At 37.8% G+C, this 112,031-nt stretch overlaps 12 protein-coding genes across 21 annotated transcripts; 7 read left to right on the top strand and 5 right to left on the bottom strand.

Moving 5' to 3' along the window:
* Nucleotides 1-14,583: 14,583 nt before the first annotated feature.
* Nucleotides 14,584-22,371, top strand: LOC126803094 (histone-lysine N-methyltransferase ATX3). Its single transcript, XM_050530847.1, has 23 exons — nucleotides 14,584-15,817; nucleotides 15,905-15,960; nucleotides 16,059-16,248; nucleotides 16,769-16,891; nucleotides 16,991-17,059; nucleotides 17,186-17,254; nucleotides 17,365-17,456; nucleotides 17,555-17,656; nucleotides 17,851-17,989; nucleotides 18,173-18,245; nucleotides 18,409-18,508; nucleotides 18,606-18,730; nucleotides 19,079-19,224; nucleotides 19,391-19,495; nucleotides 19,716-19,780; nucleotides 19,897-20,110; nucleotides 20,231-20,317; nucleotides 20,446-20,502; nucleotides 20,602-20,691; nucleotides 20,959-21,045; nucleotides 21,589-21,663; nucleotides 21,819-21,916; nucleotides 22,016-22,371. Exons 1-23 carry the CDS (start codon nucleotides 14,984-14,986, stop codon nucleotides 22,107-22,109), a joined length of 3,090 nt encoding a protein of 1,029 aa, XP_050386804.1. The 5' UTR covers nucleotides 14,584-14,983; the 3' UTR covers nucleotides 22,110-22,371.
* Nucleotides 22,372-23,079: 708 nt separating this feature from the next.
* LOC126803098 (probable F-box protein At3g61730) lies at nucleotides 23,080-25,344 on the top strand. Its single transcript, XM_050530850.1, is given in 8 exon segments — nucleotides 23,080-23,216; nucleotides 23,765-23,967; nucleotides 24,045-24,089; nucleotides 24,249-24,293; nucleotides 24,296-24,400; nucleotides 24,496-24,753; nucleotides 24,981-25,073; nucleotides 25,205-25,344. Coding segments are annotated over 8 exon segments (969 nt in total). The 3' UTR covers nucleotides 25,288-25,344.
* A 718-nt stretch (nucleotides 25,345-26,062) lies between these two features.
* LOC126803102 (putative RING-H2 finger protein ATL21A) lies at nucleotides 26,063-28,156 on the top strand. The gene is made up of 2 exons (XM_050530855.1): nucleotides 26,063-26,753; nucleotides 27,608-28,156. Exons 1-2 carry the CDS (start codon nucleotides 26,075-26,077, stop codon nucleotides 28,087-28,089), a joined length of 1,161 nt encoding a protein of 386 aa, XP_050386812.1. The 5' UTR covers nucleotides 26,063-26,074; the 3' UTR covers nucleotides 28,090-28,156.
* A 171-nt stretch (nucleotides 28,157-28,327) lies between these two features.
* LOC126803096 (uncharacterized) lies at nucleotides 28,328-30,550 on the bottom strand. Its single transcript, XM_050530849.1, is given in 7 exon segments — nucleotides 28,328-28,697; nucleotides 28,987-29,322; nucleotides 29,324-29,528; nucleotides 30,014-30,095; nucleotides 30,098-30,154; nucleotides 30,157-30,335; nucleotides 30,337-30,550. Coding segments are annotated over 7 exon segments (1,185 nt in total). The 5' UTR covers nucleotides 30,516-30,550; the 3' UTR covers nucleotides 28,328-28,550.
* Nucleotides 30,551-36,492: 5,942 nt separating this feature from the next.
* Nucleotides 36,493-40,417, top strand: LOC126802140 (beclin-1-like protein). 2 transcript variants are annotated; one of them, XM_050529700.1, is made up of 11 exons: nucleotides 36,493-36,753; nucleotides 36,831-36,989; nucleotides 37,380-37,711; nucleotides 37,839-38,009; nucleotides 38,270-38,394; nucleotides 38,549-38,597; nucleotides 39,058-39,216; nucleotides 39,334-39,419; nucleotides 39,520-39,591; nucleotides 39,821-39,970; nucleotides 40,051-40,417. In XM_050529700.1, exons 2-11 carry the CDS (start codon nucleotides 36,854-36,856, stop codon nucleotides 40,277-40,279), a joined length of 1,509 nt encoding a protein of 502 aa, XP_050385657.1. In that variant the 5' UTR covers nucleotides 36,493-36,753; nucleotides 36,831-36,853; the 3' UTR covers nucleotides 40,280-40,417. The 2 variants fall into 2 exon arrangements, with proteins under 2 accessions (XP_050385657.1, XP_050385656.1); XM_050529699.1 differs by having other exon boundaries at nucleotides 36,493-36,989.
* A 10,374-nt stretch (nucleotides 40,418-50,791) lies between these two features.
* Nucleotides 50,792-55,610, top strand: LOC126802389 (mitochondrial inner membrane protein OXA1-like). Of its 2 annotated transcripts, none has more exons than XM_050530009.1 (10): nucleotides 50,792-50,878; nucleotides 51,396-51,944; nucleotides 52,649-52,739; nucleotides 53,650-53,697; nucleotides 53,913-53,971; nucleotides 54,193-54,268; nucleotides 54,380-54,511; nucleotides 54,702-54,809; nucleotides 54,907-54,961; nucleotides 55,070-55,610. In XM_050530009.1, the coding sequence occupies exons 2-10, from the start codon at nucleotides 51,412-51,414 to the stop codon at nucleotides 55,318-55,320; spliced, it is 1,353 nt and encodes a 450-aa protein (XP_050385966.1). In that variant the 5' UTR covers nucleotides 50,792-50,878; nucleotides 51,396-51,411; the 3' UTR covers nucleotides 55,321-55,610. The 2 variants fall into 2 exon arrangements, with proteins under 2 accessions (XP_050385966.1, XP_050385965.1); XM_050530008.1 differs by having other exon boundaries at nucleotides 50,806-50,878; nucleotides 51,393-51,944.
* Nucleotides 55,611-55,788: 178 nt separating this feature from the next.
* On the bottom strand, nucleotides 55,789-62,162 carry LOC126801527 (cyclic nucleotide-gated ion channel 1). 5 transcript variants are annotated; one of them, XR_007672858.1, is made up of 11 exons: nucleotides 61,951-62,162; nucleotides 61,389-61,601; nucleotides 60,609-61,170; nucleotides 60,308-60,520; nucleotides 59,922-60,223; nucleotides 59,697-59,808; nucleotides 59,153-59,389; nucleotides 58,677-59,071; nucleotides 58,068-58,389; nucleotides 57,548-57,770; nucleotides 55,789-57,022 (listed from the first exon to the last, which is right to left on the bottom strand). XR_007672858.1 is itself a non-coding variant. In XM_050528904.1 (9 exons), the coding sequence occupies exons 2-9, from the start codon at nucleotides 61,415-61,417 to the stop codon at nucleotides 58,083-58,085; spliced, it is 2,157 nt and encodes a 718-aa protein (XP_050384861.1). In that variant the 5' UTR covers nucleotides 61,418-61,601; nucleotides 61,951-62,162; the 3' UTR covers nucleotides 57,949-58,082. The 5 variants fall into 5 exon arrangements, 4 of the variants coding, with proteins under 4 accessions (XP_050384861.1, XP_050384865.1, XP_050384862.1 ...); XM_050528904.1 differs by lacking the exons at nucleotides 55,789-57,022; nucleotides 57,548-57,770 and having other exon boundaries at nucleotides 57,949-58,389; XM_050528908.1 differs by lacking the exons at nucleotides 55,789-57,022; nucleotides 57,548-57,770 and having other exon boundaries at nucleotides 57,949-58,389; nucleotides 60,609-61,150.
* A 1,761-nt stretch (nucleotides 62,163-63,923) lies between these two features.
* On the bottom strand, nucleotides 63,924-68,608 carry LOC126802262 (uncharacterized). 4 transcript variants are annotated; one of them, XM_050529868.1, is made up of 9 exons: nucleotides 68,255-68,608; nucleotides 67,047-67,199; nucleotides 66,790-66,954; nucleotides 66,552-66,657; nucleotides 66,040-66,225; nucleotides 65,548-65,707; nucleotides 65,059-65,360; nucleotides 64,483-64,572; nucleotides 63,924-64,341 (listed from the first exon to the last, which is right to left on the bottom strand). In XM_050529868.1, exons 2-9 carry the CDS (start codon nucleotides 67,059-67,061, stop codon nucleotides 64,280-64,282), a joined length of 1,086 nt encoding a protein of 361 aa, XP_050385825.1. In that variant the 5' UTR covers nucleotides 67,062-67,199; nucleotides 68,255-68,608; the 3' UTR covers nucleotides 63,924-64,279. The 4 variants fall into 4 exon arrangements, with proteins under 4 accessions (XP_050385825.1, XP_050385824.1, XP_050385827.1 ...); XM_050529867.1 differs by having other exon boundaries at nucleotides 67,047-67,182; XM_050529870.1 differs by having other exon boundaries at nucleotides 66,790-66,945; nucleotides 67,047-67,182.
* Nucleotides 68,609-74,796: 6,188 nt separating this feature from the next.
* On the top strand, nucleotides 74,797-79,104 carry LOC126802261 (DEAD-box ATP-dependent RNA helicase 31-like). The gene is made up of 10 exons (XM_050529866.1): nucleotides 74,797-75,930; nucleotides 76,018-76,124; nucleotides 76,302-76,357; nucleotides 76,503-76,727; nucleotides 77,080-77,286; nucleotides 77,371-77,457; nucleotides 77,576-77,671; nucleotides 77,875-78,090; nucleotides 78,396-78,578; nucleotides 78,683-79,104. The coding sequence occupies exons 1-10, from the start codon at nucleotides 74,858-74,860 to the stop codon at nucleotides 78,908-78,910; spliced, it is 2,478 nt and encodes an 825-aa protein (XP_050385823.1). The 5' UTR covers nucleotides 74,797-74,857; the 3' UTR covers nucleotides 78,911-79,104.
* A 3,343-nt stretch (nucleotides 79,105-82,447) lies between these two features.
* LOC126802267 (eukaryotic translation initiation factor 1A-like) lies at nucleotides 82,448-83,097 on the top strand. Its single transcript, XM_050529874.1, has one exon. The coding sequence runs from the start codon at nucleotides 82,499-82,501 to the stop codon at nucleotides 82,925-82,927; it is 429 nt and encodes a 142-aa protein (XP_050385831.1). The 5' UTR covers nucleotides 82,448-82,498; the 3' UTR covers nucleotides 82,928-83,097.
* A 1,455-nt stretch (nucleotides 83,098-84,552) lies between these two features.
* On the bottom strand, nucleotides 84,553-91,601 carry LOC126802259 (uncharacterized). The gene is made up of 9 exons (XM_050529864.1): nucleotides 90,860-91,601; nucleotides 90,221-90,409; nucleotides 89,926-90,018; nucleotides 89,665-89,847; nucleotides 89,438-89,540; nucleotides 89,148-89,333; nucleotides 86,217-88,660; nucleotides 85,330-85,928; nucleotides 84,553-85,146 (listed from the first exon to the last, which is right to left on the bottom strand). Exons 1-9 carry the CDS (start codon nucleotides 91,091-91,093, stop codon nucleotides 85,137-85,139), a joined length of 4,041 nt encoding a protein of 1,346 aa, XP_050385821.1. The 5' UTR covers nucleotides 91,094-91,601; the 3' UTR covers nucleotides 84,553-85,136.
* A 14,330-nt stretch (nucleotides 91,602-105,931) lies between these two features.
* Nucleotides 105,932-108,587, bottom strand: LOC126802269 (phospholipase A1 PLIP1, chloroplastic). The gene is made up of 5 exons (XM_050529876.1): nucleotides 107,910-108,587; nucleotides 107,309-107,800; nucleotides 107,156-107,215; nucleotides 106,654-107,070; nucleotides 105,932-106,528 (listed from the first exon to the last, which is right to left on the bottom strand). The coding sequence occupies exons 1-5, from the start codon at nucleotides 108,585-108,587 to the stop codon at nucleotides 106,109-106,111; spliced, it is 2,067 nt and encodes a 688-aa protein (XP_050385833.1). The 3' UTR covers nucleotides 105,932-106,108.
* Nucleotides 108,588-112,031: the final 3,444 nt, after the last annotated feature.

Genomic DNA, 112,031 nt, shown 5'->3' with positions numbered 1-112,031 from the left:
CCTACCCCCTGCATGACTACTCAAGCGCCGCCTAAAGAGGCGGTTTCCCCCTATTCCTCCTCCTCCCCGATCTCCACCAAATCAAATCAAAACAATCAAAAATCCACAACCAATCCATCAATTACATCGATTCATACCTTAATCGAAGCCAAGAACTCCGATTTGGTTCCGGAAGAGCTTGGATCGCCGGTGGTATTTCAACTCTTCGGAGAGCACTCGGATCGACGGGGTTCGGCCTCCAAGTTGAAGGCAGAGGGCACCAAGGCGAGGGTCGACGTCGAGAAACCCTCTTCCGTGCTCGTGCTTCGTCGGAGATGCGCCTAGGATGGAGACGTTTTTCTGCCGAATCCAGGGGTAGCTGGTGGAGCTTCGGTGCTGCGTGGGACGGCGTGTCGAGCTCGGGGTCGGTAGTGGAGGGTCGCGCGAAGCTGCCCAAGCCGACGGTGGGCGACGCGGACGAGCGGTGAGGGAGATCGCCGGTGATGGATTTTCTGAGGGAGGGAGGGTGCGAATCGGGGAGAGAGAATGGGGAGGGAGGCGGATGGGAGAGAGAGAGAAGGGTTTCCTGAAATGGAAACCCTAATCACAAAAATACCCTTTTATACTCGTTTTCAAAATCGGAAACTAACTTCCGACGTTAATAACTCTTACGTACGATGTCCGATTTGAACGCGTCACATACTCACGAACTCGTATCGACGAGCTCTACAACTTTCGTGAAGGAAGTTTTCGCAACCGAGCGACGGAATAAAAGTCGATCTATACGTTGCGGTAACGTTACGTTTTCTAATTAAATGATCCGAGAACGTTTCCGTTTTCGTCTCGAAATGTCGCAAACCTCCAATTGTCGTCTTGAATTACTTTCACAAGTTTAACACTTTAAAAATACTCGACATTTAGTTTCTAAAAATTTGGGTTATTACAGTATTGAAGGAAGCACATGCACCTTTAGAAAAAACAATTCACTAATTAACTCTCAATTTGGACTTTATCCAAAGTTGATAAACCTTGACGATTTGCTACACCAAATTAGTATATAACTTTCAACAATATCAGTTTTGCTCATTTTGCTTTCATAATGTTCAATGAAAAGTTTAATGTGAAATGCTTATAAGCTTTATATTTATATATTGCTTATATGCTTATAAAGTTTTTGATGATCAACAAAGTATTTCCAACATGTAATAAAATATTGTGCTTGGTTTTGAGTTGTTCGTTATGTGATTAATTTAGTTTATTTAGTTGTTTGCAGTTTTGAAATCTTCCATATGACTTTCGAGAAAATAGATGTTGTATACCAACTGTTGATGACAATTAAAGTCGTTAAAAAGAATCTCATACTCTACATAAAAATAAAAGAGAAAATTAGTGATCGACCCAATATTTGAGCCCCATTTGAAGTTAAACCCATACTCAATTTTTTTTTTCAATTTACACCTAAATTCTTTTTCAACAAGCCTATTTTCCCTTTTCGTTATTTTTGTTTCCTTAATATTAGTTTTCATTTTAAATCAAGTCTAATTTAATCATTCATTTGATTTTTCATTATTTTAAATTGCTGAAATATTTGATTTCAAATTTTCGTTGAGAAAAACTTCTATTATATATAAAGCTACTATCAAAGTTTAATAATACAAAAATTATTCCGACTTTTGAAGTTCATACGAGAGAATTTCAAAGTTGCTGTGTTTACCTGTATCATTATTTTGATTACATTTTTTGAATCTACCAATAAGATATGTTACTCATATCAGTCATATGATATATACAGGGTCAGCCTAGATCAAGACAAAGCAGACCCATGCCTAGGGCCCGAAAAAATAGAGGTTTTTTTTAATGTAAGTATAACAATTAACAAAAAATTAATATGTAATTAATTATTAGGTTCAAAATTAACTATTTCTTCATATATTACAATTATTTATGTAAAGAATTTAATAGAGACTCCATCATCAAATTTTATGGGCTTAAATCATGATCAAATGTATTTTTTATCATTTTTGTAAATGTAATTTGATATTTGTCTCTTGAAATCATACATGTGGTATATAAATGCATTCCATTATGAATGAGAGTCTTAAATTTGATTTTATTAGTAATAACTATTTTTTAACTAATAATTTTTTATTTTCATCTAGGGCCTTGGATATATATTTTCAATTCTGTACTTTTCTTATAATTGTACCATGATTTTTCGATCGTAAATCTTTTGTTCTATTTTTCTTCTTTTCATACTTTACTGTTACCTAATAGATAGAAAAACGTGTATTTGTATAAATTTCAAATATAACCTATGAAAGAGATATTTGGAATGATAGAATACATAATAAACAAGTTGATGTAAAAAATCTTACCTAAACTATATAGATACGTGCTTAATCTTTAGCTTGTAATTATAACTAAAAACCCTACTAAATAGGGGAAAAACTTATATTACTACCTCAAACTCGGGTTGCAAAAAAATTGCTGAAAATGAACCAACCTTTGAAACCAAAAGTTTAAATTACCATAAAGTAATTTTGATATTGAATTGATTTTAAATTTAAATTATAGATAGGTAAGGAAATGCTCTATAAATTTAGAAATAATAATGTGTAAAAGAAAAACTACTACTGTTAAGGGACCATGAAATCTATAATTAAGTAGTTAATAAGAGAACATAATTTGTTAATTGACTTATCACTAATATAAATAAGCTTTTAATAGTGTCATCTTATGATTTATAAATAAATAAAAAAGTGGGCCGAATGTAAATTTAATAGGTGGGTTGTAAGTAAAATATGACTACCTTTTTTGGTGTATATCTAAGGCCCAGTTTGAGATTGATTCCTGACCTGTTTCTGGGATTGCTTATGCTTTCAGACTTAAAATATGGTGTTTGGTAAAATCTCTTAAAGCAGCTTTTGGTCAGAATTGCTTCTCCTAACAACTGGTTTTAAGAAGCTGCCATTTGGTTGCTTTTGGAAGTGCTTTTGGAAAACAAGGAGCAACAGTAACTCATTTAAATGAATTTGAACCCAACTACCAACTATGTCTTCACTCTCTCTAATTCAAGTTTTTCTCTTCGTTGCACTATTGCTCTAATTCTAGATATGCTATGAGTTTTTGTTATTTTCATTGCAATCCCAAAATTTCCATCTTTGGGTTTGATTCTCATTCGTGTGAATTTTTGTTTATTCAATTTATTGGTATTTGAATTTGAATCTGTATTTTTTTTATTTAGCCTATTTCTTACCTTTAAAAGAGGTCGTAGAGTTGACTAAATCTTAATTATGCGGATATTTGTTGAATTGAGGTTTGATTACTTGCTAGCAATTCAGATACTTCTCATTCTTTAATACAACCAATGTCCGCTGGTTCCAGAATTATGATTTGAATATCAATGAAATTAGAATGGAAAAAGAAGTAATGCAAGGGTGGAGAGAGGACAATTGTATTTATTTACAAATAAAAATAAATTTTAACTTAATTATAGTAAATCTTAATATTAATGAAAAATTACGATATATATATATTTCATTAATATCAAATAGTTCTTGGAAATTTATGACATCGACATAATTTCTTATAAAATTTTAGTTAAAGAACATTTTGTTGGTGCATAAAAGGTTGGATATTGTTTATTCAAAGAAAAAAAAGGTTGGATAGTGTGTAAAGTTGGAATTGAGTTGGAATTATCCAAACTATAATTTGATTCATGTCCAATATGGTAATCATACACAACCACAATACTATTTTTAGCAAATCCCTTCAAAATAATTCAATCTCAATTCTCAAAACACTTTTCAAAAACAGTTTACCAAACACCTCAGCTGATTCCTCTCGCAGCAGCTTTAAAAAGCAATTCTGCGCACAGCAACTTCAAAAGCAATTTTGCCCACAGCACATCAATCTCAAACTGGGCCTAAATGCCCCAAAATAAAATGGTAGAAAGTTTCTCTATTGTTTCTTATTTGGGAAATCAATTCATTAAATCACCTCTAGTTGCAATTTCAATAGATTAGAGAATCAAATCGTATTTATTGGAAAGTGTAACCAAGTTCATAATGTTTTGCATTTTAAGAATGATTATGCACATGCATAAAAGAGATAGATACACAGAAAAGTTTTTTTTTAATAGAGGTCTTGCGGGGCCTCAGATGGTCTTGAAATCTTGATACGCATCATTCTTCATATATTCATCTTGAAATTGTGGGGGCACTTCTAGAATTCTTTTTTCATTGAAACTTTAAAAGAACTTTAAAAGATTGCTCAAGAGTGTGGTTGGACTTGTGGAACCGCAAAATTATTGTTTAAGCATCCAACATCTTATAGTGTGGCTCAACAAGAGCTTGTGTTGGATTGTGATTGCAAAACTAAATCCCTAGAAATGAAAAATCAAATCAGGAGTTTTCAAATTTTAGAACTAAAATCAAAGAGGAAGGAAGAGGGAAAGTCACCTTGAATACCTTAATAGGTAAATTCTTTATGCCGAAGGTTTCATAAAACTCCACGAGGCTTTTAAGTTTTTAAGATGGTCCTTTAAGTTGATTTGCGTGGGCACATCAAGATCCATAGGACCAGGGCGTATTTCATCGATGACAGTGGAGTAATCGTTAGGAATGTTCACTCGAAGATTAGTAGCATTTGCTAATAGGTTTTTTTAATAGGTAGGAGGGATTGTGGACCTAGAACCTGAACCCAAACCCTTCCACGTAGAGGTTTTAAACGGGACGGGCCGGTCCATTTTATGTAGGCTAAAACCGTGCATGTGTCATACTGGGGCCGACCCGTTTATCTATTGTGCTAGGCTTGGGCTGACCCATTTGCTTAAATATTAAGCCTGGTCTGGACCCGTGTCGGGCCAAGAAGCGGGCCGACACGACCCATTAGCATTATATGACATAATTAAAATAAAAAATATTATGTACTTAGAATATTTATTATATATAACTATTTAGAATAGTAAAATACATAAAATACTACAACATATTTCATAATTTTATTTCTAAAACGTTACATATGTCAAAACAATGACGTTTTATTCACTAATTTGATAATATTGTGAAATATTGTAGTTAAAATAATGAAATAATCAAGAGATTTTAATTTAAAAAGTCTAATAATGATAATTATTTAAATATTTATATAAATAATATAACATTATGTGTTTAACGGGCCGGCCCATGAATTTATCGTGTCCAGACCATGCTGGGCTAAAAAGAGGCTCGGGCCGGGCCGGACATGTGGGCTAAAGTATCTCGGTCCGGCCTGGTCCGTTACAATAACGGGGTCGGACTTTTGGGCCCATTTACCACCTCTACTTCTACGATTGGGACCTTGAACCCGAACCCCTTCACGACCGAGGCTCAAAACCTGAATCCAAATATGAACCCCCAAACATAATGTAGAAGTTATATGCTAATCAAGATGCAAACGCAATTGAGGAATAAGATTGAAGACTAAATTAAGGTGAGGGGAGAATTTAATACTGAAAACTCTGACGGTGTTGAGCTCCGGCGATATCTTAGGATTCCAAGAGGCTGTTGTTTGCTTAAATTAGGGTAAAGCTTGAAGAAACAGAGGAGCAGAAGAGTGGAGAGTGGAGCTGTGAATGTGATAATAGTACATTTGTGGGATTTGGGTCAAGTGGGTACGTGAAACTGTGAGAATATCTGACTAAAATTAGCTCATCCCACTTATGTTAACGTGTATGTGCTTCAAAATTGATCAATGACTCAATGTGATATTTGTTATTCACAATTTGGATATGCATCATAAGCTATGCTAATTAAATTTAGAACAAAAAAATTGCGGTTGAAAGTTTTATCTAAAAACAATTAAAAAAATGCATGACATGTACTTTTAATTAGATTAATGCAACAATCTTGTTTTTTAACTTATGAGGTCTTAGACTTCATTAATAATACCATCGATCACCGTCTCTTAAGAAGTATCAAGAGAAGGCAGTCTCGCAAGTCAAAAACTCCATCATGAATTTATTTAGATTAAAAAAAAATAGTATATGAACTTTCGACCATGAGAATCAATGTTACTTAACTTTTGAAACTATCATGTACATACATGAACTAATGAAACCTACCCAACTTAGATACACGTCGTTAATTACTCTGTTACGGAGTATGCCATTATTAGAAAAACAAAAGCGACTAAATGCATATCTATCTCATCTCATTCTTTCTTCTCCGACACTCTCTCCATATTTACCATAGTTGGGTCACTTGAGTGGAAATAGTGTTGTACCAATTGGTGATATATTGCATATATAATTTAATAAGCTGAATTATAAATAATTATAAATCAGAAATGAAGAACACGAAAAGAAATTCAACAAAAATACCGAACGATTTGTGATGGAAGAACTAGTCGAGACGTGTGTGATACCACATTGTCCTTAAGACGTTTACGCCTCCTCTACCGGTGCAAGGATGTTTGACGCTTGTCTCCCAGGATATAACGACTAAACAATTCTAGAAAGTTGCACTACTAACTAGAACCCTCAACGAACTCGAAAGGTACCTCTATCTATCACCAGAGAAGAACTAAGAACTTTGAGAGTGGGAGAGAAATGTGTTTCGAATGGGATTATCTTACAATGAAAGGATGGTGGCTATTTATACTGTGAGGATTTGCAATCAGCAATTAATAAGATGGCTGTTATAGAAATCAAAAAATCATTACATATATGAGTTACATATGTTACAAACATTGATTTCAATTCTTTTATAATTCTCCATAACACACAATAACTCAGTTGTTACAAAAGAAGAATTTGTAAGAGAATTTGAAAAGTCAAAACCGAATTTTCGGAAATGCAAAAAGAATCTGCGTTCCGACCCTCAATTCGGTGTTGCATTCGTGTACGCAGGTCGCACGGGCATACACGAGTTTCCCTTACGACCTAGGATTTACACCCCCCCTGCGCGTGCGCGAGAGGGTATAAGGGGGCTTACACACTTTACAATCCATACACAATGGATTCTATATAAAGTCTTTTCAACACTTTTCTTTTCCAATGTGGGACAAATACCATTCACTCATTCTAAGTAGCTATCTTTGAGTGACAATTTCTTATTCACCCACAAACCAAATTACACAACCAAACATATGATCTTGTAGCCCTCATTATGGAGAACTCAAATCTATGTTCATCTTTGATTAATTATAAGTTTAACTTAATTTAATTAATCAATTAAAATTTGGTTTTAAATGGTTTTTCCAACCATTTTTCAACAATTCCCCACATGAATGAAATTGGCCACCAAAGACTCGATAGAAATTGGTGATAGATTTCTACGGTTGAAACCTGCATAGGATAGGTAGGTTTGACCCTTTGAACCTTCTCTTATAAAAGTATGCTTACTTTACTAACTAAATAGTAGACGCGATGTCTTTGAACTATTCGTCATTTGTGTAAATGATAACATACTTTACACAGGAGTCTCCCTGGTACACTTCGGTTCTCATTTTTGTGCCCATTTTGGCCATGGAACACACGCCTGGTTCTGCAAGTAGTTTGATAAGAGTTATGCCCTCATTAACTCCCCTAGAAGCGGCCCCCACTTCTCTCTTGCATAGGTGATCTCTTAATTAAGAGTAACCCGCATTACTCTGCTCGATTTCTCGACGCATAAGAATCATTAAAAGTTTTAACTTAACCTCATCTTTTACGGGTATCACTGGTTTTTATCATAGGAATGGACTTGGAGAACTCCCCACAGTGATCCGAACTAATCACTTACAGTTTGGTTTTCCCTTTTGAACCTAGATCTTGGGATCTCCAGTCAGCTAGGTTGGGTATCAACTGTAGTGATTTTTAATTTCCAATGGGCTTTAGTTCCATTCCCTGCGATGATTTTTCAACTAACTCTCTGTTTAACCCTTTAGTTAAAGGATCAATAATATTATCCTTAGACTTTACATAGTCTATAGAGATAACTCCAGTTGAGAGTAGTTGTCTAATGGTATTATGTCTTCGACGAATGTGTCTAGACTTACCATTATACATCTTACTATGTGCCCTGCTAATTGCAGATTGACTATCACAATGTATACCAATCGCAGGCACATGTTTTGTCCATCTAGGAATGTCCTCTATGAACTGGCGTAGCCATTCTGCTTCCTCCCCACATTTGTCTAGTGCTACAAACTCAGACTGTTTGTTTTGAGGACTTCCAGGACACGGCTGCACCCCTAGCGTAAATACATATTCGCTAGTAGACTTTGAGTCTTTCATGTCAGATATCCAGTTCGCATCAGTGAACCCTTCTATAACAGCTGGGTATGATGTGTAGTGCAACCCGTAGGTACGAGTATACCTTAGGTATTTGAGTACTCTTCCAATCGCTTGCCAATGCATAGCTCCAGGATTACTCGTGTACCTACTTAGCTTATGAACCGCATAAGCTAGATCTTGTACAACTTTTTAAGTACATTAGACTCCCAATTATTCTGGAATACTCTAATTGAGAAACACTTTCACCTTTATTCTTGGACAAATGTAGATTCAAATCTACAGGAGTTCTGACAATTCCAGAACCTTCCTTGTCAAAATTCCCAAGAATATTGTCCACATAGTGTGTTTGACTCAACACTAGCCCTTCTGATGTTCTCGTAATTTTAATTCCTAAAATGACATCAGCAAGTCCCAAGTCTTTCATGTCAAACTTAGAATTCAACATGTCTTTAGTAGACTTGATCATCTTATCGTTGCTCCCACCGATAAGTATATCATCCACATACAAACATAAAATGATGTATCCATTTTCAGTGTCTTTGATATATACACACTTATCACCTTCATTTATTCTAAATCCACTGGTGATCATGACATTATCAAATTTCTCATGCCATTGTTTTGGTGCTTGTTTTAAGCCATATAATGACTTAACCAATCTGCACACCTTCTTACTCTGAGAAGGAGCAGAAAAACCTTTTGGATGTTCCATGTAGATTTCTTCTTCTACATCTCCATTTAGGAAAGCCGTCTTTACATCCATTTGGTGTACTTCAAGTTTGTGCAACGCTGCACTTGCAAATACCATCCGTATGGATGTTATTCTCGTCACAGGAGAATAAGTGTTAAAATAAACCAAACCCTCATTTTGCCTATAGCCTTTAATAACAAGTCTAGCCTTGTACTTGTCTATTGACCCATCAACTTTTACTTTCGTTTTGAAAATCCACTTGGAAGTCAAAGGCTTACATCCAGGTGGCAAATCCACTAATTCCCAAGTGTGATTTTGCATGATGGAGTCAACCTCACTTTTGATTGCTTCTTTCCATAGAGGACCATCAATAGAGCTAACTGTCTCTTTGAAGGTACGAGGATCACCTTCAACCATATATGACAAGAAGTCAGGTCCATAGGACTTTGCGGTCCTTGCCCTTTTACTTCGTCTAGGTTCAACCTCAGACTCAGATTCGGACTTCGACTCAGATTCTTGATCCTGAGCATCATCAGTTTCGGCTCGGTTGTCTTCACGTGCCCGTTTAGAAGAATTAAATTCCTCTCTAGACTTCCGTGGAAATACATTTTCAAAGAAAGATACATTTCTCGATTCCATTATCGTATCCTTATGAATTTCAGGAATATTTGAATCGTGGGCTAGGAATCGATAAGCCGAACTGTTATGTGCATATCCAATAAAGATGCAATCACTGTTTTAGGCCAATTCTTCACCTTTTTAGGTTTAGGAATTTTCACTTTTGCCAAACATCCCCATACTTTTAGGATGGTTTTCTCCCTTTCCATAACTCATATGGAGTTTTCTCTTCTTTCCTTTTGGGCACCTTATTTAAAAGGAAATTTGCCGTGAGAATCGCGTCTCCCCACATGTTGGGTGGCATCCCAGAACTGAGTAGCATAGCATTCATCATATCCTTTAGAGTATGATTTTTGTGTTTTGCTACACCATTTGATTGTGGTGAGTATGGAGCAGTCCTTTGATGTATAATCCCATTCTGAGCACAAGTCTCAGCAAATGGCGATTTATACTCACCCCCTCGGTCACTTCTCAGTGCCTTAATTTTCTTGTTGAGTTGGTTCTCAACCTTATTTTTATAGAGAATGAACTTCTCTATGGCCTCACTTTTGCATTTTAGCAAATACACATAGCAATATTTCGTGCTATCATCTATGAAGGTAATAAAGTATTTATTATTCCCTCTAGATACCGTTGATTTTAAATCACACACATCTGTATGAATCAGATCAAGGGGTTCATTGTTTCTTTCAACACTTTGGAAGATGATCTAATCAGTTTTGTCTCTACACAAGTTCACACTTGTGCATGTTAATTGACATATATTATATTCTTCACTACCATAAATTAGGAAGAGTCATATAGGTGTAATAACTAGTTTTTGACAATAAACAATCCACCACCCATGACTCTATGTCAATTTCAGACAAAACACATTTGTCAACACGGAGTTTTATACTCATAAAACCCTTAAGAACATACATTAATTTATTCGATAATTTTAGTTATGTTCTACAGATCAATCCAAAAACTTGGCTTGGTCATACCATAGCTCTAAGTCATTTAGTCCCCAGTCATAATCACTGACTTTTTCCATGCTATCATCTGATATCATACAACAGAGGTTCATGTCTGCAACATCCTGAGTGACTGCCTCAATCAGGTTTGCCTCCTTCCTTTTATTCCTCTTTGGTTTGTGGCAGTCGACAGACTTGTGACCAGTCTTGTCACAGTTGTAGCACTTGCCTTCAAACCTTGGCTTCTTGGAGATGCCTCCTTTCGGCCCCAGTTTGGACCCATGATACTTGCCTTTCTTGTTTTTGGAACCTTGACCATGTTCCATCATGTTTGCCTTGGCAGAGACATCATTGATCCATGCTTTCTTTTCGGATCCTCGGTTGTCTTCCTCAATGCGAAGTCTAACCTCTAGATCCTCCATGGTCATTTCCTTTCGCTTGTGCTTCAAATAATTCTTGAAGTCTTTCCAAGCAGGTGGTAACTTTTCAATAGCACATGCCACTTGAAAACTTTCACCTAGTTGCATTCCTTCAGCGTGAATCTCATGCAGGATTAGCTGAATCTCAGAGAATTGACTCATTACAGTTTTGGAATCCACCATTTTATAATCAAGGAAGCGGCCCACGATAAACTTCTTGGCGCCGGCATCCTCGGTTTTATATTTTTTTCTCCAAGGATTCCCATAGCTCCTTTGCCGTTCCCATGCTAATGTACACATTGTACAATGAGTCGGCTAGACCATTCATGATATAATTCCTACATAAGTAGTCAGAATTATTCCATGCATTCACAGTAGCAATCTTTGCTTGATCGCCATGGTCATCTTCCTTTAACTCAGGAGCATTCTCCGTCAAAAATCTTGCAAGATTCAGAGTGGTCAGATAAAACATCATCTTTTGTTGCCACCTCTTGAAATGCAAACCGTTGAACTTCTCAGGTTTTTCCCCATGGGATACTGAGACAGGTACAACGGGAGCAGTAGGCACAGTTGGCACCAAAGGTCCCTTGCCATTTCCAGAATTTTCTCCGTTAGTCATTTTTAGAAACTGAAAACACACACACAAGGTGTAAATATCGTATACAAATTATATAAGCAATATCAAATTAAACGTCTTAAGATTGTTGTAATAATTGGTGATATATTGCATATATAATTTAATAAGCTGAATTATAAATAATTATAAATCAGAAATGAAGAACACGAAAAGAAATTCAACAAAAATACCGAACGATTTGTGATGGAAGAACTAGTCGAGACGTGTGTGATACCACACTGTCCTTAAGACGTTTACGCCTCCTCTACCGGTGCAAGGATGCTTGGCGCTTGTCTCCCAGGATATAACGACTAAACAATTCTAGAAAGTTGCACTACTAACTAGAACCCTCAACGAACTCGAAAGGTACCTCTATCTATCACCAGAGAAGAACTAAGAACTTTGAGAGTGGGAGAGAAATGTGTTTCGAATGGGATTATCTTACAATGAAAAGATGGTGGCTATTTATACTGTGAGGATTTGCAATCAGCAATTAATAAGATGGCTGTTATAGAAATCAAAAAATCATTACATATATGAGTTACATATGTTACAAACATTGATTTCAATTCTGTTATAATTCTCCATAACACACAATAACTCAGTTGTTACAAAAGAAGAAATTGTAAGAGAATTTGAAAAGTCAAAACCGAATTTTCAGAAATGCAAAAAAAATCTGCGTTCCGACCCTCAATTCGGTGTTGCATTCGTGTACGCAGGTCGCACGGACATACACGAGTTTCCTTTACGACCTAGGATTTACACCCCCCCTGCGCGTGCGCGAGAGGGTATAAGGGGGCTTACACACTTTACAATCCATACACAATGGATTCTATATAAAGTCTTTTCAACACTTCTCTTTTCCAATGTGGGACAAATACCATTCACTCATTCTAAGTAGCCATCTTTGAGTGACAATTTCTTATTCACCCACAAACCAAATTACACAACCAAACATATGATCTTGTAGCCCTCATTATGGAGAACTCAAATCTATGTTCATCTTTGATTAATTATAAGTTTAACTTAATTTAATTAATCAATTAAAATTTGGTTTTAAATGGTTTTTCCAACCATTTTCCAACAAATAGCCAGAGGCCATCATTGATCTACCCTTAAAAAAAAAACAGCTTCTCAGGCGGAACAAAGTTGGAAGCTGATTATACCTCGTTGGACAAAACCTGATTCGATTGAATAATGGAAATTACAAGAGCGTTTTGCAAAAGCTCTCTCTCTCTGACTCACGGCCTAGATCCTCAACGGCCATCAATGATCCTCGGTGCCATCGCCGGTCACCATATGTATTATACATAAAAGACAGAGATCCAAGCCAAGGTGGTTGCAACTCTTATCACCGAGGAGTATGAGTGTCGATTTGTACCCAGGGTACTCCATAATTGGTGGTGTGGTTTTTTAGACACGTGGCATATAAGACTTCTCAATTTAAAACCCTATCAATGTAGCATATGCAAGCACGAGTTTATCGTTGTACAACCACATACTTAGGGAGCTCCAATTGGTGGTGTGGTTTTTTAGACACGTGACATATAAGACTTCTCAATTTAAAACCCTATCAATGTAGCATATGCAAGCACGGGTTTATCGTTGTACAACCACATACTCAGGGAGCTCCAATCACTAATCATATCAATTGCAATTTACAAGTTACAATTCATATGAGATTTACATTTGAGATGATTGACAACAAGACAAAGCAACAAGACTCACAAGATGATAATGAATGGATGATAAGACCATGACTCTACGTAACATTTTAGACTCTAGATTTTCGATATATATGCTCATGCAAACCCCAACCAAGATAGTAAGGTCCACCACATTACTATCTTACAACTAAAAGAATGTAGTATTCCATACAAGTTATTCACTCATAAACTAACCTCAAATTAACTAAATTAGATAATGAATCGCGACTTTCACTCTCTATCCTTGCAAAAGCATTAAACGCTCTTTATTGATTGTGAAGTTGTAAAGGAAGTAGAAGACTAAACATTAATCTAGCGCAAACCCTGCCTTCCCACTTGTGTAAAGATCAATTATATTATTGAGTACAATATGAGCCATAAAGATCATAGCGAGTTATGGCTAACTATGCACGCAATTGTCAACTAATTTGTTTGAATCTTAAACATGTTTTAGCAATCTTTAGCAATTACGGAGAAAAAGATCCCTATTATAGGGGAATGTCTTTTAGATTTCTTGATTTTCTTCCCTTATGATTTGTAGGAATGGAGATGGCCAGATGGGAGATTGGTTGAGACAAGGCAATGAGAAGGCTTTTGATGGAAGAAACCAATGAAGGTGTCACAAACAATATGGTTTAAGGCACTTTAAGCCAACCAGGGAGTCAAGGATGCTAAAATGTGGGAGTGGAATTTTCATGATCCTGATTAGAGCCAAACACACTCATCACCCATTGGAATTTTCAGTCTCGTAGTAAGCTTTATGAAATATGAACCAACAAGTAATTCCAAGCCTATTTTTCCAAGATTTTGAAACAAGCACCCCATTTTGTAAGATTTTTCTCTGTTATTAATTGGATCAAAATTGAAATGATTAATCTGTCAACTAAGTAGAATTAACAAGAGATATAGGATGGAATAATGTTATTGATACCATCCATCCCTGGATCTGTTTTGAAACTCAGGGTCGATATAAAAGACACAGGCAGGCATATCAATCTGCTCTCTAGTCAAATAGTCAACGCGTCATAGATTCGCTTCAGGCTCTCGTGCATGTAGTCCAAGTCTCGACACGCCAGGCAGGAAGCACAGAAACTCTGTGCTACCTCATTTCCAGAACCAAAAATTTCAGTTTCGCGCTTTGACGTCGCGAAAATTTCGCAATCTCCCTCCTTCCCAAATTTTGGAGGCAAATGGCCACGTGGCCCCAAAGAGGAATTTAATTTTCAATGCTTTTTAGTTAGACGACCGAATTATATTTTACATTAACTTTAAAAAATAAAAATAAATACAATCTGATTCCAACGATTTGGGTTTGTGGAAATAGGAACTCTCTCTTTTTGAGTATTTTGTCTCTGTGACAAACACAGCTCAAACCCTGAGAGATTTATTTTTGCTCGGAAAATTCTTGATTTTCCGGCAAGGATTCGTCGCTGATTAATTAAGAAGCATCGTCTCTGAGGTCGTGATTCCGAACTCGGTTTCAGAGTTGGAGCTCTTTGATTGGAGCGACGGAAAGCCGGAATTTGAATCGGCGGTTCTTGTTTCGCTGTATCGGTTAGGGTTTGGGATTCGAATTTGGGGGTTTACGGTCACGGAGGAGGCATATATTGTCTCTCCGGCGACGGTTACCGAATCCGGAAGCGGTTTCGGATTCGATTGAGAGGAGGTTCGGCGTTGGAGGCTTCAATGTGGAATTAGGATTTGGGTGATTTAGAGCGCGAGCACGGACGGCAATCGGAATATGATAACGAAGCGGCCGTCGAGATTCGAAATGCCGAAGCTGAAACGGTGCAAGCTGGAGGAGGCGGAGGCGAAAGCCTATGCGTACTCGGCGATTAAGAAGCGGAGAACGGCTGTGTACTACGACGACGCGGTTGATGGTTTCAGCTCCGGTTCGTCGGGACGCGACGACGAGTCGTTTTCGGCTGCGGTGGCGGAGGTGGAGTCGAGTTTGCAGCGGTTGAGTAACCGGAAGGCGTTTAATCAGAGCTCCGACAAGTTTAGGAGGCCAGGTAGAGGAGGACGGCCGTCGCGGTTTAAAGATTCCGGTGAGGTTTGTGTGAAGAAGCAAGCCAAGTATTTAGATACGTATAGGGTTTATGAGGATGGTGATGATTTAGCACATGAAAATGGAGCAGGGATTGAAGAATTGGGGTTTGTTGCGATGAAGCCTAAAGGGGAGATCGATGCAGTGAAGAAGAAGAAGTTTCAATATTGTAAGAAGGTAGAGGAAGAAGAAGTGGATTATTATGAAGACATTGGTTACAGTCAGTATATGGGATTGAAATCATTGAAGAGTTCGGCAGGGTCGAAATGCGGTAGAAATTCGTTGCCGGAGGTAAGAAATGAGGTTTACGGAGCTAAGGGAAACTGTGGAAAGAAGAAGGACGTGTATAGGCCGGAGGACTTTGCATTGGGTGATCTTGTCTGGGCCAAGTGTGGGAGGAGCTACCCGGTTTGGCCCGGGGTGGTGATCGACCCCATATTACAAGCTCCAGAAGCAGTGTTGAGCTGCTGTATTCCTAATGCTATCTGTGTGATGTTCTTTGGGTTCTCGAAGAATGGAACACAAAGGGTATATGTTTGTCATTGTTGAAGGTCTGTGTTTATTTTTGTGGGTGTGCAATAGATTTTGCTTACATTGTGTGGTTTAAATGAACAGGATTATGGGTGGGTGAAGCAGGGAATGATATATCCGTTTAAGCAGTTCCTTGAGAGGTGCGTAGCTAATTAACCCTGATTCAGATTCTGCTTGTTTTTATTTATTTATTTTGAAGATGAAGTTTCCGAACGTTCCAGAGTTTTGGTTTCTTCAGATTTCGAGGACAGACTCAGTTGTACAGGAGTAAACCAAGTGAGCTTCAGATGGCAGTAGAGGAGGCATTGCTAGCAGAAAATGGCTTTATGTACACTCCGTGTAAAACTACTGATTCAGAGACAAATGTGACTGAAATCCAAGAGGCCACAGATTTTTATCAAGACCATGCATATTATAGTCAGAATCAGGCAAGTAGTTTTTGTTAGTTTCCTTTCTCAGTATAATGCGGAACTTCTAGTTTTGTTGTGTAGTTTGGACACATTAGTTTGCTAATCCCCAGATGAAATTAGAAGTTAGAACTACTTTTCAATCATTTTAAATGATGTGCCTTGATCTAATTTCTAAGAACTTGTCTGTTTCAATTCCTTGTTTCTGCTTTCTATGCAATCATGAATTAAAGAAAATCTGTTATCGCCTTCAAAGAATACATTCTGGCATTCTCATGAAAATTAATAAGGATTAACCTAGAAAACAATAAAGAGCAGATAGATTAACAAAAAATGGAATTTTATAGCAAGGACCCAAACAACTCTCTCGGGTTTATTATTTATCTTGCAGAGATTATATAATTCTTAAAGAGGTTTCCGCAATATTTCTTTATGTAAATTTTGTTTCTATGTTATATGAATGATAACCTTTTGCTGTATTCCTGTAGCAAAGTCTGGTTGTATCTGAAATGAGAGTTCATCCAATTAATTGATTTTGCAGGAAGCATATCAGAAGGACACACGACCTTGTGATTGCTGTGGTTTGATCACAATATCTAAAGCACTGAAGAAAGTGAAAGGCTCTGGTTCTGAAACCCAAGTTTTATGTAAACATTGTGCAAAGGTTCAAACTTGCCTCATGTTGGAGTTTTATTAACTTTGAAGTCAAACTTTTTCCTACCTAAGTGTAGGATTCTAAGATGCTTCCTGTCATTTTATGTAGTTGAAAAAATCAAAACAATATTGTGGCATATGTAAGAAGATATGGCACCATTCAGATGGTGGAGATTGGGTGAGTAATTACAATCTTTGTCTCTATCATTAATCTGATGTCATCATGTGATCAGTATCATATATTACTATAGTTTTTTGTTGTCAAAAAGTTTGGAAACCTTTTCATTTCAATTGTCTGTCTCAGGTATGCTGTGATGGCTGTAATGTTTGGGTGCATGCCGAGTGTGACAAAATATCCAGTAAAGTATTCAAGGTATACCTCTAATGCTTTATTTGACAGTGTGTTTTTCATTTCTCCTTTTATTTTTTTTATTCCTGATATGGTCAAGTAGTGAAGCATTACTGAACTGCTCTGTTGTACAGGATCCTGAGCACATCGATTACTATTGTCCTGATTGTAAAAATATGTCCAAGTGTGAATTGTCAGATGTGGTGCACGGTCTGCAAAAACCCAGGCATGTCAGAAACTTTTGTCTTTCACTAGATTTGATCGAATTTGTAAACTTTTTTTTTTCTTTCAATTCACTGGCTTATCTGGCAATTTTTGAAACAGGTCTGGGGTAAGCGGCCGGAAATCTGTGACTAGTGTAACTGTCTCTGAGGTTGTTGTGGTTTGCAATGGCATGGAAGGAACATATGATCCAAACCTTCATATGTAAGTACTTATCTTCTGGAAATGAAGAGTTATATTGAAAGTTATTTCTCATAAGCATTTTTATACCTTTTCAAATTAAAGTCAATTGTTCTTGCCTGGTTTTGTCTCCCTTAGATTAGTCAATCAATTTCCACTGTACTGTAAACTCATTTTTGGAGGATTCGCTAGCTGCTTCTCATTATTTGATGTTGCAGGGTTGCTTGTAAATGCGGATCATGTGATGAGTCAAAGATGCAGACCCTTTGTGAATGGGAGAGGCACACAGGTTGTAGAGCAAAAAAATGGAAGCATAGTGTGAAAGTGAAGGCCACAATGCAAACACTTGAACAATGGGTTCGTACAATATCTTTTATCTTACCTACACTATGTCTGTGGTAATCAGCAATAATTTTGATGCAATTCCGAGGAGAGGTTGATAATGTCTCTTTGGTATAAACGGATAAACTTTCCTTTTAACTTTAATTCTGCACTATAGTGATTCTAGACAGTTTATCAGTAATCTTGAATATGTTTCAGATAACAGAGTATAATGAACATGGTTTACAGCCTCTCACATTGGATAAGCAGCGACTACTTGATTCCTTACAAGGTAAATACTTGCCTAATTCATTACATGTTGGCTGATCTACTAGTCCGCCTGTGTCTCTATTTCGCGGAGCTGGCTTAACCATGTGTTTAAGTGGCAAGGAGACTGGTTGTTTACATTTTTTTACAGTGAGACTCACTTGTATTTTTGTTGCAACTTGCAACAGAAAAGTATGAGCCAGTTAATGCAAAGTGGACAAGTGAAAGATGTGCAGTGTGTAGATGGGTTGAAGACTGGGAAGATAACAAAATGATCATATGCAACAGGTGCCTGTCACCATCTTTTAATTGCTAGATAATTGATTAATTGTTGTCTCTGATGCGAGACTTAAGAGTTTTACATAATATTTGTTGCTTCGTCCAGGTGTCAAATAGCTGTGCACCAAGAATGCTATGGTGCAAAAGATGTCCAGGATTTTACTTCATGGGTTTGTAGAGCATGTGAAACACCTGATATCATTAGGGAGTGCTGTCTGTGTCCTGTGAAAGGTATTTCTGCCATTATCTAATGTTTTGTGTAGACCTTAGGTATTCCATATTGGGTCTTTGTACTTAAATTATGTGTTTCTCATTAATAATAATAATAATAATAATAATCTGACCGCAAAACTAATGTTTTCTTTCATCATCATTTGGAAGCGTAACTAGATGTTGTTTTGACTTCTGTGTATCATTAATATTCATACATATGTTTGGAATTGTTCCAACGTGCACACTGAGTTTGTTTCTTATGAAGCAAAGCTGAATTTTATACCTAGAGCATAAGGTGTGCACCATTCATTTTTTCAGTAAGGTTGGTTGTTGTATAGTTTCCTGATGTAATATTGGTTTCTTCAGGAGGTGCACTGAAGCCCACTGATGTTGACACCTTGTGGGTTCATGTCTCTTGTGCTTGGTTTCGTCCTGAAGTTGCTTTCTTGAATCATGAGCAGATGGAACCTGCTGTTGGAATCCTTAGAATCCCACCCACTGCTTTCATGAAGGTAACTTAATACTCTGGGTGATACTTTTGGACATTCATTACTTTGTTTTCTTATTCTTAACCAAAGAGGTGTGATGCTATGGTGGAATATTATCTTTATTTTCTTATCCAGTGTTGTTATGAATTTGTAACCTCTCTAATTCAGTTCACCTACTCTTTTGGAACAGCGTTGTGTAATTTGTACGCAGACTCATGGTTCCTGCACTACATGTTGCAAATGTGCCACTCATTTCCATGTAACCTGTGCATCAAAAGCAGGCTACAGCATGGAAGTAAGGTTTCATGGTTGTTTTACTTTATTTAACGCCTTTCCTCTTCTTCAGTAACTACAACTTATGTATTTGTCCTTTTATCTAAATTGGTATCTTTTATTATATTAATCTTCTCATAATCTTTTCTTTGTGTTTGATTATTTGCACTTATCTTTTAATTGTTAGGAATAATCTGCAAACAATGTTGATGATTTGATTATATTGCATCTTTAACTTTCAGTTGCACTGCCAAGAGAAGAATGGGAAACAAGTAACAACGAAGTTGATATACTGTGTGGTGCACAGGTTAAAATGTCATTGTATTTATATGAGATCCTTATTGCTGTCCTCTTAGTGGGAGCACTTGTTTTTAGTAGCATTATCTGTGTTGTTGACTTATATATTGATAATCTTTGTCTCAGGGCCCCCGATCCAGATGCTGTTTTAGTTGTTCATACTCCTTCGGGGGTTTTTGCCACCAGAAGCTTGGTTCAAAACCAGAAAGGGTTCTTCAGGGGTTCAAGGGTGGTCTCATCAAAAAGGACTAAAGTTCCAGAACCTTCAACCCCAGAGTATTACGAGCTAGAATCACTCTCTGCCGCCAGATGCCGTCCTATTAAAAGATCAATTCTTAAGGTAACTTCTGTTAGTATACTATGCATAGCTGTCATCTTTCCCCCTGAAATTTCTTTTAAGAGGTTTATATTTAGTACTCTAGTATTAACGGTATATTTATATTTCATTATTCTCTACCAGGGAAGTGAGCGGGTACCAATTTTTCATCGACCAAGGGGACCAACACATCATCCATTAGAGGAAGTAAATTTATTGAGCACATTTAAAGTAATACTCTTTTCCTTATTAGATTTGACATTATCATTACTTCAATAGAAAAAGTGTGTATAAATATCACATTTTGTTTTCTAGGTTTGTTGTGTGATGGACTAATTACATCTGTTGCCATATATCAGGAAATAGAAGATTCTAAAATATTTTCTTCCTTCAAGGATCGACTGTACCACTTGCAGGCAAGTCCCATCTCTTCGTATGCTGTGGTTGCTTACTCAGTAGACTCTTGACATTTTGTTTTATTTGTAGAAGTCACTAACATTTTGTTTTGTCCTCAGAAAACTGAAAATCACCGGGTTTGTTTCGGTAAATCTGGAATACATGGATGGGGTCTATTTGCTCGTAGAAATATTCAAGAAGGAGAAATGGTACTTAAATGTTGCTTCACACTATTGTTGAATAAACTTCTAATTCAAATATGTACACTGTATTTATGGCTCAATATATGTATCTTCTTTATGTTATCCTCTTATTGAATATTTGTTGTAATGTGACTGATAAGGACGTGTGATTTCCTTACTGCATATCTTAAGTCTTTTGGAACTCCAAACCATTGTCTATGATGATGAAAGTTGATTTTCAACTACCGAAATGTTCAGTATGATATCTTTATTGCTAAACATGCTGGTTTCCAGGTTGTTGAGTATCGTGGTGAGTGGGTAAGACGTAGCGTTGCAGATCTGAGGGAAGCACAGTACAGGCAACAGGGCAAAGATTGCTATGTAAGTTTGTTTTCAGAATACTCCTTTGTTTTATTTATCGTTGTGGTCTTTCAGCCACAGTAGTGCTGGATTCAAGACTACTTAGCATGGCACTTACATATATGCGGAAAGAATTGTGGGGATTTTTAAATTTCACAAACAATTATATTTCTACACAGTACTTATATCAGATGTTTCAAAATTAATCGGTATTAAAACAATTTGAGAACTCTATGTAAATATGGATTTGTCCATGAAATTAGTGATGCTTTAATGCTTTATACGGTTATGGGAAGTTTATCTATGTGCCAGAGAGTACTGACTTTTGAACCATTATAATAGTTCTGTCTAAGTAAGCACCTGTCTATTACTGAACTTGAGGATCTCTTGTGTTGTTAGACAGTAATTTTGTTTTTTTTTTCTGGGACAAGATTTGTTTTAGACAGTTTGTGTGTTAGGGTTGTCGCTCCCAACATGTGATTATTTTGATTTAGCTAAAGCATCTTACCCTCACACCCTTTAGGTAATGTCATTCAAATGTGTATGGACTTTTTTCTTTGGCAGCTTTTCAAGGTCAGCGAGGAAGTAGTAATTGATGCTACTTATAGAGGAAATATAGCACGGTTGATTAACCATTCGGTGAGTTCCTTCAGTTAACAACCTTGGACTTTTGGTTACTCATTAAAGTTGACATTCAAAGTGTCATTTGATTGGATTTGCTGTACTTGAAGTTGGTCTATTGGAAAGTCTGAATTACGCATCATAATGCTAAAGTTCTGTTGCATGTACTGCAGTGCATGCCCAATTGCTTTTCTAGGATCATGACTTTGGGTGAGGAGAATCGAATAGTTCTTATTGCCAAGACTAATGTTGCAGCAGGTGAAGAACTAACGTAAGTTTTCTGGTCTTTCTGATAATGTTGCATATACTATTGAAATGTAATTTGTTGAGAAGTTAAGGTCCCAATTTTCTCCTTAATTTTGTTCAACAGTTATGATTACTTGTTTGAGCCGGATGAATGTGACGACGAGCTGAGGGTTCCATGTCTATGTAAAGCTGCCAACTGTAGGAAATTCTTGTGTTAGTTCACAGTTCGTACATATTTTTTGGTGCTCCCATATCATCTCTGCACAGAGATCTGACCACTTCTAACCATTGAGGAAATCCTTCCCCTTGTTACAAAGAAAGAAACCGTTTTCTCCCTCGAGCTTGTAATTCTTTCAATTTATATACCATAAAGGCACAAATCGTGTTGTAACTTATCAAAGATAAATGTAATATCTCACCTGGCTATTTGGCCGGTAGCTTGTTTCTATTTTCTTTTCAGCAAGTAAAGAAACTGACAGATTATTTAATTGTTTCAAGCAAATTGATATACTAATTTAGTATATACTTGTATCTTTAGCACCCAATTGACAGATTGGGTGTGTAAAAACAGATTGGTAATCAAACTATTGAAATTTGCAAATGGCTTTGAAGACAAAACTCAACTTTGCCAAGTTTTATATATCTAACAATTACAAAATGAAAAGTAAGAGGGAAAAACCTATAGATGGTATCCAATGCTGTTCTCCTACAATTAAACCCCTGAAAAAAGGTGTTATGACTTATGAGCGAGTTGAAGTGGCATCCTCTCGGGACATTTTGTTTCATCGGTTACATTTTCTATTGGTTATATTTTCTAACAATTTCTATTTTATTGTGGCTCAAACTTGATGGAAAGCTCACCGACCGATATTTACTTATAATTTTACCTCAGTTTTCTTCAAATTTTTTTGTTTCCCAGATCTCGCTAAATTTCGAAAGGTTTTTCTCAAATATTTCACAAATGAGTAGTGATTTTTATCAAAAATTAAAAATATTAACAAAACAAAATCACTGTGTGTAAAATATTTATGGGCCTCACAGATTCCCAAGCAGCCCATAAAATTGAATAGCTTTAGGTAAACAATATTTTAAAGTTAGTTATATATTTGAATGTGCGAGTGGCGCGAGTACAAGTATCGAGTAGCGTGACCGATTCTGTTTCAGACTGAGAGAGAGAGAGAGAGAGAGATGGCGAAGCGAAAGCAGCGAATTACCGGAGCGGTTCAGCCTCAGCCTCTTAAGACGCAGAAGCGTATGCGCAGAGCTAAGCCGATTTGCTCCTGCAGCTCTCCTCGTTTCTCTTCTTCTGGCCCAGTCTTCACCTGGTCAGCTCTCTTTCTCTCTCTCTCCTTGTGAACTTGAATTTGAATTTCGGAAAACCGGTTTCAATTTGTGGATTTAGATTCTGTGTGTGCGGGTGTGGGTGAATTGAGTTGTTGATCCGATTTTGATTTTGCCTCGGTGAAATTTGAGCTTGAATCTGTGTTTTCTGTGTGAATTCGCTTGAGAAATGAACGAGTTCAGTAGAATCGGAGCTTTGATCTTGATTTTCTGTACTTCGTTTGAATTTTGAAGCTAAACCATCCGCCGCGTGTGAGTTTTGATCTTCGAGCTCGAGCTCGATCTGGATTTTGATTTCGATTTTTGTATCACTGTGTGGATTTCGTTACTTTGGATCTGAGCTCAGCTCGTATATGCCTGTAATTCATAAACGAAGCAATTCAAAATTTGAACTCGGAGCTCCCATTCTGAGTCTCCTCTAATTTGTTGAGGCTAATACTCACGCGTCTGGTGTGAACTCGTCTCTTCGATTTTAGATCTTGATTAATTGAAGAGCCTAACTAACTATATAGAGTTTGTTGGACTCGAACAGTTACGAGCAGGACGTGTGGACGGAGATCACGAGGTTTCTGGACGGAAAATCACTGGTGATGCTCGCTGCGACATGTCGTTGGTTCAACTCGCTGGTCATGGAAGGGAGCGTATGGAGGTACTTGTGCCTCCGTGATCTCCAGGTCCCTGCTCCTCGCCACCCGGCGGCTTTCGATTGGAAGAAGCTCTACATTTCCTGTACCAGTAAGTAGCACTTGATCATCCTAATGTGTGACGTGTCTGTTAGATTCAGTGTTTGATCTAATGTGTTTTGATTGCAGATGGGAGTCACTCTTACATGTTCCGGCAGCCGGAGAAGCATATCGGTGAGTCCCTACTCAATTTTTCGATGTGTTGAAGAGTTCACAAGCAAAGTAGAGTTGTGTAAAGTAGTTTTAGTTTTCATTGCATTTAGGCCTAATGAGTGCTGGAGTAGACGAATGGCTTCTTCTCTGTTGTGTCAATTGTGTGTTTGAATGAATTAGACTGGATGCGCATTGGTGCGTTTTTCGTGGAATCCTCTTTGGTACTACTACAGAAAGGCTGAAGTTTCCTGAGGAGGATAGCGTTCAGAAAATGCTGGATTCCTGCGGCAGTTGTGTGTTGAACGATGTCAGACCTGGAATATGGATTGCAGGTAACATCAACTAGACTCGAGTCGTCACTCCACTATCATTTTCTTTATTGCCGATTTGAATTTATTGACTGCATAACTTCTGAAATGATAACAAGAAGAAAAACTTGGTTTATGCGTATGTTTCATTATTGCCGATTTGAATTTATTGACTGCATACTGAGAAAGCTTGGAAACATCAACAGGAACAATGCAGACATTGGATACAAGGCATATCGAACTGTTCTTGAGAGAGGGATACCAGGATGGTAGCTGGGAATATGAACTCATTGGAATTCAGAATGTCAGAAAGCATGTTGACGGTGCTTCTGGAGCCATTTTTGATATCAAACACCTCAAAGAGTCTTCAACTTCAGGTGAGTTCAGAAGCTATCTACAGTTCTGCTCTATCTTTAGGCAACGCCAAAAGTTGATCACTTGAGCCCCAAAATGTCCAGAGAGAAAAAAAATGTGGGATTAGACTAGATTGAGTGAAATACTTGAAGCCACTTTGTGTTGGTAAGAATCGTCTGCATGTCAATTACTATTAACCATATCTTCAGTTCGATCTTTCAATGACTGGTTTGGTCTAATTTCATTGCAGCAGTCTTCAACCTCAACTCATGGGTGGGCAAACCAAAGGCTGTGATCACAATGCACGCAGTTGCTGTCAACACAAATCTGCAGAAAAATGAAGGTGAGGGAATTGAAAATTATAGAACTACCAAACTTTTACATGTTCTCTCTTCCATTGTGCATCTCTCGGCATCTCAGGAAGCCTAAATTGACCATAAACTTTTCATAATTTTTCCTACTTTCTGATACCAGGCCTGCATGTCAAATACCATGTCATGAGAGCTGGAGCTGGAGGAGAAGTCGTGTCTATTCGAATCTCGCAGCAGCTTCTGTAGAGTCCCGATAGTCCCACTTGATTTAGCCAAAGGGCGTTTGTACTTTTTTTGGATGCATTTCCATAGTCTGAATGTCAGATAGACAGAAATATCTCAGAGAAGTAGAGTAGCATAACCCTTATGGGGTATATATATATATGCATCAAATTCAGTTACTAGTTCTACAGTTTTACTATTGCTCCCTCTAAACTCTAAAGGGGATAACGATAGTTAGTTCTTCCCAGTCGAAATTATTAATACAAATACCTCAGTTGCTGTTGCGCATAGTTGCATCATTCCCCCAAAGACTTTCCTGATTTTGTTGTGCATTACAGTACTTCATATAGTAGTTGAACCAGCCTTGAGAATAAAAGTAGGTTTTGGTTTGTATATAGATCTCACCTATAGGAGGAGTACCAAGTCTGATCAAATCTAAGAAGCAGCCTCTGACTTTTGAGCTTTGACATAAACAAGTGCAACCAGTAACCAATATACGTAATCCCTGACCTTTGGCCTCCAAAACATATTCTAGTTGGTAAAGCTTAGAAAACAAATAATTAATAAGTAATCATCACCGTTTATTAGTGACTGCTCTTATGTGGGCTAGAGCAAGCATTACACTACAAACTTTTGACTTTCATAAATTTTCACTACTTTAATCAAATTCCCATAATTGCATCTCCTACAAATCAGCTATACGTATACATATACACATATAGATATATGTATATTTAATACATATATAATAGTTATATATATGTAGAGACCATATACCTTACCATTCTGGTTTCAGAGTTTCTGAAACAAAATGAACATCTCAGACATCCTCTTCATCCTTCTCTTCCTATTTCCTCATTTTCATGCTCTAGAATTAGGCAAGTGTCCAGCCTCCATGTGTGGCAGCACCGGCTTTCCTATCCGATTTCCCTTCGGGCTACAAGGCTATCAACCCAAAAACTGCACTTATCCAGGTTTCGACCTCACCTGCAATACACAGGGCACGACAGTCTTGAGACTTCCAAACTCTGAAGAGTTTTTTGTTCAAGCAATCGATTATGTCACACAAGAGATTCAGCTCTATGATCCTGCTAGTTGTCTTCCCAGAAGGCTTCTAAACCTCAACCTGAAGGGCTCTCCTTTTGTTGCTTCTTTTTATCACAACTACACATTTCTCAGCTGCCCTGCTTCATTCACAGAGTCAAAGTTCACCCCAATTGGTTGCCTCAGTAACTCCACAACATCAGTGTTGGCAACTCCTTCCACCAGCCTTGCGACTTCAATGTCTGAGAAGTGCAAGATCATTGCTACAATGCCGGTTCCGATGTCTGGGATAGTTCCGACTGAGGATGGATTCTCAGCCAACTTTGATTCAGATCTTAGTTTGACATGGTATGAGCCTGGTTGTACTCCTTGTGAAGCTGAAGGTGGCATTTGTGGGTTTGAGAGCAATACCAGCCTAGTAATTGGTTGCTTCTACGATTCTAAAGGTACCACTTGTTTCTCTGCATCATTTTTCAGATTCCAAATCCACATACTTCTCCCCCTACAATTTTTCCATCAATTTCAATTCCAATTAGTAGCGTTTCATACTTTCGTTTATCCATAACCGAGCCTGGTCAACCTATCTTCTTGTCACCAACCACATCAGTTTCTGAATTTTTTTTTTTTGAGAATTGAAATTATAGACTATGTCAAGATAATCCTTGTGGTTAGGCTTATATAATGACTGTTTCTTCATAGACCAAAACCCTAAAAACTTTAAGATAGATGACATATGAATCTTGTTTGGGTTCAAAACTTCCAATGTAATGTGTAAAAGATATTGCTTATAAATTACGGTATTGTTATAGTACATGGTATTTGGATTACATTATTTAGTGAAACCATTGACAAATGAAAACCATGTCAACTATAGGCAGCCGACGTGAATTCAACTTCATTCTCCCTTGCAACTTAATCCAGCTTTCCCTCTTATCCAATTAAAAATGTTCCACTACATTTCTTGCTGGGGAAGGGATCAAGGTCAAAATTCCATGACTACTCCATTGTTTCTAATTTTTTAAGTGGAGAATGGATGAAGAAGATGAAGATCAGATTTACTAGATTTCAGATAAAAGTAGATAGAGCAAGAAGCAAAACTTACTTTCTCTTGCATTTTAAATCATTCAGTAAATTATGTCTCTGTGTCGAATTCCAGGTGTTTGCCATGATCTTTAATTCACCCTTTGTCTCACTTTACACTCAGTGAATTGAAAATTGTGTGCACCAGTAAGTGGACTGTGTTCCTACATATCTGCAGAACAAAATGATTTTTCCCGGTACTAATGGCTTCAAATTCCAGGCAGGTCAAACGACGGTTTTCATGTCTTCAGAATTATTTGTGTCTCCATTGCGGTACCAGCCATCACAATGGCAATTGGGATAGCTTGTTTTTCTTTCATCAGGGACAGGAGTCTTGATCGCATTGCGCAGCGGAACCCAACTGCAGTTGCAGCAGAACCCCGACAAGAATCGACAATAGTAATAAACGGTCTGGATCAGACCACCATTGAATCCTATCAAAAGCTAGTTCTTGGTGAAAGCCGGAGACTTCCCCGACCTAATGACACCACTTGTGCTATATGCTTATCAGAGTATCTCACCAAAGATACAGTAAGATGCATCCCAGAGTGTAAACACTGCTTCCATGCTGAATGTGTTGATGAGTGGCTTCGATTGAACAGTACATGTCCAGTTTGCCGGAACGCCCCTTCACCAGCTCACCCTTCAGTAGCTCCCGTCGACTCGAATGAAGCAGCTCGCGTCGACTCAAATGGAGTCTGATGTCTTTTATTCTCTTATTCTAGTGAATCCTTCTTTACTGTATATAATGGTTAAAATTTTGCGAGTCCTTAGCTAAGTCTTGGAACGTGTCTCCACTTGTGGGTTTATGTGATTATACTGAGGCATAGGCTAATAGGTAAATATGTCCAATCAATTAAATTTCAATCTTTCTGGAGCATGGATATTTAATAAAGAAAAAGAGAAAAAAAACAAATACTGCTGATGACCCATTAAAGTAAAAAACGAAGATTGCATCATATTACTGCTTCAGTCAATTGTCAAAGGCTCAGACATTATCCACCAAGGGTCATGGTACACAAAAACAGTACACAGTCAAGAACTGAGAACATTATAGATTCAAATATACACAGTTAAACACTTCATCCACCATCTATACATTGCAGGAGAAACTTGGTCTATAAAGTAGTCATATAAAGGGTTATATGAAGCGTATCACGTACTTATTTCTTTGCCAGCAGCTTCTTTGGAATCTTCTCTATAGGGGTAGATTTCAGCATAAAAAACCTGGTAGCACGCTCTCGCAGAGTACCACCACATTTTAACCCATGGGCTTGCAATTCCGATTTCAACTTGTCTGTCCCGAGAACCTACCACAATGAAGGTCCAAAATAAGTTAAGATATGCTCATTGACGATTTGAAGTGAAAGCAATAGAAGCATAATATAGGAAAGGATGGTGAAAGCTGAGCTGACAAAAGCCATAAAACAGGTATATAAACAGCAACTGGGATTTTTAATTTCTTTCAATTAATCATAATTTGATTCAAGTTCAAGGTGGATCAACTTCAAGAGTGTAGATAGCATTCAATAGGGGTTCAATCCGGTAAAGCATCAACCCTATATTTACATGATAAAATTATAGTTTCCACAAGCATACCTCCATTTCTGCTGCTGAATTGAAGTCATCAAAATTTAGCGGCTTCTCCATCTCTGCAGTGTTCCCATTAGCAACTGTGGACTCTGAAGAACCATTGGTTTCAGATAAAATCGATGCACTTTCAACTCCTTGGTCATCATCTGACTTAGAAATCTCCTGAGGTTGCATCTCAATTACATTGCAATCCAGCTTTTCATCCTGCATTGTTTCTACTCCAACAACAGTATCAGGAGCTGAACAAGGTATACTTGCACTTATAGCTATCTTCTCATCCTCAATTATCCCATCCTTCTCCGTATGAAATTCTTGAGCAGTACGAACAACCATGTCTCTCTTTCTCTTTCTCTTCCTCAGAGCCACTCTCAGATGAGCCTCTACCTGGAGACTCACCCTCTTGTTTCCCACCAGTCACTGAATTCAAACTGCCCTCAGCTTCCTTATTCAAACCTGAGCTATTCCCATTATCAGATACGGTTGATTTCTCCATCTCATCTTCATTATCACTGTCATCTTCCTCTGTATCACTGTCATTTCTGCCCACCCTGAACAACAACAAAATAAGTTATTTAGATATCAACAACAAACTTATTCCACGGTATTTTTCAGGGTTGCCACAATGTATGTCAAATCCAAGGAATTTAGTATTTCATTATTCCTCTAACAGAATTAGATACTGCCACCTGAACTACTTTAAACCTAAAATAACCTTCTCGCCTGCCTAACCAAGCTAAGTTTAAACTCCCACATTTCTAATCAATATCACAAATCAAACAAAGACTTTATCTTCACTTAACCACATATCTAAAGCACAACAACTAGCCACTAAAATTGAAACTTAGTACCTCACTTCCTGATCGCAATAAACTCAAGATTCTAAAGCACCTATCATCCACACATATTACTAAGCACTAAACATCTAATCCTAACAAAACCAACTTCCTACCACAAAATGCATATAATCAACACAAAACAAACAAAATGCACACAATCAAACACGAAACCAACAAACAAACAAAAAAACACTCACCAAAGCTTCACCCTTTTCGACTTGGGCTCCGTCTTCTTCCCCTTCCTCTTCCCACTCATAGCCTCCTTCACCGCATCCACCACCTCGCCGACTCCTCCTTACACTTCTTCACATACTTCTCCGCCGCCGCGTCGCCAAGCTCCTCAGAAACTCCTCCCCCTTCTTCTCCATCCTCCTCTGCTCCTCCGTCTCCCTCCACTCCTGCAGCTTATTCTCCGCATTCACATGCCTCAGCCTCCGCCCACTCATATCCCTACACGCGTCGAAGTTGTTCGTCTTCTTATGCCCCGCCTTCGTCGCCGACCCCCGGAGCATCGAGGTGGCGGGTGCCGGTGAGGAGGCGCTGGTGGCGGAGGGGGATGTTGGTGATTTCGAAGAGGCGGCGCTTGATGGAGGCGGCGGAGATTTCTGGGGTTGTGAATTTTAGGTTGAGGGTTTTGCCTTCTAGGAGGTTTACGAAGAGATTGTAGGTGGTGGCGCTCGCGGTGGTGGTGTCCGCCATTGTTGAAGATTCCAAGAAGAAAAGCTTTGCTAGGGTTTGAGATTGGGAACCAAGATTTGAATTTGGGGCAACAGTCGCAGTTGGCTGTTTACTCCTCGGTGTTGTTCTATATAATGACGCTTTTGTCCCTATGGTAATTTTTGAGATGTCAAAATATTAATATTCGTTTCGTATAACGATAACAAGGGAAGTTTCACGTAGCCAAGCTGTAAAATGAGAAAACTGATAGGGCTAAAATTGTCTTTGTGGGAGTATATCCGAACTTTGCCAACGCATCTCCGGGCATATGCGACAGATATCCGACAAGTCTTACAGTGTGATATAATTGGACTCGAGGATACGTTCGGAAACGCACTGGAGATGACCGGATCCGGAGCGCAAACGTTACAAATACGTTCGGATTCGTTACTAAGAAGACAGTTATACCCCTCTATAAAACATCATTATCTAGTGAGGGGGAGAGGGTGGATGTCGACGACAGATCCTTGTATATCTGTACTAGGGAGTCCCTTATAGATGCCGCTATATTCCATCGCTACCGTGTTCAGGAATCAAATTGAGAGACTTGTTCTCCTTTCACACTGACACACGATCACCATATATTCTTCCAAATCTGAACTCAAGTCTGAGACCACTGTTCTAAGAGAAGTTGATTGTATATGCAGCGATGACGATCAACTGGTCCGCTCTATATGAGGTTATTTGTTATTCTCGGTGTTATGACCAACCAAAATCACGATTACAAACAAGATATATATAACAGTTTAATTGAATTGAATCAAACAACAAACAATAACAACAATTAAATCGAGATTGAAAACACTAACTTGATTCAGATAGAGGCCTGCTTTGCAGTGACCTAAGACATAAATTCATCCCTACTTGTGTTGCAGTTTCAGACGTCTATCTTGAGGATACAACTATCTGGTACAAGTTCTTGCACAAGAACTTGTCCCTGGCGAATTTAATTTGTGTTTCAGAGAAGTCGATTTAGGGAGGATGAAGAAGAGATGAAGTTTTCGATGGAAAAACAACGACACAGTGTCGTCTTTATATAAAATCAAATTCGAACAGGTAAAACTGTTCAAAAGGTTGTAACTGTTGGTAACAGTTATTACCTTTGGTTTTATCCGAAGATAATAAAAATTAATAAATTTATTAATTCAAAAATTATAATTAGATTTAATTTTCCAGAGCCCCAAGGCCCAAGGCCCATCTATGACTTTATATAAATATATATTTAAATATATATCATTTTCTATTAGAAATCCAATAGAAAGCCCATCAAGCCCACTCTAGGCTATTCCACCCATTCACTTGCTCACATGGGTGGTTGTTTATAAACAACCAAGCAAGTAGCTCTTCTTCAATGTGAGATTCTATCCCACACTAAGTTCTAACAATACCCCACATTTTCTATTCAAACTCTAACAATACCCCACATTTGAATAGAAAATAAGATAATAATGAACTTTATCGATTTTCCAGAAACTAAATATGTAATGCATCGAAAAATGTGTCTTTTGGACTTGAACCTTTCGTAGTGAATACTTATCAGATCTACTTTGTGAGAGTGAATTTAAGTCTTGAACTATTCACGTTTTGTAGTAAATCGAGATAATAAAATCACACATGTCATATCTATACACATTTCAATTCTTACGGTCATGTTCATTTTGGTCCTGAACAACTCCTTACTTCATGAGAGTTTTAGAGAACTTAGCCATCTCGGTTCCCAAAGATGCGACCCCACATCAATCTCATATAGGTAGTGCCAATGAAGAATAGTCCGTACTATCCCACCTTAATCAAAGGCTATTAGCATTATTAAGAATAATGTAATATTCATCCCTATACGTCAACGGAATAACACAATGAAATTGCATCATAGGAATGAACATATGTGTGTTTATGCGTCTTGAGTCTTCCCCAACTAGTTTGCCTATTGAACCTAGACCATGGGATCTCCAATGTTGCTAAGTTAGGTTTCCGCCAAGTAATGACTCATTATATTGGCTTTAAGCCCATTCCCCTCGATGTAAATACTACTTGCTCTCTATTAAGGCCTTTTGTCAAAGGATCCGCTATATTTTCCTTTGATTTTACATAGTCAATGGAAATAATTCCATTTTTGAGCAAGTCTCGTATTGTCTTGTGACGTCGCCTTATATGCCTTGATTTGCCATTGTAGATTTGGTTCTTAGCTCTTGTAAGAGCAGCCATACTATCACAATGAATGCAAATGGCCGTAACAGGTGTTGGCCACAACGAAATACCCTCTAGGAAGTTTTTGAGCCATTCCGCCTCTTCGGCAGCTTTGTCTAAGGTTACAAACTCGGCTTCCATAGTCGAACATGTATTCACGGTTTGCTTCGATGATTTCCAGAAAACGGCTGCCCCTTCAAGTGTAAATACATAACCACTTGTATACCTACTTTCCGAATGATTGGAAATCCAATTAGCATCACAATATCCTTCTAATACGGGAGGATATTTTGTATAATGCAATCCATAATCCATTGTATACTTTAGGTATCGTAGCACTCTCACTAGTGCAAACCAATGATCTTTTCCGGGATTGTGAGAGTAACGACTAAGTCTACTCAAACTATATGCTATATCCGGTCTTGTACAATTCATTATGTACATCAAGCTCCCAAGAACTTGTGTATATTCCAATTGAGACACACTATCACCTTGATTCTTCTTAAGATGACTAGCGGGATCAAATGGAGTAACAACCGGCCTATCATCAAAATGTCCAAATTTCCTAAGGACTTTCTCCACATAATGAGATTGAGTAAGTGTGTAACCATCCGGGTTCCTTTGAATCCGAATTCCAAGAATGACATCGGCTATGCCCATATCCTTCATATCAAAAGAAGAATGCATTAGCTTATTGGTTTGATTAATTACATCCTTACTTGTTCCCATTATTAGCATATCGTCCACATATAAGCATACAATGACACATGCATTTTTACACTCTTTCACATAGACACATTTGTCACATTCGTTGATTTTGAAACCATTTGACAATAATGTATTATCAAATTTCTCATGCCATTGTTTTGGAGCTTGTTTAAGTCCATAAAGGGACTTAACCAATTTGCACACTTTCTTTTCTTGACCTTTAATGACAAACCCTTCGGGTTGTTCCATGTATATCGCTTCACTCTTGAATGTGCCTTAAGCATCTAGGTTGGCCTGGTTCTCTAACGCCTCGTGGGTACTATTAAACGGGGACTTAATGCATGCTAATAAAATTTTCTACAGAACAATTTTTATTATGACATCCCGACCAAAAATAAATCAAGAAAAATAACTTCAAACACACCAAACACTAAAATCGGGGAGTGGTTTTATAGAGGAGAAGATGAGAAAGTTTTTGGGCATGGTCTTGTAAATCAGTTCTCACAGATAACGACGTCGTCCATGGCAGCAGTGCTCGACGATTAGTTTTATGGAGATATATATATATATATATATATATATATATATATGAACTGGTCCATTAAAAGACTTGATTCGATTAAACCAAGGGTACTGTCAGTGAAGTTGATAAACTTTGCGTCTCTTAAGCATAAGAGAATGGATGCATTAAGACCAAGCCTTGTTAAAGGCTTAATACCTATTTGGACTAAGCTGATATGAAGGAAATGGTGACCATCTTTGTGATGTTTTTTTAATTGAATCTAGACTAAGAAGTTGGTAGGTTTCATGTTGTTTACTTAAGGCGTATACTTGTTCTACTGAATATATCTCTTTCCCTCTGTCGGTCGAAATCAATTTTTTTTTAAATCGATAAGTATATAAATCTTTTAATTTATTTAGTATAATAAAAATTTCTATAGTTTTCGGGTATTACATTTATTCTAAGCAATTTATTAGTTGTGTCTATTATAAAGAAATTAGAGAATCTCAATTATTTATAAGAAAGTAAGAGAAACCCTTCAAATTTAATTTTGTTTCTTATGTATTTCTTTCATCGTCATTGTGTTTATTGGTAGCATTGGACATGTGTCCACAATTGAGAATAAAGTTTTAGTAAGTATAAAGATACAAGGTAAGAACATAACATAAAGAAGAAGAAAATAATCAAAGGGTGAATAACTATATTGGGTTGTAGGAAAAATAATTGGTAAACAAAAGACATGAAGAATATAAAGAAAAATGATGGAGGATGAACATCGATGTTTTAATGAAATGAGAAAGTCTATGAAAAAGTCTATGAAAATCTTTGGTCTAGAGGCTAGACAATTTTTAAACTCTGGTGTGTGTATTTTACACTATAAAGTCCACGAGATTCGATAAGTTTATAATTCCATAAGTATGAATGATATTTTAAATACCCATAAACTTCTATTCATTTTGAAATGTCCTGAACTCCTAATTGAATATGTTTATACTCTCATGGATTTATAATGCATTTTTAAAATCGTAATTGAATACACATAGACTTGTACGAATAATTAAACGTCTGTATTGAATATATCTAGACTTTTAAAATCTATAAATTTCTTTAAAACTCTCACTAATTTCATAAACAATACATTGAAAACACCCCTTAGAATTTGTGTGCATTTGGTCAATTTCCTTTAATAAAAACTTACTTTCTTCAAGACTTATGTAATTACGTACTTCACACTAGTTGTTTACGGTTATTGAATACAATCAGCGTTTATCTTCGGGAACTTAGCTGGAGGACTATGGTGTCAGTTTCGTAGAAGTGAGGTCGAGATGACAAACACGTTTCAACAAGTATACAACTTCAAACAAATGAAATCTACTATATATCGATGAGTTTTTTTCACCAACAGTCCCTCAATTCTGGTGTACCTACCAATGTGATACCTCAACTCTTAATCGTACCAATGTGATACCCAGACTCTAGTATTGCTATCATTGAAGTACTTCCGTTAGTTTTTTTAAACTTTTCCGTTATCTTGGTGACGTGGCAGGTACATGAGGCCCATAAAGAGGGTTAAAAGACAAAATTAACCTCATCTGAGAGGAGCAATGTTTTTCCCGCCCTTTACTTTGAGAAAGACACCCAACAATTCCAATTTTGGCGCCAATTTTCCCTCCCTACTCCTTAATTTGTGTCTCTTATCTAAACTAAAGAACTACCGCCAACCAGTCGACCACAATCTGATAAAACCTAGATCAATCTCATTTTCTATTTTTACCCTAGCACTTGTTAAACTAACAGAATAAATATAGAAATTTATATGGAACATCTCATTTCCACAATCTCATAAGAATATCAAAACACATAACTTAACGAAATTCAAATACATGTTTAAGTACCATTAGTTGCCACCTTTTATGTTGATCTGCCATGATTTTTGCTTGTAAGAACTAATGGTACATGTAGTTGAATTTCGTTAAGTTATGTGTTTCTATATTCTTATGAGATTGTGGAAATGAGATGTTCCATATAAATTTCTATATTTATTCTGTTAGTTTAATAAGTGCTAGGGTAAAAATAGAAAATGAGATTGATCTAGGTTTTATCAGATTGTGGTCGACTGGTTGGCGGTAGTTCTTTAGTTTAGATAAGAGACACAAATTAAGGAGTAGGGAGGGAAAATTGGCGCCAAAATTGGAATTGTTGGGTGTCTTTCTCAAAGTAAAGGGCGGGAAAAACATTGCTCCTCTCAGATGAGGTTAATTTTGTCTTTTAACCCTCTTTATGGGCCTCACGTACCTGCCACGTCACCAAGATAACGGAAAAGTTTAAAAAAACTAACGGAAGTACTTCAATGATAGCAATACTAGAGTCTGAGTATCACATTGGTACGATTAAGAGTTGAGGTATCACATTGGTAGGTACACCAGAATTGAGGGACTGTTGGTGAAAAAAACTCTATATCGATATGCTTTGTTTCTCTTGTTCGCAGTCGACCATTAGGATATACATGTATAAACTTACATGCAGATCCTTTTATGTATCTCATAGAGCTAGTGCCCCTCAACTCGATTGGTTGGTGGAAAATAACTAGAGTTCTCGCAAGTGGGGTGGCTCCGTCGGAAGTTCGGCGGCGGACGCAGAGCAGCGGAGTGGTGCGAGGGTAAATACGTCGGTTCAGGAAAAGGTTAAATTATTAATTTACCACAGAGGAGACTAAAAGGTAAAAATCTCCGAATTCAATCTCGCAAAGGAAACAAAAACCCAACTGAAAAAAGAAGAGACAAAAAGAGATAGAACAGAAACTTACTGCGGTTGTGTTCTTTGGTGAGCTTCTCAGAAACCCAAAGTCCTCTCTGTGTTTTCTTAATCATCGACTTTTGTCTCCAATTCGATTTCCACAGTTGAAAACAGAGCCAATTCGGATATGGGTGATAAGGGTCGGAGCTTAACGGTGGATCCGAGTTTGCCCCGATGGGTCTGCCAGAATTGCCGCCACTCCCTTTGCATCGTCGGCGCCGATTCCTACGCTGACAAGTTCTTCAACGATTTCTCGCGTTCTGGTTAGTCCTTCGTGTTCTTCTTTCCAAGTTCTTAGAATCTCGTTTGGGATATTATATGGTTTTTGTAGATTTGAGATGGAGTTTGTGTTAAATTATTGCTCTTTTAGATTTTCAGTTATAGTTCAAGCTGAGAATAACAATAAATTCTTAACCTTTTGGTCGAAATATTGAGCTCATGTGTTTTGATAGAGACCCTTCTATTGGTTTTCAGCTTTTGATTGATTAAGAATGCAACCCTTTTTCTCTGGAAGCTTAGCTGGAATAGTAGTGGGACTTGGATTGAATTGAAATGGGCTTATTATTCGAATGTCGAGAAAGCTCATATATTGGAATAAGATTCATGTTGTTATGTGTTTGTTAATCAGTTGGGTTGGTGATGAACATGTGCAGGCATGCAGGGTTCATCGATGCATGGGGCGAACAGCGTGCTGGCGTCGAAGATGGACAATTCGTTTGTTGTGTTACCGAAGCAAAGACCTCAGGCACAGGGAGTGCCTCCCCGCCCCCGTGGCGGGGCAGGCAATGCAAGCCATACTGGGAAAGCAATGGATGAATCGTTTGTAGTTGTTTATAAATCGGAGTCCTCGGTGGATGGCAGTGGGGCTCAATTGCCGTCACCGGATGGAGGTCCAAATGGCCCATTTCAACCTAACAATTCTGGATTTCACTCGACTATAACTCTCCTGAAACGGGCATTTGAAATTGCCACCACGCAAACACAAGTATGTATTATTGTACATAATTCCGAGTGATTCATTAGCCTCCATTGATTGTGTACTTCTATTGGTGGTGACAGAAATTGTTATTGAACTGTTAGTTATGACATGTATTTTCTGGTTACATCTCTAGGTTGAGCAACCTTTATGCCTTGAATGCATGAAGGTATTGTCGAATAAACTTGACAAGGAGGTGGAAGATGTGAATAGAGACATCATGGCGTACGAGTCCTGTCTTAAGAGGTTGGAGGGTGAAACGAGGGAAGAGCTTAGTGAGGCGGATTTTCTCAAGGAAAAGCTGAAGGTGCTCACTTGGAACATGCTGTTTATGCATAATGAGTTTGTCCTGTTTTTTTACTAGCATTCCTTGTGGTCAATATTCCATTCTGCATTATTGCAATGAGGGTTTTCTAAGTTCAGGGTCAAGTTGCTAGCATACATAAACTCAGGCAGTAATGACCAACGAGTTTCAGAAATGTGATATGTCCTATTGGTCTATTAGAATTGAGATGTTTCAAACTGAAGTCTCTAAGTTGATCTGATCCTTTGTGGATTCTCTTTCAGATTGAGGAAGAAGAGAGAAAACTTGAAGCAGCAATTGCAGAAATGGAGAAACAGAATGCAGAAGTAAATGCCGAACTGAAGGAACTTGACTTAAAGTCTGGGCGATTTAAGGAATTAGAGGAGCGGTAATTTTCATCTCCTAATGCTTAGGTTGAAGTATCCTGATGAATATCAAGTGTCTATTATTGTGTTTCAGATTCATCTCTTATGATTGACTTATATATGTAGACCTTTGAAAAACTTCATTACTGACTTTGCCTGAAACCTAACTTGTTACAGGTACTGGCACGAGTTCAACACTTTCCAGTTTCAATTGATTTCGAATCAGGTGTCTAATAATTTTCTCCATTGCTTGTCTTCTTTTTTGGCAATTACACTTTAGTTGTCTAAAAAGTACAATTTCCGGCGTATTTGTTTGCAAATTTATATCGTTTGGATCACAAATGGAGTTTTCTGGTTCTGTGGCCAACTATTTTCCAAAATAGTTTTACGCCGTTGTTAATCTCAGGCCTAACTTATGTACTGTGGTCTTCAGAAGAGTTGTGTGCAATGTTTTTTGTATATGTATGTTACGATTGTAGAATGGATACTTTCATGGACCAAGACAGTGAGTTCGCCCCTCCCTTTTCAGTCAAATAGTTTTCATGTGTTTTACGGATGGTTGATACCTTAACTTGACTTTTCTTGTAACAAGTTTAAGAAAGTTGGAGGAAATCATTTTATATATTCTTTTTATGCCTTGTTGGCTTTTTCCTTCTGTGTCTGAATAGAATCTTTTTGGTTGACAGGAAGAGAGAGATGCAATTTTGGCCAAAATTGAAGTTTCACAGGCACACTTAGAGGTGTTGAAACGAACTAATGTGCTCAATGATGCCTTTCCTATCTGGCATGATGGTGAATTTGGAACTATAAACAATTTTCGTCTTGGACGACTTCCTAAAATTCCGGTTAGAGAGCGAAACATGCATTCCCTGTCCTTGAAAATTTTCAGATGACTAGTTATTTGATTTTCCCTTATATTTTCAGGGTCGGCATATTGATGTTTATTGTTTTTGAAAACACAGGTCGAATGGGATGAGATAAATGCTGCCTGGGGTCAAGCCTGCCTTCTCCTCCATACGATGTGTCAGTACTTCCGGCCAAAATTCCAGTATGCTTTTCATGAGGCACATCATATTTGTTATTAAGCTCTTGTTAAATTGACTTCTTAATAGTTTTAATTGAAATGACCTTGATTCATTATCTTCTAGATATCGGATTAAAATACTTCCTATGGGTAGCTACCCTCGGATTGTGGACAGCAGCAACAATACTTATGAACTGTAAGTATTCCCATGATGATTTTTCCTGATATCGTATGTATATTCCATATCGTAAATTTTTAACAGCGTCTTATAATATGTTAATAAGCATGTCACCAATGTTTATATCTCTTTCTTTCTTAAGCATAGAAGTGTACCTAATTGATATTCAGACTGTGGTTTGCTATTTCATTTACAATATCATCTTTGTACATTTTGTTGGATTATAATTGGTTTGAGTATTTGTTAGGTTCGGTCCAGTGAATTTGTTCTGGAGCACTCGTTACGACAAAGCAATGACATTTTTCTTGACATGCCTTAAGGACTTTGCTGAGTTTGCAAATTCCAAGGACAAAGAAAACAACATACCACCTGAAAAATGTTTTAAATTGCCCTATAAGTAAGTCTTAAAGTAATGTTCATACTTGACGCAAAGACTTCTTTCTTCATACTCTTTAATTCCACCTTTTTCATTTGCAGAATTGAGAATGATAAGGTGGAAAACTATACTATTACTCAAAGCTTCAATAAGCAGGAGAATTGGACCAAAGCTCTCAAGTATACTCTGTGCGATTTGAAATGGGCTCTCTATTGGTTTGTTGGAAATACAAACTTCCAGCCTCTTTCTGCACATTCTGAAGTTCCAGGTGTGGGTTCTTTGTATAATAGACGTGGTACTGACTCTAAGTTGGAGTTCAGAAACTCGTAGCCATGGCATAGCCATGTCACATGTATATAGCAACACATAGTTTAGTCTTGTGCAGTTTAATAATTATTTATATTGTATTGTAATACTTAATTGAGATAATCTAAGTATTGAAGCAAAAGATTGCTGTTTCTCGTGACTTTCTTTGCTTTGACCTAAAGTTGGTGCGAGTGTTTTTCACAATTTTATCATTTACAAACTATTTTAGATCACCTGCACTGTTCAAGATTGTGATCCATTCTTTGTTACATAACACGATTGGTTTTCATTTCAAGGAGATTTTATGATGGTCAGTTGCATACTTGCATGAAACCATGCGGAATTTAAGCATGGAATAGGAACCTGATCACTTCAAATGAAACTAGCGTTTGAGCATCTATTTAAGCTCCCTTCAAGTCTTTTAGTAATACCTTTGAACTCAACGGACATCCATCAAACTTGCTTCCAAGTTCAAACTCATCACCTAATTCTTAAGAGTTTCATCCATGGCTCGCCTGATCACATTCTTAGCCGTTCTCTTCTTCATTTCGACTGTGCATTCTGTGCCATCCGAGCCGTTGGTGATCCAGCTTCTGGCCCTTTTTTTTCTTTTTGTGAAGGGTTCGACTGAAGATCCATCTCCGGCTTGTTGCAGTGGTGCTCAGGACCTAAGCAACAGCATCCAAACGAACCAAGACAAGGTAGCTGTGTGCCTGAGCCTCAGGTAAATCTTGGCCAATATTGGAGACTATGAGCTATCTGCACTCTCTATTCTTCCCAAGAAATGTGTCCTGAATCTCGACCTTCCTCCCATCGATAAAAACAGACTGCTCCATGTAATCAAAACACACTCGAGAAATCTCATTACTAATTAACACATAATTAGAGTACTGACCAAAAAAAATATTAACACATCAATGGTCACATTAAGTGGTCAAGTAAATGTAATTTTTGAGCATATTATTTGCACACATTGAAGTTTGGAGGTATTAAACATTAGTATTTTGCTATGCAGGTTTACTCTCGGTTATTGAAGGGGAAAATTGTAGGCTACAGAAAGGGTATTACTGCAAGGTGAATGAACAAATAAAAGTACCCATTACTACCATGATGTACCATTTACCCATGAATCACACAAGTGACAGAGAAGATTTAAAAAAAAAAACTATGAAACAAATTCATTAGGCATAAAACCGATTCGAGCTCAAGGCTCCTTAACGATCACATAGATCATGCATACGGTGACAAATCACACCTAAATAATCACACCTAAATAGACACTAACTAATTAGGCAATAAATCAAAATAATGAAATACAGAGTCGAAATCCTCTACACTACTACACGTCTAAACCCTAAGCCCAACGGTTGACCCAGCCTTGTTCCCAACTCCACTTCTCCGAGCACAAACCACCGCTGCACCACCGCCGCACGTCTCCGATCGTCCAAAAGAAGCCGTCCATCTCGGCGATCAAGTCGCATGCCTTCCCACCTGAAAGAGACAAAAGAGACTCGAAGAGCAGCATAAGCACTCCACAGAGTGCTTCCCAGGAGCGACACCATGACTCCGATGAAGAAAACAGCTCCTCCGTCGCCGGGAAGAACATTGCACCCTCTTGTGCCACGTCCGAACCCAAACCCATGACCGCAGAACTTGAAGAAGTAGCAAACAACCAAAGCCAAATCAAACAATTAAATCCTTGGGTCTCACCGAAAGACTCCAAATTAACAACACAATAGTGTAGACGTGCTATCTCCAAACCTTGGGCTCTCTTCATGGAATTATTATATTGCATTGTAACAGTTTGTGTAGACTGTAATGTTGTGAAATTTAAAGGTTGGATGTTATGATCATATTGTTATACGTAATGTTGTTCTGTGTTAACATTGTTTCAGCAGGACTTTACCACCTGAAATGTAGTGTAGACGTGCTATCTCCACCACGAATACCTTTTCCAGGGGACGTTTGCATTCTTCATTGAGTCGCATTCTTCTTGATGACAATGAGGATACTGAATCTCATTCACTAAGTTCAAGCACTCAACCCAACATGATGAGTATTTTTCCTAGTGGATCTTACAACTCAATAGTTGGATTTAATTTTGGTTCTGAAAGTAGAGAGAGGACAGGCTGATCATTGGGCCTTGGTTCCTTCCATTGTAGCAAACGTCAATCTCCATCAGTGATACGTTCGATTAGAGGATGACATTGGTTTTGTTGGGGACGTTATTACAGATAAGATTGGTGATGGGTCTGATAAGATGGATGTCATTGTTGCAGAGGTTATTGCAAATAAGACACTGGAGGTAGTAACCTCCCGAGGAGCTGCTGTGAGTGAAGTGGCTGTGGCTGTGGCTGCAGCCGATTTTTTCTTCCCTGTTGCTGCCCTACAACACTTGGTTAATTTTGATCATAGTGATAGTCTTACCAGATTCAATTGGTAAGTGACGCAGTTTTAGAGAAATTCTCATACTTGTTCTCTGTGCTGTTTATTTGTCTGTTTGTGATGCTTTGAATAAATCTATGGATGTGTTTACTGTACTGAGGCATTTTATGTTCATATGAGCTTTGCAATCTGGTGCCTGAATATTGATTTGTCGGATGAACTGTCTCAATGTGCATATATTCCTTTTTTTTTTACTGAAATATATATTTTGATATGGTACAGATGTTTTCAGTGAATGATTTTCAGTCATTCAGTACTGGTTTGTTTTTCTGTTGGTGTTGCATTTACACAATTACACATGCACTACTCAGTCTGACCAACTCTAAGAAATGTTTTTATCTAAGAGAAAATTAAGAAACTTAGCGGGAAAAATAAATAAATAGAGGTACAGAATTTATGTCACTAATATAACTTTCAGCTTTGCTTAAGAACTCTGTACTTTCTGATGTATGCGGTGTATATTTGAAAAATTGTGCAATATAATTGCCGACGTCAATGGTTTGTGGTACCTGATCACTTCTCTGGAAGTGAGGAACCACTTGCTCTTTTTTCTTCTCAAAAGTAATTAATTTTTTCTTTTCAGGTGCCATGAATAGCCTAAACAACTGTTTTGGTTCGAGCACTGCAACTCCTCCTCTTATTGATCAACTGAGGGTTACTTCAAAGCTCAATGTAAGTTCTTCATTTCCTTATGGTCAATGGATTTCTATCTGTGGTAATCTCAAGTGGAAAAAATTACAATTATGTCAACAAAATTTCAGTATGCTTGAGTTAAAAAAGGGTTGTCATAGATACTCCAGAAGATCTCCTAGATTTAACCACTTTGTTTAACGAGTATAACTATGATAACAAGTTCTTGTTCCCTTCTCTCTATGTGACTTTTTCCTTACCTGGTTCTACGAGATAGCATAATTTTTCATCTACTATGTTGTGATCTTGATTTGATATATATTTTACAACAGATGTAAATATAATAACTTTTCATATCTCCCTGTTATCTGTCAATTGATCGTTCTGGTTTTAGCTGTTTTGTTAGCTTCTTGAGTTGGTTTTGGAAAAATAAAATATTTTATGCGTGCCTCACTGTGTTTCTCTTGATTTTCATTTTCATATTGCAGTTGAGAGCAGTTAAAACAGGAGATGCAAAATAGGGCTTGGCCGTTTAAAGTGTTGGAAACTTAGAATTAATGTACTTTCTACGCAACTCTACTTATCTCTAGAAATATCTATTAGCTTAATTAATAATGTATTAGTCTTAGTTAGTCTTCTGTATGTCTCTAGAATAGAATAGTCTAGAGCACTAAGCATGCCTATAAGTACTTAGCTAATGTGCTGTTGTAGGTAATGATGTCAAGTTAATAAAAAACCAAAAAGAGCTCTGCTGTAGCAACTCAAAAGAACCAATATCTCGTTTCCTTCATATTCCAACACAGTATCTGTTCCCATATTTTTCAATCCAACAAATTGGTATCAGAGCAGGTTCGTTCATATTTGGTGTTCCACATCTCTTATCAAGAAGATGGATTCTAAAGAAAGTGCATCAGGTTCTTATCCTCTTCTTCCTATCTTTGGTGGAGAAAATTATGATTTCTGGAAGATTAAGATGAAGACAATGCTCCGATCAGAAGGTCTTTGGAGAATCACAGAGAAAGGTTATCAAGAACTCACAGAAGCTGAAGAGGATGAACTCACAGTAGCCCAGAAGAAAATCTATGACGAAGAAGTCAGGTCCGATGCGAAGGCGCTCTCGAAGATTCAAAACGCGGTGACATCTGAGATATTTCCCAGAATTTCTAGAGCCAAGACAACAAAGGAGGCTTGGGAGATTCTAGAACGAGAGTTTCAAGGCGATGAGAAGGCTAGAACCATCAAGCTTCAATCTTTGCGTAGAGAGTTCCACAATCTGAAAATGAAGGAGTCAGAGTGCATTCAAGATTACTCTTCCAGATTAACCGAAGTGGTCAATCAAATAAGAACACTCGGTGGTGAAGAGATGGATGATCGATGTGTTGTGGATAAGATCTTGGTTAGCTTACCAGAAAAATTTGATCCTATTGTTGCTGCAATTGAAGAATCGAAGGATCTCAAAACTCTCACCATGGACAACTGCTGGGATCGTTGAAGTCTCACGAACAAAGGAGATTGAGACGCAATGAAGAAACAATTGAAAGTGCTTTTCAATCGAAACTCAATTTCAAGCCACAAAAAACCTTCAAGAGAGGGAAGCTAGTAGCAAGAGATGGCCAACATTCCAGCGACCAATGGAAGTTTAAGAAAGGAGATTGGAGCAGGAGAAATCATTACAGCAATGATAGAGGTATGAACTCTGGAGATTATAGACCATCTTGCAAGATTTGCAATAAAAATAGTCATATTACTATGAACTGTTGGTACAGAGGAAAGCCTAAATGCCTTTATTGTAATAAGTTTGGGCATACTGACAAGAATTGTAGATATAATCATTCCAATCAAGGCAAATTTACGGAGCATCAAAATGAACATAGTAGAGAAGAGAATTTATTCTCTGCTAAGTGCCTATCAATTCGAGAAGAAGACTCATGCAGATGATTCGTTGACAGTGGTTGTAGCAATCATATGTCAGGAAATGAAACTATATTTCTTGACATTGATACTACAATTACTCCAAGGATAAGAATGGGTGATGGCTATCCTGTTCGAGCAAAGGGGAAAGGAACAATTGCCGTCAGAACTGCAAAAGGAGTGAGGTACATTCATGATGTTCTACTTGTTCCAAATTTGAATGAAAATCTGTTGAGTGTTGGACAACTTTTGGAGCATGGTTATAGAGTTGTCTTTGATGATTTAAGCTGCACTATTTATGATAAAAATGCTGGAAATATAGTGATAGCACATGTGAAGATGCGGCCAAACAGAAACTTTATCATTGAAATCATTTATGATGAAGTTTACGATCATGTCGATGCATTGAAGACTGATGTTGTTCAAGACTCTTGGTTGTGGCACAAGAGGTTTTGTCATCTGAATTTTCGAGGGCTAAAGCTACTTCAACAAAATAGCATGATCAAAGGGCTGCCTCAAATTGAAGCAACAACTGATCCATGTGAAGGGTGTATTATGGGCAAGCAACATCGATTTCCATTCCCAAAACAAAGTTCTTGGAGAGCTAAGGCACCGTTAGAGCTTGTGCATAGAGATATATGTGAAAAAATGCGAACTCCTTCATTAAACCAATTCAGGTACTTTCTCACATTTATTGATGATTTTTCGAGAATGATCTGGGTATATTTTTTGAAAGAGAAATCAGAAACTTTCCAAGTTTTCAGAAAATTCAAAGTATTTGTAGAAAAGCAAAGTGGCTATCAAATTAAAGTCATTCGAAGTGACAATGGAGGAGAATACACTTCTCATGAATTTGAAGATTTTTGCAAAGATGAAGGCATTTGGAAGCAACTTACAGTTGGCTACAGCCCCCAACAGAATGGCATCGCTGAAAGGAAAAATCGTACCATTGTGGAGATGGCGACTTCAATGCTGAAAGAGAAGGGCTTACCAAAGGATTTTTGGGCAGAAGCTGTGCATACAGCCGTTTATATTCTCAACAGATGTCCAACAAAGGCGGTGAAGAACATGACTCCGTTCAAAGCCTGGAGTGGATTCAAGCCATCTGTAAGTCACTTTAAAATTTTTGGCTGCATTTGTTATGTTCATATCTCTGCTCATAAAAGAAGTAAATTTGATGATAAAAGTCAAAAATGCATATTTGTTGGGTATAGTACTAGCTCAAAAGGATATCGACTTTACAATGTTGAAACGAAGAAGTTAATTGTGAGCAGAGATGTTATTTTTAATGAAAAAGCTAGCTGGGATTGGAAAGAAAATAAAGTGCAGGAGTTACCATATGCTACTGATCAGCAAGAAGAAAACATTCAAATGGAGCAGTATGAATATGGTGTCATTCCTCAGTCACCAACAACTTCAACAAGCAATTCAAATGAGGATCCACCTACTGCAGAGTACTCATCACCAGAGAGCCCTCCTTAAAGAACCAGAATGCTAAGTGATTTATATGAGTCTTGCAACTTTGCTGATATAGAACCAGAAAACTTTGAAGAAGCTAAAAAAGAAGAAGTTTGGGTGAAAGCAATGGAGGAGGAGATGAGTATGATAGAAAAAAATCAAACTTGGGAGCTTGTTGATCTTCCAAAAGATTGAGAAGTTATTGGGGTGAAATGGATATACAAGACAAAGTTCAATCAAGATGGAAGCATCTGTAAACATAAAGCAAGGCTGGTGGCTCGTGGATTTACTCAACAACCAGGTATTGATTATTCTGAAACTTTTGCTCCTGTTGCAAGACTTGAAACTGTTAGAACCTTGATTGCTCTTGCTGCTCAAAGGAATTGGTTGATTTATCAACTTGATGTGAAGTCTGCTTTTCTAAATGGAGTATTGATAGATGAAGTCTATGTAGAGCAGCCTCAAGGATTTTTAGTTAAAGGGGGAGAAGACAAAGTTTACAGGTTAAAGAAGGCTCTTTACGGGTTAAAGCAAGCTCCTCGGACATGGTATGCTGAAATTCACAAGTACTTTGCAAAGCAAGGTTTCCAGAAGAGTCCAAGTGAGCCTACACTTTATGTGTACAAGAAGTCAGGTTCTATTCTCATTAGTTCCCTTTATGTTGATGATCTAATATTTACTGGTAACAATGAGAATATGATTCAGCAATTTAAGAGGGATATGATGAATACTTATGAGATGAATACTTATGAGATGAATGACTTGGGCCTTCTTCATTATTTTTTGGGGATTGAAGTATCTCAATCGAAAGATGGGATTTTTATTTCCCAAAGGAAGTATGCAGAGAACATCCTCAAGAAGTTCAATTTGCTTGGTTGTAATTTTGTAGTTACTCCTCTGATAGCAAATGAAAAGTTGAAGAAGGAAGATGGTGCAAAGAAGGCAGATCCTACAAAGTACAGAAGTTTAATTGGTGGCCTTTTGTATCTAACGGCTACTAGGCCTGATATCATGTTTGCTGCAAGTCTTCTCTCCAGGTATATGCAAGAGCCAAGTCAAATTCATTTTGGAGCAGCTAAAAGAGTGTTAAGATATTTGCAGGGCACTCTTGATTATGGAATCCATTACAGAACAGCAGAAAATTCAACTCTTGTTGGGTACACAGATAGTGATTGGGCTGGTTGCCTTGATGACATGAAGAGCACATCTGCCTATGTGTTCTCTCTTGGTTCTGGAGCATGTTCATGGGCTTCAAAGAAGCAAAGTGTTGTTGCTCAGTCCTCAACTGAAGCAGAATACATTGCAACAGCAAAAGCAACATCTCAAGCAATATGGCTTCGACGAATTCTTGAAGATATTGGAGAGAAGCAAGAGAAAGGAACCACCCTATACTGTGGTGACAATAAGTCAGCCATTACCATTGCAAAAAATCCAGTCAATCATGAAAGGACAAAGCATATTGCAATCAAGTATCACTTCATCAGAGAAGCAATTGAGAAAGAGATAGTGCAGCTGGAATATTGCAGGTCAGAGGAACAATTAACTGATATTCTGACCAAAACACTTTCAAAGGAAAAGTTTTGCCATTTCAGGGAGCTCATTGGCGTTGTGAAGAAAGCACATTAAGGGGGAGTGTTGGAAACTTAGAATTAATGTACTTTCTACGCAACTCTACTTATCTCTAGAAATATCTATTAGCTTAATTAATAATGTATTAGTCTTAGTTAGTCTTCTGTATGTCTCTAGAATAGAATAGTCTAGAGCACTAAGCATGCCTATAAGTACTTAGCTAATGTGCTGTTGTAGGTAATGATGTCAAGTTAATAAAAAACCAAAAAGAGCTCTGCTGTAGCAACTCAAAAGAACCAATATCTCATTTCCTTCATATTCCAACACAGTATCTGTTCCCATATTTTTCAATCCAACATAAAGTGTCATTTTGTGTGATCAAGACCATGGGATACTGCAGTTTGAATTAATCGCTCATGTTTTGTGAATTTGTTTATATTTGAGACTAGGTTGTTTAGAGTTTCTTCATTTCTTTTTCCTAACTATCCTATGCCCAATGACTAAATCTTTCAAACAGAATCGGTATGAGTACAGATGGGATCCAGATTTGTCCAATTGGGTATGTTAGCTTCCTCTTAGCTTACTTTCATTTCCTCCAAAATATAACAACTCTGAATGTGTACGAGTAAAAAGGTAGTAGATTCGTAACACTAAAATGTGCTTGAGATTGAGATGTAGAATCTTGAATTTGTTAAGAAACGATATCATTATGCTGGAAATGAGATCTTGTCAAGTTACTCACGTAATGAGAACATGAAAGGTGTACCGTCATAGAATACGAAATTGATCACTTCCATGAAACTAGCATGACAACAGTTGGAGATCACTCTAGAACTGAATTACTGAAACACTTGCACGCATCTATATATACACCCTTCTGGTATCTCAAGTAATAATACAACTTGAACTCAGAGGACATCCAAGTTCCATGTTCAAACTCATCACCTAATTCTCAAGAGTTTCATCCATGGCTCGCGTAATCGTGTTCTTAGCCATTCTCTTCTTCGTTTCGACTGCACATGCTACGCTTCCCTGCTTATCCCCATGTCTCCTTTTCGTGAAGGGTTCAGCTAAAGTTCCCTCTCCTGCTTGTTGCAAAGGTGCTAAGGTCCTAAGCGAAATCGCCCTTACCAAGCCAGACAAGCAGGCTGTATGAAAACGTTGGCCACAATTGGAGACTATAAGCCATCTACACTCTCTTATTCCCAAGAAATGTGGCCTAAAGCTCGTCCTTCCTCCTATCGATAAATGTGTCCTGAAACACAATTTTAGGTATCACATTACAAATTAACACATCAACCGTCGCATTATGTGACCATTCTTGAGCATATTATTTGCATACATCGAAGTTTGGAGGTACTAACCTTTAGTAAATTGCTATGCAGGTTTTCTCTTGGTTATGAAGCATGATTCCTGTATACTATGGCAAGAGGGTATTGATGCATGGAGTATGAAATAAATGATATACCATTACCCCCATAATGTACTATTCAGCACTAGTTGCATACTTGTAATTAAAACTACTTATAACATAAAATATGAGATATTTTTTAAAATTTTAGTTTTATATGATTCAAACCGACTTGATTCGAGTTTGAGCTCGTCTAATAAAATGAGCCGAGCTGAGCTTAAACATAAAAGACGAAAATCAAATTTTAGCCAAACTCAAGCTCGATCGTATGAAAATAAGCCAAACATGAACAATTTAGTATTTGGTTCAGCTCAACTCGGCTGATTTACACCCCTACTTACCGATGAACAAAACGACATAATTATATAGAAAAATTGGTACGATTATTAATGAAAACTTTTTACGGCACCACCAAGAAATCGTGAAATAAAATCGGAAAACGTAATGTAACATTGAATAGGAAAACATGTGTAGTGGAAGTAGAACAATGTACACATCAGTGCTTGTAGTAGGATGACCCTAGAATCTTAGATGACCCACTGTGGTACAGACGTACAGTATTTGCAATGACATTGAGGGTTAAATAATGTGTTTACAGTCTGTAAATAATGGGAGTTAAAAAGAAAAGAAAAAAGTTAAGGAAAAAACTTGCGTACAAACTAGTATGTACGCGTGCGTCCAAACTCTCGTTTATTTACACACTTTGCGAATATAAATACATGATTTTAACCGTTCAAATGTTTAGTTTATTACTAAAGATCATTTCTGTAAAAGATCAACATAAACAAAAATCGTCTTCATAGTCGATTGCATCAAACAAATGAACGGTTATGGTGAAAGTTAGTAGTCTCATGATCAACCGTCAATTTGTTTGATGCAATCGACTATGAAGACGATTTTTGTTTATGTTGATATTTTATAGAAATGATCTTTAGTAATAAACTAAACTTTTGAACGGTTAAAATCATGTATTTATATTCGCAAAGTGTGCAAATAAACGAGAGTTTGGACGCACGCGTACATACTAGTTTGTACGCAAGTTTTTCCCAAAAGTTAAAGTCTGATTATACGACATGCCGTTGCAAACTAAGGCTTCGGGGCTTTTACTGAGAAAATATGTATGAAACTGAAGCAGTCTTGCTCCAACTTCTGATGTTGTTTCAGTCCCTCGCGTCAAAGAGAGACGAAGAGTCATAAAGGTGAGTGCTTTCTGTTAATTTTTGTTGGGTTGCTAGAAAACCATTGTAAAATGAAGCAAAATCTAAGCTTTTAGTGTAATTAGTCACTGCCTTTATTGTTGTCGACTTCAATGCTAAACCCAGTAAAACCTCAACTGTTTGATGCTTTGGTTCAGTATCTGAATTGAATTATATACATACGAGGCTCAGTTAGTCATTCATTATATGTAATCTTTAACTTTGGTCAATCCCAAAAAGCCTGGATCGCATGCTGTGAAGCATATGTATGGAATCTATGAAGATGTTCTTTTTGGGTTGATTGAGAAAAGTGAGGAAGATAAGACATTTAGTTGGGATTGTAGTATCATTTTTCCTCTTCGTGTAACAAATGTAACAATCTGTATAAGCTATAGTGGGTTATGAATGTAAAGCCTAAAAAGCTGCAGGCAGGGTGTGAATGTTATGAACATATTGTTTGGTGTAATGTTGTTCTTTGTTAAAGTAAATATGATGTTAACATATCTACTTCTTTCAGCAGAACTCAGCCACCTGAAATGGCGTGTAGACGTGCTGTCTCCACCACGGCAACTCTTGCCAAGAGACGTTTCCACCCTTCTTTGAGTCATGTTCTACATGATAACAATGAGGATACTAAATCTCATTCACTGAGTTCAAGCACTCAACCCAACATGACGAGTACTTTTCCTAGTGGATCTTACAACTCGACAATTGGATTTAGTTTTGGATCTCAAAGTAGAGGGAGGGCAGGCTCATCATTGGCTTGGAAAATGGGCATTGGTTCCTTTCATTTTAGGCATATGTCAACCTCGATCGGTGATGGGTTGAATAAGGTGGATGACATTGGATTTGTTGGGGATGTTATTACAAATAAGATTGGTGATGGGTCTGATAAGATGGATGCCATTGGTTATGTTGCAGAGGTTATCACAAATAAGACAGCGGAGGTAGTAACCTCCCAAGGAGCTGCTGCAAGTGAAGTGGCTGTAGCTGCAGCTGATTCTTTCCTCCCTGTTTTTGCCCTACAGCACTTGATCGATTTTGTTCATAGTCTGACGGGATTGAATTGGTAAGTGAAGCAATTTTAGAGGGATTCTCATACTTGTTCTATTTTGTTTGTCTGTTTTAGATGTTGTTTATTGATCATACTGAGGCAATTTATGTGGATGTGATGTTTCGCAATCTGATGCCTGAATATTGACTTGTTGGATGAACTGTATTTCAATATGCATATCAAACGTATTTTTATTTCCTGGAATATATCTTCATAATATGGTATAGATGTTGTAAGTATAATGATTTACAGATTCATTCAGTACTGTTTTTTTTTTGTTGGTGCGGCTTTTACACATGGACTTCACAGCTTGACCAATTCTAGGAGATGTCTTTATCAAAGAGATATTGTGAAATCACAATATTGAAGTACAATAAGTAATGATCATATTAACCACACCAAGATGAAATCCACTGTGTTTTTCAAGGTTAATATAATGGCCATTCTTTACATTCAGTTGAATTTCTTGTGACAAGAAAATTAAGAAACTTAGGGAATATAAATAAATAGAGGTATGAAATTTATGTCACTACTTTAATCTACATCTCTGTTTTAATTATTAATTTGTGATAAGAACTCTGTTTTAAATGTATATCATGTATACTAGAAAAACTTTGCATTTGCTGAAGCATCAATGTTTTGTGAAACTTGGCTTCTCTGGGAGCGAGAGACCACTTGCTCTTCTTTCTTCTCAAAAGAATTTTTTTCATTTTTTCCAGGTGGGCGTCAATTGCGTTAACAACTGTTTTAATTCGAACAGCTACGCTTCCTCTTCTAATTGGTCAACTACGGGCTACTTCAAAGCTGACCGTAAGTTCTTCATTTCCTCATGGTCAATGGATTTCTGTCTGTGGGAATCTCTAGCGGAAAACTAGAATTACTTCAACAAAATTCCAGTATGCTTCAGTACAAGTTGTCATAGATATTAAAATATTTTCTAGATTTAGCCACGTTGTTTAATGACCATAACTAAATTTATCCATTCTCTCTATCTCTCTCTCTCTCTCTCTCTCCCGATTCTATGATACATAATTACATTTGATGTTGTGATGCTGCTTGTTTTGTTGGTTTGATACATATTTTACAACAGATGAATATATATATATATATATATATATATAGAGAGAGAGAGAGAGAGAGAGAGAGAATTTCTCAGGTGCGGAGGTCCAGACCGTCCGGATTCTCTACATATATATATGTATATATATAATTTCTCAGGTGTGGATGGTGCCGGCCGTGCCCCCCCTTCCCGGCACTCCTGTATATGCCGACCGGAGCTCTAGCACCAGCCGGAATTTGGAAATTTCCGCACGGTGCCCAAAATTTCAAGATTTTGGTTGCCGTAGGCCGGCACAGACATGAGCGCCGGGATGGGGAGCACGGCCGGCACCATCCGCGCCGTCGTTGCGCGTCGCCGGTGGCCGGAATGGTCAAATCCGGACAGTCCAGACCTCCGCAGTTGAGAAGCACTGATATAGAGAATTTCTCAGGTGCGGAGGTCCGGACCGTCCGGATTCGGCCACTGGTGACGTGCAAAGATGGCGCGGATGGTGCCGGCCATGCTCCCCTATATTTGTCATATCTCCCTGTTATCGGCCATTTGATCTATGTGGTTTTAGATTTTTTATTCTTTTATTTATCTTCTTGTGTTGGTCTAGAAGAACATAACATTTTAAACATGCATCACTGTGTTTCTCATAATTTGTGTTTCATATTGCAGTTGATGAGGCCTCGTTTAGAGCAGTTAAAACAGGAGATGCAAAATATGGTATGAAAATCATTTATATTTCCTTTTTCATTTATTTTTGTGTGTGTGTGTTTTTTTTTAAATTGGGGTTATTGTGGTATAATATTAGTACATATGATGGCACTCATCAAGTTTAATTGTCTCAGACACTATAGTGGATGTTATAAGTTTTCAGTTTGCAATTTGTGAAAACTGCACTGTCAGGGTCTGAACTTTGAACACATTTTATTTGTTAGGCAACAGATCCTGAATTTTTAAGAGAAGGTCAGAAACGAATGATGGCATTGTTCAAAGAGTAAGTTTTTTCAATCGTACTTGTGAACTTAATGTTTTACATTTTGTAGCTGTCATTTTCGGTTCAATATGTTACAACTTATTTTCAGACTTTAGAGATCAGATACAGATTTCCTAACTACAGCCTATTAGTTCTATATTTGATTAAATTTGTTTCTCATGCGGCAATCTTGTGTTTGCATGCCCAGGCATTTAACTATATAACTGCATAAATCTTTGCAGATACGGAGTCACTCCATTTTCTCAATTGCAAGGAATAATTATTCAAGGTCCTATTTTCATCAGCTTTTTCCTAGCTGTAAGATTTGAGCCCATCAAAATTAATAGCATCTGTTTTACATAGTTCCATTTAAAAGTTTGCATATCTTTATCTTGAATTTCTCAAATTTAGTAACTTGCATGATTGTAGATTAGAAACATGGCTATGAAAGTACCATCTTTTCAAAATGGTGGAGCACTCTGGTTTACTGATCTGACAACTCCAGATAGCTTGGTGATCCTTCCAATACTGACAGCAATGACATTCTGGATCACAGTTGAGGTAGGTTTTTTTTTTAAAATAATTTAACTTGCAAAGTATGGTATCTGAGGTTTGTTTGGCATTAATGAAGTTAGCATTGAGTGCGAGTATGTTCTACTTATAGTCTTTGCAGCTTCCATTTATTTTGTTTTATTTCTGTCATGTTCTCTAAAGAAAGCGGAACTATGTGATTTTACTGCTTCCTCCTCAGTGGAACATGCAGGAAGGTCTTGCTGGAAATCCTGTTGCCAAAACTATGAAAACTTATTCTAGAATCCTAGCTGTCATTGCAATTCCAGTTATGATGGGCATCCCTAAAGTAAGTGCATTTTCTGAATTCAATTTTCAGGGAGGGAAGTAGGATGTGTTATTAATTGCCGCAGATTCCTTAATTTCATTGTTGAACACCTTTTCAGGCACTGTTCTGTTACTGGCTCACCTCCAACATTTTCTCCCTTACATATGGATTAGGTGAGTATCTCCTTTTGGTTCTTCCAGCTCTGGTATTTATCTGAGCTTAGCTTTTATTTTTATTTTTTTTATCACATTTCAAGCTGACAGACTATTATCTTCATGCAGCAATTAAGACTCCAAAGGTGAAGCAATTACTTAATCTTCCCGAAATTCCGAAGCCACCTCCTGCTGCATCACAGCCTCCATTTCCTTTGTTTGAAGCAGTTAAGAAAGATATTACCATCGAATCCGAACCATCTTTACCCACAGAGACATCAAAGAAGGATTCTGACAGAAGCATATCATCTTCGTCAATTCTCAAGCAGAGACTCAAAAGTCTCGAAAAGCATGTCAATGGGAAAAAGAAACGAAATTAGTCAAAGATCTATCTGAACTCCTCCCCTTGTGAACGGATCTCCACTTTGTGAAGTAATGGACTCGGCACAACAATAATGTGCTAATCTGTTAGTCTCAGAGGTCATAAACTAGGACTAGACGCCGAATAAGTCGGTTAACAATGGATAGAGAGAACAAATTCTTAGGTATAAAATTTTAATTTGTTTCTATCTATATTGACATCAAACTTCATTTTTTGTACCTCTCTCAAAATACTGACCAGTCATTACCTTGGCAATTAAACACCTCTATATCATCAGAGGCAGACATTCTAACATTAGAGGCGACTGATAATCCAATTGAAAGGGTCAAGGAAGTTTGTTTGTGGGGTTAAAATTGCATATACTGTGTGATGTGCAGGTTAACGGTAGAAGTTTACTATTGAAACTTCAGTGGAAAAGCTCATGGGGTGAAAACTTTGTTACACATCCACAACAGGTTAACATTCATATAAAACTGATATTATTCGAAGGAACTTCGAATTTGGTTCATATCATTCAATTAACAGAAGATTTCTGTGCCTATGAGAAACATATTACAATTTAAAGGTTGGAAGGACCCAGATTGGTCGTCCACGTCCAGTGTTCTTCACTAGGTTTGCAACGTGTGTTGTCTAACGGCAAGAAACTTTGACATTCAAGGCTATAAACACTAAATCACAATGGGGTACTCCTGCGTAACGACGTGTGGTGTCATGATCATGTGTGAAGTAAATGCAATTCGGTAGACATCCAGAATTACTTTAAGCCAATTGCAACACTGATTTGGAAGAGTTTTCACCCATAAAAAGAGAAACATCGCCCAAGGAGTTTATCTTGGTCAACTTACATTCGACAAAATCAAATCTGGACACTAGAGCCTTCTCGGTTCGGCGGTTCTCACAATGATCACCATCATCAAAAGTCATGAATCGTTGAACCATTAACAAGTCTTTTTCATTTGCATGCACTATATACATCCTTCGGAACATCCCTCGGTATGTCTCCTCGACTTGCATACCTACCAAATTTATGTCTGAGTAATCCTCCGGGGTAATTTGAAAACATAGGGAGTTTACCTTTTGCAGTGACACAATAACATTTGTCTTCAACAGAAATTACTTTCTGCACAGGGTGAATGAACCTTTCTTCAGTATAAGTCCATGCTATGTATGTCCTTGCTGATTCTAATAAAACCCACTCGCCCCTTGTATATGAGCACAATAATGCAATTCTCTGCATCCAACACCGGGTCAGCAAAAAGTGTCACTTTCTGAACAAAATAATCACAATTTGACCAATGTTCAACATGGCGTTTCCTCATCTCATCCATGTTTGGAGGGTTTAGATGATTGAATCTTCTCTTTCTCTTCCTTTAACCCTATAGAATGGATTTATCAGGGTTACCACGAAATTCAAATCAATGGCTACTAACCATCCTTTCGACGAGCCACAGAACCGCATGTGTGGCAGGTTTACTTGCAAATCAAGGATCTTGTTGTCCATGACATTGTATACACTCCATGTATCTTCTTTGTCTGTGGAAATCATAAGCATTGGACATTTAGGCATGATAGCTAGACATCGACTTTGATGACCCTTTGTCACATAGTACCATGACATACAAACAACACTGAAGCGCACATAGTCTGATAGCAACTCCAATCTTTCTAATCCAAAATGTCATTTGGCAGTGCTGCCCAGTCTGAAGAAGCAAGAATAAAAGAAAGGACAATTAAAAAGATGAACTTATATGACCAAGAAGAAGGCTGGCCGCAGTTCTCAAGTAATCATCAGACCAAATATTTTGAAGAGTTGTATGCAACAAAACCTAAACTATCTAATAATACCCATATAATATGAAGATTTACCAAAAGTTTGGAGCGCAGGAAGTTAAGATCTACCAAAACCCTAAAATATAACTCAAAGCCAAAAGCAAAACGATCGACTCCTGCAAAAGAGTCGAGGGTCCCAAAACACAATGGCTGGCTCTCATATCTCGTTTGTTTTTACAAGCAATATATTTTGATCAACAATATCGAGATCGATAGTATAGAACTTATAATACAAGAGACCTAAAAGAACTGAATATCGTGCAAAAGAATTAGATTTTAATCGCTACACTAAAGCAGCAGATCGAAGAACATGCACAAGGATACAACCACATGCAATTCTTAAAACTTCAAAAGCCGTGGAAACCAATGATAACAACATATCTCCAAGAGAATACCTGAAGCCATAATTGACTGAAGAAGAAGATTGACAACAGTTTCAAGTCCTCCCAACTCGTTTTGGTGTCAAGGGTAAAGGAAGTGTGTTTTTCGGTCATGTCCTTTAGTTCTCCTCCTCCCACCAAAAATAGGATTATGAGACCTCTGCGTCCTTTCAAAATTAGGAAACCTCGTGCCATACCCAAGAACAACATACTCTGCCTCCTTTCGAACTAAGGAAAACTACAGTATACGATTGGTTATTACCATCGAATTAGTTATCAAGTGTTGTACTATTCGCTTAAGTGGTGAACCTAATACCCGAAATATCCAGTTCTTTAGAATTCAAAATTTTGACTCGATAGTTGATACGTTAACGTGTTTTTTTTTCCCTTTACATCTAATATATGAAGCTGAAGGGTCAAGAGGGAACAATAAAATAGTGAATTATGTACCAATAATCTTCAATTGATTACAGAGTTAACTACTCCAAAAGAGGACCTTGCATCTAGATGCAAAATAGAGATGGTTATCACATACACTCCTTAAGGATAGTCACTCCTCCTGTTCTTCAGTAAAGTCAGGCTCAGTGGGTTTCGGAGGCAGCAGTGGCAGCAATGCCGGTAAAGGTCTAGTGTCATGCCCACCCTTCTGCCGCAAGGCGCGTAGTGCATTGGTTGCAAACCTTGATGCATATACGGTGGCAACAAGGCTTGGTGAGGTTCCAGCATCTTCTGCAAAAGCATAATGCAGCTTGTCTTCTGCTTCACGTAATGACTTGTCGAGCTTTCTCTTGCAGTGCCGGCGCCAAGCTGCTTGTATGAAACAGGTTGCCCATGTCCTCCACTGCATGGAGTAGAACCTGTAAGCAGACGTTTTGGTTAGCAACTTTGCATTAATGCATCGCTACATATTACAAACTCAAGACTGAAGCTGTCAAGATTCAAGAAGAATGGTGTGTTCAATTCCACTATGTTTAATAATGATTTTCCTTTATATAAGATGGTCTGTGGTTTTAGCCCTTAAGTAAATAAGTCCTCAGAAGTACTTTACTTCAAGAATGACGCATGACATTATAAAAGAAAATGAGGATGCTATGTCTAATAAATTTTCTTTTTGAAAATGAAAAACCATGGTTTAGAGCCTTGCCTGAAAGCATGTTGGACCTGCCTGCTGTGCAGGCGCCGAAACTGGGAGGCGACAAACTTTAAATCATCAGCCCTCAGAGCAAATGCTTCCACCTCAGTTCTCGCTTCCACTGTTCTAGTTGAGAGAGGGAGATTTGAAGTGGATTTTGGATCCAATGCCCATGTAAGAAGCTCTTCTCCACAAAAATCACCAGCCTTAAGATCAGCACAGTTGAAGAAGCCAGTTCTTCCACCATTAGTAGTCATAGTTGCTAAGTTTCCACGCATAATGAAGAGCATCTCATCAACTGGATCACCTTCGCGGATGATGAAGCTATTGTCTGGGAAAAGAACTGGCTTGAGAAGGTCACACAGGGCATCCATCAGCCGATCATCCATTTTCCCAAACATTGGCACCTGAGCATAATCAAAGTGATGAGAATGAATGCTAATACTTGGACAAATAATGATGAAAAAACTTTTAGTGAAAACACTCACTCTCTTTAGAAGAGCCAAGCAAAGATGGCGTTTTATGTCCTTCCTTAGGTCTTTGGGAAGGTTTCGAACTAGAGTGTCTTCCTCAACACCTCTTGTTTCTTGCCATTTATACTGATCATAGCGTCTGATCCTTTCCCTCAGCTTCTCAGGGAGCATTCGGTGGGACATCCACTGTTCTGCATCTCGCCTTTTCACTCTCATTTCTTCGACTCTCACAGTTGTTGACTGTAGAAATTTCTGTAGATCACACCAAATGTGGTCTTAGCATTTTTCACCAATTCAGTCCAGCTCTTTGCAAAATCAAAGGACAACATCATCTAACGTGTGTCATACAACAACAATACTAAGATCTTGTTTTAATACAGATGCATGTCATAGTAGTGCAAGGTTATTAATAGACTTCGCAGAATCCACAGTCTGCTTTTTGGTCAAAAACACATTTTATGTCCTCATCAGTTAGCCTACATGGCAAGCATGGAGCACAAAGCTGAGCCTAACTGTAGTAATCTATCAAAAACTATGTTCACTGAGATTCAAGTATTACCTGCATATTTCCAATGAGCAATGAAAATAGCACCAGTCCAAAGATAGAAATGAAGACAGCAAATAGTATCTCCCAAACAAAAGTGCTAGTTTTGAGGTTTTGACCTAGAGAACTGCAAAATGGCTCTGAGTTAAACCTTGTTATGTACATAAATATGCAACCTCAAGTAAGACCTTGACCATTATACTTTTATAGTTATGAGAGCTAAGAGTTTTTGTTACAAACCTAAGGCTGCGCAGACCCCACCAGAAGCAGTATAAAAATTTCTTTGGAAAGTCAGTTGTCTCCATCACACCTGACTCCAGAGCTTCAGCAAATATCCCAAAGTTGAACACGGATGAATCTTTAATGTCATCAGGTTTGGTAAAGGGGCAAGAAGCTTTTAACATGTCAACAATTGTCTGGTTTTCTTCCCTGTCAGGAACACAGTACAGGTATGTCTTACAGTCTATATCAAGTTCACAATGATCACGCCAGCACCTATACTCTCGATCAATAGAGAACAAGTACCATACTGCTCCAACTACCTGGTATGTATAGTATATTCATCAGATCATGAAAAAAGACGGAGAGGAATCAAATAGTGTTAAAATCTTTCGAATCAAACGTACATGGCTAGCTAACATGTATAGCAAAAGATTGAATGCAGCTGCAGCCCATGCAGTTTCAGTCAGGAAGCCAGAAGTTGCTGTAACTTCTTTGTATAGTGGATAGATTCGTATAAGTCTTGGCACATATTGGCAAACAATTACAATCGTCAATAAGTTCTTTGCAAATATTGGAACCGGAGTTTCTATTATAGGGACAATGAAAAATACTACAACCTGCACAAATTAAAAGAACAAAATATCACCACCATGAAAAAATATATTTTCTAGAGCTTTTGAAATTCTTGAGAAGAAGTGATTGTACCTGTGGTAGAGGAAGAATAGCTAGAACATCTATAATGAAGTATGAACACAAGTATCTCTTTGCAATGGCCACAGGGTCATCATTTAGCTCACCCCTTCCAAATACTCTAGAAGATGGAGCAATAAATCCAGTCCGGAACTGAAATATTATATGAAGTATATGAAAAACATCGGTGAAAGAACGAAGTACACAAGAAACGATCTGGAGGTCTTTGTCCAATCCAAGGCATTTCTTCGTGCCATCAACCACCGAAGTATAAAGAAACAAGGGGTCCAATGACACAGCTATGACACAAGATATCACAAATATCTTATTCCAAGTCTGAAGAAATGATCCCTGAGGGTCGAGAATGTTCTTCCGAGGGCCTTGCTCCTTTGCTGGCTGTTTACCGGGACTTAATGGTTTTTTCGAGGTTTTAAACCTATCTGAACCCCTATTGAATCCTCTTCGAACACTACTCATTACTTCATTCAAAGATGGCCTAGCTCTTCTTGGATTTCGTCCATCAGTTGAAAATTCCCTCTCAGAGCTTGTAGATCCCTCTGAATGCCAATCAGCAAACCTGGATTGATTAAACATCAAACATACCATGCAGCATAAACCAACTGTTAATTACCAAGTAGCTAGATAAGTAGCTTAGTGGACTGTTTAGTAAGTGAAACTAACATCAACTAACAAATACAGTGCTTGTTGAATTAGGTGAAGCAACCAAACCTAGAAACTGAAAGCAACTTTGAATTTATTTATTTATTATTATTACTTAGGCTTGAACAAACTTACCTGACAAACTTAGTACCCTTCAGATTCATATCAGGAACTTCTGGTTAATTGGCTTTATTTACTTCTTGAAAGTCATGCAATCCAGGCCCTGCAAGATTCCAGCTTGATAATTGAAAATTTGCCTAGTAGGCATGATATTGTTGATAGTGTTTTAAATCTCCAATGCAAGAGTGAGCAATAATATTGTCAACTCTCCAATCCAGGCCCTGCATTCTACTTTAAGCATCCCATTAATGAGGGTAAAACCGTAAAAGTAAGTGAATAAGCAGTTACACTTACACCATAATAATCTAGACTTAAGTACAGGGATAGTACCCCAATAAATATATTTACGATCAAAATCAGTGTATCAAATTGACTAAATCAAAGGTGGAAGATTAACCAGCGCACCAAGAATGAACAATCCACAATAAGCAAATAAGAGCCCTAACTCAAGAGTTCAACACCAAAATCTAACCTCATGCATTTCCAAAATCAAAGACAACCCCAGAAAAGTTGCATGCAGAAACATTTGAGAAACCAGAAAACTCAACCCTTTCTCAAGTCAACTTCATTTCTTTACCTTTGCATGCAAATCCCAAGTCAACAAGGAGCAAGACTATCTGATCTCTTCACCAAGTTCCAACCTTAAAAAAAACCAAGATGAAAGTCGCAGTGAGGAAGTGCTAACAGGGTCTGAAACTCCAAGATCAGGGATGAGAAATTTCGTTTCTTGAGCAAAAGGCAGAGAGAAAATTCGTGAGGTAGAGGAGAATGTGGGTCTTAAATGGCATTTATACGGGTGAATTGAGTTTCTATGGAACATATAAGAGGACTAAAAGGGTAGGGAGACAGAGTCCACGCGTACTGACTTTTCTACAGCAACTTGGCCACGGCCACCATGGGGTTGCCTCCAAGAAGCTACTGAGGATGGTGTGACTATTTTCCATGGTTTATTGTTTTCTTATGTAACTTGTGGTTTGGGGTTACATTTGGGGACCCATCTGCTATCTGCTTGGAAAATCGGTCAATGATGTTTATGTAACAGTAACCTAATAAGGGAATGAAATAAAGAAATTAGTGTGTGACAATTTCAAATTTCTAACATCTAACTTTTTTTAATCAGTTCTAACATTCAACTTTGTTAATTATAGTAAGTTTGTTTTGCATGTTGAGAATTACAGATTGTATCAAGCTCTTATAACTAAATTTTTTTGATGTCCACTTTCCTTCAGAAATTAGCAGAAAAGACCTCCCAACATCTCTGTCATTTGTCAAGAACGACAGGTCAAGTTTTGTGGTGTATATACCATACAACTATACAAGTGAATGAAGTGACCACGAAACCCCTCAATTATTTCAAAGTGAGAGTAATCTGAATGTGTCTTCAGTCTTCTTTAGATGCAAACCATGTACTCACAACTCTCACAAGTCGCGACAGAAATCTACCTCACAAATCACTAGTAAAAGTATTGTGCAACATTCTTCGTGTGGATGAGCATGTCAGCTAGGCTTGGATTCAAACCCCAAGTGCAATAGTGAGGTTTTCTAGATAATGACCGCACCTCGTTAATTATGAAATACCAATATCATACGGACCAACTAGTAGTAATCAAAGAAACAAGGTTAGAATTCTGTACTTGGATGACGTTCCTTTTTGCACTAAACAGCTGAAGAGTCATACTTAACCCAATTGACTAATATATAAAAACAGGGTCTTTGTAAATTAGATTAATAAACAGTCTAGGAGGAAAGTTTGTCTTGGAACAACTATACATAAATTGAAACCTGAGCAAATGGGTAAAAACTAAAAAATTTGTAATGAAATAAGACCATAAAAGCAAAAGAGAAAACTTGGGAAGAGGTGGATGATAATGCATAAAGTAGCTGCGAGAATCTGAAAACCAATAAGAGAATGCAGACACGTGTATAAATAAAATGTGATTTATTGACTATCAAGCGCGGGGTTACAATCTTTGTAAACTCCTCTGATTTTATCTCCGTATGTGACTTGGCTCAAGGGTGACGTGCACTTAATCTTGAGAAATTGAGTTTGATTTGGATTTGGATTTAGATTTGATGAAAAACGATCGATTTAGCAGCTTGATGAATCTTCGTGGATTCGAGTTCGGATTTGAACTTGATGAAGAACGATCGATTTGGCAGCTTGATAATTCTTCGTGGACTTGAGTTTGGACTTGGATTTGATGAAGAACGATCGATTTGACAGCTAGATGATTCTTCATGGACTTGAGTTTGGATTCAGATTTGATGAAAAACGATCGATTTGACAGCTTGATGATTCTTCGTAGACTTGAGAGATTTCGGGATTTGTCGAGAGTGATCTTACTCAAGTGATTTTCTATCTTCTTCTCAAATCCCCTCTCTTCATGTTGAATGAGATATTTATAGTATCAAGGTTTTTATTTTGTAAAATATTTTAATCACTAAAATAATAAATTTCTTTAATTGTATAGTTAAATCAATATGCATTTTTCGATTAATTTAAAATTAGTTAATCTCATAACTAAATTAAACAGAAAATAATTGACTTAATTATAACCATTAAATAATTTATTAATTTAATCAAATGTCCGATTACCATTTCGATTCATCAATGACATTCAATTTTTTAATTTACTGAATTACGTAGCTTTAACTACGTAGCTGAATTGTGTCCTCTCAACTTTCGCCAATAACCAAGTTTTTGGAAACAGAAAGTACAAATACTAGTCTATTATAAGGAAATTCCTCTGTATGCTAAATACAGATCAGACTAGCTAACTAGAAATGTTGAAATATGCTGATAAACATGACCCTAAAGTGTCTCTAGTAAGTAGATGACGTACTCTAATGGAATGATATTCATTTCCTATCAGTTTTGAGCGTAATGGAACTTTCCCCACCTTTATCTACGGTTTCTCCTCGTCTGATTGAGGACCTTGCTCGGGCACAGAATCGACAAAGAATTCCTCTGCAAAACAACGTACACTGATTAGTGACACATGACAATTTTACTATGCATGGGAAGTTAATGGAACAGTCAATTGTCTGAACCTCCATTCACATCCTAAAAATCAGTAAAATTAATGAATATAGGCAATTCCCATCTTACCTATATCTTCTTGCTCGGGAGAGTCGAGTAAAATTTCAGAATCAGAAGGCAGAAAGGGGGAACCATCATAGTTACCCAAGGCTCCTAAATCTGCAACAAAAAAAGGCCCAAGACAATAAATAAATACAATAGCTACTCTATTTCTTTGTTCATGCTTGGATCTAACTATATTTGACCATCCATGTAAGCAGCCAATCAACAGCTTTAAAGTGCCAAAAGTCTGCTGCCAAAACAGCCATCTCACGAGGCTCATACATGATTTAAAACCTAGCAGAGTAAGAAAGTTCAATTTTTTGCTTCAATGATTATAGAATTAACACACAAGGTGGTGAACTTATAGAAAAGATATCGCCCATAAAATTAAGTGTGTATGTTTGCTCCTATATGTTTGATAAATCAACTGTGTCGAGATGGATAATGGCTGGCACTCAACAGATTGTACCATTTCTTTTCACACACGGCTCACTAATGTCTTTGAATACAGCTACACAATACATATTTGATCAACTAAATTCTCAACAATTTTCGGAACGTAGTTCACATGCTTAGAGTGTTATATGTGATCAAATAACTTACCTCCTAAGTTGGGCAAATCTGCTGTAAGATCTGAAAGGCTGAAATTCCACTGGATCTGATCCAGAGATCTGCCACCCCCACCATCGGGTCCAAGCTGCAATCCATTACTTCCCACATCAGATGTAAATGTTGTATCAAGTGCTGATGTGTCTACTCCCATTCCTGATATTTCTGATGCCGTGAAGGGGAAATGACCACTGGATGCAACTGATGTAGGACTTACAGGAATCTCGGACATGGGTGACATGCTGTTTGGTGGAATCACAGGAGCCACAACGGCACTACTGCAGTCCATCACCATACTTCAAAAAGGAGAAAAACAGTTTCCATTAGATAAACTTCTAGTGGACAAAACCTGATATCTGTGAAGATTACAAACCACAGTGAACAAATACACATGTTTGGATTATACACCTGTATTTTCTTTTTGCTAACAAAGTTACTGGCACCGGTAATATACAGAGAATGTGGCAAAGGGCAGATACTCACTCATTCCCAGAATTCATCCGAATTGGATGGTAATTGCTTGGTGCGGGGACTCCATTAACTACATGACAATTAGATATTCCCATGGAATCAATATGGGGTTGACCTGCTGCTGGCATTGGGGGCTGCTGAAGCACTGGGTATCCCATAGGTAAGTTGTTAACTGCACTGCAAACAAGTGGCAGTGAATACAATTTGAAACCATAATATAAACCATATAGCATATCAACCACATACTCCCAGGCTTATATACGTCTGTGACCACAATACTTTAATCTAGTTTACTCTTTATCAAGCATTACCCTACCTGAAGGACAACAAAAAGTTGGCTCATAGTTCGAATTTACATATATTTCTGTTACAATTAAGGACCCAATTATGATCATTATGCACCCAACGTAGAAATAAAAATAAGGTACAGCTACTAGCCTATACTATCAATATAGTGATATTCTAGCTCTAACTCAACCATGTTTCTGTAAGCTGAAAACTTACCAGGCATGGGATGAATCCCATTCTGTATAGGTGCCAAAGGAACCTTTGGATGCATGGGATGATACTTCGAGAGATGACAGTGATGCTCCAGTAAATGATTAAACAGGATGATTTGTTTCTTCAATTTTAGCCTTATGTAATAGGCCCGGAAAAAGTCGGCATTTTCTTCTTCCAACTTCTGCCATACTGAAACAAGAAAATAAAGATGACATGATCAGATTAAGGTGTACTCTATTATGATCAAAAACAAAAATATCATGTAGCTTCTTCTGACTAATAATAAATATTGCGTAAAGTTGTGATAACATGTCTTGTACATAAACTTCCCAGTCCCACATTATTTCAGTAGGCAACAAAAGTTTTTTTTTCATAAAAAGATGGTTTAGTTTTTCTGATAGTACTATTGGAAAACACATACACCAGAATCATGGTTTTCAAATATACCAATTCTTGGTTTAGGAACTTAAGAGATGTGTAATCACATACTTCAAAGTATAATCTGAAATACCTACCCAGAGTGGTAAATCCAGGATCTATTCTTGCACGAGTCAAGAGAGTCTTGACTACCTCTTCTCTATTCATATATAATTGTAGACACCGCTCTATCAGATTCTGGACCTACAAAATAGAAAATGTATCGATCTAACTCATTCGTGAAGAATATTTAAAACACAGTAAAACTTAATGAATTAACACATGCAGAAAAAGAAAAGAAAAGGTCACCAGACTAGTTTGATTTGGTGGCCTTACAAGTTCTATGTCTTGTCGTGATACTTTCTTGTTGTCATTGCCTGAAGACGATATTGAAGCTGAATCAGTTCCAGGAGCCTCATTTGTTTGGTTTTTCAATTGGTCACCTTGTGTATCATGTATAGCTTGGTTTGAAGATTGTATTTCTTTCCCACTCTGTGGAACCTAGAATAGGAATATTCAATACAGTGAAAAGCAGTACTGCACAAAACAAGCTAGATATCATGACCCCAATGTTAAGAATTATAAATTGTCACCTGTAACGTCTTCATTTTAGCTGAATGGAGGCGGTACACATCTCTTTAGTATGGCTCTAGTATATAAAGGTTGTGGTCGCTGACTGTACTATTTTTTGCACAAATAAACAACAAAGATGACTAGTGACAGGTTGACCTGAGATTGGAAATTATCTTTTAAAATCAGTTGAGCTAAACCATTTAAATGCAGTCAATATATCCTTGAACAGTTCCCATCAAAAGCATAGATAAAAAACAAGTTAATTTCCCAGAACCAATTTCCAAATAAAATCTTTTTCTTTGGAATTTTAAAATGAAGACAATTGCCACTTCATTAGGGTTTAAACATAAACACTCATCCGTGTTTTCCTCTAATGGGTCAATGGAATTCAATAACGGCGAAATATGGTAAGTCAGAGCTTGAACATACAGAACCACCATTCAAAATCAGAAAGAAATAACTCAAACAAGCATACACCATAATTAGTTGAATTCAGAGCAACCCAACAGTAAATACTTATTTTCCCATCCCTCAACACACTGAATTAAAAAAAAGACCAGGAAAAAAAAACAACTACATAATATACAGTGCAGATCATAACAGCTCCATTAGCAATGGTTGCCTGCCAAAATACACTCATTCCACTCGTTTCTCATATTTGCCACATGTTTTGCACTTTTACCACATTACTAGATGCTTAACTAGATTTGTGCCTATGTATCTTCGATGACTCACTAACATCACCACAATGGATAGATACATTTTGGATCCAACAGTATTTCGAATTCTTTGGAGTGTTTAGAGCAACAGAATTCGATTCCAGACTCCAATCTCTGGTTTGGCCCAACAAGCAAAAAACCAGCTTTGTTACCTCAAAGTGCCAGGTGCTTAATGCTATGTGAGAATTGAATTAGCTGAGAAGCTCCACAGATTCCAGGACTTATTTGTATTTACTTTTTTAAGAAAAAACTAGGAGCAGCTTTGTAATTTTCAGGCATATACTCTAGGACTAAGATATATAATCAATCAGATCTAAGTCAAGTCTATTAATCTACTAATTAAACAAGCTTACCATTAAAATAAACAAGTAGAATCAGTCAATAAACCAATAAACATCCTCAGAAAAGAATCAGACTTTAAGAAAACATAAGAGAGAGACAGTATCAAGGAATTTAAAAGTTACCACAAAACATTCAAAAAGCTAAAGATCTAGCACATAGTATATTACCTCAACTCACCAACCCAGAATCTGAATCTCCATAAACACTTATAATTTCGACAAATTAAACAAAACCCAGTTCCTCTATCAAGCTGAACAAGTCGACAAATTATCAAACAGAGACCCAGAAACACAAAAAGCTTCAACCTTTGCAGAGAAAGCAGAAAACTTTGGAGCTCAGAACACAACTACAGACCCACCCAGCTGAAAACTGAAATTCAGGGATTGGTTAAGAGGCTCTTCTTCCATTTTGGGATTGAAAGACCAACATTTTAGGGAGACCCTGAAATGGTGTTTACAGCAGAAGAGGTGAAGAGGTTGCTATGACATTATTGGAGGAAGCTGAGAGAGAGAGAGAGAAGAAGAAGAAGAAAAGAGAGGAAAAAAATCTTGCCCGAATTGGCGTTTTATACAATTTGGACTTTCTATTTTTATATGTTTATATTTTTGAAATGTATTACGGGAGAAAGCGAAAGTTTCTTGAAAGGGAAATAAATAAATAAAGATATGATTTATTGAAGGAAAGCTTAGAAATGAAATTTGATTTGGGAATTAGATTAAGTGGTAATTGAGATGGAACACGTAATTGGGGTACGAGTCACGAGGCGTTTGTGGATGCAAGCACTTGTGATGACTCATGAACAAGTCACGAGAGCCTTCCCGCTTTTTGTTACCAAAATGGTGCCCCCGCCTCTTCGACTTCGAGTGAGCTACCATTCTAGGCCTCTGGAGTTATTTAAGTATAGTCTCTTCAAACCACAGATGGTGGAGTTGGTATTTGATAAGAATTTTGTTGTGAAAATTTCTTATATTCATGTTTGAATTATGCTTAAGTTAATTGAAGTTTAAATCTCAATTATTTTTGATGTTAAAGGAGGAAGCAATTTAACATAACTAGGTATGGATTATACCAGATTTGACCCGATTTTGAGTTCATTATGTAATCTTACAATTCATAGGTAGTCATTAACATTGACGTTGAATGTATGATTTGATCCCCGTACTGTTAACCTCAAACATTGGCAGAGACCTTTATTAAATCAATTTTAAGTTCAAGTATGAGCAGTCAAAAAAGCTTAATTTCAATCTTACCATCATTTTTTTACTATGTATATATCGTTATTATAACCAACAAAATTATACTTTTCACACTGAGGCGGATACATGCATTATGCTATTAGGGCTGCAGTCCATACGAAAAATTTGATATAAACTAACTACATAAAAGTGACATTATCTCAGTTGACAACCTCGCCGATCTTTTTTCTACTTCCCCTAGGGTTAAAGTTTCGAGTGCTCTTAAGAGCAAGAATGGGTTTTCTACTTTTCTAGAACATTTCCCCTATTTTATCCTTCATGCCTTTTTTTATGCCTTCTCTATTTATATTACATTTACCTTTCTTCTTAGTTCCTACTTTCTTCACTTTATTCTTAAAATTTTCACTTTCCACTAGCATGCATAGATTAAAAAATTGAAAATGTTTCTTCATATATTTCTACACTTCCCTCTTAAAAAAACAATCCTTAGATGAGCCAAAGACTGGGTTCTAAACCTTTACAAAAATTATAATTAGCCTAGACATGTTTTCAATCATAGATCGGTCACTGTTTTCACATGAAACATACAAGGTTGAGAAGTATTGAATGAAATACCTCAATGTTTCACCTAAGGCATATGGTCCATTAGTCATATACGTATGTCATCTTTATTACAAAATCGTTTGTCTTCCCGAGTAAAGTGTTACTAAATTATAAATCTCATGTAACTAACATACATAGCCCAAACAATAATATGAGGAAAATGTGTTGTCATGCTAACTACATTTTCAAAGCCTCTTTTAAAAAGAGAGAGAGCAAAATACTTTTTTTAAATAGTTTTTGGCCTTTGGCAGTGCGTAAATCTGACTAAGATGATTTAGAAGAACAACAATGACAAAAGTGATATAATGCAATTCTATCCAAGATCTAAAATTCAAGTTGTTGATTGTTGTTAGTTTCACTCATATATACAAAGACCTATAATACATCATAATATTGAGCATACTGTCAGTGGTCCAATCAATGAAAAAATCTCATACCCCCATTTATATGAAAGCTGATTCGGCAGTGACTCCTCTTTGTCATTTGTAACTAGATGTTCAAGATATTATTGTTCAAATGGCGGGCGAGGACCACATTGATGATAGTAAAATAGAGTGAAAAAGAAGAAGTTGGTTTTAGTTTGGTCAAATTTACATTCTGTAGTAGAAGTGCATATATGTACCAAGTTTTCCGATTCCAAAATCACCGTGAGCAAGATTTTCTAGTGCAATAAGTACGACCATTCAATATGGTGACGTAGCTCACTTATTCATACTAAGAGGTCATGATTTCAACTCATGGATTACTTAGTGTTTGAAATTATAAAAAGTAAAGTAAAGGAACCAGAATCAAAACTGTGACAGGAATCATAGTTTAGGTACTTGCAAATCAGAGTTGCTTTAATTACACTGATCTTTGTCTTGCCTCAAATCTATCTCATTAGAAAGCAACAATAACATCATTCTCAAAAGTCACAAAAAACCAACGTTTATATATGGCCGACCAAATAATAGGAATTCCATATGCCAACCAATTTCAGGCCATACAAATTGCAGCGTTGATTGACACCTTATGTCCAATCTCTCATTATTTCCACCAGCTAATCAATTGGTAGATTACATATAACCGATACAGATGAATTTAAGTTTAAATCAATTCCTCAAGCATAGAAAAACGTGACATTTTTTTATCTTGTTTTAATTTTCGTAGTATAATAGCGTGATATGAGACAAAATTTTAATTTAAACTAGCCATTTTAGATTAAAAGATCGATTCTCAGTCATTCGACCCTAATTTATTTTCGAATTGCGATTGGAAAAATATGTGTTTACAGATTTAATAAGCAATAGTTTTTAAAAATTCAATTTTACAATTTTTATAATTTGTCTAAAAATTACATTAGAGTTCGTGAACTTAATGAATAAGTCGATTCATTGAACACTTTAATCAAATTATTTGGGAATTTAAACTCATAATTTGGATCAAATTCGGACCAAACTCAACCTAAATTAGAGGAAAAGTGGAAGAAAATCATATTCGCTTTGGTTCTTGTCGATTGTCTTTCCTTTCAATATCCTATAGTTTTCCTTCCTTGTCCTTACGAACGATAACACACGTACAATGTTTTTGACATGAATCATATAGTGTTGCATCATCTGCCAAAATAATGATGAAGTTTTGGGAATATCTTAGGCCAATGGCAAGTGCTATGCCAATAGCTAGTATGGTTCAAGGCAAACACCGCATTCGTTTCTCCCAACTTCGTCGATCTCATCCGGTTTTGGCCTTCAACAATACGAATTTGCCCCACGAGTCGCTGTGAGGCATCATACATAAGGTATGAAACTCGATCAAAAACCTTATAAGTAGTTAAATTAAAGACGCTATCGATGTTGAAATAATTACTCGTTAATTTATTTGTTACTTTTTTTTTACACCCTTGATAAAAATATGATTTCAAAAATGTATGTGGGATCTCCAATTAGTCCTCCACAATACTATTTCGATCAAAAGCGATGTAGGGAGAGGTAGCAGTGTATCACAGGGAAATCCTGTGAAGGAGACATGACCTGTAATGCATGTGGTAGCATTAATACTGAAAACCTTGTATCTGTCGCAGGCTGAGTGCAGCAAAAGGGTGCTGATAACAATAATGAAGTCATTAAGGACCATTATCAAGACGTCTAAATCCAATTTCTTAGTGTGCAACAACATGAGAAATCTCTACGATCAATTGGTTTGGTCTCTAGTTCGTATATTGTACCCAAAACAATTAGCATTAGGGACCCAAAGTTTGTTTCGAACCTTATTGAGAAATTATTGGAGCTAGGCAAGGACCACTTCAAATCATCTTCACCAAGTCGATCATCAACCTTTCTTCTTCACAGTTTGGTAACCTTTGTCTCTGTTCTTTGGCAATGTTTTTCTCAACCAACTTGTCGATCCTAATAATAAAGGAGATCACCTAATCGTCTGTTACCGTGTACTTCTGTAGTTTGCTCTTAGGCCATCTCCAATAAGGATGGCTAAAAGGTCATTTCCTAAATTTTAGCCTTATTATGAACTCTAACAAGAAAAATGAAAAGAGCCAAATGACTATGAAAATGGCCATATTTAGCACTATGGCTAGCTCGGGCTAAATAAACGGGGGCACCAATTTGACATGTGGGTTAACTGATAAAAAACAGATTGTGTCAAATGTTAGGTATATATTGGAAAATGGCTAAATTTTGACCATTTATTATTGGAGATGATTCACCTTATGCTAAATAAAAAATAATATTTCAAGGGCTAAATTTTAGTTCTTGCCCCAATTTAGCCCTTCCTTATTGGAGATGGCCTTACTTGGGTGATTGTGAAAGAATGGAACAGGAACAAATGCGATGGTTGTGAAATTCACACTTCTCATATTACATGAAAATCTTAGGCTTTACATTCTTTTTCTTTGGTTGAAAACTTATATGTATAGTTATCTATAAACACATGTGCTAATATAATATTTTCACCTAACACTATATTTTTCAAGTGAAGAGCTATATACATAGCATACACACGAGATTTGAAATCTACCACTTAGATTATTTTTCGTAAATTACTTTTATTTTTAGTAAATTGTACCTTTTTTAATAGAGAAAATGAATTACATATACAGTATGATACATCGGTGAGCCATTGTGACTCATCTTTTACCCATGCACACTGCCTAAAGATGAGTTACATACTCATCTTTTTTAATAGAGAAAATGAATTACATATACATATACTCTCGTTTTTGTTAAAACACTTTCCTAGCTAACATGCACACTGCCTAACTACGTTCTTTACGACAATATCTATGTTACGTGAGCTAAATCCGGGGGTAGGCTGAGAAATCAGCTCAGGACCTTGTCTGTGAGTGTCTCTTGGAAGGCATGACACGACTGGGCATCTGTGTAGAGTGTACTTGCCAGCGCCAACTAGAAGTTTTCCAGGTGAGTGTACGGGTCAGAACGCTCGTTTTACTTGGTGACCTTAAGCGACTTGTCCCATGACGGACGCCGTTATGCCTATACTTGCGAGGTAAACGGGCCGGCATGACCTCCATACCCCTCAATGCAGTGGACGAGGCACGTTTCGGGTCTCAATCCCATCTACCATAGTAGTCAAATATTCCAAGGTCTCGTTCATTTGGAGCAGGAGCTAGTTTGGAGTTCCTGCACTGGCTGAGGCTCTGTTGGGGCCTCCTAGTCATTCTGATTTACCCCGGATCCTCCGGGTCCAAGTCCATCACATACTGGGGAGGTGGCGGCAACCAGTCCAAAAATGCGGAGAGCAATGGTTGGGTGACCTACTTTGTCATGCATTGTGGCTCCAACCGTAGTAGCGCCTCAAGAGTTTTCGTTGCTGGCAGAATCTGCGGCGTCGGGTTGAGAAACCATTGTTGCGTTGTTTCAAGAGCTTTGTCTATCCTAATTTGGCTTTCAAGAGCAGCCCGAATGAGTTGTTGTTCCTTCTTACGTTTGGCCGCCCCTGCCAAGGCGGCCCAGGTAGCCTGACGTTCCTCCTATTTTTCGGCCTGGAGCCTCGCAACATCTTGGAGTGTCATCTCCAATGTCACATTAGGGTCAGCAAACGAGACATGAGACGACCCTCCGACCGTGGGTTCCGAATCGGGGAACAGCCTTAGCGAGAGTAAGGTGTCCGCCTCCAGGGGAGGATATCGACGGGGAGATGGATTTTCATTAAGGATGGCCATTTGTTGGTCTACTTGGAAGAATCGTACTGACGAGGACCCTCCTTCTAGCGCCAAATGTTATGGGAGCTAATTTCGGGGGATCCAACTTCTCGTAGCCTTGTATTCTGATGTGTCAGTTCAGTGGGACCTGCACACAACACGTGTCAAATCAAAAGGCTAGCGGTGCGCCGACATTTGACTCTTTGAACCTTAAGTTAGTAATCCGGGGGATAACTCAAACTCAAGGATTAAAGATTTAGGAATACATTATCCTTTTTAGGTAATATATGTAAGCCTTTTATAGATGCATTGGGAGAAGTATTAGGCTCTCCCTTCAATGTGGGAATGTGGACTATCACAAGATGTATATACTGTTCAAGCGAGCTACCTTGGGCGGCGTCAATAGCGGGTTGCCGGTCACCGGTCCGGCGATCAGAATCAGAGGAGATTTAACCAGAAATCACCCCGTTCAGGGAGAGGTGTTAACAATCTATAAACAACTGATGAGACATTTTTCAAGATATAAATCAGATTCTTCCTTGTTGAGATAAGAATCCTACCATGTTTTTTTTTTGGTCAATTACCATGTTTAGGTTATAATGAATGTTTTAGTTAGTTCCACCAAAAACAAAAACACAAAAAGAAAAATAGAAACATCGGGTTGCCCAAAGGCGCAACGGGTCAACCCATAAACGACCCAGTTGGCGGGATAAGAAAATATATCACAGCTTAAACACTATCCCCTATAAATCCCAACACTTTGCCTCTGAAAAAATCTCTTAAACCCTAAATCCCCATTTTCGGGGGACTCGACTTCCATGAAAACGACGTCGCTTTCGTCCATGCCCGTTAAGCTCCTCCCTCAACTCCGCCTCCTCAACAACCCTACCGGCTTCCTCTCCATGAAATTCGGACCCTCCTCCTCCTCCATTTTCGCGCCCCGACCCGTACCCGCCTTCTCCCGCGCCTTCCCTCTCCGCCTCCGCTACCTCGCCCTCGGCTCCCACCGCACTCTCTCCTCCCGCGCCTTCCGCACCGGGTCGTCGGGTTCCGGGTCGGGCTCCCAATTCGCCCGCGGATACGAGCGGAAATCGGTCGGCGGATCCAAGAGCCTGGTCGACGACGAGGCTGAGCTCAGCGACTGGGTCAGCGAGCTGCGGACCGACCCGACCCGCCGCAAGGGAGACGATTTCGACGGTGATAGGAGGGGTAGGGTTAGAGATAGGGGCGGCGATAGGGATAGAGAGGCGTATCCGGTTAAGCGGAGCAGGAGAGATAGCGGCGGCGGCGCTGATGAGTTTGGAACAGCTCGGGGAGGGTTCCGGTCTTCTCCGATGAGTAGAAGGGAGGACGGTGGCCGTGGTGGTGGTGGTAGAGGAGGTAGGTCATTTCCGACGAGGAGTAGTAGAGGTGGGAGTTCAAGCTTTGGTGATCGGAGGCCGAGCTCGAATCCACGGATGGAGAGAAGGTTTGATAACAAATTTGGGGACAATGCTGTTAGAGAGGATGAGTTTTCGGCGAGGAGGAGCCCCAATTTCAAAGCAAGTTCGAGTTCTGTGGCGAAAAGAGGTGGGAGAGAGGTGGATTCCAGCTTCAGAAGAGGCGGTGGCGGCGGAGAGTGGGTGAGGAAAGATTCGATTAAGAAAAGGCCTGTGGTGGATGATAGTGATGAGGATGAGGTGGATGAGCTTGGTTCTGGCATTGGGGGGTTGCAAACCGAGGAAGATAGTGATAGTGCTGCTTCGGAAGATGATGAGGATGAGGAGGATGGTCGTGAAGTGTTGAAAGGTAAGAGTGCCGCAGCATTGTTTGGTTCGGATAAGGTGGTGAGTCAGAAGGCTGTGCTGAAGAGTTCAGGTGGAGACTCTGAGTCTTATTTGAGTGACACAAGGTATGGTTTTGTTGATGTGTTTTTTTTTTATGTGGTGGATTAGTGTAAAGTTGCTTGCTTGTGTTAATTTTGCTGCAATGCTTGCAGGTTTGATCAGTGTTCGGTCTCGCCACTTTCCTTGAAGGGAATCAAGGATGCAGGATATGAGAATATGACTGTGGTACAAGAGGCTACTCTTCCTGTCATACTCAAAGGTTTGCTCTTTATGAAACTATGCATGATCTTTGCAAATAGGGGTACTATTATTTTTAACGATAAATCAGTGTTCGATATAGAAATTTTGTTTTTTTTTTCTCCTGCTGTTGAAGTTGATTGATCTGCCTGTGTCCATATTATGGAATTGCTTTATTCTGATTAATTATGTTTTGTAGGCAAGGATGTTCTAGCCAAGGCCAAAACCGGGACTGGGAAAACTGTTGCATTCTTGGTATGGCACCTTATTAGTCTCTCTCAAAAATGTTAAAATTCGATGGTTTTATGTAGTTTATTCATCATATGGCATTCGCTTATCAATGAATGTAATTATCGGGGTTTCACTTCATCATATTAATTGGTGATATTCTTCATATCAGCTTCCATCAATTGAGGTTGTAGTAAATTCACCTCCTATTGGCCGTGACCATAAGAGACCCCCAATTTCTGTACTTGTAATATGTCCAACTCGAGAGCTGGCAAATCAAGCTGCAGTCGAAGCCACTAAATTGTTGAAGTATCATCCTTCTATTGGTGTTCAAGTTGTGATTGGAGGTACAAGACTTGCTCTAGAACAGAAACGCATGCAAGCAAACCCTTGCCAGGTAACATCTCTATCATTTCTGCAAGAGTCGTTCATTTAGGGTTTTGTTGTGTTTCATTCAGGTGATCACTTATCTAGTAACTTCATTGAGTTGTTTTATTACTAGACATTGTTGGAGCACAACAATCTAAGATTGGTTAGGAGTGAATGGTTAACTAAACTAGATATATTAAGTCAAATTAAGGTATTGGAAGGTTGAATTTGATCCTACTGTCTGACATAACAAACTGTCCAAATGCTTATATCATCACATGATCGCTAAATGTTGTGCTGCATGTATACCATAAATAGGATGCATTAGGATAAAAATAAAACTCGTTCTATATCTGACATGTCACATTTATAACTAATAGATTCTTGTCGCTACACCGGGAAGGCTCAAAGATCACATTGAGAATACAGCAGGTTTCGCAACTAGGCTTATGGGTGTCAAAGTCCTCATACTTGATGAAGCTGATCATTTACTCGATATGGGATTCCGTAAAGACATTGAAAGGATTATAGCAGCTGTTCCAAAGCAGCGACAGACATTACTGTTCTCTGCCACAGTTCCAGAAGAGGTTTATTTCATCCCTTCTTTTGTTATTCTTTCTTTCTTATATTGGTTACAAGTATTTGTGACATGATGTCATTCTTAATTGTAGGTCCGTCAAATTTGTCATATTGCTTTAAAAAGAGATCATGAATATATTACCACCGTTGTGGAAGGCAGTGAGGAGACACATGCACAGGTAGCATATTGAATGACATGTATAATACATATGATCACTTATCTTTAATAATGTAACTAAAAATATAAAATTTACAGTACTATTGTGCTGCGCATTCTGAATATGTGGATGATTTCAGGTCAGACAAACTCATTTGGTTGCTCCTTTGGACAAGCATTTCTCCTATGTGTATAGTCTTCTTAAAGAGCATATTGCAGACGATCTTGACTATAAGGTATGCATCATAGTACCACACAGCCTAGTTGCTGGTATACTAACTTTTTTTTGAAGAAAATGTGGATGCTTGCGTGTAATTGTTATTATAAACTGCCTTGTTTGATCAATCAATTTTACAGTTTCTCTAGATAGCATCAACATAAGCATCACTGCTGTTATTTGAATCTTCATCTATGATATGGGACTCTCTTTTCTGCATAGGTTCTTGTATTCTGTACTACTGCAATGGTCACACGACTGGTCGCCAACCTTCTCGGTGAGCTGAACTTGAATGTTAGAGAGATCCACTCCAGAAAGCCACAGAGTTATAGAACTAGGGTTTCTGATGAATTTCGGAAATCAAAGGGTCTTATCCTGGTGACTTCTGATGTGTCTGCACGTGGTGTTGATTATCCAGATGTTACTCTAGTCATACAGGTAAAAAATGTCAAATTATTAGCTCATTGACTTGCGTTCATGGTCCCTTGCCATTTATTTGGGCATGGGATGTTTAGGATTATGTTGTTCATCTCTTGATTGTTAGAAGCATCAAGCATGCTTGTAAGGCACATTAAAGATGCGTGTATATATTTTGACTCTGCAGTTCATTTACACTCCAGAGTTATGCTTTAATTTGTAGTGCAAGATACTTCTATCTATCAGGACTCAAGGTCTTTGGCCTGTTCATGCTTTATACAATACAAGTTTCCCTTATCTTCTCTCCTGTTTTGTTGCAATGACAGGTTGGCATTCCAGCTGATAGACAACAGTATATTCATCGACTAGGCAGAACTGGCCGTAAGGGCAAAGAAGGGCAAGGAATTTTGCTACTGGCGCCTTGGGAGGAATTCTTCTTATCCACTATTAAAGATTTGCCAATGACCAAGGCTCCTGTACCATTGATTGATCCAGATACAACGAAGAAGGTTGGTTCCCTACCCCCACCCAAAAAAAATTCTGGTCGTTTTCCATTGTCCTTGAAGCATAGAGGTTTGAGTTACACAAGTATATTGATGCTTTATCTTAACAGGTGGAACGAGCTTTATCCCAAGTGGACATGAAGAACAAGGAAGCAGCATACCAAGCGTGGCTTGGGTATTATAATTCAAATAAGAAAATAGGGCGTGATAAGCATAGGCTTGTGGAGCTTGCTAATGAGTTTAGCCGAAGCATGGGGCTGGACAACCCTCCTGCCATTGCCAAGATGGTTCTAGGTAAGATGGGTCTTAAGAATGTCCCTGGACTGCGGTCCAAATAATCTTATAGCAGCTAGTTGGTGAGATGCTCCTTGAGAAAGTGAACACAGATTTGTAATTGTTTGAAACTCGTCCATATATTTCCATCAACTACTAGAAGTCTGGAACTGATAGAGATCAATAGCTTCTAACTTTTGCAAGACCACAGATCTTACACCAAAATGTTTTTAACTATTGCGTGTGTTCCACTTTTATCTTTGCTTTTGCTTTATTTTTCTCTGGCCAAATACAGACAATGGATGAGCTTTCGTCAGTGTAGAGATGAGTGATATGTTTGGTTGAAAACATCAAATGAATCAAGAGGAGATCCAACGCAAACACATTTCACTGCAGCATTGGAACAAGAATGGCTTTGAGATATTTTATAGAAAAAAGAATGGGCTGCAAAGAAAACAACCTGGAAATCCAAAACAAGACACTTCATTGTTCCTCAGCATCAGCGGATCAGCTCCCTCTGCTATTTTCAGTGGGATCAATCACAAACTGATCAATTTTAAAGATATATGAATCGCTTCGAGCCGGTATCGTTATAACTTGTAAGCAAGTTAAATTCGAGCCTTGTTCAATTTTGTGGTCCATTCTTAATGTGAGGCATTCATCCTATAAAGAGTACATTAGTTAAGGCCTGGAAATGTTGTAAGTCGCCAATATTAGGTTACTCGGCTTTTCCATAGTCAATACCCGTCTTTTTATAGGTTCTATTTGCTTGCACGCCTGTCTTGCCAAATGTACCGGAAGTTATTCGACTACGGTCATATCATTTCTCTCTCTAATGCAGCTCCTTAGTTCTCAGGCAATACTTACGGGCCATCACTCAAGTCTCAATAGTTAGAGCCATAAAGAAATTGAGGGCCTTTGCAAGGCTAATCTATCAACTAAATTGATAGCATATTCTATAAAGGCCAGTCTGTTGTTAATCTGTCCATTAAATCATTATTCTATGTTTCCTGTCCTCGTGAAAACTCAAGAGAGTTAAACACAGCCCAGTTTCTGCAATCCCATAACTACCCCCCAAGACTTGTTATGTCGCATGGAAGTTCCAGAGCATTTTATGATACTTCCAGAGCTCAATCTACTAATGATGCACGTGTCTCCAAAGTAATGTTGCATATCATACTAAAAGTTGCAAGCTAACAATTAGTTTCATTCACCAAAGTGGGGGATTTTAGCAAAATGGCTTTCACTTCGTTAGAAATTCATCTTCTTGTTTTCTGCAGCAGGATATCATCTACTACAGTGTTTGGTATGGCTAACTACTTTTCTACATCACGCTTCAAATAAAGCCAATTTTTCATAAACCAAACCAGACTAAGAGCAAGGTACTCGGATAACACAACGGAAAAGACCCCGTCACTGAAGTAGATACAATCCCCCTCCATTCCAACAATACTAATAATAAGGAATACGAATAATAACAATAATGGAAAAACAGGAAAATAAATCGCAAGATAATACAATGGAAGAGGTACATATTATCAGGGGTGTAAATGAGCCGAGTCGAGCCGAATATTAAGTGGTTCATGTTTGGCTCGTTTTCATTCGATCGAGTTCGAGCCGGACCAAAATTTGATTTTTGTTATTCATGTTCAAGCTCGGCTCGGCTTTAAAAAGCTCGAGCTAGGCTCGGGCCGGCTCATTTTATTAGATGAGATCGGAGTCGAATTGAGACGGCTTTAATAATACGATATTAAAATTTTAAATTAGAAATTAAAAAGAAAATTCAAAATCAAACGTCATCGTATCAGACAAAATCTTTTATATTTGTAATAAAATTAAAATAATAAATCAAACTCGTTATAGAACTTAAAGTCTTAACTAATTATTCTTGAAAGAAACATTTTAGCTCTTTCGAACTAATATTATATTTTTAATATTATTTCTCATATAAAAATTATATTTTTTAAAGATAAAAATGACACTTTATATATACTATAAAAGTTAATAAGTTAAACTTTATTAATAAACGAGCCGAGCTTTAATAAGTCTGAACTAGCTCACGAGCTAAACGAGTCGAACGAGCTGAATACTTGTTGTTTAAGCTCGGCTCATTTTCAAGGCCGGATTAAATATTGAGCTCAAACTCGACTCATTTAACTTAACGAGCTCGAGCCAAACAGGTTAAAAACGAGTCGAACACGAGCGGCTCGACCTCTACTTACAGCCCTACATATTATCTTAGTGGATTTGGAAGAGGTACATATTTCTATCAAACACTACGAGTTGCAACAAATTAATTTTGTTAGTCAAAAGGTAAAATCAACAATCACAGAAAATAATCATTATGGAGGGTAGACGGGTAGAGACGGAAAACCTGAGGGAGAGAGTTATGTTGATTATGGGCTTCTACTTCTAAGGATTTCAAGGATTATGATCTTTGTTCTATTATTCTTAACTAGCAAGCATCTGTAGACTGATACTTAAGCACCAAAAAAACTTAATAGTTGGGCTACTTAGACTCAGTCCTTGATTCTCTCTTTAGTTTTTTTTTTAAGAAGAGTCCACCTTCTTTTCAGAGAGAGAGAGAGAGAGAGAGAGAGAGAGAGAGAGAGAGAGAGAGAGAGAAGGCAATCTAAGAAATAACTTCCAAACAATATTGGAATATAAGATAATAGATTCTCATTAACCTAATGAAGTGACCCCAGAAAACAAAGATTGCGTACGAAGCTCAGATATTAGTCATATTACCTGCTTTGTGTCTATGTTTGTATAAAACTGAGATACCAAAGGCACATATTATCCAACAGCAACACAGCTAGATTGCTTTCAATCAAAGTTCTGGTACTTGCAAAACTTGAAATGAATCGGGTAAACATTGTAAAACTGGAATGGTGAAAGGCATCATTATCAGTGGAAATAATTCAACAAAATGAACATCCTATACATGTCATCATCTACCGAAATAATTAACCAAAGGAATTCTAACTTCTAACAGATGAAGAGTAAAATTAGTTTTTACCGAATTCCGAATCTTTGGATCATGCAAAACTCGGTAAGCTGCCCATCTTGACCAAGATTCCAACACAATGCCATCAAAGCCCCCATTTCCCTAGACAGAAAGAAGGCCCAAATCACATAAATATGAAGCACGGCCAGGCTATGGTGGTTGAAGATGGAGGAGTAATCGTATTGGTGAGGTTGAGTTTATAGTGGGAATCAACAAACAGGGAGGACAGACTAACGACTTCTAGGAGCTCCGGCCCAGAAAAACCCAAAACTAGCTTCGCCATATCCACTCTTTGCTATTGGTTCATCTAAGCTTGGTGAAACTGTGAAAGGATTGGCTTTGGATCTGGTAGAAAAATCCATAATCCTAAAATTGATAGAAGGTATGAGAGTTAACAACTTAATACGGGTCTGAGCTAATTGAGACCGATCATGGGGTTCTGGGTTATGAGGGAGAACTGAGGACGAGAGGGAGACGCGTAGGTCGACGCGCGTCTTCTTTACACGCAACAATTAAGGATATTTAATATTGGTTCTTGGTTTCCTTTTCCTTCTTGGAGACCAAGAAAAGCCCTTTATATAAGAAGAAGAAACACAACGAACAAACAAGACCAAGAAAGAAGTAGAAGAAAAACAAGAACAAGAAGATGCCGAAGAACAAAGGAAAGGGAGGCAAGAACCGCAAGAGGGGAAAGAACGAAGCCGATGACGAGAAGAGAGAGCTCCTCTTCAAAGAAGACGGCCAGGAATACGCGCAGGTCACGCGCATGTTAGGCAACGGCCGACTGGAAGCCAGGTGCCATGACGGCGTTACCCGCCTGTGTCACATCTCGGGAAAGTTACATAAGAAGGTCTGGATTGCCGCCGGTGACATTCTCCTTGTCGGTTTAAGAGACTTCCAGGATGGCAAGGCTGATGTCATCCACAAGTACATGCCTGATGAGGCCCGTTTACTCAAGGCTTATGGGGAGCTGAACGACACCTTTAGGCCTAATGAGGGCGGTGACGATGTCGACGAGGACAACAGCGACGGTGATAACATCGCATTTGAGGACGTTGATGTTGATATAATTTGAGTCCTACTCCACTGGGATCATATTTTGTAGTTAAATTTGTGAGGTTTGGTTTTTATTATGTCGGTTCCATCAGAATTATTGAATGTTATAGTTATTAAACGTATTCGATCAGAGGTAAGATAGGGTTTATAATTGTTCGATTACATAACATGATCTTGCTAGCCTCAGTGTTCGACTCATTTATCAGATTAGTTTTTTTTTTTTGAATTTTTTGAAGAAATCTAGCTAGACTCGTTTGTTGATTAAAGTATTTCATAGATGTGAATCGATGGAAGCCTTCGATTTGCATATATCTGTTCGATTTTAGTCCAAAGTCTTGGAAAAGAGTGAAGTTTGTTGATATATGCCACACATTGAAACCCTAGAAACTAGAATTTGGGATTTTAGTCCAAAGTCTCTATTTGGTGTTTAGATGTTTCTTCTAGTTGTTGATCGATGAAAGATTGGTAGGCTAGGGTTTATACATTACCTGCAAGGCCGCAATAGTGTTTATTGATTAATTGCAATAGGCTAGGGTTTATCAATTATTGAAGTATTTTGTTTGCGAGAAAAAGAAGATTACAATCCTGATCCTTGAAGTTGCTTAGACATTTGTTACAAGTTTGTCATGCTTTGTATTTCTTCAACTTATGTGCGATGACCATTCTCGTCATTGTATTTCTTGTAGAATTATTGTTAAAATGTAAGAGCTTAGCTACGGTTTTTCACCAGAGACCCGTTGGAGGTCTATAGTGGTAAGAGTTGCTCATTTGACTCTGTCGAGTCACAGTTTCCTGCCATCATGAAAACTCAAGAGAGTTAAACAATTATCTACTGTCCAGTTTTTGCAATCTCATTATTCCTCCCCGCTTAAGTTAGACTTGTTATGTCACATGGAAGTTCCAGAGCATTTTATGATACTTCCAGAGCTTAATCTACTAATGATGCATGTGTCTCTAATGATATAAACGTTGCATATCCTACTAAAAATCTCAAGCTAACAATTAGTTGCAAAATGGCTTTCACTTCGTTAGAAATTCATCTTCTTGTTTTGTGCCAACTCAGTCAACAAAATAGTTGATTTGCATGGAGCTACGTAAAACTGTGCAATCTTCATTACCATTTTCGACCTTCAGTCTGTCGTTTCCAGTAATAAGAATGAACTTTTTCCCCAAAGCTTTTATTGACTCAAAGTATTGTAGCACCAGTGGTCGTAATGTTCACAAGAATCCCAACCATTCCGGGGGTGGAGTTGTTATCTACTAGGTTTTGCTTAATTATAATTTTCCCTATCATGGAGCTGAAATACAAGGTGTCCCTGATATTGTACGAGTTCCATCACCGGGATTTTCCTTAGTTGTGCTGCTGTACAGAGTTTACCTGTTGACGATTCACAACTGCCGAACGCAAGATCATTTCAATCCAACCAACGGTTGCTTCTGAAATGTTTGAGGCTTCCATTGTAGTGAGTTGTGACACCTTCAATGCCAAATTCTTCATTTGTCAAGCTAAAGCTCAAAACAGTAGTTAAAGGGTGCTGGAAGTCCAACTCACTCAAGTATGTTTAACAATTCCAGCATATGTGATTGTAGGATAATGTAGTTTCTTATATTTTCAAATCCCATAAAAAGCTGTTGCAGCAACAGGAAAAAAAAAAGTCGAGGTTACCAAACATGATGCAATAGAATGGTGATGTTATTGCTACACTGTTGAATCTTAAACAGCATGTAAAAGATAACTGATACAGATCCTGAATGAAATCCCCAACATTCTGTGGGATTTCAAACCTAAAGCAAGTTTGTAGTTTAGTAGAGTTACAAGTCCTAACCCTAAATTCAAATCTGTGTCGCCGAGTCCTGCTCTCCCCTTCACCAGCACAAGCATCATCATCATCATCATTTACCACCAACGATATTGTAGTATTGTACCCTTTTGAAAGGGAGCAAGTGGTTAACCAGAAAGAAGAGGGAGTAAGTAAAGTACTTCCCAGTGTATATAAAAGCTCCAAGCAGGCATAGCGTATGAGATTAAGAATCATCGACAGGAAATTCAACTCTTCCTTTCTGAGAATGGGATAGGGATAACAACATCACTTGATAATGCATGGGAGCGGGGTTCTCATTGTAGTTTATCCCATCACCATTACCTCCCTGACCTGACTATGCTAGAAGGGGAAGATCCTCACTTTTCATCCTGATAATTCCTTGGAGCCACTAATCTGGCAAAGTAATCATACTCCCCTGTTCAGACAATTTAAAAGCATCACAAGATAGTCCCAACAAAGCAAATAGGTTGAAAGTAACTACACCGACACTGAATGAGATCTTCCAGGACATGGCCATACACCATCAATTGAACCTGGGGCTTCTCCCATTGCTCAGAAATGGAACTAATGAAGGACCAAAAGAATGACAACGAACTACCTTTGGATGTGTGGTGATGAAGGCTGATCAGGAGAAGATCGTTGAGTAGAGCCACCATGAAATCTTTGTTCCTCAAATACCCCACCCATCCGACTCCCTTCATTTAACTGTGGAACTTCATTCAAACCTGTGAAACCCACTGGTCCAAGAGAACCGAACTCCAGCTGGTCTTCTGGAGGTGGCCCATAGCCAGCATTATGATCATAATGATATATCATGACAAGAGAGGGCATGGTAGATCCATCTGATGACACCCCATTGGGATTCATGCCTGGTAGTGGATACATGCCATATGCCACATTAGTGGAACCACTCTGTGTAGTGCTTGACCTGATAGGACCATTTTGAGATTGATATGAAGGGAATGAGTCATGTCTATGTGCGCTCCATGGCCTCTCAGCACGGCTCTCATTAGCTGCCATACGGTCTACTCTTGAATTTGGCTTCTCAGCTTGGCTGCGACTGTGGTTGCGCCCAGAAGCTCGCGACTTTGAGTTGGCATTCCAGTTCCCTTCTCTATCACCATGGTGATCATTTCTGTCATAATTGTAACTCCCCCTTCTTGCACTTGAAGTATGCCGATCCCTTACAGAAACCTTCTAAAATTATGTAAAAGAAAAAAAAATTGAGATCAATCAAAACTACAGCAGGATCCAAGTTATCAACAACTACAGTGTTTGGTATGGCTAAAAACTTTTCTACATCATGCTTCAAATAAAGCCAGTTTTTCATAAACCAAACCAGACTAAGAGCAAGGTACTCGGAAACACAACAGAAAAGACCCTGTCACTGAAGCAGATACAACCCCCCTCCATTCTGACAATACTAATAATAACAAGAAAAGATATCGCAAGATAATACAATGGAAGAGGTACATATTATCTTACAGGATTTGGAAGGTAGGTTCCTGTGCCACTGCGGTATCTTGGAATCTCATCAACATAGCGTTGATACACATTAGCAGGTCTGTTAGAAACAGACTGGTGAGGTGCAGATAGAGGAACTATACGGGGGCCATAAAGCTGAGAGATGACATTCATATTGGCTGAGAGAGGTCTCCCAGGACCATCCCAAGGCAATCGCCCTTGCGAGTAGACAGGGGGCACCATAACAGGCGAAGGGCAAACCATTGGTGGAAAATCTTGGCACTGCCGTCCATAATTCAAATTCTTGAGATGGCTTTGAATGTCACTGTGAAGGATGTCAGATTTATACTCTGATGGCTCAATAGGAGTAACCCCCATGGAGTTCGAAAGTCTTAACTCAGGTTGATCATTTCCTTCAGCTGAATCAAAGTTCTGACCAGAATCCCTTTCAGGTCCATCTTCCCTACTTAATTGACTTGATACATCTGAAGTTCCTGACTCTGCTGGGAGATTGTAATATGATGGTACCATAAAGAATGGAACTGGAGGTCCCGTAGGATAAAAATAGGCAGGACCAGCATCATTTGTAGCTCTCTGACGAGAGCCGGGCCCTATGATCACTGGGAAAGGCATCAGCGAATCTGATCCACTTGCTTGAGATGGTTCAAAACTAGGCATTTGATGTCTTGGAACAAGCACCGAATCAACCGGTTGGGATAGTGTGCTTCTTTCTACTATTTCAGAACCTAAAGTTGTTATCTGATTCCAATTTTTGTTTTCATCATCTGCCTGAGTAGAAGAATGTTCAGACGCACTCTTACCTTTCCCATATGAGGTAGATGGAGCTGTTGACAGAGCAGCTTTTCTACCCCGTTTTTCTCTTGTTGACTTTGACACTTTTGCTGATGATCCTTCCCAAGAACTCTCAGAGGAGGTCTTGCTTCTTGCAGAACTAGTATAAGTGGCAGACAAAGACCTCGAACTCACTCTGTCATCAAAGTATACCTCATTTCCTTGGTTGTCTTGATACTGGGAATTATCCACATGATCTTCCCTCAGTGAATCTCTGCTTTCTCTAGGGGACTTTTGTTGAACTCGCATAGAACTTGCAGCAGCGCCTATCCGAGATGACGGATGGGAGTTATAACCAGCTGAAGTTGATTGTTGCCTATCATCTGCCTCATGCATTTCTGAACCTCCATTATCATGATCAAATTCACTAGTAGATCCCCTCTCCTGGTTGTGCCAGAAATCATGATCAGTTTCACTTGAGTTCATTTCCATAGAACCAAAATTTTCATTACCGGATTCCACCGATTCTTCAGGATTAGATGTCAATCCACTCAATCCCATGCCAGGGAAGTAATGAGTTAAAGGTGACGGAACAAAACCTTGTGGAAAATGCATATTTGTTCCCCAAGGACTCTCCATCATGGGAAAATTTGCAGGGAACATACCACCCATATTCCTCTGAGCATATCCCATCGAAGCAAGAACAGAAGGTGGGATTGGAAATGGTAATTGATCTGAACCCAAGTTCAGCGGAAGATGAACTTGTCCATTGAAACCATGAGGTGCAGAAGATGCCATTATGTTAACAAGATCTTGCTCCTCCTGGTGCATCCCTTGTGTCCCCGAAATAGATGAAAAATCATCGGCAACAGTACTCAAACCGGAATCATCCTGGTAGCTACTATTTGACTCACCCATGACATCTGAGCTTAGCTGGGATGAAATATGGTTAGCAGATGTAGGATCATCAGCTGAAGATCTGATTCTGTGGCCTGCCAAAGTATCAACCTCAAGGTTCTTCCTCCTGCTATTATCCAACCTTGTGGAATATGTTTGGTTTTTCCCACTCTCTGGGGCCCTATTTCGCTGACCTTGGGAGGAAGGTTCACTATATGAATCAGTAAGCTCCGGACTAGAGCGTGTCCTTGAGAAAAGAAACCTCCCATGAAGGTCATTAATCAAGCTATCAGGTTTTCCATGGCCCTTGTCCACGTGTGCACCTGGGGCAGGATTGATTTCCTTACGAATCTGATCAGAGGCCCTCACAATGTTCATTTTAACATGATTCTTTTGGCTTTGACTATCAGGTACACTAATCAAATCACTGCTCCATGATGTGCTATCTCTAGGATAACTACCATGCTGAGAGGAAACACTACGTCCACCACGTTTTCCATCACTTTGAGTATCTCGACCAGAGGATCTATCATTCCTTTGGCTGCTTAATTTGTTCATACGATTCTCAGATCCATGCAAGTGGTCTACATTTGAAAGTCGCAAGCGCGTAAGATCATTATGTGGTGCATCCGGTCGCTGACCACTTCCATGTCTATCCCAAGTGTTGAGAAAAAATTGATTTACTTCAAAACACAGATCTTCTTTTGCACAATCAAGCAACCTGGCCAGCCTTTTAGCGCCAAATGCAAATGCACTGCGTATCCTAAAGAAGTTGCCTGCAAAATGAATACACAGTGCACCACATATCAACACCCACTATGTGAACACAGTTAATAGTTAATACCTTACAAGAACTTGTAAATCACCAATAAATAGATAATTGCATTAACACAGTTTTACCTTAATTCAATATTATCACGTTGAGCAACAAACATTAAGTACTGACACAATTAAGATCACATGCACACAAATTAAGTACTCGGGTATTCTGCACCTGTAAATTTTACTGTCAATATTTCCTTATGCAAATAGGATATCATCATTTAACTAATTCCAACGCTGCTATTTTGAAGTAGAACAGCCTCTTCCTTTTCTTTTTTTCCCAAGGTCACAGGGGCAGTTGCATTCAAGTACCACTAATTAACTAAGCAACAAACTTTCTACTCTAACCCAAAGGCAAAACTGGCCAGAAATGAAAATAAACGTCAAGGGAAGGGTGCTACAAACATCTATCCAAAAGCATATAGTTTCCAAATTATGTACCTTTACTCACACTACGTCCAAGGTTGTTGTTGATTCTCAAAGGATCAATAACATTAAAATGTTTGGAAACAAAAGCTTGGCCCTGATTTTCTTGACCTCCAGGGAAAACAGCATACGAGCGTGTAGCAATAGTTAAAAACGACTTGCTCAATAGTAACTCTCCACCATCTTTTCGAGGAGGTTCAGCTGCACCGTGTACAATGATAAAATAAATTAAAACATAAAACCAAACAAAATAGGGTGATTCATAGTGAATTTTTTAAAAAAATTTGCAAGCAAATTATCAATACCAGTTACATCTGGAAGAGAACTAATCGGCACCGGACCCCACAAGCTTACACAAAAGTTCTCCCAGTCGAACTTACTAAAGAATTCTAGAAACCGATACAAGACCTGCATAGCAAAGCAAACCATTCAGACCCATCCACAAATGATAACGCGGAAATAAACTGCAAAACCATTCAGAACCATCCACACATAATAGTGCAATATAATCTGCAAAGGGCATGATAGCCACCTCAAGTGGTCCAGCAAAGGAATTGTTGAAGACATGGAAAATGTATAAAACCAATGTCTCCAAAGCGTAGGTAGAGATCAGTCCATGGTGAGCACCCAGTATTCGGCTCTCATAATAACACCAGGCCTTTATCAGTATAATACTACGCTTGAACAAATGATTTTGATTTATAACCTGATCGACCTGCAGAAGCAAATAAAACAATAAGTCGCAGAATATATGTATTCAACAAGGTTGTTATCTTGAAGATTGACCATTCACCTCCTCAAGGAAACAAAGGGTGCACAAGCCTCCAAGCTGATTAAAGGATATGTCTACCACAATGTTTTCCACAAGGCACTTGATTATCTTTACCTGTAGAAAAACAGAGATAAGTATTAGTGTTCCTGATCCCAAAAGGTAAAACCCTAATATAGAAAGAATCAAGTATTGTACTGATTCTGAACAGGGGCCTAAAAGAAATAAGGGAATTCCTCTCGACATGAAAGAAACGACGAAGATATTTAAATTAAAGCATATAATACATAAAAAGTAGAAGCTGCAAGGGGGAACCTACTTCGGCTTGGATGTATTGAACCTCTTTGACACGAAATTCAGCTTTCTCATTCTTCTCTTCATTCTCCAGCATATCACGAACCTGATGGGCCCATGAGTCTTTCAAACTTTGAGTCTTGCTAAAGGCAGTAAGGTCAATATCTCCATCAGGCAAATAAGTCTTGAGGGGCACAGACCCAAAAGTGAACACCTGCACACAATCATAATCATACCACTAAGTACTAACTGTAATACTAATATAAAACAAGATCAACTCTCAGTTTTCTCCTGCTGACACAACCACTGCTTGGCGAAGATAATACAAAGACAAAGGCTGTTCATCAAATGAAGAAGCTCTCTCTTTTCATTTCATTCCATGCCATTTCCCGAAAGTCAAAACTCAGAATTCCTATAAGGGTATACAAGTTGTTGGGTCTCCTCTCAGTTCACAGTGCCTTGAGCTACTATACTAATGCTCTCATCCTTATGCTTGCAAGGAATATTTCAATTATATGCTTCATATACGTCTATGATATCACACAATTAAAAAAATATATAAGAGCTTATCAATGCATTTCCCACCCTACATAACTAACTAGCATTCTGTCGAAACAGCAATAACAGTGTGTAAATATGTATCTAACTGTATGGGTAAGCCAACCTGGCAAGGGAAGCAATTCTTGATAAGTCTCTGCACATAATCAGCAACTGCATTCCGGCGTTCTTCTGAGGGTGAATTGGGCTGAATGCAGGCAATAAGCTCTGCAGTTCTCTCCTCCGCCTTGGACCATCTCTCCGAATCCAACACTCTCATCACGGAGGCAGCTTCATTGGGCAATAAGCCATTCGGCAAAACCCCACTTGCTGGCTGTGCCCATACTTCATGTTCGCCCATGCAATCTTAACTTTCCCCTTCACTTCCTTATACACTTAAAATCCGAAACCCTCCACAACCAAACCTCTCTACTTTTCCCCAGTCAAATAAAACCCAGACCAATTTCAAAGCGCAGCTTTAACGTGGAACTTCGGCTTCAACCAACAAACCCAGATAAGAGGATTTGTTTATCTTCAATCCAAAAACTTACCCAGAATGTATTTTTGCTATAAAAACCAGCAGATATATATCGGGTATTTCAGGAAACACAAAAATTGAATCCTACCCAGCAGCTAAATTCATAAATTAAATTAGAAAAACTAAAACTTGATTACAAGTACCATCAAAATCGAATCTACAATTGAACAGGACGAAACCCTAAAAACAGGAGCATAGAAAATTGAGAGAAAGAGGGATGTGGGTTAATGGGTTACGACAAGCTAAGAATAAATAGTGGAATCCCAATAGTATGGAAGTGTCGACGAATCAAGATAATGGGGGGGGTGCGATTTTAAGCCGGCTGAGGTAGAAGAAGAGGGGCCGGAAAAGAAATGTGGGCAAGCGAAGTAGGGTATTTAGATTGAAAAGGGGGCTTGGTTTTTTCCTTTAAACGAAACAACTACAGAAATTTGGATTGGAGGAGACTGTTGTCGGGTAATTTTTTTCTTTTTGGTTTCCTATTTTTTGCTGAAAGAGGAGGTCCGTCACTCGTCAGGTTGGGGTTGTGCATTTGTGAGAGGTTTTTCAAAATGGAAATATATTGGACAAGAGAAAAGAAAAGAGAGACTCAAAGATATATTTGGGAAATTAATAGTTAAAATTATTTTGATAAATACATCCAAAGCTAAAATTGTTTTTCTCACCTCTTTCACCCAAAAAAAAAAAACTGTTTTCTTTTGGTACGCGTCTCACGCGCTCCTCCCCATAGAAACCTTTCGCTGCTTGATTCTTCCGATTGATATGTCGTCGATCTAGCCTCTATGTTTCCTCTCTGTGTCATCTCCTATTTCTGGTGGCGGAGCCTCATGTCTCATGTCTTCTTAACGCAAGCGTTCCAAGCACGGTGGTGACTACAACTCTAATCGTGATGTGCTCAGATTAGAGGAGCTAGCCTCAGCTCTTCCAAACCCCATTCCTTCCTTGTCGCATCCTTCTTATGCGAGCACTCTCAAAAACCCTATTGATCGTTTCCATCAAACTATGACAAAGGATTTTGACTTTTCTGAAACTGATTGCAACTACTATTTCGGCAAACATGGGCAAAACATCTCTTTCTCAAAGATAGTTCGCAACAAAATTGATTATAAATGGCATTGTGCTATGATTGTCAAACTCATGGGGAAGGTTAATTTCACAAACTTCTTCGATTTCATGTTTCGTGGGCTTCGCAGGAAATGGTAGGTAAAAGGAGGTTGGCAACTCATTGATCTCCCTGATGATTTCTATATTGTCAAATTCAAGTTAAAAAAATGATATGAATTATGCTCTATGCGAAGGACCATGGATTTTGGCAGGTAAGACCCTTGTTGTCAGGAAATGGAAACTAGATTTCAACCCTTTGTGTGATTCAATTGGTAAAATGGCTTTATGGGTTAGGATTTTTGGTTTACCTGTTCAGTTCTTCAAAGACTATACTTTGAACAAAATTGAGAAAATCCTTGGTGATGTTGTTAAGGTGGATAAATTTGTTGTATTTTTGGCTCGTTGATACATGCTGGAGAGTTAGGATTCAATAATCAAATCCAGGTTTAGAAAGAAAGAAGTTGGCACAGCTTTTCTATATGTTTTAGAAGAGTATATCTTCTAATATTCTATTAGGATTTGTGTTAGGTTTAGTAATCCTAGTCCATATTATATCGGCAGCCCCTATTGATATAAATAGGGCTGCATGAGGGTTTTAGACAGAGATACAGAAATCCTAAAGAGAGCAAAGGGTGATAGAGAGATATGAGCTAGACAAGGAAGGGTTAAGGTTTGCAATAAGTACTTATACCTAAATTCTTCAGTACTAGTAAATCTCTCAAGAGAGATCACAGTGGAGGTAGACTTCGGCTGAACCACTATAACTTTGGTGTGTTTCTGTTTACTTTTCTTTGCTTATATCGCAACTAACTATTAAGATCTAAAAGCGCTTATAACAACACGTAGTATCAGAGCTGGTTTATTTTGCGATGTCGATTAGCAAAGGAATGGCTGAGGCATGAGAGGTGAGAGCGTCCATAAAGCTATTCAATGGCAAGAACAACTTCACTCTTTGGCAGGAAGATGAGGAACGTTCTGATTCAGCATAAGGTTGATGTAGCTCTTAAAGAATCAAAGCCTATAGCAATGTCTGATGCATATTGGGCGGGAAAATGTAAGATAGCAAAGAGCTGCATTGAGTTGCATCTTGCTGATAATGTTGTGCTTTAGATTGGAGAGGAGCTAACAGCAAAGCAAGCATGGGACAAACTGCAAAGTGTTTATATGGGTACAACCATCAGCAACAAGCTACTCTTGAAGGAACAACTCTTTGGCCTCAAGATGGAGGAATGGGATGATCTTACTAATCATATATCCAAGTTTCAAAACTGCATAATTAACTTGGAGAAGGTTAGGGCAAAGATGGGAGATGAGGACTCGACTATGATGCTACTACAGTCTTTGTCATCATCATTCAAACACTTCAAGACCACCATGATATTCAACAAAGAGACCATCACACTTACATGAGTATGTGAGAACCTAGAACAATATGTCAGAATGCAGATGGAAGAAGATAATTCCCAAGCACGAGGACTAAGTGTTAGAGGGAATGAGAGAGGAAGGTCTAAGAGTAAAGGTGGTGGATTTGAAGAAAATGGCAAGTCTAAATCCAAGGGAAAAGTAAAGAAAAGAAGAATGATGGTTGCTTTGTATGTGGTTCACCCGACCACTGGAAAAGAAATTACAAACAATGAAAGGAAAACAAGGCGCAGATGCTTGGAGGAAGCTCCCAGTCAGCCAATGTCGTTATTGGGAATGATAACGATGATGGAGAACTCCTTGCAATCTCAGCCAGCTCTGGCACGCCTAGACATTGGACCTTGGACACAGCCTGCACATTTCACATATGTGCACATAGAGATTGGTTTGACACATATGAAGAGAGTGACACCAGATCAGTTTTGATAGGGAATGATTCACCAAGTAAAATCATGGGAATCGGCACAGTAAAGATCTCAATGTATGATGGCATTGTCAGGACATTGGGAAAGGTCAGACATTCCACATTTGAGTAGAAATCTGATTTCTCTAAGTCTATTTGATAGGGGGAATTGTGGCATAAAGGTAACAACGAAGTGCTCAAAGTTGGGAAGGGTCAGATGGTCTACATGAAAAGTGTGTTGCAGCCTGATAATATGCATAAACTCACAGGTTCTACAATAGTAGGTGGAGCATCAGTTTGTACGGAAGAAGACAAAACTGAGCTCTAGCACAGACGGCTAGGGCATATGAGTCAAAGGGGGCTGCAAGAATTACACGAACAAGATAAGCTAGAAGGCATAACGAGTTGCAGCCTTGACTTTTGCAAGTATTGCACATTTGGTAAACAGACCAAAGTATCATTCAACGTAAGCAGCAGTGAGAACAAATCCAAATGAGTATTAGACTATATTCACACAGATGTTTGGGGGTCTGAATCAACAAAATCGTTGGGTAGGCCAGATATTTTGTCTCTTTCATAGATGATTTTTCAATGAAGGTTTGGGTTTACTTTACGAAGACAAAAGATGAGGTCTTTCGGAAGTTCAAGAATTAGAAGGCTAAAGTCGAGAACCAAACGGGCAGGAAAATCAAAGTGTTGAGAAGCGACAATAGAGGTGAATATATAAGTAATCAGTTCTTACAATTCTGCAAGGCTGAAGGCATTACAAGACACTTTATTGTTAAGAAAACTACCTAGCAAAACGGTGTTGCAGAGAAGATGAACAGAACTATCTTAGAGAGAGAAAGAAGCATGAGGCTTCATGCAGGGTTACCTGAAGAGTTTTGGACATAATCACTTAATCATGCTTGTTACTTGATTAATCGATTACCTTCAAAGGCTATTAACTTCAAGTGTGCAGAGGAGGTATGGTCGGGAAAACTAGTTGATTATTCCAACTTGAGAGTGTTTGGATGTAGCGCCTTTGCACATATTCCCAGAGATGAAAGAACCAAGCTGGAACCAAAGTCACTTGAATGTGTGTTTATTGGTTTTCAGAGATGAGTAAAAGGTTATACGTTGTGGGATATAATCAATGAGAAAATCGTGCCCAGCATGGATGTTGTTTTTGATGAGAAGAATATGTCGTTAAATGTAGAAACTAATAGCAAGGAGGAGAATATGACTGTTACTGAAAAAGATGAAGAAGCAATCGAGATATCATTAGCTAAACGATCAGTTGAAGATTCTCAAGCTCAGGTGGAGCAAGTTGGGAATGATCAAGTAGCCATTGAAGAACCATGGCAGCAACAACAGTCTCCAATTAGGGCTCAAGTGGCGCAGTCCCCACGTAGGGGTCAAAATCCTCCCATCCCACAAGAACATGAGCTAGTGAGGAGAGTCATATCACTTGACAAACCAAAGAGGAATTTAAAGAAGGTACAATGGTACGGATTCGAAACAGAAGAAGATGTGAGTCATGCTCTAACCATAAGTCAAGGTGATCCAACTACTTATCAATAAGCTATAGAAAGCGAAAAAATGGAAGGTTGGATTGGTGCTATGGCAGAAGAGATGGAATCTCTGCATAAGAATTATGTGTGGGAAATGGTTCCTAGACCCAAAGAAAGAAAACTTATTGGCTACAAGTGGGTATTTAGGAAGAAAGAAGGAATACATTAAGATAAGGTTTCCAATTCGAAGTCTAAGCCTACTTCCAGAGCCCCCATGAAAGATGTTTCGAATTTGGGATGTATTAGTAGTTTGAAATCTGATAAACATTATCAAAGATTGAAGAAGAATATTGGGTCCAAGCATCAAAATCATGTTTCTAAAAACCTCTCTTTTGAAAATGTGAGTCATGATGTCTTCAGTAATTGTATTTCTGCTATCTTTGGTCACAACCCTCCTGATGAAACTAGCAATGAGATTCCATCTAATTCTAGTATGTCTTCTGTTTTGGTTAATGATGTTGAATCTTTTGTTAACAAAGTTTGTTCTGACAATGGTATGTTGGCTAATGATGACAACGACTGTGACATTAACAACTTGACCTTTTCTCAAGGAGAGATCATGGTTGATGATTAATTTGGGGTCCTCCCTTCTCTATTTGCCTGGTTGTAATGTTTAAATTCCTCTTTTGGAATGCCAGAGGTGCCAACAGTGCGAGTTTTAAATCTGCTATTGAAGATCTTGTTGAATTTCACAATGTTGACATTTTGGCTATTTGTGAACCTAGAGTTCAATTTAAAAAAATGATTCTCTTAAAAGTCTTGGTTTCAACAAGTTTAGAATTGAAGAAGTTGATGACTTTTTTGTGACATTTGAATTTGTTGGAATAGTCACAGGAGTCATATTGACTTTCTTGACAATAATTTTCAATCTATCTTTGTGAAAGTTTTTGTTCTTGGTAAATCTCCTTTGATGCTCTCTGCCATCTATGCCAGTCCCACAAATACTGTTAGAGCTACTCCTTGGAATTATCTTAAAGATTTGGCTGCTAGGTTTAAGCTACCTGCCATTTATATTGGTGATTATAATGAACTTGTTTCGGAAGTTGACAAAAATTATAGCCCTTTACATGGTAGATTTGGGGGGTTGTGTGCTTAGATTAATAACAATTCCTTGATTGACATGGAGTTTTCAGGGTCTTGTTACACTTGGTCTAACAATAGAGTGAATGAGAGACTAGATAGGGGCTTTTGTGATATTGATTGGAGATATCTCTTTCCTGAGGCCTTCATTATTCATCTTCCTAAAACTAGATCAGACTATTGTCCAATCATGTTGCAACTTGTTTCTAATAATTTTACTCCTAGAAGAGCTACTCCTTTTCGGTTTCAGGCCATGTGGTTTTCTCATGAGGATTATTTGAATTTTGTCTCTTCTACCTGGAACTCTTATGTTGGTGATTTTTGTTCAAGAATTAAAATTTGTCTACTGCCCCTTCTTCTTGGAACAAGGAGGTCTTTGGTCACCTCTTTCAAAGAAAAAAGGAAATTCTAGCAAGGATTGGTGAAATTCAGAAGGCTAGAGATAGACATGATAATCCTCTTCTTGTTAACCTTGAAACTGAGCTGATTCAGGAATATGAAAGTATTAGAGATCAAGAAAATCTTTTGAGATAGGAACACTAGATTCTTTCACCTAACCACTTTTGTGAGAAGGAGGAGAAACAAAATTGAAGGCCTCTTTTAATAGTAATGGTGTTTGGAGTTTGGACTACTGATATTACTACTATGAAGTCAATTGCTGTGACTTTCTTTCAAAATCTCTTTTCTGTTGCTGATTATGTGGACATATGATTTGTAATTCCATGGTTGTTTCCTCACATTGATCAACTAAGCCTTGATATTCTTGTTGTTCATGTTTCTCTTGAAGAAGTTAAGAGCTCTCTTTTCTTCATTGGGGGTTTGAAAGCTCCGGGTCATGACGGTTTTCCTGCCATATTCTATCAAAACTTTTGGTCTATGTGTTCTAATGATATATTTAAAATTGTTTCTGATGCTTTTAGCAGCTGCTCTATCACTGCATGTCTCAATCATACTATTATTGCTTTAATTCCTAAAGTGGAAGGTCCTCAACACATGGTCAATTTTCGGCCTATTAATCTTTGTACAACCATCTACAAAGTCATCTCCAAGATTATTGTTGCACGAATCAGGCCTCTCGCGCAACAGTTAATTAGTGCCAACCAAGTCAATTATGTTCCTAGGAGACACATTTATGATAATGTGATGATAGCTCAAGAATTGCTCTTCAAGTCAAAAAAATCTGAGGGTAAGATTGGTTTCTTTGCCTGGAAAGTTGATTTATTTAAAGCCTATGATAAACTCAGTTGGAATTTTATTGAGATGGTTTTGCATGAAGCAAAATTTCCTAGAGCTCTAGTCAAGTTGATTATGCATTGTGTTACTTCAACTAGCTTTCAAATTTCTTTCAATGGTGACTTAACTTCTTCTTTCCAAGCTCAGAGAGGTATTTGGCAGGGTGATCTCCTTATCCTTTTTGTCTTGTGTATCGAGAAATTATCTCATTTGATCCAGTTTAATGTTGAATTGGGCCTTTGAAAGCAGTCAAGGCTTCACAATCTAGACCTAAAGTTTCTCACTTTTTTTTTGTTGATTACCTAATGTTATTTGTTAAAGCTTCTTTTCATCAAGCCAATGTTCTGAAAACATGCCTTGATCAGTTCTGCTCTTTATCTGGTCAAGCTATTAGCTATGAAAAATCTCTTATTTTTTGCTCTCCTAATACTTGCAAGTCTCCTGCATCTAGAATCAATCATATCTGTAGTTCTCCTCTTACCAGTGATCTTGGTAAGTACCTTGGAATGCCCCTCATTCACAATAGAGTTAATAAGCATACTTATGCTAGAATTTTTGATAGAATTCAAAGTAAACTTGCAAGCTGGAAGAGTAAAACCTTAAGCATGGCTAGTAGGCTCACCTTGGTTAACTCTGTTACTTCTTACATTCCCATATATGCTATGTAGACTGCTAAATTGCTTATAAGCCTTTGTGATAAACTTGATAAGCTAAACAGAGACTTCATTTGGGGTGATACGACTGGCAGAAAGAGAGTGCATCTTGTAAATTGGGACACTATGTGTTAACCTAAGCTGTTAGGTGGTAAGGTGTCAAGAAAACTTCTGTTATGAATGATGCCATGCTTGCTAAGGTTAGTTGGAGGATCTTTCAAGGTGATGGTCATCTATGGGCTTCGATTTATTCTCATAAATATCTGCAACACTCCAAATATCTGGATAATAACTGTAATAATCCGAATTTTTTGGTTCAAATTGTATGAATTCTGGAAATTATTAAACTTGGAAAATTTAATAAATCACATTTTTCGCTTCACGACGATGTCAAAACGAAAATGGAACCGTCTTTGGAAATTTAAATTGGAAAAACGTTACGTTTTGTGACTTGCGATTTGACTTCAATTTTTGTCGCTCGTTTCCGAAAACGTCCTTCACGGAAGTTGTAGAGCACGTCAATATGAATCGTGGATACGTCACGCATTCTAATCAAACGTCATATGTGAAATTTATTAGCGACGGAAATTAGTTTCCGATTTTGGAAAAAGTATAAAATGAGTTTTTAGAGACTTAGGGTTTCCTAAACCAGAAACCCATCGCTCTCTCTCTCTCTCTCTCCTTACCCCACAACCCTCCCTCTCTCTCTTGAACCGACCCCTTCTCTCTCAAATTGCCTTCGACGATCTCACAACCCAGGCCTCTGTGGCTCTCACCGCCAGTCCCTGAGGCTCCGCACGGTCTCCAGCTGCCACCCTCGGACGCATCACGCCGCCGCTCGCCACATCGAAGATCAATCGATGACTGGAAGCTCTTGCATTTCGCCGCCGTCTAAGCTCCGTCTCCGGTGACGCAAGCACTCGGCGATAGTCCCTCTCTACCACCTCTCACCCCCGGTGCCTTCTGCGAACGATTTGGGACTCGAATCAAGCCGCATCCCATCCTCCCCGAAAATCGACCAGGTCGGCATCTCGAGCTCATCTGGCGACTTCCCGGCAGTTCTAAGGCTCCACATAGGTATATAATTGCTTTAAATCGAATGATATGCGTGATTGTGTGAAGATTTGTGGAGAATTTATGGAGAATTGGAGGAAGAGAAGGGAGAGTACGTACCGCCGCCCTAGGCGGCGCATGAAGGAGAATGAAAGGGGCTAGGAACGACATTAGGCTGTGGAAGGGGGGAGGAGAAGAAAAGAGAGAGTTTTGGGTGGCGGTGGGCAAGCCACGCGCGCCGGTTTGGGAGGCGCGTGAGCTCCACGCACTGCGACTGTGGTTGGCGCGTGAGCAGTGATTACGAACAGTAAATTTTGTAAAAAATAATTTATGTAAGGTAATTATAAAAAATAATTTATGTACGGTAAATATAAAAAGTAATTTATGTACAATAATTGTAAAAAGTAATTTCTATACAGTAATTATAAAAGTAATTTTCTAAAATAGTATATTGGTGATTAGTATTTACTGGAACAGTAATACGTAAACAATACATACATGAACAGTAATACATAAACAGTACGTACATAAACATTATTTACGTGAACAGTAATTATGTAAAAACCGTAAATTGCTTAACAGTAATCAGTAGTACTGATTCGGCATTCGAGGTTTTACATAACGTTCATAACCACTTTTTATACAACTAGTTGATCGACAAAGTAAGTGAAGGATTTACTTTCGGTATTGTGGAAATTACGCTCAGGAAAATAAGGTGAGTAAATCTCATTATGACAAGTCTACCCTTTGCGGTGATTCATAATTACGCTTTATTTTAGAAGACCGAACTATGATATATGATATAGTGGGTTGTGTATGTGTATAAATGGTAAAAACGATACATATATATATATATATGGGTTGCTATATTATATATTGTCATATTCATATTTCTAAATGAGTTTATTTATAGCACTAATATTTATTTTATTTGAGCATGAGTCGCTTGGTTTTGTACAATAACAAGTGAGGATTGTATTGTACGTGGTTTTAACTTGAGTCATGTTAAAACGTTTTTCTGTCTTTAGACCTGTCTTCAGACGTGTTGGCATATCAGAACTTAGCCTTGGTCGAGTGACAGTTACGATTCAGTTAGAGCTCTAGTCTGTTTGCTGGTGTACTACATGAGGGGTAACATATGGGTTACCTGCTTATGAGTACCCATATTTTTGGATATTGGGTGACATATGGGTTGCCCAATATCCGACGGCGTACTGCATGAGGGGTAACAGATGAGTACATGGGTCTCATGAATATCTGTATTATAAATGTATTCGGGTAAACAGATGGGTTGCCCAATTTCTCATGAGCACTTATATTTTTAGATATTATAGGACATCCAGATGGGCCGTCCTGTGACTCATGAGTGTATTTATAATTAAATGTTTTCAGTATTTTTCTCTTGTATTACTATGCGTGTTATACTGTTGTTTTACTCATACGAGCTGCAAAGCTTATCGAGTTTGTGTTTACAATCCCGGTACACCTATTTGATGGTGTAGGGGATAGTTATGCAGGATTAGTAAATTTGGAGGGCTATTCTGAAGATTTCGAAGTTTCTTTATTTCTATTTTGTGGTGAGGATTGAGAGGATTTTACACTTCCATTTGATATAATGCTTTAATTATAAATTGGTTTTGTAATAATCAAATCGACTGAGATGCACTATGAACTCAGTTACGATAGGTTGTGACTATAAGATGATTTCGATTTATTGAGATTGTTTTAGAGTTTTTCATGGTTTCGATTTTTGAGTTTAACACTTGAAATTTCGGGGTCGTGACAATAACTATAAGGCTCCCCCCTCTGATTGTTCAAATACTTGGAAAAGTATTACTCATGGTGTTACTGTGCTTAAAAAGGTTTAAAATGGCGCATTGGAAAGGGTAAATCTGTTCTATTTTGTTTGATATATGGCTTTGTCATAGTGTCCTCACCAACTTTGCTTTGTCTGATGTTGTGATTGATATTAATGCAACTATTTGTGATTTTTGGGATGAGCATGGTTGGAATTTCAGTCTGCTCGCTTATATGGTCCCTGAAAATGTGATCAAGCAAATTATTAACCACCCTACTGGTTTTTATGATTCTGGTGATGATACTTTTATTTGGGGAGGTACATCTAATGGCTACTTTTCTGTTAAATCAACTTTCAATCTTAGTTTTTTTTATTTTGATAATGATTTGAACCCTATGTGGTAGATAATTTGGAAGCTCATTGTTCCTCCTAAGTTAAATACTTTCATGTGGACTATGGTGCACAAAAATCTTTTGACAAATGTTCAAAGGGCTAGAAGGCAATTCACTACCATCAAAACGTGTCACATCTGTAATGTTGTTGTTGAAACTCTTCTTTAGAGACTGCCCCATAAGTGCTGCTTTATGGAGGAGCTTTCTTGGTCCTGGTACCATTCTAAACTCTTTCTCTCTTGATTGGGACCCATAGATTAATACGCAGCTCCACTGCCATTCTCTTTTAAAAAATAATGTGAAATGTAGTTCAATGTTTGTATTCATTTGTTGGTTTATTTGGAAGTGAAGAAATAAACAGGTTTTTGATAGTGACTTTCATATCCATTTTGATCCTTATGCTGTGATTTGGAATTTTGTGGAGGAATGTCTAGAGCCAACTTGAAAAAGAACGTTGATTCAGTTTATAGATACAAGTTCTTTGCTTGGACAATGCCTTGTGATAATTTTTTCAAGCTCAATATTGATGGGACAGAGTGTCTTCTTTTGGTAAAATTAGTGCTGGAGGTGTGATCAAAGATCATAATGGCCATTGGATATCTGGTTTTCAAATCAACATAGGCATTGGTGACATTCTTGATGCTGAAACATGGGGTCTCTATTATGGTCTGAAGGTTGTTGCTCAAATGAATATCACCCGCCTAGAAATTGAATTGAACTCGGCTATCATAATTCAGCTTATACAAAAGAATAATTTTGAGCTTCATCCTCTTGGTTCTCTCTTAAATAGCTGCTTGAAGTTCACGAATGGTTGGACTTCTGTCTCTGTGTCTCATATCTTTAGAGAAGCCAACATGATAGATGACTCCCTCGCAAAAGAAAACATCAATCATGACATGGGTTTAGTGATCTTTGATTCTCCTCCTCTCATGTCTCTCAATGCTTTTTGGATGATCTAGCTGGTGTGTCTAGAGTTAGAAGGGTTTTCTAATTTTTTTAGTTAGTTTCTTTTGCTTCTTTGAGTCTCGTTTGTAATAAAAAAAAGATATTTTATTTTGATATATGGGTTATACAATGTTGGGCCAGCAGTGGATTAGGGCATGGCCTGAACCTGAATAATTGGACTCAACCAAAAATCTTCAATTCATCACTCAAAATGTTTCATCACTTTCATGACTGTGTTTCACTTCATTGAAACAATTGATCACATACATTGATACATATGTACAAGTTTACTACAAGTTATTTTTTTAATTAAAGTTTACTACAAGTTTATGTATACCTGTACTAAGTTTATGCTTAAAAATTTTAAATGCATAGAATAGAATAAAACGGAACGAATATACCTTAAATTATTAGTTAAAACATTGATGATGCTCAAAAGAACTTTCATTATGTTGTATAAATTTCCCTACCAGGCGTACAGTTAATTCTTCCTACAGATGATCCAGACTTCCTCGATCACTAGTGTTGACTGTGGTTCTTGCCTTCATGGAATGTCATAGTATTGGGAGTGACCATGTACATACTGTATCTTCATACTTGTTGGACCGTCATAGTATTTGAGAGAGACCTTATATGTGCTTCAAGCCTTCAAGTGTCACATTCTGTTATTATATCAAGGATTCTCACCGTTCCGTAGCTTTCTCCATTATATCAAACCCCACTCTTCCTGGGAAGAAAAGAACGGGGAAGAGGAGATAAGGTCTCAACGAAATTCTTGATTCGGAGCAAACTGAAGTGGGAGAAGAAGAAGTAGCTGATGAAGAGCATGCATGTTCCATCTGCTGGAAACCACATGTTGTTCTAAAATGCAAACACCACTTGTGTTTGCCTTGTTGCACTGAAGGTATCATTCTTCCGTTTCTGTTTTGATTTCCGATTCCGGAAGATAATTAGCTTTTACCTTTTCTTCTCGCCGTACTTGTTTTTTCCATTGACCGCATGATCAGAAGAAGAAAGGTGATTTTCTGTGCCACAAGCTCCAACGTTTACTTGTCAAATCTATTTGCCCTGAAGTGGATTCGTTTGTTGAAGAAAGAGTTCAGGTTTGAATATTCCTGTGGTTAGTTGTTAATACATGTTAGCTTTCAGAATTCTCAGATTATGATGTCCAATTCTGGAACTATGTTTGTGCTTATTTTAATGGATAGCCCAGAAAGAGAAAGAAACTAGAGGAGAAAAGTGTTGAAAGAGTTATAGACCCCTCTGCCTTTTGGATTGCATGTGTGACCAAATGGCCTCTTCTTCACGATTGGCCTACAGATTTACAATTCTCGTCTCTTGATCTTACCTTTGCCCCCTAGCGACACACTCCAATATCAAGTTTGGTGTTTTGGGACTTGGAATTTGGGATATTTTGTTTTGTTTCTTATCCCCAGATTGAAACTTATATTCAGATTGGCAAAAAGATATCGTCTCATCTAATTCAGGTAAGATTATTACGGGTTTCTCTTATTTGATCTGGTTGTTTTGTTTCTCTACAACTTCTGCATTGGTTGATATACTTTTTACTTTTATGGGTTATATTTCATATATATCAGTGGTATTGAATAAATTTTGGGCAGGAAAAAGCTGGACTTTCAAAAAGGCAATCAGTTCTGTCGTAAGGCAGTTCTCTCTCTCTCTCTCTCTCTCTCTCTCTCTCTCTCTCTCTCTCTCTCTCTCCCCACCCCACCATATATTTGGTTTAAACAAATTATTAGAACAAATATGGTACCTGAATGGCTGAATCACAAACTTAAGACACGCTTTTACTCCTTTTAGGACATTTGGGGGTGGTCACAATTGTGTAGGACATGAATGAGTAGTGGTATACAGAATGGCAAGTCCATATGTAGATGTTCAGCAGTTACGAATTAAAAGTATAAATATCAAAAGGAATGAATTAAAACTGAAACTTGACGTACGTGCAAGTAAAATTTATGTGCACTGCTAGAAGTAACATGCCTCAATTTGGCTACTGATGTTCTTTCATAAACTTTCAGTTTTGGGATCGCTAGATTTTACGTATTCTCGGTTTTACTTTTTCTGACCAGTTTACTAAATGTCGGTATTTGGGTTTACAGTTTTCTTAATTGCTAGTGAAGTGAAATATAGAATCTTGATTATATATGGTATAAAGAGTCGTTTTATGTTTTTTACTCTGGTGTAGATTCTCGAATATTTACTACTGGTGCTTCTTACATCTTGGACAATATATGTTGAAGAAACTATTCACTTTTGTCATGTCATCTATTGTGTGTGATTATCACCCGAAAGTATTCACTTCTGGTCTTCCAGGCAGTTCCAGCATTGTGCCACTAATGCATTTGTGTATAAGACATCCATTTTGATTGCAGGGAGAGGAGCATATATGGATTAAAAGCTCAATCACCCAGGCTATGAAGGAAGTCAGTGAAGATCATCGATCAGTTCTCCTCTTGTTAATAGAGTTTTAGAGTTGACGATAGGTGAGCAATTTTACAGTTTTTGTTCAAGTCTTCAACTTTCAGCTGTCAGTGGAACTTTTTTATATGCTTGATCTTTTTCCTTTGGTGTATCTGTTTTTCATTTTGTTTTTACCAATATTTGGTGTCTGATGGCCAATACACAGCATTTAAAATGGTTTTAATAGCCATATTTTGAAGTATTGAACTAATGAACATAGATATATTAAGAAACTAGAGAAATATATGGAAGAGTTCAATTTCAACTGTCTTGCTCACTGTAGTCAAAAACATATATTACAGCGTTTATTTGCTAGTGGTCTAATTCTTAGGATACAATAAGATGAAAAAGAGAATCGCTTGGTTCACTGGTAAGAGAATGATTCTATATCATGTTCAATAGGGAGCTATTGTTTGGCTTTAGAAGGCTAGAATCATCCAGACAAAAATTGCATTACCTGTTCAATGATATAGACACCTTTATAAATTAAAAAATGATTGACTAACTGTTCATTCTTGTAAACTTGGGTCAAGTCTTCTGCTAGTTGTCGATGATTTTACATTTTATGCAGTGTTATTAGTAAATGATGGCAACATAGATAGACTTTCTCAGGGGGAAAGAGATGTACATTGAACAGAGAGAACAGACTAATCAATCCTCTACTCAAACTTCTTAAGAACTTGCTCTACATGCATGTACAGAACCCCTTAAAATGGTCTTAAACTCCAGTGAGAATCTCTTTCGACACCAATATGCCGCTCTCCAGATTATTTTCATGGTTCCATGTGTGTGGAGATGGTGAAGCAAGTAGCGGCCATAAGAGATTCCCCTGTCTCCTAGCTTTGCCAACAACCATCCTTGTGTGTTGCCTCAGGACATCATTCACAGCCTTTAGATAATTGCTTGAGTCATGATCCCGTAGGATTGTACCTTCCGAACCATAAGCTGTAGGATCGCTCAAAGTTTCTAGTGGATGAGGGGAATTTAAGAAAGCCCTAAGGACACTTGACAAAAACCCATGTTTAGTTTTGTCCAAAGCATAGAGGGCAGTCCCCACGGGCAGAAGAGGGTGTGGCGGAGATGAGTTTTCATGAGGTTGAAGAATGAATAGTTTGCCCATCGGAGAGTACAACATTTTCTGCATAGAATGACAGTCAATAGAAGAAGTGAGTTATCAAACTTGGGCCAAATTTCAGATTTAGTAAAGGAGTTGATGATACCATAATCTAGTGACATATGATGATTTTCCATAGTGATGCATACCTTTTTTATCAGACAAGGGTGTGATCGAAATGAACCACTTAAACGCTTGAGGAGTGTAGCCACATGATTAGGATAATTGCAGGAGAAGGCTCTTGGGACAATATCTCTATGCATCATCACACAGTGGATTTGGTTCTCATCCACACCCAACTCGTCTAGTATTTTCTGGCCTCCGCAAAACACAAATGGTGAGCCAAAAGTCACAACTGGCCTAAGAGTGGAGGGGTTGACAAACTTCCTGGTCAGTAACATCAAGTGGACAAGAAGAGAGAGGCTTCCTCCAAGAGAATGGCCAGTAAACTGAAGCTTTGCACGCTCCCCATATCTATCCAAGTGCTCCATTATCTGCGGCATGAATTGCTCATACATTCCCTTTGCTGCTTCGTAGATTCCTCTGTGAACAAGTACATTTGTTTCCTGTAGAAGAGTATAACATTTGTAAGGTACTTCTCATTTTGTTCCTAGACAGCAGCCAGCAAGGAGTTTTGTATCTTATGCTTACCTCAAACTTTGTGGGTTCAAAGAAGAGGTTTGCCTGCCAGGATGCAAGGGAGTCCGAGCCCTGCAAGTCATGAACAATTTGCTTAGTTGGAATTGCACAACATCTCATTGTGTCAGATTAGGGTACCATCTTGATGAATGGGTGAGAAGTTACCTGAATCACAAAGCAGCGAGTATATGTACTGGTGTCATCACACACAAACCATTCGCAAGGTGCAGTGTTGGGTGACCGTAGGTCCTCTGCTGTTTCTTGTTTTACTTTTTCCCCTGCTGTAACCATGAGTGTCATTGTTGATGCTGTTAAGGAAGCAGCTACCTCCGACTTATAAATTCTGGGAGAGCTCCCTCCTTCATCCCGTTGTTGTAAATGGTCTCCGTTTCTGAATCCATTTTCTACGTCACCACCATCCATGTCACGCGAGCGGACATAAGACGCTGCTGAAGCTGCGATTTCATAAGCAACAGATGGATGAATTGAATGCTTTTGCTCAGAGTCTGTAGCTGCCTCTGAACTGGATTCTTCATCAGGTACAGGTACGCGAATAGAGTCCTGATCGAGTCTTTCATTGAGTTCCTCTGCCTCTGCTTTCTTTACTAATGAAGATGTTACAAATTGTAGGCCGTAATATCTCTTTAAATCATCTGCCTGCACTTGCAATAACACGAAGAATTTACTTAACACGGTTGAGATAATCAGCTTTTGATCGTATATCATTTAATATAAGTATATCAGCATAGTTAAGACATTAACATACCTTGATCAGTGGTATCACATATGCCAGGTTGCTCAAGAAAGCTAGCTGAGAAAATTGCTTGGTATCAGACCATGGTACTGTGACCAAAAACCTGTTGAAAAATTCAGCAGTTACCTCTCCATCTTCTTCATCTGTACTATAATCCACTGAACAACTATCTTCTCCACATTCACAATCACCATCTTCACCTTCCTGACAAGCACTATCTTCATCCCCGGCCTCTTTCTTCTGTCTATTCCTCCATTTACTTCTGATCTCCACAAGCCTCTCCACCCAATTTGCTCGCTTTATCTCATGATCTCCTTCCGCTTCATCGGTCTCCCCAGAGTTATCGACCATTTCAATTTCCATTTCCCTCTCAGCCATGCTCATATGCTTACTCGTGTCTGCATCGAATAAAAATGATCTAACCGAGTTTGGGAGAATGGAGCTCGAAAACTGAAAGGGAAAAATCCCCGTAGACCGGCTGTTCTTTAGTTTTGGTTGCACTGATGCAGCTTGAATAGGCTTGACGCAGTAGCAAAGATGATTATCAGAATAAGACCTCCGAATACTACTTGCTCGTCTGATAAGGTCCTTACTGGACTGTGATTGCCGGAGACCACTCTGCTCCTTGAAGACATCTATAGCCCTAGTGGAAGCCGGAGAACTAGGTACGGATAATGGAGTGAATGCCATGGTTGTAACAGACTGCAGGTGAAGTTCAGCAAAGCTCTTGGTAGTTTCAACTTTTCCAATGGGTGGAATGCTGTTATAACTTGCCCTGAAAGATGAGGATCAAACTAGGTTAGCGAACAATGCCCAACTCTTAGTCAGATTGACTATTCGGCCAAGTTCTTGAAATTGTATCAGATTGTGGTGATGGACTTATATAAGCAGACCGTAATCAACTACCTCCTCCTTGTTAACGACGGAGAAATTTGGAAATTATCATTTTGTGCACACAGCTATTAACTATTCCATTCATCATTATGGGTTTTAAAGTCATTAACCAAGCTACTTAAACAAAAACATCGCTATGAGTTTGGACAAATCAATACATAGTAATAGTCGAGAACATAATGAATCCATCACCAATATGCTTTTAACTGTGATTTTATCGTAAATATCCAATATAGTTTACGCATTTTAACTTTAGGGTTTGACCAATAATAAGCTTACAATGATGCATTGTATAAGATATATATGACCACATGTCTCCGGACAACATTGTCGAGAAGTTCCATATAACTTTTATGGGCAATGGGCAGGGTCAGGGGATCGAAATACCATACTTATATCTAATTTTAATTACGTCCACATACCCGCCTCAATTCCTATTAGAAAGTAATGGGTATTCCACGTCCCCATACCCGTTGGGGATCTGTTTCCCATACCCGTCTCAATACTCGTTAATGATATTTTGTTATATTATATAAAAATTCATATGAAGTATAGAAAAAACATAAAAATCTAAAATGAAAACTAAATATCATGATGAAATTAGTTTTTTTTTTACATTAATCCAACTTAAACTAATACAAGTCTAGTTCAAAATAAAATAATAACTATAAAAAAGTTTTTATTTACATAAATATTAATTAATTTATTAATATTAAAACATATATAATATATATTTTGTTCTTATTGGGTGGGGATGAGGATTAAAATATCATCCTCGCCCGTTACCTGATTCCATATTTCGAATATAGAAGATTTTCATACTTGTTCCCCGTTTTTACCCATTACACAGCCCCATTAAGGTCGATTACTCGTGAATACCCTACCCGCGATAAGTAATATTGTCATCCCTATTTATGCCCAATACAAGCCTTATATGAGCAAAATATATATATAGATGCCCTTTACAATGCTTTTACCTCGTTCTTTTGATAAATGTAACAAGCTTTCTTGTTGTACAATGACTCCAACCTTATAGGGGGAAGTGCTAGTTACGTTTTAATTAAGATGTTACACGCCTACATTCATGTATGAATAGTGAATACTATAGAAGTACTTGCTTCCAAAACATCTCTAACATATTATGCATTTTGGAGAAAAACGAAGATTTGGAGAAAAAATGTCAATTTTTCACTCCAAAAGTTTCTCCATCCCATTCTCCAAAATAGAGAAATGAATGAAAGAGAAGAGTTGATTCTTCAAATTTGTAGCATTTGCCAAAAATTTGCATAACCAAATATTATTAAATGTTTGAATTTTCTTCAACAACTCAAACTTAGATTACAACCAATAAAAAATTTACGATAAATATTTCAAGTCAACAATATGAAATTATAAAATAAATTATGGTTATGATAAATAAGAAAATATAATATTTAATTGAAGTAATAAATGTAAAAATCTATAAAATAAAGAAGCTGTTGAAGTTTGAGCATAATTTTTTTAGAGATTTTGAAGTTTACTTCTCCATTTTAGAGAAAATATAAAAAAGATGTTGGCGATGTTCTAAGAGCTCTATGAGACGTTTCTTCTATTGAGAATTTAAGCATGTGAGGTCGTCAATTTTCTCTTTAGTATTTCGTGTCACTTAGAGCATTTCCAACAACTTTTGTAAAATTATAATAATCTCTATTTCATAGGGAAAACAACATAATTTTGCGCCAACAACTCATGTAAAGCATCATTTATTTTAAAAAAAATGAGAAGAGAGAATGAAAATCGCTAGATTTATAGAATTCTCAAAAATTGTATAATTTATTAAAAAATCTCTATTTTATTACTTGCTCTTAGAATTCACTCGCTCTTTCTTATAAAAGGAAGAAGTTGATAAATCATTTTTTATTTTGAACAAATATATAATTAATTTATAAATTCATTAAATTATGCATGAATGCATTTAATTTTGTCAAATATTATATAACAGTTGTTGGAGTGTGTGACTGTTTTTATAGAGACTTTGTGATTTCCTCTTATGTTATAGAGAATTTATGCATGAGCTGTTAGAAAATGCTCTTATGTTACTTTAAGCTGCTTGATCCATACAAGCTCCAAAATTGTTTGTAGTAAACTGATTCACAGTTAACATATTGAAAGTAATTAAGTAAACAAACTTCCAACTAATTGCTCGATCAGTGGAACTCATTATCATTCACAATACTCATTCTACATGAATTGCGATGATTAGTATATATTATTCAAGGTACACGCATGAACTTAATACAATTCGGTGCACCTATAAAAACTTCACTCACAGTATTTGATTGCCTCTAATTGGGGTATAGTTGTTGCACCCGATATGTAAAAATCATTAATTCGTTCGGTTCTTCTGTCTAGCTTCTTGCAACTATATATATATGTGTGCGGTCCTTATTCAGAGTGAAGTGTCATTCTAAAATTAAAAAGTGAAACTTTACTCTAAAATTAAAAAGTGAAGTTCCAATTTTGGCACATTTTTCGGTCAAATGATTTCACCATAAGTAATTCAATATTTAGGTATGTTATTCAAGATCATCTCTACAAAATTTCATCCAATTCGGACATCGTTAATGTATTGAAATTAGATTAAATCAATGAATAAATTAAAACTGTTCAATATGAACCGTTCGTGTAAATCTTAATTTTAAAAACTCAAGCCATTGTCGAATTAGATGAAACTTTGTAGAGATGATCTTAAATAGCATACCTAAATATTGAATCATTTATGGTGAAACAATTTGACCGAAAAAGTGTGTCAAAATTGAAATTTCACTTTGTAATTTCAGAGTGATATATATATATATATAGATATATATATATATATATATATATATAGATATATATATATATATAGATATATATATATATATATATATATATATATATATACCTTCCACTAAGGGATCCCTCTTTGGGGTCTAAAAAAGGGATATGTCACTTGACTAACTTCTCGATCACATTTCAGCAACTTCACCATTCAACATTTAGAGTATAATGTGTAGATCACATATGTAGAATTTCAGCCAAATTAAAATGGAGGTGTTCAAGACATTCAAAACTGTAATTTAAACTTATAAACATGAACGATTTATGTTTGACAGATTTAATGCGTCTATTGCTTTCGCCAAGTTTGATACCTTAACGATCATCATTTTGACAGACATTTTACAAGAGTGACCTACACATTAGATCCTAAAAGTTGAACGG

The sequence above is a fragment of the Argentina anserina genome, chromosome 7 (assembly GCF_933775445.1).
Source record: "Argentina anserina chromosome 7, drPotAnse1.1, whole genome shotgun sequence".
Lineage (NCBI taxonomy): Eukaryota > Viridiplantae > Streptophyta > Magnoliopsida > Rosales > Rosaceae > Argentina > Argentina anserina.
This window is presented reverse-complemented; position numbering and strand designations above follow the sequence as displayed.

Coding starts and splice junctions, on each gene's coding strand:
- LOC126802269 (XM_050529876.1), bottom strand. CDS start 108,587: ATGGCATTCACTCCATTATCCGTACCTAGTTCTCCGGCTTCCACTAGG. Junction 107,801..107,909: donor ATGTGATACCACTGATCAAG/GTATGTTAATGT, acceptor TTGCAAGTGCAG/GCAGATGATTTAAAGAGATA. Junction 106,529..106,653: donor ACCCTTGTCTGATAAAAAAG/GTATGCATCACT, acceptor CATTCTATGCAG/AAAATGTTGTACTCTCCGAT.
- LOC126803102 (XM_050530855.1), top strand. CDS start 26,075: ATGAACATCTCAGACATCCTCTTCATCCTTCTCTTCCTATTTCCTCAT. Junction 26,754..27,607: donor TTGCTTCTACGATTCTAAAG/GTACCACTTGTT, acceptor TTCAAATTCCAG/GCAGGTCAAACGACGGTTTT.
- LOC126801527 (XM_050528904.1), bottom strand. CDS start 61,417: ATGAATCTGAAGGGTACTAAGTTTGTCAG. Junction 60,224..60,307: donor TATACATGTTAGCTAGCCAT/GTACGTTTGATT, acceptor TATACATACCAG/GTAGTTGGAGCAGTATGGTA. Junction 59,072..59,152: donor GCTTGGCTCTTCTAAAGAGA/GTGAGTGTTTTC, acceptor GATTATGCTCAG/GTGCCAATGTTTGGGAAAAT.
- LOC126802259 (XM_050529864.1), bottom strand. CDS start 91,093: ATGGGCGAACATGAAGTATGGGCACAGCCAGCAAGTGGGGTTTTGCCG. Junction 90,019..90,220: donor TTCAATACATCCAAGCCGAA/GTAGGTTCCCCC, acceptor GTTTTTCTACAG/GTAAAGATAATCAAGTGCCT. Junction 89,334..89,437: donor TTCTCTTCCAGATGTAACTG/GTATTGATAATT, acceptor TACACGGTGCAG/CTGAACCTCCTCGAAAAGAT.
- LOC126802261 (XM_050529866.1), top strand. CDS start 74,858: ATGAAAACGACGTCGCTTTCGTCCATGCCCGTTAAGCTCCTCCCTCAA. Junction 76,358..76,502: donor GGAAAACTGTTGCATTCTTG/GTATGGCACCTT, acceptor TCTTCATATCAG/CTTCCATCAATTGAGGTTGT. Junction 77,672..77,874: donor CAGACGATCTTGACTATAAG/GTATGCATCATA, acceptor TTTTCTGCATAG/GTTCTTGTATTCTGTACTAC.
- LOC126802140 (XM_050529700.1), top strand. CDS start 36,854: ATGGGTGATAAGGGTCGGAGCTTAACGGTGGATCCGAGTTTGCCCCGA. Junction 37,712..37,838: donor TTGCCACCACGCAAACACAA/GTATGTATTATT, acceptor TTACATCTCTAG/GTTGAGCAACCTTTATGCCT. Junction 39,971..40,050: donor TGTTTTAAATTGCCCTATAA/GTAAGTCTTAAA, acceptor TTTCATTTGCAG/AATTGAGAATGATAAGGTGG.
- LOC126802389 (XM_050530009.1), top strand. CDS start 51,412: ATGGCGTGTAGACGTGCTGTCTCCACCACGGCAACTCTTGCCAAGAGA. Junction 51,945..52,648: donor AGTCTGACGGGATTGAATTG/GTAAGTGAAGCA, acceptor CATTTTTTCCAG/GTGGGCGTCAATTGCGTTAA. Junction 53,972..54,192: donor ATGATGGCATTGTTCAAAGA/GTAAGTTTTTTC, acceptor AAATCTTTGCAG/ATACGGAGTCACTCCATTTT.
- LOC126803094 (XM_050530847.1), top strand. CDS start 14,984: ATGATAACGAAGCGGCCGTCGAGATTCGAAATGCCGAAGCTGAAACGG. Junction 20,318..20,445: donor ATTTATTGAGCACATTTAAA/GTAATACTCTTT, acceptor GCCATATATCAG/GAAATAGAAGATTCTAAAAT. Junction 21,664..21,818: donor CACGGTTGATTAACCATTCG/GTGAGTTCCTTC, acceptor CATGTACTGCAG/TGCATGCCCAATTGCTTTTC.
- LOC126802267 (XM_050529874.1), top strand. CDS start 82,499: ATGCCGAAGAACAAAGGAAAGGGAGGCAAGAACCGCAAGAGGGGAAAG.
- LOC126802262 (XM_050529868.1), bottom strand. Junction 65,361..65,547: donor CGGATGAATTCTGGGAATGA/GTGAGTATCTGC, acceptor TCCTTTTTGAAG/TATGGTGATGGACTGCAGTA. Junction 64,342..64,482: donor TCCCGAGCAAGAAGATATAG/GTAAGATGGGAA, acceptor GTTGTTTTGCAG/AGGAATTCTTTGTCGATTCT.